This window comes from Calonectris borealis, chromosome 1, assembly GCF_964195595.1.
Source record: "Calonectris borealis chromosome 1, bCalBor7.hap1.2, whole genome shotgun sequence".
Lineage (NCBI taxonomy): Eukaryota > Metazoa > Chordata > Aves > Procellariiformes > Procellariidae > Calonectris > Calonectris borealis.
Window position 1 is genome coordinate 51,910,252 of NC_134312.1, and position 105,884 is coordinate 52,016,135.

The following is a 105,884-nucleotide window of genomic DNA, read 5'->3' on the forward strand; positions in this document are numbered from 1 at the left end:
GGTCAAACGTTTCTCTTTCAATGGATTCCTCCCAGGTACACGGAATATTTTTCAGTAACTAAGTTACAGAGAGGCAATTATTCACACTCTAGAGCCAACTCTCATTTTTAAATACGTATGAATCCCCACTTCAGTAAAGTCTCGCCTTGTACACACCAGTATAGCTAACGGGAAAACAAGGCATAGAGATGACGTGTTTCTCACTATGAGTCTAAAAAGTAAAGATAGATACTCATGAAAATTTGGTCTTTGACTTAGTAAGAAGCATTGAGCACCACACTGCAAAAAACCAGATGAACATGAGCGGAGGGAGTGTGTGACAGGGAAGAGATCCTTAAAAAGCATCCAGATTGTCATGACTCTCTTTCTTCCAAGGTTTTACTGTTAATAAGGCACATTTTTCCTTTTCAAAAGGCTCAGCACACCTCAACACACACCCACTCCTCCCCTCCCACGCTCTTGCCCCTTGAGTGACTTTGTTTTTCTTTTAAAGATAGCAGAAAATAGCAGTTCTGGGACAAAAAAAAAAATCTATTTCAACAAATTACTGTGAAGGATCTGAGAGAATCCAAAAAAACTTAAGGGAAGGCACCCAGAAACAGGCAAGTAGTACTGTCTTCTCATCTTTGAGAGAATAAAAAATAGGAACAGAACACATCATCTTCTGCTAGTTGACTTTTCAGTTAAATTAAAAAAAAAAAAAAAAAAGGTAGTGAAAATGAAATCTGCCTTCCAAATTGGCCAATTATGTGGACCAAAAATTCTTCCTACTGGGAAGAATTTATACAAATAAAGGCCAGCCTCTCAAGTCTAACACTTACCTAAAACACTAGATTATTATGCCTTATGCTTCGAAGAAAATATTCTATTGGTAATTTTCTATTGAATTTTATCTTTTTAACTGTAGAGAAAAATCAAATAAATGTTTTTAAAATAAATACTGTGAAAGCGTCAATATTTCTGTGGCATGGAGAGCTCCAAGCCAACAATCCTGGGGAACAAAATGGGAGTTATTCTCTCTTCAGTATTCTTGGTAGTAATGGCAATTTGATCTTACTTGAGGGATTTTTTCAATAGATTTACGCTTTATACATGCTTCAGCAATACGCAAAAAGTTTTCAGTATTGTATAGGCTGGGTGCACGATGAGGCTGTTTTTGGCTTACCTCGACACTGTTTTTTCAGAAAAGCAAGTATCCACCAGTAGGGCCGCAGCTACTGGGTGGCTTTGCCAAGATTGTACACGTCTTCTGCCCCAGCACAGGTAAGTGGCTTCAGTTCTAAAGCAAACTTTCAAGGTGGTGAAAGCAGTGATGGGTGGTAACAAACTACAGAAAAAGAAAGATTTGACACGCGTCCATTACGTCAACAAAGAACAATTTGTTTTGTCTGAATAAAACTAGTCTCATCAGACAGGCACTTGCCAATCTGGAAATACCTACCCAAAGGAGTAATGAACTGTCAACAAGATGACTGTTTAAAGGGGAGATGGTCCTTCAAAACAGACTATAGATTTTATTTTAACAGAACAAGTCTCTACATTAAGAGGTGGTGTGATCTTGTGCCTACAGGAAGCATCTTTAGAAGCCATCATGACCACCAAATGAATTTAGAAGAGGCACAGTAACTACAGGCAGTCTTTTACACAGGGGCATCGCTGTTCCCTTCTGATCTTGAGACCGTCTCTATATCCTGCAGGATAAACAAACACGGGTCACTCAGATTTAAGCATACCTCTTCGAAATCCTCAGAAAACGACAATTTTCGAAATCCCTTTTAGCCCCAAACTGTAACTGCTCTTACCAGTTAATACGTGAGTGCTCTGCCTACACAGATGGAGTACAAACCTATTTCTTGAGGGCAAAGAGATTGACAGCATTAATGAGGAGGACTATAAATTTATTTAAACGAAAAAAGGAGAATGAACCTCAGGCAAGGACTCTGGAGCAATCAGCATCATGGCCTGCCTTGGGGGGAGGTATCTGTACAAAAGGATCCTAGAGGAGAGGACTCCAGGATATGTTGGGTTTTTTCTTGAAAGAATGGGTAAACGTAACCTTAATTATTCCTCACGTGGCTCCAGGCCAGCTGCCTCCTCCTGCAAGTTAGGGAAAAGGACAAAGAAGAGGGGGGAAAAAGTCTTTGAAAAAACAAGCTCAGGGTGTGAAGGAGGAGGAGGAGCAGGCAGCGCTGACGCTGCCACGCGGGGCCTGGCGGGAGGTGCTCCGCAAGAGCATTCTCCCCGGTTTGCAATCCGCAGCGATGGCATTTCCATCGGCAAGAAGATCCCACTGCAGCAAACGAAGGAACTTCATAGCTCTCTGGGGAAAAATGTGTTTCAAGGTTTGGCATCTGAGCTGAACAAGACTCGTATTTCATTAGGAGGACCATAAAAGCAATCTGCTCAGGCAGGGCCTGTTTCTTAAGTGATTTTGGAGGACGCAGCCAGGACAATAAATTAGGCAGTTATTTACATCAGTAAGTATGTGCATATGTATGCATTCACAGCTTACGCTGGCTCAAAAATTACAGAATTTAAATGAGTTAAGGGATTTTAGAAAACGTGAAAATAATGGAAAATTGTAATGTACACGTTTTTCCACTGACATCAATCTTTTTCTTTCAGTTAACGAGAGAGGCGCAGTACAGTCCAGTGAAAATCACACACAAAAGATTAAAAAAAAAATCTGGAATAACTAACCTCTAATCCCAGTTCTGACAACACGAACTTCCACTGTGGCCTAGAACAAGGGTTCGATTTCTCTGCAATTAAACTCCACAGATGAAAAGGCTGTATGATAGGAATTACAAAGCCCACGTACCTACTTGGCTTTCATCCTTTTCAAAATCATCCTACCTGTACAGCCAGAGCTTACTTTACAATGTACCAATTAGCTAAACACTTGTACAGGGCTTCCTTTATGTTTTATAATCTATACTTGTTATCTTCTCAGTCTCTCAAATGGGTCTGATAGGGATGTTGGTGAGATACATGGATGTTGCTGACCTACATATAGGCCAAAGAGTAGCATTACATCTCTAACAGCCCAGCTTCTGAAATAGAAAAAATAAAATTTGTGAAAAGTAAGCATTCAAGTTCCTCCCAAAATTTAAGAAATTTCACAGAAATGTTGCATTTGTTTCAAAGCCAAACTTTACGATGGGGAAAAAAGGTATTGGAATATGCTAACAAGGTGCACAAATTATTTCAGCTCTGCCCCTTAGTGACCAGATAAAATGACCAAATGTCTGTGACCACACGTTGTCACAGACAAGGCAAGTTCTGATTTTTCTTTGGTGTCACTATAGGCTACAGCTATGCATTTCCATGCCCTGATTTGTTTGGATTTCTTTCAAATCTGACCTTAATTCTGGGTGTTTCCTGGGTTTACAATACTTAGCTTGGGGATATTTACACCATACCTTTCATATATTTTGTCCTCAGTAACTGAATGTATTCTTAACCTTAATTCCCTCTTAACATTGCAAAACAGAAACAATGTACTTTTTATTACATTGAAAAACTCATGCGCAAACAACAAGCAAGCGGCCCAAAGAATGCTACCTTGCAGTTTTTCAAATGATTTGCAAATACAAAGCATGTTGATTCTTTAATAATTGTTTATTTTAACTTTTATTGCCCAATTCAAGGATACACTCTGACTACTTAATGCTGTGGTAAAGCAGCACAAAAATAACACAGCTGTGTTGAGATGCGTGTTCCACTAGAGCACTGCCGAGCAGCTGGTTTGCCCCTTCCATCTCCCACTGTCCCGACCTGTAAATTCCCGTCCTCCGCCCGCCCTCTCTCCCCTTCAACCTTCACCTGCATGTGCAACCCCATCACCACCTGCCTCTCTCCTGTCTTCAAGCCCACCTTACTCCTACACGCACCTCTACACACACCTCGGCATTCCTGCCCCGGGGCAGATGGGATACACCGGGTATCTTCTAGAAAGAATTACTTCATCAGCAACAACTTGCAGGCCATTTCTCATTAACTGACCGCTCATCTTCAAGCAAAGGCTGTCATACCAAATCTTGAAAGTCATCCATTTTTAGCGACTATCTGCTTGGTTTTCGTCACGGTTTGAGGTCTTCTCCCAAAAAGGCCAACAGTCCCTACGGCTCTCGGGGACAGCGAAGCCAAGTCGGTAGCGCCTGATGCTGTCAGACAGGAGGCAGAACACTGAACTGCACGAAAAGGATGCCAGAGACATGCCCAGCGACTTCAGACTCCCTGACTACTGCCCCAAACAGGCAGCTGCCACGGAGTTGTCTCTGCTGATGCAGGAATTTCAATTATAGACAATTAAAAAACCAAAAGAAACTGGCTTGACCACAGATGCCAAGTTTCTTAAGAAATACATTCTTTAAAGCTACCTCCTAATGAAGAAAACCAATTCACTTGTAGGTCCTTAGAAAAAAATCTCTTTATAAGCACAGTGCTTTAATTTTATGGAAGATCTTTTAATCTGTAACAAAAGAGCTCAATTCCTACTTAAAATGGAAACCTCCTTTTGTTAGCTGCAGCTGATTCCTTTCTAAATTTATTAATGTACTTCACTTTACCAGTTAAACCTTTAAGTCCTTTACTCATTAGTGTCACATTATTACTTGTTCTTTTACGACCTATAAAATATTATTGTTCTAGAAATGCTAAGTCCCACATCTATCCACAGTGAACATTTACTCTGTATCTTCACTACTTTTGTAAAAAAAGGAGATGTTTTTCTGATACTTCTTTCTTCAACACCATCACGTCTACAACATATTTCCTACAAAGTTAAGCAGTATAAAATCTAGATCAGATCCATAGCTACTATAAAAAAATATATAACAACTATTTCAGGACAAAGGTTTTTCATCAGTGCCAAATCTGCCTCTGACACACACGTAACGGTCCCACTGGTATCAGTGGGAGACCCACGCGTGTATCCGAGACACGGATTACGCTCCCAGACCTAGGCAAGACTTCTGATACCGTGTGACACGCAGGACTTGCTTGCTAATAATTAGACTACGGACCATGTTTACGGTAAGATCCTGAACGGCCTCAGTCGCGGATGAGTCACGTTACTTTTCACTGCCGCTGCTTCTGCGTTGTGTGAATTGATAAGCGGCCAAAGTTAAAGCTGATGACTCCCACAACACACAGACCTAGCTAAACATTTCCAACAATGCCCCAAGTACTGCAAGTTCACTTAGTCTGTATTTTTAACAACACAGGGCCTTTGTTATTATAAATTTCAAAACAAAACCAAAGAATTCCACATAATATTTATACTTTCAAAAGTACAATATTAATACAGGTCGGTCAGTTAGAAATAACAGCAGTTTGTTAGGTCTACAAGATTTAACGTAAAACCGGTTTACAAATGCTGAAAAGCAGTAGTGGTCCAATAGTCACCATTACACATGAATTTCTCTCTTCCAGAAAATAAAAAAAAATCCCAATTCAAATTTACCAGTATCAATGAAATATTAATAAAGCACCCCCAAACATGCCACAATCACTATTCACAAATAAAGTTAAAATGAAATATACAAAAATTCACTTAATACTGTTAAATAACAATAAACTACAAGATTTCCTGAACAGAAATGGTAGGACCCCTGAATGTTTTACAGTGAATGTCAGGAAAAATTAAGTTACCTATGACTATTTTCATGATATACCAGCCAAAGATTTACATGACCATTTCAAAATATACCAATAAAGATTTACAGTCTCTTTAAGATGCACTAAACAAATAGGTTCATAAAGGTGAACACAAATGCTTAAAAATACTGTAACCATCACCAAGGGTGTACTTATGATACTCACTGAGATGCATAAGCGTAGTAGTAACATCATTACTATCTCTGGTAAACAGGTAACATCTAAGATCTGAAAAACTCTCTAAGTTCCCATTGTAAAAGCTCTGTAGTATAGTGAGTTCTTATCAAGTACAAACTTGCATCTTTCCAGTTGATTTCAAGTGAATAATGCACAAATGGGAGAGCAACAAGGTGGGAAAAGTGTGAAATTATTCCCATGTTCTTGTAATTAGTTGTCCTGTTCCTCTGTAATGAAATTCTAAATTTCAAAAGTAAGCCAGGGTCCAACGTATATGAATCAACTTTTACTATTTGTATTTCTAAGTTAAAAACAAAGTAAAAAAGTCATTGCTTCTGCAAGTCATTGCTTCTGCAGGCCCCATATGCACAACAATGTGCAAATATCTTATGCTGAAGGAAGCCTGACAAAATTTGTCATCCAGTCTCCATGCTCTGGTGTATCAATAACTAACGTAGGATCTGAGAGCAAATAATAGTTACTGTTCACTTGTTTGAATCAACTTTCACACCATGTGCTTTTCAAAAACATAATATGCATTATAATTTTTCAACTATTTCAACACATACTTCCAATGTTAAATAAGGAATTAAGTGCCATGAACTTAGAGCATTAAAGATGGTTCACCTATAGCCAAGCAAAGCTATGTTTACATTCCAGGAAACACTGCAGTTTAAGAAATACAAAAAAACCCCGCAGCAGTAGAACATTTTATGAAGAGAAACAGATGCATTCACATATTATAAAGCCATTGCAACTTCTTCAGGCATGGAACTGTTGTGTTAACTATACAGACAGTAGTTATTTAGCAGCAATGATTCCGCAATAAATAATGCACTGTGTTTCTCAGTCCTGCACAAAAATTGCAGCTACAGTTACATCAACAGCTGTAACCTACTGGCTCTAGTGGCAGAGGAGACCTTAAAACCAACTGTACAAAAAATTGTCACACTGTGACAACAAATATAAAAACATAATCTGCAGGTTGGAAATAAAAAGACTCCACTGTGAAGAGGACAGTGTAGACAAACTGCGATTCCGAGTCCACCAACAGAGAGCACTGCCTTCAGATCCGAGTCCTTGACTGATAGGATAGGCTTGGGCTTGACTCTGCATCGCCCACCTTAAAAAAGCATGCTCTGCCTTCTGTTCTTCCCATGTCCTACAACAGAACATGGACCATGGTAAGAAACCGAAGCATTTGCACAACAGAGTATTCAGTTATTATCTACATCTTCTGTCTTACTATTTCAAGACAATATCCTTTGTGCTTAAACCAGTATCAGGATCTTTATTTAACTGCATTTGTTGCAGGTGGTTTTTTTTTTTTCTTTGCCACCATTCATCCGCACAGTAATGGTTTGAAACTCCAAGACATTCCATATTAACAGTCCCTCTGCCCATCCCTAGTAAAACTCGCCTCCTTTTGTGCATTTAGCTTGGACGTCTCTACAGGAATCGGAGCAAATCATTCTTGGTATTCATTTGAGTACATTCACACAGACATATTTAACAAAGTATTTTTCAGTTCCCAAAGTCTCTGGCACAGCATTCCATTTGTAGATATGAGAAAATATTAAGCTTTCCATACCTGTCTCTGGGTAAGTGGAATTCCGAAAGCCAGGGTCTTTTTGCAACTGAATCTCTTTTAGACTAAATATTGAAACACCTGGAATGTAACAAAGAAATTAATTCATATCCAAACATAACTATGTTTCATTGAACAAAGTTCTATTCTTAATTATACAGTTTAGACTAAAAAAAAGTTCCCTATTCCCAAAGATTTAAGTCAATATATACCAGACTTCTTTAATAGATTAGCCTTGAGAGTTTTTCCTTAAGCAATGTACTTAAGCTTTAATGTACTATCTTAACAATACTCCGCTACTTTCCTACTCCTCTTACTTTCAGGCAAAGTGTGTATTCTTGTTCCAAGACTTCTGAAGTATGCATGTTTCATGGCCTCTTCTGCTGAAATTCTCTTCTTCGATTCATACTATTAACACAAAAGGATACAAGTGTGTTGGTTTTCATCAAAAAACTCTTTTGCATCAAGTGATTTCATCAAAGGGAGAAATAGAGTTCTACTTGCTTGATATTCCCTGCCAACTTACTAGGACAAATTTGTTTTCACTACTTTTATTTCACACATGAAAATCTAACATATGTTACCTAAATCAGTATTATCAATATATAACAAGATTGCTAAAATAGTCAAAACTGCCGTGAATGGATGCAAGTCAAAAATATACTTAATCTTTATTTATAGATGTAACAATGATTAGATGACAGACTTCTGTCTACATTGTATTCTAATATTAAATTGCAATGAAATGCTATTACATGAGATCATGAAAGTTTTCTAATTCGATGGACTATGCTGTAGCATTTTGCATAAAATGGAACTTCAGACAACATCGTCTTCAACCTGTGCTCAAATGTCTCCTGCTTGGCATATGTGGACACTCGGACAAAGATGCAGGCATTTAAAAAGCTGTATACAAATAAGAACAAAGTCCAAACAAGGACTGCAAGTACTGTTCTGACACAACGTGTTAATATTGTGAAGACCTGATGTAGAATTTAAATCATAGGCTGCAAAGCCGAGTAACTGCACTCCACCTTATGTACTAAGAATTTTTAAGACTGAAGTTACAGTGCTTCTGCATCTATTCAGAAACTTAACAGTTGCCCTTCCATCTTGCTTCCCCTCTTCTTGCTTCTGGCTCATTTTTAATACAGATTAAAAGATTAAACCCACATACCACTTCACCTTTTGAACACAGTTTGCAAGATCAAACAGTAATATTACACCTTAGTAACTGCTTCTGTAGTAGTAAGCTAAATTCATCGTTACAGAAATTTAGTATTTGGATTTAAAAGTTCTGTTTTAATACCGTATTTCACAAGAGATTTAGTTTTTTCAGGGAATTGCTACATAGAATCAACTGTATTTTTACAAAAAGTAGTAAGAGAAGAAATAACTTCTGGCAAAAAAAAAAAATATTAAACATCAGGTTTTAAATTCTTACAGCACAAAGGCTTCCCAAAACTTGTCATTCTTCCCAAATCTGTCATCCACTACACACTCAGCTGCGTATTCCACTTTGAGATAGATCTAGCAGATACTATAGCTTCTAACACATTTTGTAAATAATATATTAAAACTCTAAACTTGCAAGTAAAGCCACAAAACACATCTTACTTGAAGAAACTTCGCTATCAATTCAATTCCTTCCGTGTCTAGCCTAAAAATAAAAATATTTTAAAAAATTAAAACAGTTACTGAACTATATTTATGAAAGCAAAAATGCAAAAGAACTGACTTCATTAAATGATATCAAGCCTGAAAATTAAATTTTAACATGGAAATGCTTTCACCTCAACAACTGTTCTGCATGTTAATACACATACATACAAGTACCAATATCTCAGAACAAGACTATTTGAAAAACACTGGGGACAGACAAATTCTGAGCTTTGGCTTGTGATTTACTAGGTTGACCTGGATCATTTATTTCAGCAAAAAAAGCCTAACACTACTCATTTACTAGAAGGACACAATGTTTGATCTTTTTCTTCAATGTTGATGAAAAATGTTATAGTCTTTGTTATAAAGTTTATTTACAACAACTGTGCAGACCTTTCAAATTCCTCATAATGGTTTTAGAATGATTTCAAGAGACTGCCCAAGGAAACCCTGCCATTTAACTATGGGCCTATCATATAACAGAAGAGAATTTGGGGTTATTTAGGAAGTGCTGTGTGAATACTCCTACTACACAGGCATTATTAACTGGAGTTTATGGTTCTACAGGTCATTAAGGAGCTGTGGTACCTTGAATGATATTAAGACAAAGTAATCACATAGTACCAGGATTATGCTTTGTGTTACTGCCTGCCCACAATAACCCAACTGATGTGTAAGTTTTCCAGTATTCAGTAGCAGACCGTACTTGGAAACATGTTTGCAGTTACAAATACGCAAAGCCACAGGGATGCATATTTTCTATTAATAAAACACAAAGTACCTTGGTGCATGGTTGATGAGGGGTTGTGGTTTATACTTAGGAAAGTTGTAGTTTCTAAATTCATCACTGGAAGAAATGCCTGGCCATGTTTCTTGACATGGGGTTCCTGCATTTAAAAAAAGCAACAAATTCAACTTAAAAAAATGTAAAGACTGTGACATAAATAAGCATTTAATCCTGTAATTTAAACAGGAAAGAGAAAAAAAAAAATTCAGTCAATGAGTCTATGTTGTACAAACTCAGCTGTGCACTCAGCTCAATCATTTTTCAGCAAGAGTACACTCATTCACCTCAATTACAATGCAATATAAAATACCACTGTTTATAGATATTTTAGATTTATAGATAAAGATCTACAGTTCTCATGGAAAAAGTGTTTAGAAGAACAAACATATAGCATTAACATTATTGCTAAAAGTATCCATTTACCCAGAAGTCTGAAAATTAAGTGCAGTTCATCTTCAACAGTCGAACCAGGAAAAAGAGGCCTTCCTGATGCCATTTCAAAAAATATGCATCCGACGCCCCTTTATAAAAACAGCAAAGAAGATAAATCAGAAACAATCCAACGATTTAAGCTTTCAGCTCTTAAAGACTTCTGTGATTTATCTTCAATTAAAACAAATTATTAAATTAGTTGTGAGCCACACACTGCTATTAAAAATATTGTTTTGAAAGATATGTAGCAACAAAAGAACTGTCAAAGACTAAACAAAACCTATGTCATAGCTATATTATATCTTCTTCCTTCAGATGTCAAGTTTATCAATTGTATTAAAGTTCATAGTAAAATACCACATTATCATGTCATTAGGAGAACATGTTTGTTTTTTTCCCCTAACACTGTGGGTCTAATGCCTGCTTACCCTAAGCAATAAAAAGGTACTCTGCATTTTCAGAGAGAAATAATAGCATCTTCCCTGTCTGCCAATCCTTTCTCTAAAAATCTAACTCAGTTGTAGCCTTCAAAAATTCAAACGATGAGTATTTGAATGCTAATATATAATAATAAAGAGCTGACATTTTTTCAACTTGCCTGAGAACAAAAATTTAAATTAGACAAAGCTATATACAAACCACATGTCAATTTGAGTCGAATACTCTGAAGATCCGAGGAGAACATCAGGTGGTCTGTACCATAACGTGACAACTTCATTGGAATAGGTCTTTGTAGGGACAGACTTCGCTCTAGCCAATCCTTAATAAAAAGGGAAATAGAGTGTCAAGTGCAGCTTGCTGAAATCTTTTTTTTGCATGAAATTGACAAAGAATTTTTAAGAGCTAAATCAACCTTATTATACTTGCTAAATACCCTCCCTTAATGTTCATTAAAAAGCCCTAATAAATACATTTCTACAACTTGTGATTTGCCTCTTAGTATTTACAGGAATCTCATGATCAGCATTTTCAAGCATAGAAGACAGGTAAACAGATCAAAACCTGGAGTAATCCTATAAATTTCATTAAAACAACAAAGCATTAGATCAATATGACATCTCCCCCAAGTGAAAACCCTTCCGCAGTATTTCCATCTGAGAATTACATTGCAAAAGGCAGAAGGTAACAAACGAATAATGAAATGGTGGAAACAGACCAAATCGGTGTTGGATCAGCAGGGGTTTTCCATCCTAACATTGTCAGTTTGTCAGTAATATCTTCAATGAAATTTAGGTCTATCGTGTAAGATGCAATCTTCTGAGCAACTTTCATTCACACACAAGAGGAAAAAACAGTGGTAGCACAACTTTCAAAGGACCTTCCTGACGTAGAAGGTAACAGGAAACTGTGAATGCCCCACTCTAATGGAAATCCCAAAGGGACTTGGTGTATCAGTGATGGAGTTAACACCTGACAATTTAGCACGTGGACAGACCCTTTCTCTCTCTGGTAATTCTGCTTTGGAGTGACTGCGGAGTGTTAGGAAAAGCAACTTGAGCTCCACCTTAAGGATTTGACTCAGTGTCTATTTCAAAGGAAGCTGTAAGACTACTTTCAAACCACAAGTCAAGCGACAGTATTACCTATGCACGTATTACTTTGGTTACTAATATCCTGTAAAAGGCTGACTTTTATTTTCCATCTGAGAACGCACAAATTCACTACAGACCCGATGTTCTCATCTTTCCTTTAAAAGGAAAGATGCACCTCTCTTGCTGAGTGAAGAAAATATTTGTTACAGAATAATTTCAGGCCATACCAAAGTCTGCAAGCTTCAGTTCTCCTTTCTCATTAATTAGTAGATTCTGTGGCTTCAGATCTCGATGTAATACCTTTCTCCTATGACAGTATGCCAAACCACGAAGAATCTGGTATAAAAATAGCTACAAAAGAGAACATTTATATAAATTAGACTAAAAATGTTAGTCTACAGATTACACGACTAAAACAGCCCACTTGGGCACTGTAGAGTGAAGTCTCTATATTGTAAGCAGGACAAAAACACTTCTCAAAAAGTTAGTTACTTTTCCATATGAACACATTCTGAACATCATCATTATTGTTTACAGATTTAAAATCTCTTTATGTAGTGCACAGCTTTAACACAATACTATACAACAAAGATTTTAAAAGCAATTTGTTCTGCTTAACTGAAGTGAACCACAGAGCTGTTTATTTTTAAGTAAGCATTTACGAATGCTCTTCCCCACACTAATGTCTTTAAAGGTAACTGTCTCTCCCTCTACTCAAGTTCCCTTCTACCACAGAATCCCTTCTGAAAATGCAGCTCAGCATCCTTTCTATCTAATTGTGCTAAACCATTTAAAGAACATTTTGGCATGCTACTGGAAAAACACACTTGGATTCACAAGCTCACGGAACATGGAGAAATCGGGAAATGAGGATTACTAAAACAGCACAACTCCCTCTGGCATTTATATTCATCCCCTCACCTTGACACACACAGGTTTATTTTAGTCCTTTGGAACAGCAAGCCAAGCAAGCAACTTCAGTCATGCATATTAATGCTGCACATACATAGACACAGAAGTAGTAAGGGATGAAGACAGGTTTAGCAGAGGGCAGCCAACAAGTTTACTACATCACTGCCTTAAGAACTACTATTTTGCAGTTTCTGTACGTATAAAGGGTGTGATCTTAAACATGGGACTTCTGGGTAGCCATTGCTGGCATCTACCACAAAACAGTCCTCAGCCAGGATAGATGATCAAATGTACAGTGAAAAAATATAGAGCATTACAGAAAGCAAGGTTTACCAATGTGACAAATTCAGCATGTAATAGGACTTTTGAGGAGAAACACTAGAATGTTTTTACATGACCATTTTCTAATACATCAGTTTATTTTTGTACCAGGTGACACCACCAAATTCTTCTTTCTAAACTGGACAAATACATAGCAGATGTAGGTTACATCCATCTGTTCTCAGTCTGCTTACGTGGGACTTATCTGTTCTAGGAAAAAAGGAACAGGGATCGATTTTTTTCTTTCTTTCTTTTCTTTTTCAAAGAGCAGAATGAGAAGCAACAAGTTTTGTTTCATCTACTCATGTCCCTACTGTTGCAGGGGTAGTCAGTCCCAATTAATATTAACAGGACTGCTGTGGAAATCTATAGCCATCTCTAGCGTGCACTGGGACTGCAAGGATTAGTCAAGAAGGCACAGCAGATTATTTTACAGAAATTGTGAATCTTCACCACAGTTAGCATGGATCCTTTTGCAAATGCATAGAACGACATGTATTAGCTCAAAATTTTGTTTGAAACAGCAATACCTGCAGAGATCACACACATTTTTATATTATACATCTTCAATTTGTTAAAACTCAAAAAACAGGGAGGTCTCTCCAATGTTAATAATGACCCAAACCCCCACAGTTTTTGTAAGGTAAGCCCCTACAGCTACTACAGTTAAGCAGCTGTTCTGGTTTCCCAGTGCCAAAGGTACTGACCGTATAAATCTGCTCTTAGGGCATAGCTTAAACCGTAGGCAAACACGGAAAAACAGTTCCTCCGCTTAGCTTGGATTACCACAAGCAGATTCTGCTTGTTCTCTAACTGCACTTAATACAGGAGTCAGCTTCCTGCTTAAAGCTTTTCTTTATTTTTTTTTAAGCTTAAAGCACTACTTATTAACTTGTAGTTAATTAAAAACACAAGCGTAATTATGTTTTTTGTTGTCTCTCTGAAGCAGATACAAATTAAAGAATTTCCCTTTGCAGACTCTCAAAGGAAGCAAAAGAGTAGGTTCAGGGCAGATGTCTTTCCCTAGAGATACTTACTGCAATGTGACAACAGAATAAAAGAAAAAGCTATCCAAACAGTAACCAGTATCTAGACTGAATCCCATACGCGATTCAACTAAGAACAGATTTCTCAACATGCAACTAAGCCAAAAACAAGCATGACAACTCTACTGGAATGCACACAAAACCCATCACTTCACAGTACTTAGCAATTGTGTTGTCAACCACATTTGTGCCATGTGCTACTGTATAAGAATAAAAGTAATTTTCCTGCCATGCGTGCATGGTTATGGTTTTGTTCTTTAGGATCAGAGCTTAAAGTTAATTTTTTTTAAGAAGAGTTTCTCAAACACATCTACTGTACAAATAACATCCGTTATATGAATTATATATGGCTTAATGAAGATGTTTTGAAGGTACAGTCCAGCACAGGCTGCAACACAGCAGGGTGATACCAGGTAACCCAGCCTCCTCGGACAACTTCACTAATTTCAAGATAGTATTGTCCTCCGTTTGAAATCTTGTTTATAAAGCCGTAAGTATTAAATAACATGTACAGTTACTCCAGTTTTCCAAATCAAAAGCTGCTTGTTATGAGAGAGGTAACATTTGAACCTGAGTTAGCTTCAGCAGGCCAGATTGGAAACTGAGTCATTTGACCTGGCCACAGCTATAGTTAAAAGCAAGAGACAATTAAACCTTAAAGAAAATAATTTCCATTTTATTACTAATGGAAAGATGAACATCACTCATTCTTAAATATGTATTACTAATTTCTTACTTGTGTGGTAGGCGGTGGCATCCAAACCCACATTCATGATTGAGGCTACATTTTCCTCAGTGTGCATATATAAATTTTATTTGAGGAGACACCAAACTACAGACTTAACTTAATAAATGAGTATAAAATAATGGAAGGACAAGAAGAGGTCAAAAGAGTTATGAATGTATTATTTTTTAGGAAGTTTTTGATTTTAAATATATTAACTTCAAAGAGAATGAAAACCTATAAAGTTATATAATCTCCTGTTTTCAGTGCTTTAAACACTTAAAAGCCATCAAAACCGAAAAGAAAGACTCCATCTGATGTCAAACGTAGCTAAGCTAGGCCCAAAGGTCAAAAAGGCAGTTAAGTTTCTTAATTTAATTTTGTTTGGTTTTTTTTTTTTTTTAAAAGCCCTAAACCATACAGCTCCTGATTATTAAGTTCTCTGAAATTCTTAGAACAGAGAAAGCTGGAAGACAGCCACTGTCACTGAAAACACTCACCTTTACATTGTGCATACTCATGATGTTACCACAGTCATCCATGTACTGCTTCAGATCCTTGTCCTGTCAAAACACCATCATTATTGTTCAGTAAAATTGTGGACAACAGATTATGTGAATATTATTTATTGGTAGAACTGAAATAATTAATGAGAAAACTGAGTTTTCTGCAAAAGATGTTCAATGATAAAAAACCTAAAAGCCTGAACATGCAGAAAACTCTGGCCTTCCAGAGGATATAAATACCTGTTTTCCAGCAAGCTGCATCATCTCAGACATTATTATTTGTAATTGCCTTCTCCTCCACCTTGTGTGCACCACAGTATTTTATGAAATTGCTACATTGTCCAATTACATTGGAAGTAAAGAGTTTTTCATCATCCCTCTTATTACACTTAAATATTCCATTTTGTATATATTATACAAAAAATATCATTAGGTAAAGCTTCAGTGAGAAAGTGGAAAGTCTACATTGCAAGAGGTGAGCAAGTGAGATATATAATTGTGGACACTTGCTTGAAAAGATTATTACAAAAAGATGGAATGTGTTGTTTACTTCGAAGCGTACTTTTTTTCTTAGCTAACTTGCGAGAGTTGTGTCACAACAGAAAAATATCATTTCAATAATAGTGTGATTATCCTTTTTTACAGTTAACGATTTTGGTACAAGTAGACAATTTGCTCAGGTAGATGACCACTAACTGCTATTAATGAAACTCTGAAATGATCAGAATAGTATTTACTAATTTACAGCAATTTAAGAACTGAATACACTTTTCTCATTTTCAGCTGAATCATTCTAGATGCAGGAGAAAACTGTAACAGTCCCAGTATTTTTAAAAAGAGTACAGCATTCTGTTATGCCTGTGTTACTTAGAAACAACAAATCAAATATAAAGGTCGCTAGTTGTTTAAGCACTTACCAGATATTCGAAAACAAGAGTCAAAGACTTGTCTGTGTGCACAATATCGTGTAATGTAACAATATTTGCATGCTTCAGATCTTTTAATAATGATACTGCAAAAGAGAATTGTAAGTATAAAATAAATAAATGCAGAACACATGAGCAGTAAATGCATTTCTAGCAAGTTCATACATATAAAATTTTTTTTTAAATTAAAAAGCTATTTTCCAGAACATAATACTCATATAGATCAAGTTAATAAGAAAGGTATTTAATCAAAACACTGAACAAACATTTGAGTAACACACTGTAAATATTCCCTGTATTATACATTTCAGGCAGAAGTAGTCATTTGGTAAAATGTATTCTGAATCCCTGAAAGTTACTCACTAGTAATAGTCTAATTCAGTATAAAATCATCCATTTAGAACACTGCATTTGAGTGTTCTCACCACCCCCCATGAAGTAAACAAATTTGAAACACTGTCTCTTAATACGTCTAGACTAAAATTTTCCTCATCAAAACTAATAGCAATTTCATTAGTCTCCTATGTAGCCTATGTATTTCCAAATACCAACAGTTCTTTGGTCAAAAAGAAATCCAGAAGTATCTGAAATTCTAAGACGTAAAAAAAAAAGTTATCACCTTCTCTTATGGCTGTGCATGGTGCTCCCTCTTCATGTTCCAGGCGGATTTCTTTCAGAGCTACCAGGTTCTCTGTCAATTTACTTCTCCCCTTATAAACTGTTGCATAAGTACCCTACAAAATGGAAAAAGAAGGAAACTCTTACAAATTGTTCCTTTGTTAAAAGATAAGTTAAAAAAGAAAATACAAACTTCTGTCTGAGGTTCTAATAGGTTTCATTTTGAATATGAATAGTTTTTACATTGTCTTCTTTTGATATATGTAAAACTACAAAAATATTTTGTAAGCACAGGTCTGAACACACAGAAGACACAAGGGATGCGTATGCTTAACAATTCTGAAAATTACATGGAAAGCTATACACCATATAGCTACCAAAGAAGTCAGATCAGGTAGCGTTAAGTTCACCAAGTTCACTGCTGGGATCATTTACCTCTTGAAAGTCTCTATTTGATTAAAACTAGCTCAGGTATCTCTACACTACTCTGCAGTTACGTTTCTGAAGGCTGCAGACATACTCTTCCATTACTTTTATGACAACATGTAACTCCTTTTGATAGCTTCTTGTCTTAGTTACATATTTTTATGAGAATTTTTTTTTTTGGGGGGGGGGCGAGGGAAGTTGTCAAAGTTTCATTTTGGTTGACATAATGAACAGTGAGTATTATGAAGCTTATCTTCCCCCCCTTTTTTTTTTTTGCTTAGAAAATACGAGATTCAAAACTCTCAAGGCATGTTACATAAGGACAAGAAATTCTGACAAAACAGCAAGTAGGTACAACTAATCCCAGCAATGGCAAAGAGGAAGCAGCAAAGTCACAGAAATTGCCCTAGGTTACAGTACATACCTGGTGTTGTCCACTATACTTTGTAAGCAAGTGAGATAATGTATACCCGCAACTATGACTTGATAGCTATTAGATAAACATTCCTCCAAAGACATGCAATGTTATGTCATGTCTAGTGACCCATCTAACAAGTACTAGAGGCAAAATAAAAAAATAAATGCATTTGGAAATGAAAATGTTGCAAACAGAGGACTAGCTGCAATATTCATAGCAGAGATGCTGACCAGCCCTCCTTCCTTCTGCAATGTGCGTGCGTCCCATTCCAGGGCTCCTTGCCCATTTTTGATCCTGTTGGCCAACCTCAATCAAATTGGACAGGACTGACACCTGGCCCCTCCTGAATTCTACCATTTCTATGGAAGTCAGAGGCTGAGTGGAGGTAGAAAGCCGTATTGCTGCCCTCCCACAAGGAAAGGCAGACTCAGTGTCATGTATTTCATTTGGCAGCACCCAGCTGGCTGCCCAGCTCAGGCGTGCAGTCTTCTCTACCAGAACATGCATAGCTACTGCCTGCTCCCTGCAAGCGCTTGCTTCTGGTCCAGCATGAGTGCTCCCTAATACTTAACTCACAGCAGGAGGATGCCAGACTTAACTAGTTTTATTATCAACAGAATAATTTTGTCTATCTGCACACAAAGCCAGCCTACGTAAGAAGGTCACAGATCATTTGCTGATGGGATTTTGCTCTTCCCCAGCTCAGTGATGGTTTTCTTGCCTTTTTTTTTTTTTGCTTATTATAAATGCATAGAACATTTGTGTGCTTGTGGCATTGTTACACATGATGAACATGTCTGGTTTACTAAAAAGATAAATTCAATGGCTATTTTGAGGGATATGGAGATTTTCAGTTAACATTTATGTAAAATTTTACATAAGACATTGTTGTCAAAGCAGTAATCATTTCAAAAGAAAGCTATACATACCTCTCCAAGCTTTTCTAACTTGATATAGGTTTCCATTTTTCCAAATCCAATTTCTGACTGCAATGAAAAGAAATGGAAAATTGATCACTAAAACTGAACACTTTATTTATGTATCATTTAATCAGCAAGCTAAACTTTGTTTCAGAAAAATACCTGACAGTACTTGACCAAACACCACACAGTCCTGCTATTTTAAAAACAATTTAGCATATTATGATATAAATGCATCCCAGCATCCAGGGCTAATGCTCAGCCTGTTGGCCAGTCTACTGCGTATCTTGGAAGGACTATGTAGTGAGTTACACTTAGGCTGAAACCCCACTTTACCCTACCTCCTACTTAAGTCTTCTTCACTCTTCTGATTACTACTAATGAGGTTGTTGTAGCTAAAAGCACAGAATTCATCTCAAACTATTCCATCCTTTCTCTTGCTTAGCTGCATATGCTGCTGCTTCTTTCCAAATAACTTTCATTACTTATTTGCTCTCTACTAATATATGTAACACGTTCAAGATCTCAGCTCCAGTTTTCCTCTCCCATTCTGACCTCTCAATGCCTTTCAGTCTAAAACTCTGCCAATAAAATCCCTAAACATCATTCTTCCACAAGCTTCAGCTTTGTCTCAACAATTTATGCTTCATGGCTCATAACTTCAAGTCTTTGTGTATTTTACTTGGATCTATTCACCTTCTCTTTTTTTGTCACCAAGTTAGCTCTGCAACACAAGGCAGGAGGGTTTGCCTGCCTATGCAACACCTTTTTCTGAAGACTGTAAGATCATTACTCTTTTCCTGTTCAAATCCACTGCTACTCTCATATTTAATATGGTTATTTTCATGTAAGACCACTGTCAACACCAAAGCTTTATATTGTTCTCACAGTGTAAAGAATACTGAAAGTAGACAAGTAAACCACATAAATTTTTAAACCAATTTACAAAGCGCATATAGCCTGTACCCTGTCAAAACCCAAAATCCATAGGCTTCATGGGGTTTTGCTTTACTGACAGTTGAACATACACTAAGACAAAAAAGCCAGGTTTTCTCCCTAGCATCACCTCGTCCTTCCACTTCCAAACTTAGCTCTCCACTTGCTATTTCTTTCTAAGGAACGATACTTTGATCCAAGACTGGGTTCAGCACCTACGTCCACAAGTCTGAATATGTTGATTTGCTCCTAAAATCCGATGGATATTGAAGTCGTATGTTATTTCATGGTAACATAAATACCGCTGACTGTATTGATTTGACAACAATACAATATGAAGGTATATTAAGAAAAGTTGGATTAACACTTAATTTTCAGATCACATGCATGAAAATACATCTGAACTAATTGTAAGATCTTGTCTGTAAACATATTTGACATATCTAAGAGAAAAAATAGGCACATAATTATGTTAACATAGTATTAAGAGTAATTCTGCTTTATTAAATTAAGTGTTAGAATTGAAATGTTTTAAAACTTCAGCATCAAGCATATTTAGGAGCTTGTTGAAGCCAAGCTGCTTATCCCAAAATACAAGCAAAGTTGGTATCTGACAACCCTTATAACTCCAGTGAGATTTTAAACATACCACTGATATAGTACAATGTTAGTAAAATAAATATTATGTTTCCAAAGTGCATTTTGACCTACTTAAACAAACATATCTTGAAGTGAGTATTAGATGGTATTAGAATTAAAAAGATAGGCTGCTTAGTTTACAGGAGAAACTAAAGGAGTACTCACAGCCATTGGCCTTGTAATTGCCAGACAGTCGGGAATACAACTTAAAAGTCTGATATTTAAGAAACCTCAATGTTGTTCATAAAAACTAACAAAATGTTCTTAGACAATAAAATCATACAATATTTCCTACATACAGAGGACAGATATTCTTCAAGACCTGCCTTTCAATGTGTTCAGTTTTTAAATCACATTTTGGTTGCCTACCACTCATAAAACCCCTTAATTTTTAGATTCCTCAAACTAAGATCAATTTCCTTTTTCCTTCAAAATAATTTCTGAACTATTTAATTTTTTTCTGCAATACATATCTGTCTATCTTGACTTACACAGAAACACTGATGCATCGTATTTACGGTCTCTTACTTCTAATGGCTGGTGCTAAGAGTTACACCTATGCTACTGCACATGCATGTACATGTATACACAAAATACAATTACCATAAAAGCTTTTTTTGTTGTTGTTGTATTTCAAAGAAATACACCAGACCTAACGTATAACAAGTCCTCACTTGATACTTTTTATAGCTTTTTTCCTTTGATTCCTCCTAAGCCTTGGAAAGAGACATGCCTTTGAAGCAGAGCACAATATTCATATATTGTAATTAACAGTCTGCTAGCAAGCTTTCAATGACGATCTCAGAATAATGAGTCCTTGAATTTCTTTTTTTTAAAGGTTAGTTTGCAATCATGAAAGGACAACCCAGCAAATGCATGCCTGCACACCACAGCGTTGCTGGCAGGTTTCATTTTGGACTTTTAAGCCCTGAAAGCGTTTTTAGAAGGCAAAACAAAACAACCTTGTGACAGGAAGCTGGTATCATACACACACCATATTCATTAGAGGGCACTGTTTTTCTGTCTGTCTTCTAGAAGGTAAAGAGGAGAGAACTTCAACTGCTCTCAGGGCTCACCATTAAATGAGCAAGGGGATTTAGATATACAGGAAAATCCCCCAAATATTACATTCTGACACTGAAAAGGTTCTATTGAAAAGGTACTTCACCAGCATCTGAAAAGAGAAGGTTTGGGGAAGTCTATTCCTCAGTTCAATGCTACATCAGTAACTAAGTGGTTAATGAGCTACAAAATTCTGGCACAAATATTTAAGCTTGCTACATTATTATTATTTCCAATGCTTTGATCCAATCTTTTCTTCTTTTAATATTTTCTTGTAAAAGGCGACATGCAGATCAGAGCTTTAGTCTAGCACACTAAATTGTATTTTTTCAGGGGAAAAATACATGATAAAACTCAGCCATTGCTCTTGCTATAGACATTATTAATTCACAAAGAATAAAATAAAGGTATTTCACAGTTTATAAAACTGATTTACTACACGTACTTTCATATGTATTTTTCAGCAAATAAGCCTTCAAATCAAGAAAACAAAGAACAATGTGGATTTCATAAACCTATCCAGTTTTTCTCTGCAAAGAATTTCTCATCAATGAATTTGCTCAGGAAGTTAGTAATTGTCTAGTAATTCTTTAAGACCTCAATTAACATTAAGAAAACTGATCTAACAATTTTTGTAAAAATAAGAGAAAAATTTTTTTGGACTATTTCACGGATGTGCATATTTTATATGACTGCCAGGATTTCTAGCATTTATATTCTAATTACAGTACAGGAATCCTCATTCTACCATCTCCAAGGAAAGACTTATTTTTTAAAATAATCCAGTAATCTACAAAGGTATATGTGAATTTATTCATTCATATTCTTAGGAACCCACATATGCTTTTTAAAAAAATAAAATAATAAAAATCTATCATCTCAACAGCAATTTTGAGAAAGAAAATTTGTTATCAAATACAAAAAGAATAGTGAGGAGGACCTGCTTTCATATTATGCTGCTTTAGAGCCTTCCTACTACATCACATGAGAGCCCCAGCCTTGACCTAAGACTACGTGGCCTATTTGCTCAAACAGATCATCCCTGCTCTAAAAAGCAAAAGGATTTAAGCATGCACTTTGGGAGTTGAGTTTAGCCACCGATTTCAATGGGTCAAGACCTTCACTGGGAAATCACAGGGCCAAGTTTGCAGATGAAAAATGAAAGAAAAGGTGAAATTCTTCAATGGATTTTGACAGGTGCACACTGAAGTTCAGGACATAAAAGCCAAGGTATAAATGAAGTTGAATCACACCTACAGTATACAGACACCTGCATTAAATGGAATCTGAAGAACCGAGAGGTTGGTTTAGCATGGCAGATGCATTACACTTACTAGTGATGCTCTACGAGAACGTCGACTCATTGGCTGATCAAACGGCGGGCTGTTAATCTGCAACTTTTCAAGATAGCCATCAGGTATCCTGATGTCAGCAGGCAGGGACAAACGCTTGTTCAAATCCTGCAGTAAATAATGTTAAAAAGAGAAGGGTCAACTATAATTCAGAATTTCCTGAAAAATCTTTTAACACCTGTAGTGTTACTGTTACTACAGAGTTGCTATTTAAAACTGAAATATTTATACGAATGAAAAATAAGTAATTTCACAGAAATTGTTTTTAAAAACATTCTCTTCCAACAATACTTTAAATTGCTTAGATAACAGGTTCAAAAATTCAGTGCTTTACAAACTCATTACTTTAACGAGAGGAATGAAATATTAAAATGTAATTAATTACATTGCAGATAAATTTACTGAGCTTACTTGAGTAACTTATGCATACCTGGAATACCAGAAACTGAGAGTTCAGGGGTTGGTAAATACATTTCTTTTCATATAGTAATTACATGAGAATAACAAGAGATGTCAAAATATATCACTCTCCCTTTCTCTGACTACTAAAAGTTGTAAACTTGCTTCAACTTCCATTTTGCCAATCTTAGAAAACAGAATCATTTCGTTATTGAGCCAAACTATCACAAATGTTAATACAATTTTCTATTTCAAGCTCTTTAGCATACGATCTTTAGAAGACCAACTACCATTATACAAATGCAGTTTTCCCTACATCAGATTCTGGTTTTCACCAGTAAATTTTTCTAACAACAACAGGTATAATTTCTATAACAAGAGGGAAACAAAATTACTTCACCTTTCAATAAATGTGAAAGAAGTTTTTTTTGGGGTGGCTACACATTCTCATTGATTTTTTATTTTTAGTTTGGCTTTAACCTCAAACATGCCAGAAAATGAAATACCAAATATTCTCTTAAAGTGGCCAGTCACCACCACAGAGATACAAGGGCAACATATCCAGACTCACAAAATATGGGAAGTAATTTCCAGAATGGCAGGAATTGTTTTTCAGTAAAGGTAGTTTATCCAAGTAAAGGAAAATCACGCTCAACATCAAATGATATAATCCACCCCCACAGATTCTACCCTGAGGTTTAGAGGACACCTCTGGAACCACTGCTGTTTTTCATACTTTTCTCCAGCAGAAGAGGGGATCTCCAAATTTCTGCTGGTGGACCTCAGTTTTAATCAATACTGACCTGATGGCAATAAGCTCTTCTTGAAGTTACCCTATTCTATCTTATCTATCACCTCCAGCTTTGAATTCTGGGCATCCCGAGCTAACCTAAACGCTGGCAGCTACAGCCCTACTCGGTTCCCCTCAGGCTTGGCCATGTGTTTCTACTTGTGTCTTTGCAGCAGCTTTGAACTATTTCAGCATGCTAAATCATCGAGAAACTATCTCAGGCGAAGTGCATAGCTTCCTGCCAGCTTTGCGCTCCGAGCAGGTTCAGTGTAAGGTCAGTCAAGCTCACAGCCTGAACACAGGGCAAGAGAGGCAGCAGGGCAAGCCCAGGAAGCCGGCAGCTAAATTGGCTTAGGCTGCCAAAGAACTGGATCATCAGACTTTTCAAGACTTGAGATTTTGGTGGACAACTTGCTAAGCTTTCAGTGTTGATAATGTATTTGAACCATGTATATGCATGATCTGTACATGTACCTGAAGCAACAGCTAAGCAAAAAATATAATTTCAAAATATATATTAAAAAAAGAATGTAATTTGGCAATTAGTTGAGTTTCAGGTAGGACTGAAGTGCTAATATACATCCCCCAGATGATTGATCTACATATGCTATTCACCACGGCCACTGGATACAGGCAGAAATTTTTTGAGAGATGCCAACAAAGCTTTAACTTCTGGCAGCTGACCCTCCTTGCTTTCCTTTCGCTCCTCACACCTCCTTAGGTACAGAGCACAAAGTCTATTAGCTTCTACTTTGCTGCCCAACATCAGCTTCTTCGCATAACTGGAAAAATCAGTGTCTGTATTTCTTATTTTGTACAGAATTTTTAAATTGTCTTTAAGCAAAAGAAGTACCGTTCACAGAATGGCAGCTTTGACCAACATTTTGAAGTTAAATCAAAAGAAAACAAAAAGATGCCTCAGTTTGGCAGCTTCCAATTTCTTTACTAATTTTCAACTTCGGTATTCAAATTTTTCAAAACATTGGCAATTTTAAAACTCCCTGTGTGGTTTTCGGGAGAGTGAAGGAACTAATTAATTGTAATGGAAGCTAGCAATAATCCCTAGGGTAAAACTGTATTTTCCACTAAAGAATTTTCCTTCTTTTTGACAGGCTCTGCTAATGCCATTTTTGTAATAGGCAACTAAAATTCAGTGAAGCTAGAGTCATCTGAAAAGAGAAAACTGAAGAGGGCTTCAGATAATTAAAAATAAATAAATAAATAAATTCACCCTATAATTTATTGCATTCTTCAGAAAATTCAGGTAGCTCATCAAAACAGATGAGCACAAAGCAAAGAGCTCCATGTTGCCTTAAAGAAAGCAGCTTTGTCATCTCACTGCAGCAGGAAACCACGAAACTGCTGGAACAAGACAAGGATGGCAGGAAAAGGACCAGAATCAGTCTCTACTCCACCTTTCTACTGTAAACCCAGATCAACAATGGGGCAATATCCTGATTTTCTTTCTCCCGTTGCTCAAGAACATAAAATAAAGCAGAAATTTGACAAATTCCAAGACAGCAGAAGAAAAGAGCATTGAGCTGAGTTTTTCAATATAACTTCCTGAACACGGTAGATACCATCATTATCCTATATACCCTGTGGCAAAACAGCTTTCTCCTACTCCCATCTATTAACTCTATGGCATGGAAACCTCTCTCTTCTTACTGACCCATAGTGCTTGTTTGACAATAAGTATTTTAACACAGTTTGGTTTTAGGGATACTGAAATCATGGATCACAACTCAAACGCCTCATGAAATACTGAGTCAATTGTACCCCAAAGCTCCCCACCTGTATGTTCTCTCCTCCCACAGCACTCATCCTTGGGGCAGCCAAAGTGGTGCTTCACATCTAGCTCCACAGCCTCGAAGAAGCATTTCCAAGCATACAACGTTGATGGGTATGCAGGAAGAAGGAAGCAAAGGCAGCCTTTAAGCTGTGATGGCAATTTGAAAACTATGCCATTAACTGTGCACAGTGCCTGCCATCAATAACACATACCTTTTCAAATGGAGAGGGAGGGAAACAAAACAAGTCTAAGACGCTTTACAGCTACAAAGAATTCATTACTTCGGAGTCCAGCTATCATAAAAATTGGAGATAACAATATTTTAGGTACCAGAAAATATTATAATGGGAGCTAGTTGTAATTCTATTACAGAATTCCCCTTCCTTCATTCTGAAAAGCTCTGCCTATGCCATTTTTGCAATATGCAATTGCAAAACCCCCCATGACTTACTTCAGAGATCCACGTGACATCCTCAGTTCTAAACTGAGCTTTAGCTGTAAACTTTCATTTTGTGCTCCACAGGTGTAATACAGATACTGTTTGAATGCAAGTACTTACTGATGCAAAGGCCAAAATCCATTCCAGTTTGGGGAAAAAAACCACAAACAATAGTCTACTTTAAGTATACAACAACAACCCTCACCCCCACGCTCCCGCAATGTCTGTTTTTTTCAAAAAAAAAAACCACAACACACCACAACCTGAGGGGAAAAGTGGGGAGAAAATTTTTTCAGAATTGTAGTATCTTTTTGAATATAATTTCTCTACTTACCTTTGTACTATAATGGATAATACATGACAGTAATCCCTTCTTTTTTCCCCTCAAAAAATAAGTATTTAGTGCTGGAAGCCTAAATTTTGTCATGTGGTAAATAAAAATCAAAACACTATTCTCCTTAACTGCTTAGAGCTAAAGAAAGTTTCTTTCCTGAGAGGAAAACGTAATGATTTCATGGAAACCGCAGCAGGTACTTTATAGATTTTTCCTCCTAACGATCTACACTACTACTCTACTTCCAATACTCGTGTGTATTTGGCTGTGCTGAAATGTCAACCAAGCCAAGACTTCTTCTTTAAAACCATATATTAAAATAGTTATCTACCAGTCAGAAGCCTTTTATGACATCAATATACATGAAAGATCATGTATAAAGTTACATATATAAAGTCTTCTTTGTATTATAATTATCCTTTATCTAACTGCCTAAACCAGGCAAAATTAAAGAAAGTAATTTAGACTGCAAACCCAAATACCTGAAAGATAGAAATTACTAAGTTTTGTTTGCCTGTACCACCTTAATTCCTCCCAGTTTTTGCAATAATTGAAGCAACCACCTCTTGGGAAAAGAAAGCAATCATAATTAAATGCTATACGGCAACATGAAAGGGGATTTATTAGACGTGCATGAGAGAAATAAGCACAACATTTCCTAGTGGCTAAATAGAAAAATTGGAAACCAAAATTACATCAGTTTGACACAGTTGAAAAACCCAGTTAATTCAACTGAGATGATGTTAAAAAGAAAAGCAAGAACCCTACCACACATCAAGCAATTTTGAGCGTTGAGTGTTCAAGAGCAGGCAGTCTGCTGACGCTGAGGCAACCTGTTCAGCTGACGGCAGCAATGGCTTGTTCCCCACTGTGGGCTGACCCAGGCGAACAGCCAAGCCCGCACCCAGCTGAGCGCTCGCTCCCTGCTCCCGCGGGACGCGGAGAAGATGGAAGGATGGTGAGGAGACTTGTGGGTGGAGGTAGTGACAGTTTAATAGGGAAAGCAAAAGCTGTGTGCCCAAGCAGAGTGGAAAAAGGAACCGATTCACTGCTTCCCATCGGCAGGCAGGTGTCCAGCCGCTTCCCAGACGGCTGGGCCTCAGCACGCCCGGCAGCGGCTCGGGAAGTGGAAGACCAACGTCATAGCCACAAATGTCCCCCCTTCCTCCGCCTTCCCCTCAGCTTTTATCGCCGAGCACCACGTCAGATAGTACAGAACAGCCCTTCGGCCTGTTCGGGTCGGCTGTCAAGCCTGGGGAAAGCAACCCATTTCCCCACTGGTGCTGAACAGCCTTTACGGAGAGGAAACCCAGGCCCAGCGCTGGCCTTCACATATGAAGGCCGGAGCTGCACGTTAGATGCAATCGCCATCTCCGCTCCCTCATGCTGCTAGTGCAGCCATCCCACTGCAATCTTGCTATTGCTGCTTTAGTAGCAGCAAAACCTGCCCTCCTGAACCCCGTGGCTTACTGCTATTTTGGCACAACACCAGGCTGGAGTGCAAGCAACAGTAGGAAACAGCGATTTTTAAGAATTTCTAATTCTCTTAAACCTCTATGGAATTCCGTGAAACAATGAAAAAGACACTTTCTGGGCAGATTACTTTGTCCACGCTGATTTCAATGAACAATTGAATCTAATGTCATATTAGCATTTCTCAGAAAAAAGAGAAGGAAAAAAACCCCCCCAAACCTTAAACCAAGAAAAACTACGAAAACCAATAAACGTTTTATACTGGAAATTATTAGCAGACTGTTAAAAATGCAGGCCATTACAAGATCCTGCTACAACGCTGTTTAAAGAAGTAATAAGGAAGCATGTAAAATTAATGGCAGGACTGATTATTTTCCCTATGCTCTTTAATTTTTTATACTTAAGATTTTGAGCTTGTCAACACTACAGAGTTAAATGTCCATTCTTAACATTAAATAATTTTGCAACCCTTTATGAATCTTCTGAATTCGTATTTCATTTTTAAAATTTCTATTTCATTTTTTAAAGGTAGTAAATTGGAGTAACTCCCTATGTTATCTTATGTATCTTTTTTTAAACATAACAGGTGGATAAGTGGTGTACATAGTCCCTCAACTATGCAGAGGGAATCTGGGTGCATTCCTTTGTAACTCTAACAAGCAAAGGTTTACTGGAATGCAAAACCTTAGCTTTCAGAGACAACGAAATACTTCAGGTAAAATAAACTAATTTTTAGAAAATTAAAATGATAGTATTTTCTTGTATGTCACGATTTATTTTTCCAAATGAGGTCAAATCATAACATTTTCTAGTTTCATGCTTTTATGGTTATCTTTAGGGTCAACTTGCCACAGAATATATCAGCGTTCAGTAAACGTAGTACTGTTAAATGCTCAAATGCCTCCAGTTAACTGTATGTTGCTTAATGAGCTATTTTTTGATCCAGTTCCAGAATATATTCTGGAGAACATATTCAGGCACCAGTTGCTTTGCTAGGGTAGCCAGAATGCTCATGGCAATATCCCCCTCCTCTACATCTTAAAACCACATTTTCTATCTTCATGTGCAATGCTTATTCTCAGTCTTGCTTTATTACTGGCTGAGAAATGCATACTATTTTTATAATTTGCCTGAAATGAGAATCAGATTTGTCCTACTCTGCTTGATGGCAGATAAACATGTAAGGACTTGTGACACTAACATCACTTTGTTTTCTGTGGAGATAAATTACCCCAACTCATGCCTATCTTTACTATCTATTTCTAATGCTATCTGCAGCAAATGCTCTGAGAAGAGCTACACTTTGTTGAGCCTTTTCTGTTGTCTGGCTAGTACCCAACTGCGTTGCTGTAACTTGATGTGTATGTTCTGTCTACCGCCGACTACTTATGTTTGGGCACAGGAGGAGGAGGCAGGCATTTCGACTTACGTCCTGCAGGTTCTGTGAGCTGAGTAATTTAACATTATATGTAAACAAACACATCTTCCAAATTAAAAAACCAAAACACCTCCTGTTTTTCACACATATTTGGAAGTAAAAAACAAAACCCGCTACTTTTTTGATATCTTTACTTCTGGTCCCCTTTTGGATGTCCCAAAATACTGTTGCAAATATCAGCTTCTTCACTTGCCATCCATAGTAAACCATTCACAAGAGTCTAGTACGAGCGTTTTGTTACCACATTCTGCTTTTCACAGCTGACTCTCAAACAACTCTGTTCCTTTTCTACCTATCCTATTCTGATCTCCTGTTCTCCACAATACAAGCTTACCAGCTATTCCTCTTTCTAACTGCTTGTCATGGCCCATATAATATTCTTTAGGGCCACAGCATGACACACTTCAGTCTCATTCCTGGTCAACAGATCTATTTTCACTTCTCTTAAATCCTGTCAAAAAAGTACATTTTTCCAAAGAATGAACCTATTCTTATTTGTGAAAGCAACACTTAACTTCTCACACTTTAAATCAGACATTAAAATCAACAACTTCTGTTTTTCCTTAACTCACCACTTATTTTTTGCCAAAATGCACTACACATTTCAGTAAATTTCACTGAAGTGAAATAAAGATGATTCTGACTCAGGATACAGAATGTTTGAGCTCTACATGTTAAAAAAGCTCTAAAAAGCAGCAATTTGAAATATTCACACTTCTTAGTCTGTCTTCTGATGACTCAAGTCATCACATCTTTGACTTATATAGCACATTTACATAATAAACACTAATATTTTGCACTAAACAGAATAACAATAATAAAAAATAAAAAAATAAATAACCAGAAAATTGCCCCAGGGAAGGATTTGTTGAGGTGTTCCCAAGCCCAATCCTCATTATGCTACACAAAGCAGAATAAGAAAATAAGACTACTTTTATTTTTATCCTTTAACAAACGTGCCGATTTCCAGACTGTTTCTTTCTTGCTGGAGTAGCGACAATAAATCTTTCCCAAATCTACTGGGCTACAAATGCCATCGATCTTTCAACTGCTAGGCTGTTTCAGGCTGCTACTGCACTCACAACTGCAGCAAGAGAAGAAAGACTCGGGCTTCTGCCAGTGAAGCAGTAGAAGGCAAAAAAAAAAAGGGCAACCCTGTAGTACCAAACGACTTGTCAGAAAAACTGGAAGGGAAAACCACGATAGCATCAGCCTCAGTCTGATGATACCATCAGTCTCAGTTCGCTATTCCTTGCATGTTTCATTTAGCTAATCTAACAGCCGACTACCTCCAAACCCAGTATTTCATTGCCTGTGGCCAGATGTTCCCATCCCTTCTTGGAGGAGAACAAGGCTCTAAGCTAACGACGCAGTGATGTGGTGTAAGAAAGTAATCTGGCAGAAAACTATCCTTTCAAAACAAAGTGAGTAATTACCTGCTGATGCAAGTTTAGGAGCCAAGAGGAGAGGGAAGCTGGCTCTGTCAGGAGCAGGTAGTCAGTGGACGACACAAACTATATTGCCAAGCTGCATCACTACATAGCAGTTCTTACTGCTTTGGTTCTTCAGTTTATTGATAGGTTACATTTCCAGACCAACATTACTTAAGGTACGTATTTACTATATGGCAGCAGACAACAAGCTTTCCACCTCTCCCTGAAATTCCAGCTTATCTTTTAAGAGTTAATATTGTTAAATTCCATCAATAAAATTTTGTTACAGCCCCACAAGGAAAAAGAATTGTTCTTCTAAGTCTACAGACATCGGTCTGACAGCCCAAACAATCCACTATAGATCAAATGAAAACGCTTTGCTCTCTTGTGTAAGCATCGGTCTGAATTAGTCTTCTCACCAGTTTTAGCAAATACCAGCAAGACATGTCAGCTGCAACCACAAGCTGTTCACTAATAAGTCATAGCGCTTTTGTTCACTGGAGAATGCTTAACGAGATCTAAAATGCTACATCATATAACCCTCCACGCAACACAGTTGCAACTTCATGGCATGCTTACTTTTAAAAACCCCACTTTTTATAGTATTCTTTCCTTACATATTTTAAATAAAAATGTGTATTATGTGCTACTTCATGATACACAAGGCAAACAAATTAACTGAAAAACATTTGCTTATGCCAATGAGAATTTAAATGCTTTAATATACAACCTTATATGCATGTACTTACTGTACCATTTTAGTATCAAATACCATGTGGAATTTTTTTCTGAAGGTTGCCTTATCAAATTTCAGCGCATTTTTGTCAAATGACAGAGTTAGCACAGTTGAAGCCAACTGGATCCTCTACAGAATTGTGACATACAACAAGACTGCTAGAAGCAAAAGCAAACAGAAAAAACCCAACCCCAAATCAGAGAATATATTTATAGAGAATTTTGTTGTTTGGTTACAGCCCTGGAGACCTCCGAGGTCCTGAAGCAAAACACCAGCATATACATCCATCAAAAGAAACCTATGGCATCCTTGCAGCATGCTATTTTACCATCTTTATAAAAAAGCATCGATTACTGTAACCAAACCCACTATTTTAACAACTGGGATGAGTTATCTATACCAGTTTTCCTATTAGGTATAGAAACCCATCCTCATTCCTCCACTCAACTAACACGCGTAACTATAATTTCATTGTGATGCAGAAAGTGCATTTTTTTCTGCCTTCTGCAGAATGGTTTATACCTGAATACTACATTCTTCCTTTATACTTGAATGTTGTTGTTGTTATTATTTTACATTAAATCATAATGAATCAATTACTATTCTGTTAAATTTGAAGAGAGGACCTTCAAAGAATCTCTTCTTCTGTTAGAAGCAGTAATGAAAATATAATCTTAAAACCCATCTGCAAAGGATCACTGCTACCTCTCACTCCTGGTGATAGCTGGTTTTCAGCCAGGCTATTGAAGTGCAACAGAATTCAAGAAAACTTTGATTTTGAGCATTGAATCAGGTGGCTTTTTATATTTGGCACAGAAATGAACCAAGATATGGAATTCATTCATCAATTAATCAATATACTAATCAAATCAAGTACACAAAATATTTTCAGGGATTTTATCGTGAGATTGAGCCCACAGGCTGTTTCATACCCAGGAGAAATACCAATGACCACAGATATTCCATGCTCTCTGCCCCCTCCTCAACATAAACATAGTTTGTCAGATTTGATGTTGAGATGCTAGGAAAAGATGAGGAGCCAAGTGCAATCAGTGAAATACTGATATTATTAAGAATTTTAAGGTTTAGTCTTTATTTTGGGACTAGGAGAGACATTTTCCTAGTACATCTACTATCATCAATCAACAAAGCAACGACTTTACTGCCTGGAGTTCAAGAAAGTTATCACCAGTATCTCCAGTAGCTATGGCCACTCAAATAAAAGTATATAATAATTTCCTTAAAAGCACAGAAACTAGAATTACAAGCAGATACCTTTGCTTTTATTTACTTTAGCACTATTAAAAACTTATGAAAAGAAATCTTCTAAGTATCTTTTCAGTAATATTTGTAACAATTAGTATTTTTGAACCCACAAAATTAGAATTATAGGTCAATAGACAGGATTTTTTCATGTAAGCAGTAAAAAATATGAATTCTGAACAATCTCTTCTTCAAAATACTTTTAACAAGAATTTTAATTTCATGGATATGCTGTTTAGACTACTGACTAGCTGAATAAAAACTGCTCTTTCATTCTTTAAAAAAAAAAAACAACAGTCAGTTTTTATTTACTTCATATCTCCCAGCAGTTTTAATGTGAAAGTCTGAAACTGTTCAGCACAAATACAGTATTCAGAAACTGCATTCCAGGAGCTTCTATTCACAACCAAAGAAACCAAACCAAACCAAACCAAGTATGTGTGACACAAAACCAGTTTTGAAAAATCTGAGAAAGGAGAAATTAAACTCAAATGTGAGATATTACTTTCTTTTCATCAAGTATATAAATACACAGGAAATTTGTGACAAATTATGCCAGAAATACATCAAAATTCTATTTAGGTGGGGTTTTTTTGTTTTGTTTTGTTATTGTTTTATTGCATCTCAGAGAGCTCATAAGGAAGTGAACTTGGAGAGTATAAGGAAGAACAAGAAAAAAAATAATAACCATAAAAAGATCATGTCTGATTTTATTTGTCTGGCTAAATTATCCTAATAAGATATCACTCTGTGGCATTAGCCTCTTAACATAAACCCTGCTGAAATCTGGGGTTTGATGGGGTTTGACTCAGTGGTAGGTGCTGCGCCGTAACAGATGCTAATAAAGCAAGCTCTGCCTCATTTACTACTACATCTTCCTGATTTTCAAACATAGATTTCTGTAGGTTTTCATCAGTTTCTGTAATAGAGTAGTAGGAGAAACTGCCCAAAAGGAAAAGGTAACATAAGTTGATCAGCTTACAAGAAGAATGAGGTGGAGGGGAAGAGAACTGGAAAAAATACCATGAGAAACAAAACAGAACGTATCACTGCAAAAATGCAAGCTTGGACCCTTAGAACAGCTCTCTGTAATGTTAATTACTAACACAAAACATTCACATCAACACAAAGCTGCAACTACCAGAGGGAAAGTCTCATGAAGAAACTGGCTCATTCAAAATAAACCAACTTCTTGTATATGGAAACTGGAAATCTGATGTTCATGGACAGGACAGTGTGGCTGGAGTGCAGGGCGTGAAACTGCATCCAAGTATTGACTTCTCATCTGCTGCATTCCAGTAATTACTAGAGATGTGTTCTGTAGATGGCTGAACACATCCAATATGATAGCAAACTACTCTTAAATGGAACTTAAAAGGAAAACCAAGTTATGAAAAAGCACAACCAAAAAAGCAGATATTCCATCCTTATAGAAAGGGTACTGCCTAGTGCAGTAACTTTTCTATGGGAAGTAGCATTAGCAAGCAGAATGTAAGAACTTTAGCACCAGGATTACAAAGGTTCCTAACAGAAGGACAAAAAACCATCAATTGCTGGTAACAGTTACCCCTAGAAAATCTAGTAAAAGGCAGGTTAAATAAGTCCGTCTGTTATCCAAGCTGAAATTATTTTTCTTGTTGCAGTGTCAGTTTTCATCCGCAGAAGAAATGAAAGTCTACTAATCAAATAGATCAAAAGGAAGTCCATCCGTTTTGTCAAAACCATACTAGCAATTTAGAACATGTACTTGTGTTTTTGGAAGATGGATTTCAAAAACATCAAGCTTCATGTGAACTTGAAAGCAGGAGTCTACAAAAATAATGGCATGTTTTCTAGTGTAACCTTGTAAAAGGTTGAGACAGCTGCCAAGCATGACTGAATGGAGATAACACAGTGACCACCAAAAATCAAAAAGTCTTGACTGTATTCAGCTTCAATTTCTTTCTGTCTAGTACTGAAATCTTCTGGTAGGTGACCACATGCTTAGATTCACAGAAGAAGTGATCAGAAGAAAAGCTACGCATTCTCAGGGGGTGCATAGAAAGAAATTAGACAACAACCAGTACGTAAGGCAGAGAGTTACACGTATGGCTGCCAAGCACAGACAGAAGGGCGAAGGAAGAACTTTTGCTCAGAGAAGGCACTGTGTAGTAAAACGCCTGCTGGGGATCCAAGGGAGCTTCTTGAGTGGCAAGAGATGGACGGCTGGAAGTTCAGGCTGTCTTTGATACAGTGCTTCCTGCCTCCAAAACTAATGGCAGGAGAAAATATTGTACTGCCTCTTACTGAAAGCCTGGATCAGTACTGCCATCCAGTCTGCTGTTAAACAATTTAATGGAGCCAAGAGTGCCTTATTTGCACATGTGAATGGGGACCTACAAACCACATTCTAATTTGAAGCCTACAAACGATACATCTTAACACCATGTCAGTGGAAACATCAATTAATTTTGTGTTTTTTTCTCTGGAGAAGGTACGTTTGTCCAGCTGGACCAATAGCAGATCAAATTACTTGAGCTGTGTCAAGACCCCTGAAGCAGTCACACCCCTGGTAAAGGGGGGAGCTCACCAAAAACTTATTTCTTATCTACGTTCTTTCCTTCGGAAGGTGACCAGTACAGCGCGCACGTGACTACAGGATCACTTCATAGCCTTTGTATTTCTCTCCATTCAGCTAAAAGCACCAACCCTGCAGCTAATCCTCCCAGGGGAGAATTACACCCCGTAGCAGTGTGGTAGGAGCAGCCTGATCTGGAACATGCTCCTGTCACTAATGTGACAGTCAGACGGGTAAGAACTGTTTCTCAGGATAAAATATCTGGGAAACAGGCTGGTGAACAGCGGGTTATGGCCCTCCGCCAGTTCACATGCGAAGACAGCTTACAGACCTTGGACTTCTGGGAAAGGGAAACAGATGTTTCAATTTGCACAGACGGTATCTCCCTATTTTTTATCCACCGCAGCTCTTAATGAAGCATTCAGTATCCAGTGCACGGGCACAGGGCCCCCAGTGAACACTTATGGCTTGAAACATGAATTTATATTAATGCATTACTGCCCATGTCTTCTTTTCCAGCAAATCAAAGTGAAAATGCTTTAAGCTGTAATGCCATGATCTGGAGAAGTATTTCTCATCACATGATGAAAGCACCTACACCTAAAATACAGACACACATGTATTCATTCTTAGGCTGTATTGTTTCTGGGGCTTGAAAAAAATTATTTCATGCATCTGTTTTGATAAACAGTTTTACTGATTTATTAAGTAATCATTAATATTAGCATTAGATTAGTAGACATTTTTATTAAAACCTAACAGCTGTTGGAAGCCAAATTCCTCACACAATAGATGTTCGCACCTACTGTCAGCATGGTTCCCAAATGAGGGGAAGGAAAAGGGGAAAAAAAAAAGGCGACTGCTTTATGGACCATTTGTAGCTTGTGGATTACAGGCAAAATAACTTTATCTAGGCAACACAATGAGATTCTGGTATGTTCTCTTTGTTTTCTAAGCAACACGATAACAATGAACAATCATTTTTTAAAAAAAAAAAATCTAGTCCCGTAACTGCAGTGTTCTCAAATTCAGAAGCAAATGCGTATCACCTCCCTGCCTGTAACAATCATGCTGGCCTAAATTTTATGTCATCTGGGGGAGATGACAGATTGAAAGCTGGTATCTCCATAGCTGCTACTGTGGATGGAAAGTTTTCACCCCAGCAGCTTTTTCACTGCGGAGCAGGATTCTTTCTCATCGCAGTATCACCACTCTGTATCTAAAATGCTTCACGTTTAGGTTACATCGCAGTATGATGATTTCCTATCTAAACCAGGTCAACTTAAAGTTATGAAATTTCAGCTTTCTATTGCTATGGAGATTCTGCTACAACAAACACATTTTCTAGTTGCATCTCCATTGTCTATTTCGCACTTTTCTATCCTCCAGGATATCTCTATCTGAAAATTTTAGAAAGATCAAATTTTCTTTCCCAACAAAATCTTTCATATACTCTGGACAAGAGAATCTGTTTGCTCTTCAACAACGTTACAATTTTATTTGTAGCTCTGAATTATTTAATGATTCCAGAGAAAGCAGCTTTATTATATGATTCACTGCAGTGGGGATGGGCACTAAGGATCAAAATGTGTATTCCAATGTACAAAACATCCCAGGAATACTAATACTCAGTATGGGTAATTAGCACTTTGATTACACTATGCGTGTTTTTAGCAAGCATTTTTAAAAAATTGTTTTTTTTGGTGGGCTGCTAATTTTCAGATTTTTAGAGGAAGTTCAAGCTGAGCATGAAAAATTTGGTTATACACACGAAGTTCTTACAAGTAAAAAGGACTGTTCCAGGGTTTCAGCTTTATCTGATTAGTTACCTTCAAAACAAATCAGGACTTCTGTCAATTCAGCAGAGAGAAACAAACAGATATAAACAAGAAATTATGTACAAAAATATTACAAATACAGTGAATATTGGCCAAACTGAACACAAAAAAGGATATAGTTGTAGTGTGACAGGCACATTCATCTTACTGCAGAGAAACGAGGAGTATTGGTTTATTGAGTTTATCCAACTTTGTATATTTAACCAAATACATTCTACAATAGATTTCAAGTGCGACTAATGACTTCAGCAGACTACAGCAAAAACATGCTATCACACACATACTAATTTACTCCTGCATGTATAGCATACAGCTGTAACTCATTCTAAATGACTGTAAAGGGAATAGGGCTCATGCTACTCAATGATGTCTAGAGATGACAGATCCCCACAAACCAGCAAAATAAAACTGAAATAATAGAAACTTCACAACAAAGATTGTTTCTTTCTCTTTATATAATCAAATTACTACTACGGAACCAGCCAGCTCCATGGCACAAATCACCCAAGGCATGCAGGCAAGACTTGGTACAAGAGGAAACCTTTATTTGGTTCCCGCACAGGCCAAGGAACTAAGAAATCCCATTCCATGAACTGTAAAACCAGTAAACCTGTTTTCTATGGATGTATGTGTCCTGGTTCTGGCTGGGACAGAGTTAACTTTCTTCCCAGTAGCTTGGGAGGGGGGTGTGTGTGCTGTGTTTTGGGTTTGGTATGAGATGGCCCATTGACGCTTTGGTTGTTGCTGGGTAGTGCTTGCACCGGGGACTTTTTGGCCTCCCATGCTCTACCAAGTGCAGGGGAAGCTGTGGCGGGGGAGCATAGCCGGGGCAGTTGACCCAGCTGGCCAATGGGGTATTCTATACCACGTGACGTCATGCTCAGTATAAAAACTAAGGGGGTAAAAAATGGGGGCTCTCCCCCCATTCGCGACACGCAGTCTGCGAGTGGTGAGCAGTTGCACTGTGCATCACCTGCTTTGTATATTGTTATTGTTGTTGTTATCGTTGTTATTATTACTGTTCTACTTTGTTTTATTTCCATTATTAAACTGTTTTTACCTCAACCCACGAGTTTTTCTACTTGTGCCCTCCCGATTCTGTCCCCCATCCTACCAGAGGTGGGGGTGAGCGAGCAGCTGCGTGGTGTTTAGTTGCCAGCTGGGGTTAATCCACGACAGTACATCTTGAGACTCAACTCATATGTGGATACTGTGGTGTTTAATAAAGGCTGCATCTTTCCTAGCAGTGGATGCATTCACAATCCTTCCCAATAGAGAGCTTTTTTCACAGAAATTAATAGAAAATTAGCATCTGAGATTTCTATCCATCTGTCAAAACTGACAGAAAATGACTCATGGGAAAAATAGGAGGGTGGAAAGACAGGCAGATGATGTAATCACTTACAGCCTTTTCACTTAGGAAAGTCAACTGAAAAGATTATGATTAGAAAGATATTTTAACCAAAGCTACAAAGATTGTTAAGGTTTTTTTTCTCTGGAATTCACAAACAGGTAAAAACCCCACCTATTATGCTACAAAGCACTTCTAAGAAGCAACTTAAGTCAACCAAAAATATATATCAATGACAGCATTCTTAAAATTCAGAAGTGAAAGTGTTCTAGACATTAGCTTGAAACCTTATTGGAAAAGTCACCATATCAATACTGAAGTGATTTGGGGGAAATGTTACAATTCTCACAGAATATATAGGAATAGCTGCCAAAAAATTAGTGCTCTCATTGACTGAGCCAGTCAATGAAGAAATAATGTTAATTTCAACAATCAGAAAGATGCACTTGGAATTTGGAGAAAAATGAGAAAATTAGCACTGGATAAAAAAAACTGAAATAAAAGCTTCCCAAAGCCTCTTAAACAGTAATATTAGAATTGTTTCACAATTAAAGAGGCCAATGAAGAGACGCTTTTATTTGACACCTTCTGAAAAATTACACAGGAATTTCCTGAACTTTAATGACTATTCCTGAGTTCTTTTCTAATTTCTTTTAGAGTTTCTTGAATCCTAATATAAAAGAGAATCCTTTAATGGTTCTTAGCACTCTCTGGAATACTTGACACGTTTCCATTTCAGTTTGTTAATTTCATTATGATCATTAATTTCCTTATTTCTTTCCTGTTCTAAACGCGCATTTCCAAACGCAGAGGAAACAGACAATGAGCAAAAAGTAAATAATCCTCTTAAATAATTTCCTTGATTTTTAGTTTTTTCCAGCATACATTCTGATGTGCAAGTTTTCACAATGACTTTTTTTTCCCTTAATTTAAGCATCTTCAATAAATCAATAGACCCACCTTAGTTCTCCGTTTAACAGTCTGATCAAACCTGAGATTAATATACAAATTTAGGAATTTGGAGACAAAACCCCCTAAGTGCTAGAAAGGATATAAATAATTAATACAGCTAATTCACAAGTTCTTGGAATCATACCAGCATGACATGCTTGGAGTCTTGGAATTCCAAGCATAATGGAATGCCTCACAAATAAAAAATTTTTGGCACGTACACCCTACTGTAACTTAGGTTACAATCTGTCTCCCCAGTCCTGTATTTGATATCAGGCTTTGAATGAAGATTCAAAATCTTACAAACTATGCATATTGGTATGTATGCTATAAAGCAGCAACTACAAAATTTTACATGCTTCTGTAACAAAGGCATCTTTATAATTGTAACTTTCATCCACTCAAGAAACAGGGAAGTGTTCTGTTTTTCTTCACCAAGGGAAATGACAACAAAGCAAGCACAAGGGTGGCTAGTATTCATAATGAGACTCATAAATAAAGGAAATTATGTGCACAGTTATTCATAAGGTACTTTTCCTCCTTTTGTTTACCATCCTGTAAAGTTCCGTTCATTAAAAAACAGGAAGAGAGGGAAAGGCTGAAGCAGTCAGGACCATCACTGCTGTAGCATTAGTTTTACAAAGATTAGAAAACAGTCTTAAGTAAAAAATTTTTAAACACTGTATCTTCTTGAATATACTCAGTGAATTGTACAAAATGTAACGGAAAGATATTCTAATGCTACACATTCTAATGCTACACTTAAATTATTCCCAAAAATCCAAGTTTCAAAACATATTTTATTTTCAAAATTAACAGCTCATAAACAATGCAAGATAACCATCCGATTTCGGTGTGACAAATGGAGACAGAAATTTAAGTAATATTAAAATAATACTCTCTGCACAAAATATATGTCAGAACAGCTACAGTTAATTGAGAAGACAACCAGTTATAATGAACAATTAAAGCAACACCCAACTCTCTTGTCAATTTAAATGATCGTTACATGAAAATTAAATTACCTCCATTGAGATTCGTCTGTGTATCCGGTTTCTGAGACAAACACCTGTGGGAGACTGAACTTCATCAGATGATGTTCCAGAAGCTTGGTCACTTTCACCATCTGACCCCATTTTCAGATTTTCATGAACAATATCTTAAAAATAATCCAAAAGATTAAAAACAGTTAATCAGTATTCCATCAGACATCTCTCTTGTACAGATGGAAAACAACTGTATCATTACTGTGCATTGGCTTTTATGGCAGAATCAAAGACTCATCACAGTCATGGTAGTCTTTGATACACTTTTTATGGCTCAGGAATCACAAAATGAACAGGATTACTTTACAGGACTTCTATACAAACTTTCTAATTATTTTTCTTCTTTGGTTTGCAGCAGAACTCAATTTTCCAAAACAAAAGACAGACAGTCCAATCCCAATTTTAATTCCTATAAGCTACCTTCCCCTCACAGCCTCAGTTCCTGAACTCCCTCACTACCTCTTCTCTTTTTGCTACTCTTGCATATAAAACATTACTGAGAATATTTAAGATTTTCAAATCAAACTATCTGATGTTAGCCACCTAAATGTATCTTCAGAAAGCTTAAAAAAACCTTAAAGGGTATAAGCATTATTTTCAAATATGGATTCAGATATAAAAACCACTGGTGTGCACGGGTGGAGGAAGGGGACGTATTCTGACCATCTAAACAGAGGCCTCAACACACAAGTGGATTCAGCAGAGGACCTGATATTTAGGAGCAATTAAGTGAAATTTGTGACCTTATGGAGGAATTCAGGTAACAGACTGCCTGAGTTACATAATGTTGCAGGACCTTCATGTAAAATGAAATTGGTACTTTTAACACAATACTGTAGATTCACCCACACAAAACTTTATGTATATTATGTATATACCTATACATTACTTTCAGGCACCACAGGATCTTCCAGGCTTTGGAAGACAAACACCATAATGAATGAAGAGAAGATCAAGGTGGTGTCATTAATAGATTAAAGAGCCAAATGACTTGCAAAAGGGCACACAATAGGAAATTGGTCATACAAGCAATTCACTATGAGTAATGCTCCATCATGACCTCTGAAATATTTGAACTCCAAATTACTACAGAGATTAAATACTTATACATACAAAGGAGGTGTTTCAAAAGACACCAATTTCCCTGCACTCTCCTGATCCTCGGTATTAAGTATGACCTTGTACAAGGTAAAAGAACCTGAGGAACAACTAAAAATCTCAGAACTGTACCTCTAAAAAATGCTAATATTAGCACTAACTCACAGAACTCAATTCAGCCTTACCACCAACAGACCTGAAAATATTTAGCATTTGCACAGCATTACAGCAATAAAAAAACCAAAAGAGAATATGCAAGTTTTATCACTATCAACAAGCAAGAAAGCTGGATTTTCTACCAAAAAAGCCTTTAGGCCAACATTTGGGTATCAACACATCTTCTAAAATGTTTGTCTAGTTTGGCTCACATAGAATCATGCAGACTTCAAAGGATCAAATTCTTCCTCAGTACAAAGAATTTCCTTTTACAGAAAACAGAACGGATAGAAAAAGATTAACTCGTAAGGCACTGACAGCATGCATTTTAACTCAAAGTACTGTAATTAAACACACAAACTAAGCATGCATCTCATGCTCAAAGCAAGTTTTCCAGCAGCAATGTGGATCTAAATTGGATTTCGATTAAAAATCCACATTGCATCAGAATTTTCCCTGCAAGTTATGCTCAGATTTGGACTGAATGAGAAAAAAGTAAGCTGCACTCCTTGCATAATAAGAAGCAATCTTCTAGTTTCAAACAAGGTAAATACTTATCAGTGCTTTTAAAGGCATGGTAGTTTGAACCAGAGGAAAAGATTTTCAGAAAGTGGTCCCTAAAGATCAGCCTTAACATTAAGCTAAGCAGACAAAATGTGAAATGTGACTCCTTTTTGCCAAGTCTCCAAGAAATTCTCTTATTCTCTGTAGTGACTTGATAGCTGTCTTTCTAAAAATCTCTAACAAACTGTAGAGAATTATTTTTAGTAATACAAATTTTAGTAATACAAAAGCATTATTTAAAACACTATTTGCAGCAAAGCTGTTATGCCAGCATTGTTGTATCTGGTAAACAGCACATTCACCATATCAGTTCTTTAACACAGATTCCCTTTCAAAACATTTTCCTGAGAGGTTGTGTAATCCATTTCAGGAATTACAGGTCTTAAGATTCTGTTTGTAAAATTAAGTGTAACCGACACTTGTTCCCCAAACTATTTATCCTCATGTTAGTACAAGCCCATTGATTGGGCCCCAAAGTCTATTTTCTTTAGAGAAGCTAGACAAGAGACAGTTATCTGGCCAACCTCATAAAATAAGACTGACGAAATTAAAGAAGTATTGTGTTCTAAGCCATGGAACAATTACACAATTTCTTTTTAAAAAAGATTGACACTTAAAGTAATCATGTGATTGATATTGTCGTACTTTTTATCTTAAAATATACAATATTCAACTCACAAAAGCGTACGTATTATAAAGTGACTGTAAAAAAATGACACTTCAAAATGCAATACTCAGAACAACAAAGAACATCCTAGTTGACGAAGATAATTCTCCTACTAAAAAGACCAGCCATGCAATAATACACAACTAAGGAATATTTCAAGAACTAGTACCACAAACCCATACATTTGGGGCAGATAACGTAGCTGCAAGGAGATTCTGCTCTTAATAAATCAGGAATGAGAAGACAAAGTGGGTCTGTACCACTGATGGTCAGTCTATTTTGAATACTGCTGTGATGTAATTAATTCTGGTAAGTCTGGATAAGCTACATATCCATAACTAAAAGGTTTTAACCACGACACTGGCTGTAGCATCCAAAAATCTGTCATTAACCACATGCCTGAATTTCTGATGGGCTAAATACCCAACAGGTCCTATCTGTAAGGGTTTGCAGATGTTTTAATTATATTCTAAATAGGAATACTTTAAAGCTTTTTAAAAATATCTTGACTGTGTTATCATCTAATATAAATGTGTATTTTTATTTTATTCAATTAAAAAGGCATTAGTAGAGCCTTATGTTCATTATTTTAATAGCATAAACCAAGGAAAAAGACATTAACCTAGTCATGTTAATCATTTTACACAGGTGCATGATGATAATACTTGATTAAGCAATGATGAGAATCATGCAAATACTTCCTTAATTTCACTAAGCTTTTCTATAGGCAGGTTCACCTGCACCAAAGCCAGCTTGCATGGTCTTCAGAGGTTTTAATGGTTCAATAATTTATTGAGTTGCTTTCACTGAATACCCAAGCCGTTCTCTTACACAGATGTTTATTTTAATGTACTCTACATATCTAATTAAATATCCAGTACGCCCATGTAATGAAAAGCTGTAGATGACTACAATATAACAGGAAAACTATGGAAGTACATTTGAAAGAAAAGGCTGTCCTCATCTCAGCCGCGGGGAATGCACCACAGAAGAAATTCATACAGGGAACCTACAGTGCAGCAAATGAGAACTCCTCCAAGTGAGCTAAAATAATATCCACTAATTAGTCAGTAGTGAGTTGGACTGCATGATCTTTCAATCCTATTTCAAATTATTAGAAAAATGATCACGTGACTTGCATATTGGATTCCTTCCAAGGTGCACTTTTCCAAAGCTTACTTTTCTATGAAGTGTCTAAATTTTATTTTATTATTAGTTTCACTAACAATGATTCAAACTGAGGAAGGCAATAGTGAGAAATTGCCTTTGCTGTTAACATTACCAATCTATGAAAGCTGTATGGAAACATCAGTCCTATCAATTCCAGTATTTCTGACAAAGAAACAAAGCCTCTCCATAACTGTATCAACACAACCGGCAAAAGCAGGGATCAGCTCTCCTGTGGCTGCTACCGAGGTTCAGCAGGAGGGTTAGCTTCAGCTCCGTGCTGGCTTTGCATATTCCAAGCACCTCTCCAGTGTTCCCAGTAATATAAACATGGAACAAGGACAACTAAGCTGGCTCTGCATTCAGCCAGGCTGGGTCCAAAAAGGGTTTATTAGCTCTGGCTCCATCATGCAGTGGTTAAATGTTTCTGGAGATGCAAGACTTTAGAAGCTGTATAGCTATACATGAATTAAAAAAGCCTCAGCTAGACCTTCATCCACATCAGTGGTGTGACTGATTCACAATTTGGCCTGAGAGTCACCTACATTATTTAAAATCATCATGATAACTGAATACTAAATTAAAAATGACTACAAGATTTTAAACAAAGGCACACTTTTTAGAGATCAGTTCAGAATTTTTGTCTTTACAAAACATTTTACAAAACCTAAAGCTAACTGAGATATTTCCAAGTAGAAATTCTTTTAAAAATATTTTGGTATTTTACACATTACTACAACAGCAGGAACTCATGTTCAGCGCTCAGAAAACAAACAAAACTCCAAAACCCTCCTGGGCTTCTGAACCAATTTTTATATTGATAATCTCATTCAAAAGCAAGCAGCATGAAGATGCATCTGTGGCAGTTCTTGTTTTAATCTGTTTTTTTAACCAAATAACCAACCTTTAACTGCCATTATTTTATGATATTTCAAGGATATCTCTCTGATAGCATTTTCCACCATTGGAATAGAGGAAAAAGTGGAAAGAAAAGAGGATGAAGGAAGAAAGCAAAGGGAAAAAAAAAGTATCATGTAGTGTGGAATATTGGACCGTTTCACTTCTGATGTCATTATCCCAACAGAGAAAACTTCAGTATCCTGCCGAGTAATAACCATTCTCATACGACAGGAACAAAAGGAGGAAAGATGTCAAGAAGGAGCGGAAAGATCACTAGTAATTATGTTTGTATATGCTTGTACTCATGTTATCTACCACTAGATAACATGAACAAGTAGCTTAAATTTTCATCAAATGAGGAGAAAAAAAAAATGGCATCATTAATGGCATCACTGCATCCAAAGCAAAGAGAGATGTTTAACATATTCATGCATACACTCAGTAGATCTATTCCATACTACTTCAAGGCAATTACAAATTCTACAGGAATCTGTAGCTATTTACTTCCTACAGACTAACATATTAAAATTGTGAGTGCTATTTAAACACTTGATCACCTAAAAAACTTGATCATCTGAGAAAAATAAAACTTAATGGCATTCTTCTGCAATACTTATATATATTGGTGGTTTTCTCAGGTGAAAAATAAAGCTTTGAGAAATCTGGAAAATCAATTTAAAAAAAAACCCAAAAACTGTTTATGACTCTTCCTTTTGCAAAGCTGATTTGAAGTTCATAGTGAAATTTTGAAGAGGACTAACTTATTGGTAAATTTACATTTAAAAATGCTATTGAATGTTTTTAAAGGCAATACACAAGAACAAGAGTACAGAAATATACGTCTCTGCAGTTCCTGTACACAGTTTATATACATCTGATTTGACAAATACTCCATAAAAGACTAAATATTCCTAACCAGAGATTTCTTTAAGTACACAATTTTTTTTTGTTTTAAACTTTGTCCTCCTGTTAGATTCTTGGCAACTTGAGCAAAGCTTGGCTAGGCAAAAAAGAAAAAAAATAAAGCGCATAGGACTTGAGTGAAATCAGGAGTTGATCTAGTAGTCAAAATGTGCACACTAAAACCTGTTTTCTTCTGTGGTAACAGGTGCTAAAGTCCATTCAAGAGGACAGAATTCTTTTTTCAGTTTGAATGGTAGCACAAACAGTAAAAAGGCAAGGTTTTGAACATGATGAGTGATATTGCAGTAGAGGAGGATATAAGTGGTTTAACTACTATCTTGAAGACTCACAGCTTAATCTTGAAGGAGATCAGTTTATCACACACTTCTAAAGAAGGGCAGAATATTGAAAAATTCATAAAATTCTAATTAAACTGTGACTTGCTCTCATTTTCTAGTATCAATTAACTAAGCATAATTTAAAATAACATAAAAGCAGGGTAAAACATTAATGGTGACTGGAGGCAGCAACATGACAAATTACTTGAAGGTGAAGAAAAAAAAATTTCGTAACTTATTTGCCCCACATAATCACAAATATAGCTCGCGACGACAACAAAAAGATAATTATAGGCGAGCAGCCTTAATTTATCACTGAAAAAAGCAATGTTTTTCTTATAATAATGAAAAATCTAAGCAATACACCAGTTCTTTTAAAATTCCACATATAGGATGATTATCCTCTATTTTTATCATATCCAATTTATTGTAGTTCTCACCAATGCTTCACTGAGATGGACACACACGTTTCTTGCAAAGTATTAAGAAAGAGTATTTTGTAACTTTTGTAACTTTGCAACTTGTCAAAAATTCATGGGTAACTTCTGTGTGTTCTTGTAATTGCTTTCTTCCTGAAAATCTTAAGAGACATTCAGTACCATAAAAACAAATTTCTCTAACAACCCTAGAAAAAGACTACTATATTCCCAGAGATTTATTAAAGCATTAGAAAACCATATCTCTTGCCAAGAATCAATACAGACATTATTCTTCACAGAAAAATGAACTTAAACAAACAATGTAGTAAATTACCTAATCTGCTCCCATTTCTGGGCATTGCCATGAAAGAGCCGAGGCTGCCCCCTATGACGCTATGTGGTCTCCGTAAAGGGGGCTTCTTGAAAGATCCTGTGTATTGGTGGAGAAATGAGTGCATGCTGTGAGACGTTGGAGGCCTGCCATTCTTCACAATAGGCTCTACAATTCACAAGGATCAAAATATTCATTCCCACAAGCAAGTAGGAGTGTCAGGAACATGCCAGAAGAAAAAAAAAAGAAAAAAGAAAAAAACAGTTACTAGACAGGAAATCACCACTCTGGTAAGATTCTCTTTCATACTAACAGTAGACCATCATACTACTGCCATTGGTCTATTAACAAATTAATACAAAACATGGCATTAAATATTACCCAAATTTCATTTTATTAAATTCTGTTGCTGGATCAGTAAATGAACTGAATATACAGTCTAAAAATGTGAATAAAACCAGAAAGTAGCTTTTAATATTAGTATATTTTTTTTTCTTCTGAATTAATGATCTGTCTTATTGCACAATGTTTCATCTCTACTGTAATTTAAACAGACCAGCTGTTAGATCAGCTCACATGATGAGCAAATTCAACAGCAAGCCTTTGGAAATATTCTCCCTCTCAAAATTCTTAAGGGTCACTAGTAGCGAGGCCTCACTACTGGAAGTCTTTAGAAGGAAACGTACCTGTCTATACCCACCAGAGCTGTCATGCCATAATTAAGGTTATTATCTTAAAGGATATCAGAATAATTAAGTATTCAATGAGTTATTTTGGCTTTCTATTGGACTGTGTCTCAAACAGTTCATTGTACTTAGACTTAAAACCAGGACTGTAATTTTTTTACTTATTATTATTCATAAACACTTTCTAAAAAAGATGAAACATTACAAATTTTAAAATCTGATATACAAATGTGCATAGAAATTAAGCGTTCGTGTTCTCTCAGCAACCTGACTCTGCACACATGGACTAGCACTCAAGGATTGCTGTGGTACTGGAAGCAATCTAACTCTAAATGCACAGAGGCTTTTTTACCCCAACAAGAAGCAAAACAGAAGTCAGCCTGCATTGTTTGTCACAAAACTGGACTTATCAGAACCACCGATGAAGTCACTCATACAAGAAATAAAAGAAGAAATACTGTCACTACAGAAAACATACCCAGAGATAAGAGTCCCCAGGCAGCTACATACCAGCGCTATGTCCCCATACTAGGAAAAAGACCAGAACACGTGCCCAAAGAACAGTTCAGATTCAAGTAATTTTATTTTTCCATCATTTGATTCTTATTACCATTACAGATATGTGTTGTTTGGCATTATTCAGAAGACAGAAAAGGCAGCAGCTACACACTGAGCAACTGCAGCATGAGTGCTGCTGGATGGAGAGTGGCACCTCCCGAGGCGTTTCTGGAGCCCCTGCTCCCAGGGCGTAACACAGCCGGGATCTGCTCAGAGCTCACTCACGCCTACTGGGACAGGGAGCAGTCTGGGATGCTATTTCATCACCCTGCCTTATATTCTCACATGCAGGGATCCCAAAATCTTGCTTTCCCTTCCAAAATAACATAAGAAGAAGAATATAGCTAGGAGAACTTATTTTATGGAAAGCAGAATTTCAATGGTGAAGGAAAATAACAGCACCAAATACCTAATAACCTAAGGAAAACAGGATCCTGAAGGGAACGCCCTCTCTCCCCACATGTACAAAAACCTTTCGGATATATTATTATGATTGGTCTGAAGCAAAGAGACAGAAGAACACAGATAGAATTAACCAAGGACAGGCCAGTGACTTTAAAAAATAATTATGCAAGGAATTTTTGCATATAAACATGAATAATACAGTAAGACAAAAAAAATCACTTTTACTCAGCTGCTGCAGGAAAAAAAAAAAGCCAAAAAAAAGAAAATGCTTCAGGTAGAAAACAGGATGTGAAACACTGTTACAAACCTGCCTGCACCTTTCAATTAGCATCCTTCATAAACACAGCTTCAAAGTGGGTGAACATGAGACCATACACCATACATCCATGTGTATGTTCATGAAGTGCAGTCAGCGTCTTCACCTTCAAAACTCTGCACATCTCTGTTCCAAATCCTTATTTCTGTTTCTAATACCTTGCATCATCTCTTTTAATTTAAGAGTGATATCAGCTTCCTTGTTGTGTGTCTTCAACAGCAGACTTATCCTAGGGCAGCAGGCAGCAGATTCTTCAGCAGCAATTTTTGCATAGAACCTATTACTACTTCTGCATGGCAGGAAATACAGGTTCACATACAGCACAACTACTGCTTTTACTTTTTAGGTATTAAAGTTTGCTTTCTGCTTTCCAACTTTCTTACTAATCTTTGGTTTGAATTTGATCTAGTTTCTAGACTAAAAAGCTCACACTGAGTTTACACACAGTGCTGAAAAAATGAAGGGTAACGCTGAAAATCCAAATACCTGATGAGTACGTAGTTTGTTCTGTCATCACCAGTTATAACTATGATGTTTGGTGGGATTTAGTGGCTAGTTTGCATAATTTTAAAGTTACTACTTCATTTGTATTCCTTATACAAGCAATAAATACTATATATTAAGCATGTAATTCTACTTCATTTTAATTGTTTCTAAAACTGAATTTTTATGAAGAAGGAGAGCCAATTCAAAGAGATTTTTTTTCTGGGAAACAAAACTCTCCTCCCTTTGAAGAAGCCCTGCTACACCAAGCAAAGCAAAAGTCCCTCAGTTTTTTGTTTTGTTTTAAAGCCTTAATAATAAACCTAGGAAGAAAGTTCTCAGATTTTTTTTTTTTGTGAGTATGGAAATGTACTGATAAAAATCACTCAAATATTTCTTAGCTCTGCCACTAGTGTCAATAGCCTTATGCTTTGGAGGGTAACTTAAACCCTGAGCAAAGCGCTGAGACAGACTGATGCTTGGTAACTAAAATGTATCTCCCGTGGCAAGATTATTGTCTCACACACAAAAATGCAAATTCTGCATCAAAGTAAACACTACTTTTCTCATCCTAGTGAGAAACTGAAGATGCCAGGACACATCTCAAGAAAGGCTGGAGAAGCACCAAAGGCAGCAGAGGGCAGGGGCAGGGCCGTATGGCTGGAAGCAAAACGCTGCTTGCGAGTGTGACAGCACATCGCCTCAGCCATGTGTATGCACCCATGTGGGCTACAGCTGCGTTCACAGAGCACACAGTCCGTAACCTCCCTTGTATGTTATGGCTTTTGTCTACTCATGCTAAAATTAATCTATCTCCATGAACTGTGTAGCACGTAAAAAAGGCCAGAGTTTATGAATACACTGAATGATTAAGTAGAGACTGAATTTTATGTTCATTACTAGCATGACAGTGTGATGAACAGAGACGATTATTTAAAAAATTTGTTTTCCTCATGGCACCGGTAGATTCGCCCATATTTTACAGTTTAAAACAAAATTCCTAAAATATCTTAACAGTTCAGCTCAATTATAAGGATAACACAGATAAAATTAATAAGCAAACAGAAAACGTATATAAAAATGAAAGACAAATCATTAATATAATAAGATCCAATTAACAGAAATAACTTTTGCCATCATAGGCAACTATTACCTTCCTGCACTGTCGTAAGTACTGTTCTAAATTATGGAGCCCATTATAATATTTAGCAGTAATAATTTAGGTCATGTAGTAGGACAGGCATAACTACCGACAGACAATGAAACGAAGGTTACAAAAACTCTCAGATTACTAGTATACTTGTGACTAAGAGAAGTATTAATAGTACTTGATTACAAGTGTTTTTTAAAAACATAGTACACATTAATTTACAAAAAGGAAGGATCATATGGCATTCTCTTTTTACAATGGTCTTTTTACAAAGACTTATGGTCTGGAAAAGTATTTTTGTATATACAGGTAAGTTTGCACTGTTGTATGCAAGAAACCTTTAAAGAAACGTTCACATGAATTCTGCATTGTGTGCTGCCTCCTCCCTGTGACTGTGGCAGTAACAGCTAAGAGCTGGAACAAATACCGAAAATGATCAAGCAAACTCTTGCTGGAAATGAATTTACAAGACTGCTTATTTTTATTTTTGTGCATTTATGAGATACAAGATTTAAAGAAAATGCTTTTGAAAAAGTATTTAAGTCCCTCCGTCCGAAGATTCCTACGTACTTCTTCCAAAGTTACAATTTCACTTCATTCACATAAAAAATTCTTTTTTTTGCAGGATTATTAATACATTGAATCACTACATTTAAAGGGTAATGCTGCAGTTTTTAAGGTGTGAATTTAGCGCAACTGCCTGGTCTTGAATAAGATGAGTCAGAACTGTAAAAGTTAAATGCCTTTACTACACACATCTATAAACTGCTTCTTATAATTTTATCTCTGTGATTATAGGTTTGGTTTGCCTTTAAAAAAAAATGTTTCCCTATATAAAACTCACTAACATTCCTTATGTTAGTGTCACTGTACTTGGTAAATATAACTCAGTAACCACTCAAAGGCTTAGCTGACATGATGGAGGTGTTTCCAGAAGCAAGGTAGGTATTTTCATCATTTAATATTCAGCCGCAGCCAAAACGAATGATAGAAACTAAGAGGGGAGTAGGAAAACACCAGAAAACCGCTATGCCACTATGCAAGTGTACGGATCTACTGCATTTTGACTATCATGCACAGTCCTGGTCTTCCTCTCTCAAACAGGTTAAAACTGCAGAAGGTGTGATACAGCCCCCAGACTCGCAGGAGGGCTGAAGAGGCCACCTGGGAATCAGCTGCACCCCCCAGCTCCTCCCACACAAGACCGAGGGTCACTGAAAAAGCCAGACGCGGCAGGTTGCGTACGGGGCATGGAAGCGGTTCTCCACACCGTGCAGCCTGTGGAAACTCCTCACCACAGGATGTTACAACTACCAGAAGCTTACAAGGCTCAAGGGGAGACTGAAGAAGAAATCTGCTCAGAGTACTAACTGCCAGAGACTTGCCTAGTTCAGGAAGTCTCTGAACTAGAAACCGGTAGAGTACTCTGGGGAAATGCTGTTATATTTTGGGCTCTAATCTTAGACTTGCCCTTAATTGTCATCCTCAGAGACTGGAGAACAGCCAGACAGACTTCCAGCCGTCCTTACGGCCCAAGACTTCTGCAGCACCTGGGCAGTTCACTCGCGTTGGCTCCCGCTGGCACAACCATTCCAGCGAGGGCCTTTTTAGTTATTTATCTCTAGCTCTCTTTCCTCGCTCTGCTCTATAATCTGTAATTCCAAACTGATAAAATTTGTAAATATGGAAAGCGAGTTGAAAGAGAGACTTCTCAGTGGTTTTTTTTTTAATTGTATTTGGTCAGCCGTTGTTGTATTATCTTATTTTGGCTACAAAACACTTCATCTTTCACTCATCTTTCAAGGAACGTCAGCTCAATTCTTAATTTTCTTATGAAACCTACTAAGCTATCACGCAAATCTAGTCTTTAAATGTGAAAAAAGTTAACGGAAACATTCTGAATGAGAATATTTAGAAGTATTATACTGGAGTACAGGATGAACACATGGTTTTCTTTTCAACGCCCCTGAACAATTCTTGAAATTTGAATGTGTCCTGCTTTTTCTAATTTTTTTTTTATATATATATACACAAACACATACACACATATATACACACACACTTTTTTTTTTAATGCCACATCCGTGTTATCTTGCTAAGTGTGCATCTTCAGCAAGGTTTAACATGGGGCGACATGGTGACTCCACTGTTGTATTACTTGATTTTCAAGTTTGGCAAACGCTAAGCTGCTGGTTTATTTAATTTGGATCATTTTCTTGTATTTCTTGCATCCTATCATTCAAACTTCCGTTATTATTGGCATAATGCAAAATAACAACAGCACCATTCAAAGAAAATACTGTTTAAAATACAACCAGCCTGGCTTACTAATGTTGTAAGAGTTGCCAGACCATGTTGCTGATCTGTTTTAGAATACACACATATATTTTAAGCAAATACGGTACCCAGTAAGGTACCACTGCTTTGCTAAGTTTGAAATAATGCCAACACCAATGCTAACAAACATACAAGAACAGAAAATAAATGAGCCGCTGAAATCTTTCAATTGTGAAATGACAGAAATTTATGCTTGAACGTAAGTAGAACTGATTTTTTTATTTCATGATTATGAGAACTGCCAGAGCCGAATAGAACAATAGTGTATATAACCAAAAACCTTGTCCGAGGAATTAGTAAAAACCAACTATTTTATGAGGTTATAAAGATGTCTCCTCTTTTTCCTTTAACTGCAATTTAAATTAACCACAAACCCTGACCTGAAATTACTCCCAAGTTAAGCAATTTTTCAATAAATCCCCAATGTTTCTTTTCCTTGTCCATCTATCTTAACAAAGAGCCACACTACCACTTTCTTTCCTGTGCTGGATTTACTTAACTGCATTTACTTAATCTGAGTTCCAGAGAGCCTGTAGAATTGCCTGGCATTTCTATGCAAGGCCTCAGCAACTGACATACTGTGACATGTCAGTCAGCTGGTGGATTAAAGAAAGTAAGTGTTTTCATTAGGAACGTAAATGCATTTTAAAACACATTTTATGAATACCTAATACCACATATTCAACCACCTCTTTTTCTTTTTTTATGTCCCATGTGTATCTCTATTATGTGACAAAAAGACCAAGCTGGCTTTCAGATTTCACTGCCTAAATTTTGGAATGATATTTGCTTCATCTAGGTTTAATAAAGAATCAAAATCACCTCTCATACATGGTGACATTTTCCCTTAAATCAAGCATCTGTGATAGAGCTGAGTAAGCCCGCAAGAAAATGTATTATTCAGTAACCACTATCCATTCTGGACATGGAAACCATATAAATACATGTATTTTAATTTCATACAAATAAAGTACACAAGAGGAGTTCTTTCTAATCAAAATAAGACAGATATTGGAGACCTAGCATTTATGATCTCTGATTTGGGTATATAATGGGGACTGAACCCAGGTATGCTCCATATTCTAAGTAAGGATGAACTTTCGTGTGACAGCAAGCCTGCCACAATTCACTGCTGCTACCAAAAAGGTGGCTCAAGGTCCTCCTCCAGCAAAAAAGAAGTGTAATTTTGATTTAGGTTTTTGAACTAGATCATCACAGGGCATGCAGAGTGTGGGTGTTGACAGAATGGTGGAGGCAGAACCTCACTCACCACTTTTAGCTGCAGCTTGACTTTGGACCGGCTCAACTATAACAAAACTTCACTAAACACCCTGAGAATCAGCTACTGGTTTTTATAGGACAGGACTCTACCCAGTTTCTTTTCCACCCACCTTGACCTCACCCTTGCTCCAGAAAACTTCCACAGTTGTTTTTTTCCTTCTTTTCTATTTTGATAAGAGAATGGGGAAGTGTCAAAATTCTACATATGTGAAACTAAATATTCATTCTCTAAACAGCCCTGCATTCATGAAGCTTGCATTCCATCACAATAACCTTTTAAAATTATTTATATTGACTGTCTCAAATGCTACTGTCACATAGCTTAATCATGTTTTGGCATCATCTGCTACATATTCATTTAATCTGAATATATGTTCTATTAATGATTACCCAATTTTCACATATCTACTAACAATAAAGACTGATTTTTTTTTTTTGGACTAGCAATACAAAATATTTTGAACAAACTGCTTTCCTGAAGAAGCTGTTTTCAAGAAGCTCTTTATTTCTTCAGAAATCCTAGATTGTAAGCAGGTTAATTTCTGACATCTTAGAGCTGGTATGCTGCACTGTACAATATTTAATTACACTGCCGTAAGGCTGTCAGACCCACTCAGTAAAATTAGTTGACTGCAGGTGATGGCTCCCATAGAAGAAATACTTAAATAACAGCAGCTATACGTTTGCTGTATCTGTACTCTCAGGGAGCTACATGAGGAGCACTGTATAAAATATTGTGTATTTATACATTATTTTATGGGGTTGTTTCCTTGGACTCCATTATGTGATACCCAGGAAAACATTAAGTCACTCTAAAAATAGAGCAACCACTCAAAACTACTTAAAACTGTATTTATTCTTTAAATAATAAGATCAAACATTCAAACTATTGACTATTACAATGTTAAAAACTTAGCAGAACCTCAAGGGATTCCCCCCATTGCTCAAAATTAATCCATTTGAGTACAGCAGTTATGTCCAGAGCAAATGTTCTTCACTTGGAAAACACAAGGCAAAAAATATTGGTAGCACGTTTGAAGAAATGTGCCAACAGAAACCTAAAGAAACTCAGTTTCTTCCAGAAATTAAGTACCTCAATGATTAAAATGGCGCTGTGATGTCCTGTAAACCTTTTCTTTTTTAATTTGGGACAGAAAGGACAGAAATTTTTCCAAGGAGTCTGTTTAAACTACAAAACCAAGAGATAATACACAAGGCAAAAAATGAGATCAAGACATCTAAAAAACACTACAAAAAGCCTTTCAAAGTTGACTTCATATGCAGTAAGTTTTTGCCTTCAGTCTAGGTACTGAGACAAAGAAGATCACAATCAAATGAAAAGTATTCAAAACCGAAAATCTGCCCTTGAGATTCATGTATTTCATACTGTTTAAAAGATAATTCTCAAAACAGTACTTTTGGTCATCAGAACACATACTGAACATAAGCATGGTAGTCTCGTACCCCCATCATATTATGCATGACACGCCACCAGTTACTAACCTTCCTTTTAAAAAGCGTAACTCCAGAAGGCATCGTACTACACCAAATCCTTCACAACGCTATTTCAGGTAAAATTTAAATCAATGTGAGTCAGCACTGTAGCCAAGATACAAGTATCCCTGGCCTCCATCCTTGCCTCCCCACACACAACTACCCTATAGCTCCCAACGCAAACATCTGTGAGGCCACACTGCCAACCAAATCAGGAAACAGAGGATCTGGCTCCTTTTTGCCCTACTTTCAGAAATAATGGCGTTGGCTAGTTACGTCTATTTTACTTTTCTGTACTTAACAAGTCCATCTGAATGCCATTTGAGAACAAATCTCTATATACCCACAAGTGAGCCTACGCTAGCAGAAATCTGGTGTATTTACAGAGTCCACTTCTGCATCTAAGCACCACATTCTCCTGCCAAATCTGCATTCTGCTCGTGAAGGAAAACACTTATGAGTGGACACCGCCCCCCCCGCAAGACTACAGGTCTCTGCAGCATGCTTTCAGCACTAAATTTTCATACTCATTTCACTTTATAAGCACTTCCACACATGAATAGAGCCTCCAGGTTTTGTGGGAAGAAGCAAATTAAAACAGAAGGGAAGAAGGAACACTATGTTGTGCAGTGTATGTGGGATGGAGAAACCATACTGAACAGTAATAACAAAAATTGACGTATGCCACAGCACAGAAGGGTACATACAGACTATAATAAAAACATCGTCAGTACAGTATAAGGGACAATACAAGGTTCAGTATTTAACTGTGACAACTGCCAGTTATTTGCAGTAATCTGTAGCTCTAGAATGAGCTCTATCACTTCTGCGGATTTCTTACCCCCACTCCCCCATATTTTTATATCGATACTTTCCTCCAGTATCAACAGAGAAATTGTATTGATTTATTACCAGTAAGTACTTCTGTGCTCATATTTTCAATTCAAGAACACTGTCTTGAAAATATGTTGCAACACACTGTTTTCTTTCTATACTCAAGGAATCACACATAGCAGATGGAATGGGAGTTTCTCAGCTGTACTGAAGATGATATGAAATGACTACAACTACAAAGACATTTGGATGTTCTGAGACAGTATTGCAATGTGTCAATTTTTATAAACATTCATTCCTCTTATCAGAGTAGTAACTAGCCATTAAGGCCTTAAACCTAAAAAACACTTACGCACTTTACTGTAGTTGATCCTTCCATTATTACTCACACCTGTAAAATTACAAAAAAATTATGCAAGTGTTTGTGAGACTGGGTCCTATGATCACAACACTGAGCTAAAACAGACCAAATGGAGATAAGTATTATTCTAGAAATTAATGAAGCCATTTCTATGAGAACCTCACTTGTTTTGGTTTAGTATATATGTGTGTATATATCTCTATACAAAAATAAAAACTGGCAATATAGAATGGCTTTCCAAGTTACTTATACATTAATGCAAGAGCTGTGGACATATTTTTGAACATATCTTGTAATTATTCTTAAAAGCATGCTTGAAGCTTGTGATAATGTGTTTTATAATATTAGACAATACGGCCACATTTTTCACTTTCATTAGAGAGCATATTCATATGTATTTAAAGTATTTGCATAAATTTTACAGTTAATTGAGCTTTAAATATGCATGATTTGGATGTTACTTCTAGCCAAATTTCATTAATATGCCATTCGCAAGGAAAAATTTCAGGGGCAAATTTAGTTGTCAACTGCTACAAATTACCATTTAGTATTTTTAATATTAATCTGGATACATATATTAAGGTAGAACCTAGAATTAAAAAAGCAAGCCGGCACATTGTTAGTGTGCTTGGATCAAGACAGAATGAAAAATAAACAACAAATCCAACTAACTGGTTTTATATGTTGAAACAGAGACCATGAAAAGCTTCTGTACTCAGATAAAAGAATAGCCCAAAGTATACTTCATATAGTCCACAGTTCATAAGGCTTCAGATGTATATTAGGCATTTCACTGGTCCCTCTATTTTATGGTTTATGCATCTGATTTGCGATGCTTCCTCACTCAGAAGCCAATTATGATGAACATAATTTGTAAGGCAGATTTAATTATATATAGGTTTCTGGTCACTAAATAATTTGATGGTGTTCCAAAAAAACCCCAAAGCAAAAGCGAAACTGTTGGTTATTCTACGTTCAGTGCAATAGCTCTGTGCTACTGCTTCGAACAATATGGGTTGATCACTGCTAATCTCATTTTGCTGCTGATGGATGAGTGCTGCATGCTGAGATTGTACTGACATCACGCGATGAAGGAGGCTGTGTATGAAATGAGACTGCATACAAAAGGTTAGCTGATTCAGTGGTATCAATGCACTGCGAAGAAATTAAAAGTCACGTATCTATTTTTATGTCTGTGAACTGCAAATGGGACAATTTGTTCTGCATCAGGAGTCCTGTTCTTTAAAAGTAGATCTTCAAACCACCCACTCAAAGCTGGAACTAATAACGAAGTGGGCCTCTGGATTGGAGCAGCAGTTATTTGAAATCAGAGGCAATTGTTCTGGGAGAGGAAACATTTGCCAGGGGGGCTGAACAAGACAGGTTATTGCAAAAGGGTGACCATGAGGAAAGGTCCCTGGTACTACGAGCATGTGATCTACATCTGGAATCGCAGTGCTGAACTGGAACTTTATTATAAAGATTTTACAGAATATGTATGTGAAAATCAGATAGAGATGAGCGTGGATCCTAGGTCCTGTGGTTTTCTATGGACGTAGCCTCTACAATCTCTAAGGTCCAGTAACACAGCCGTTTTCCAAGAAGGAAAAAAGCTAGCATGTATAAAATTGTATCCTTCAGCAAACATGGCCATCAGAATAGAATGACAGGAGACAAGATGGGTGATTCACTAGGAAGAAAAAAAAAACAAAACAAAACTGGACAACAACAATGGAAGAAAATTCTGTGTTCAGGGTCTATCCTTGCCTTCTGGCATGAGAAGAACAGTTGCAACGCCCTTGAACTCTCATTTCTCAAGTTCATGATGTAATAATGACTGAAAATAAACCACATATGAAGAATCACTTTCTGAAGACTGTACGCCTGACTTTGATTCTCTGTAGATCAAGATATTGGCTTGCCTTTGATTTACTAGACTGTGCTTTTTAAGTTCCTTTAAGAACAGATCCAAAGCCTGCAAACTGGGCACATTTGTGTTTCTCTGTTCCACAGGGTAAAGGAGCTGTTTATTCTTCTTAAAAGCAAAATTAGGGAGATGGTTACTCCTGCCTTCTGAGATCAGCACCATCGCAGTAAAAGATGCACTTTCAAGATCTTACTGCTGCTATCACTTGATAAACTATTCTTCAAGAGACTACATCCTCTCATGTGTCCCAGCTGGATATTTACAGTTAGTAGAGGCTTCTTAGCACTCTGATTTTATAAGATGCCAAGGCAAATCTTTCTCATTTAAGCACTCCTCTGTAAGCAATTTTTTAAAATAATGTCCACTCAAGGATTTTTTCCAGGCTATGTTCTCTACCAAGCTTGTCTTTCACTGAAAGATAGAACTCGTTTCCTTACTGTTTTTTCCAGCAACTGTTGTTGCCCAAACCCTAATTCCTACGGTCTGTCTGAAAACTGCTCCTTCCAAAATATCTTGATCTGTGGGAAAGTTAGAGCTTCCTTTAGAAAAGCAGGACTAGCTGGTGTAGCAAGCATTTTTCCAACCCTACTTTCTAAGAAAAGTAGGGTTGCAAAGGAAAGGCAAAACAAAGGAAAACAAAAATCCACAAAGTAGTATCCTGCTCATCTCTGCAAGATCAAAGATAGGACAGGTACTATTATCTGCATTCTAGAAGTATCAGAAAAAGGCAGCAAGTGTCAGTAAAACTTTTTAAAATGACATAAAATGATGAGTTAAAGATTACGCATAGCAACAGTATAGTTTATATTTATTATTCTTCCTCTTTCAAGAGGATCAACAACACTTCAGTGTATCCAAAGATACTCTACTAAGGCATTAACAACATTTTGCAGTTGTAAGCATAACATGTATTGTATCACACAATATTAGCATATAAGCTTCCTTTTGGCCAATGAAATAATGTGGAAAGCAAAAGAAAAGGAACGCTAAAAGCTAAATAATGAACTTGTAATTAGAAACATTTTCTTGATTTGTATTTTTGCCACTTTAAATATCTACTGAGAAGCTAAGTTTGGCGACAAGCATGCAGAAGACATCTAAGTATTGCTGTTTGAGACAGTTCTCAGAAATATTACAAACTGCAATAGATTCATACATGGTTTAAGATGGAGTAAGCTCATGCTTCTGTAAACAAGCTATTGTGTCCTCTGTCCCTTGAGCTGGCACCCACAACATGGTCCAGTTTAAAGTAAAATCTTTTTATTCTTCCCAGATCCAGTTTTCAACTGAATCAATTCAGCACCCAGTTCACTACATTCACTGAGGCTGGTGACAATTCTTCATGCTCATTTCCCAGCATGAAAGTAATATTCATAGCATTTATTTGCATAATGAAATCCACCTGTCAGAAGTATATACAGGTATGAACAAAATATGCATCAGTAACAAAGGCTAATACAAGCGAAACCATGTGGGACAACTGCTCAGTGTCTCAAAAAGTACTTAGTAGGCATCAGTGCAAAATACTAGAATTATTGTTTCAGAGTAGACCTGTTGTATCAACACATAAAAAGTTGTAATAAACATCATTTTCCAAACTATCGGGCACGGCTCATGATGAAGACAGAACAATAGCAATTCATATACCAGGGATTAAGGGTAAAAATGAAAAATATGAATAACTTTGTTTTGTCAAAGGTAAATTCAGCTTTCAAAAGCTTGGTGTGCAACAGATCTGGGATGGGGTTTTAAAAGTCTACAGGGCAAATTCCATTGCCTCTACTTCTGCTCAAATTTCCCAGCCCTGTCAGTTTTCAATGGAAAAATTCAGAATTATTTATTGGTGTGAAGTGGGGGGGAAAAAAAAATTTCAGATCACTTGATACTTGAGAAAATCTTAGATGTCAGCAGAGCAAGAAATAACACTAGTCAGCATAGAAGATGAAATATGACTTAAATGCTGCAGCCCAGGAAACAGAAAAAAGCAACAAAATCTCTTCTAGTCATTATTACTGCAGATGGCATTCAAAAGCGGTATCATCATTAATGTGGACTTTACAGTAGCCAGTATGTTTATGGGATCAGCCAAAGACTTGCGTAAGAATACAGAGACAAGCTGGTTATCCTAAATGTTTCCAGTTGCCTTCATATTGCTGAAGAGAAGTACTATTCAGAGACATGAAGAGGTGACAGAATTCTCAGACTAGTGCACTGCATCACCAATGATAAGGTAAACAGTTTTATTTATAATACTTAAGCAACTACTACCAATCATATTACCGAATAATGATTTTGAGAAAAATTGAATTTGAAGCCATATGAAGTTGATGTGAGACCCACTACATTCATACAATAATGGGTTTATTTACTGAAAGAGCATCTATGATCCTTGCTGCACACCACAACATCAATTTAGGAAGATTTCGATAAATAGCTGTACAACAGTTCAATATCAAAGCAAAGCAAACCAATATTTGACAACATATGAACCTGTTAAAAGAACTAGGGTAGTCAAATGTAAGATAAATCAAAAGAACAGTGAGGAAGTCCATGCAATTGTGAAAACTGAAATAAAACTCAACAACACTCACTTGAGTGGGGCCTAATAAAATTCTTATATTTTCTGGAAAGTGAAAGATATGCTTACCGTTATCTTTGCTGCTATTTTCCTCAATTGTCATTTGTTCTGCTAGCTCAGACAGCGATTCATCAATGGTCTGGCTTCCACGCAAGGTTAAAGAAAGTCTCCTCTTAAACTTTTTCATTCTATCAATATTAAGTCTGGCTTACGGAAGCCTGAAAAAAAAGATTAAAAAGCAAAAAGTGAGAAAAAAGTAGTTCACCAGAAAACAAAATTTAATTATCTCACATAAAAACACAGCAAAGCTTACAGAAAATTTAGTCAATATGCAAGTCATCCTTAAAACAATATCCTTAAAGCAAGATTACTCTACTGGACTGAAGAAGAATGTCTTGAGAGGCAGGTGCCTACACATTTTTGCAATTTTTATTTCTGTTAGGGAAAATGAGAATCTCTGTTTTTTAAAAAAACTAAAACAAAACAGCTAATTTGATCACTGATTTTAAAATCTAATAATAGAACACACAGTCATATGAAAACTTATTGAGTGTGCACTCTGCCGCCGCCTCCTCTGCAGCCTCTTTCACCAAACCCGCTGAGGAGGACGAGGCTGGAACCCTCTCTCTCTTTCAGCCCATTTGTTTATGGATGAGAAGTTACTGAACTTCTCTATATTTTGCCTTTTTCACAAAAGGAGGAAGGGGACAACACTAAAAGCCTTAAACACAAAAGCAATTCTCAAACCCGATCCCACCTAGGGAAATAGATAGCCAGGGCCTGATAACGACGGCTAGAATGGACGTTTCTCTACAGTCAGGCAATAAGGCTAAACTGGGAACAAAGCAGGAGGCACTTTCTCCATGGAAAGCAGTAAGCAAACAAGGGTCCAGGCCAATAAACACGTTGCCTCAAGTCCAAGCTGGTAAATTAACTTTGCAGTGTGCCATACATTTGCCCTTACACGACAAGAAGCACAATTCTGTCCTTCATTACTCCGTATGGACAATTCACCCTAGATGTTATTTCACATTAACTTGTTCATCTGCTCATAGTTCCCAAGAGTCACATAGGCAGTGTTAACCACAAGCACAGCATACTTTTAAGTCTGAGCTGCTCATGTATTTTTTTCCTGCATCAGCCTCTTTGCGCTCCAAAATGCATAATTCACATTCAAATTTAAAAAAAAATTCAGATTTTCCTCGATGTCATCCTTTAAACAGAGAAATGCAAGAAGTAGTACGCTAAAGATCTACATTTAATAGAAAATTGTGAATATGATTACTTTTATATTGACAGCATCCCTTTAAGTATACACATTTCAACTGCGTAGCTTACTCTTTGTTTAGATGCTACATAATAAAAAGGAGAACAAATCGGTCGAACAAGTTGGAAGGGTCTGTTGGTGATAGGAGAATGCATACATAGACTGAACCATCACACGACAGTAACACATAAGGATGGATAAAAGCATTTGGGATTTGAGCCCCAAAGTCTGAGATGAACAGTACAATCACTGGCAAAGCAGCAGCTGCATCCAAGGGGAAAGCGGTGGATTACAAAACAGGGTAACATCTTAGACAACCACAGCTACTATTAGCAGAAATAGTCAGGTACCAGGTACAGATATGTAGGAAATAAAAATATAACTGCTGGAGATACAGTTAAGCCAGCAGTTTCTAAACTGCCCTTTTAATGTGTTGCTATATGTGCAATAAAGCCACACCTTAGTATGAATAATTTTGCTCTCTCTCACTCAAAAGCAGGATATTCTTATTGTTAAGAAACTGCATTCAGAGAACGTTCCAAGGGGAACATTACTTTTCCTGTTCAGGACCTGCTTCAAAGACCTTACTTGAAACGGCTTTATTTCTGCATTTATTTTAACTTTTCCAAAAATGATGGCCTATGTTTCTCTTAAAAACCTCGTTTTTAAAAAAAATTGGAAGGACGCATCCTTTACATGTGGTTTCACTCAATTCTCCTGTAGTGTTCTTTGAAACCTGCATCTTCCTACGTGTATTATTCTCAAAAAGGATTCGTGCAATTTTTAGCTATGTAATGCCCTAAAGCTACCTGACAGCACAAGAATTTCTTTCCAATTTTCCACTTGGGCAGTAACTGAAAAAACAGATGCCTTTATATGGAAACGGGCTGTTCCTGGCTTTTGATCTTGCAAATATTCAAGTCTACACAATTTTTTTAATCAAAAAGAAGGTCTACTGCTGAAGAATATTACATATAAATTAACAGGCACATGGATCAGAAAATCCGAGAGACATTCTAAATCTCAAGCCAATATAAAAGCAAATATTTTGTTAACTATAGTTACAAAACTTCTCCTGTTAAAGAAGGGTTTCATGGAGTGTTGAAGCACCATTTTTACTAAGATTCTGAATTAAGTTCAGGGCTTGATTGTGAAAGAATTTAACAGTAGAAAGGAATCAGAAGTGGGAATCCATGTGTGAGTGAATGCTTCCCTCTACTGAAATGTAATTCAGTTTTTTTAAAGGAAAAGATGCTCACTGATATGAAACCAAATTTTCCTCCCTTAAAGCATCAGTATTCTTGCTAATTCAGATGTGTAAAGGATGCATATATTTAAAAAAAAAAAAAAGAAAAAAAGAAAAAAAAGAAGTAGAAGGAGTGACTAGTATCTAGCACTTGGTAATGTCCTATCTTTTTGACTTCTTTAGTCTCACTTCCGGCCAAAGTTGCAGAACCTGCTAAATCTTGGTAGTTTGAGACAAGATCTCACTGAACAGAGCTTTGAAAATATGATCTACACAATCCAAAGCTAGCATTGCTTCTCTGAAATGGCAGCAATTTCACAGAAAAATCAATTTTAATTCAGTTTAACAAAATTGAAGGGATATTGTCCGATACTGATTTTCACCAATTCATAACAGATGCATACTATTCTCCATTTAACAGTAAATCTAATTTAAATCCAAAATGGAGTTACTTGATTAGTAATATACATCTAGTGGCTATGATCAGATGCAGTAAGACTCTTGATATTCCCCCAAGTTCTTAATAATTGTGAGAAGAATATACTATTATTTTTATTTTCGAGTTTTAGAACAGAGCCCAGGGCTTGGCTATTCTATTCTGTAAATTTATCTACTCTGAGTAAGTTGTACCCAAATCAAATATTTTAGATGTCATGGCAGATAGATGCATACACTTGAATGCAACTAATGCAAATTCTAGTCTTCTGCAGGCAGAATGAGGACAAGCAATCTGATACAATACTATCTGATACAACCCAGAAAAGCTGGCAGAGACATACTTGTTCAATCCTTATACTGATATGAAATGAAGGAAGCGATAATATATTAAAGGAACTGCTGCTTCTTACAAACGATCTCCAGTCCAACCCTGAAAAGTTGGTATTTTTGTCTTTAAAAGCGACACAAGTTAATCCTTGAAAACTACGCTAAAATTTACCTTTCATACACATTTTTCTCCTTAAAACCTGCAGAAAAAGTATTTTCCAACATTCATCGTCATTAACTCAGTTTGCTTCAATAGTCTTAAACTCCCGCTTTGCTCTCAATGTCATTTAAAAGCGATCTCTCTAACACAGTTCTGAAAACAAACTCCACAGTTTTTAAATCATCCAGGTAAGATCAGATTTAAACAAGTGGCTTCTGGCTCCCTTTCTCCGTATCAGACCAATCCTTCCCACAACGCCTGTAGTAGAGCACTTCCCACTTAGCAAACACAGATGTCCACAACACCCTGGCTATACAGCACACAGACATTAAAGCATTTTGATTCCAAAGTAATAACTCAACTAGATTCTGCACTCACCTATTCACCAAAAATCAGAGGCCTTATACTGCCGATAGCTAAAATTCTCAAAAAAACCCCCCACTCCCTTCAAGCTCCCAGGCCCTTGCTACCTCGAAAGTGAAGAAAGGAATGCTAAGATCTCTATAGACAATTAACATATGCTGTGTGCCTTAATCCTTGTAAGTTTAGACAAATTCAGCTAAAATTTTCAAAAGCAATGAAGTTATTTAATAGCTTAAATTTTAGCCAGTTTGTTTCAGGAGGGTCACAAATACCAAAAGCTCACTAAGATTTTGCTGATTCAAAGCCCTTTGAAATCAAAGGGAACCTGTCCTTCAACTTCAATAAGCTTTGGATCAGACTAAGTGCTGACTCTTCTGTTTCCAGAGGTTATATTGCATTAAGATGCATCCACACAGAGATTAAGCATTTAAAAATTACTCTTCCACTTAGATACACAGTGAAGTTACTATTTGACTGGTTTTACAAGCTGCTTTACAAGGCAGCAGGTGTTTTCCAAACATCTAAAGGCAGTTCCTGTTCTAAAAAACTAATTATCTGAAGACGACAGCTAAAGCAGGAGGAAAGGACAGGAACAGAAACCCTACGTAACAGCAGCACGTGAACAACAGCGTGGACACAGCATGGCCCTTAAGGATGGGTTAACAAACTAAAGCCACAGGCATAAGACATCGAAGAAAGCAGGTAACAGCACTCCATATGAACTCCTAGGATAGGAGGAGGTGCAAACACACGTGGGACACTCAACCTGATTTCATTAAAATCGCTACAAACAAATGGGTACATTTACGCAGCAGTGGGCCAAACTGTGTAAAGATGGTTAAAAACATTGCAAAAAGTTATATTGTGGCAGAGTTTTAAAGAGATCTGAAGATTCTGTCAAGAGACTTATTTTTAGATTCTAAGATGGAAAATCAAGTAAGGTATTATCGACTGAAGAATAAAAACAGTCCACACAACCAGTAACAAGAATAACAAGAATCATGAAATTCTCTCTCATATGGTCCTCAGCATTACAGTTGTTAATGATTCTCAAAATTCATGGTGTCATTCACTGTATCATTCAAATCTGAACAGATAATAATTTAATCTTCCACTATCATTTTAATTACACCAGTTACAGGTCTGTTTTTTCAATATTTTCAAGCATGTAATAAACCATGCATCATTCGTTTGGCTGCATTAATAATTTTAGATGCATCTAGCTTAAGAATAAGTATTTCTTATAAGGTGATAATCCAGGCTTGTGTCAGAAAGAGAGGTCTGAAAAGCTTAGAGAACTGCAAACAATATTAATTAAAAACAAACAGGAAACACCTGTCAAGGATATTGTCCCCTTAATCTAAAAAGAAAACCAGCCTTCCATAGTGTTTATATATATGAAACTGTTCTCAATCTACCTGGATTTAAAAAAAAAGAAAAAAGCTATTGATCACATAAGCATGTTGCACATCAAATACAGAGCAAACTATTAATTACACTAATGAGAAATATATGTATAATTTATCTAAGATCATAAACCACCAGTTTAAGCACTCGTAAAATTCACATCTAATACAGATGCGCTTCCTTACAATCACAATTCTACTCTACAAGAATGGATTATAAATATGGCATCTTACTCATTACATCTGTTCTTTGTATTTGTTTCAACTCACATTTGTTCACATCGGTGAAAAATTTTTCTACTGCATTTTTCCACACTTGGTCTTTAGAAACAATGTGACTCTGGCCAACTAGACTCTCTTGTCCGGAACAGAACCACTTAAAAAGTTATTCTCTTTTATGCTGCATTAGGTCCAAGAACTGACACTGCACAGATACAAGCAACATCTGACAAACAAGGCCTTTGTTACTGATGAAAGAAAAATAATTATGAAGTCAAGTATCACAGCCCAGTTTGACCTCCCAGTAAAAAAAGGGCAAAAGGATCCTCACAGTCTTTTCCTTATGAATAAAACAATATTCAATATGGAATTAAACTTTTGAGGTGAAGCCCCTTTTCACGTATTTATAGAATCACAATTACTGAAAACTGGAGGTAGAAAGGTATTCACAAAGGTTAACTTCTTATCCGAGGCTAGTTTTCCTATTTAATATAGGCAAAGAGGCTCCTCCCAAAGTGAATAAGAGCATCTATATTCAGCTCCTGATCTAGGTTATCAACTGGAAGAACCTCTGCGAACAGAGGAAATATATGGAAATTAGCCTGTTCTAATTTAATTTAGACTGTGAATACTTTTCCTCATCTTCACCCCCCCAATCCCTTTGCCTTTAAAGAGTAACAAAGGACAGAAATCAAAAGAAGATTTTTTAAAAAACAATCCTTTAAGTTAAAAAATGTATTGATCATTACTACAGGCATATTTAACTATACTACTGGTACAGAATTTAAAAGAAAGAAAACCCCCAAATCTGCCAAAACGGTCAAATCTTGCAGTCCTTTTTTCATATCCTATGCTTATCTTCTTTCGCATAGACTCAAGTTTTGCTTAGGTAATCACAGCAAGTTTACATTTTTAAAATGTACACGTGTTCTCCCCCATATAGATACAAGCAATATCAAATAGCCAAATCAATAGAGGCATTCTTTTTGATAGCTAGAATCACAGAATCATAGATTTATTTGATAGATCTCCCTAAATTAGATAGATTGTACTGATGAATAGCTCCACATTAATTATCAAAGGTTCTGTTCTCTCAACAGCCAAGTGAAAAAACACAGTATGAGTCTGGTTAAATTGGCTGACATTTAAGCCAACAGAACGAATGAGCTGACTGGCAAAGCTTGTTGCATTTGCTGTCAGACCCATAAACTGAAAGTCTTTTGTCTCTTGAAGGTGAAGGCAAAAACCAGATTACATGAATGTAGCATGTATACTACCAATGAGGCATGGACCTTTCCATCTCAATAGATACAATGAGCACTGGAAACCAAAAGCAGTGTCTGTAATTTTACCAGCCTTGATTAATAAGCATAAAGCCTTAATATAGCTTTCAGAAGAAAAAAAAAAAAAATCTTAAAAAAAAAAAGCTTGCTGCTCCCTAATTCTGAGATTATTTTAGTGACAGATTTACAGCGTTGCAGTCATTACTTCTGGGACCATCTTCCTCATTCTTGCAAATGAGCCAGCCTTTGGAAGAAAACGGAGCGGAAAACCCCTTCTAGGCTCAAGAAGACAATGTTAGTTCTAAGACTGAAAAGCATCTGCAATCTTTTGATAGCCTGAGCAATTTTGTCAATAAAAGGCATGGACTTTCAAAAACTAAAGGCTTGCTTTTTTTCTTTTTTCCCCACCACGATTCAGGCACCAAATCAAAGAATCTCATACTGAAGAACCTTCTCTCAACCTCCAGTAGCTCTCAGCCCAGCACCACTTGTCCTCTAAGCATCTGAACTCCCATGACCAGTGTCTTCAACGTTTGCTTCTTGTGCTCACAAAAAAGTTACATTTACAACCCAAGACCTAAGACAATGAAAAGCTTTCAACTTATTTCAATATTCTTGAATCAAGCACCAAGAGATGCAACAAATACACCATAGCAATATAAACTAAGATAAAAACTAAAGACACTCCTGATTTGGATAAACAAAGAACAGTGGTACAAGTTTCTAAACAAAATAAAAAAAGGTTTGGGCCTTCTTCTCTTAGAACAGAAATTAATTACACTGGGGAAGCTGTTGAGGAAACCTTATCATGGCCTACCTGGAAATTAACCACCAAGTGAGAGCTATAACAGAGCTCATCCCAGGAAAAAAGCTTTGTAATTATTAAAACTGAAGACAGAACAAAGACCATAATAAAAAATTAACTTTCTAGGGTTAATTGGTGCAATCACTGTAAATTTACAGCTCACAATTTTTCCTCCAAATGTCAAATTTTTGGGTTAGTTACTTGTTGAACCTCAATACATGTTCTGTATAGTGTGAATGAAAAAATACCCCACCAAACAACCCAGAGAGAAAGGCCTTACATTAAAACCTACAAGGCAAAAGTAAAACCAAACCCTTCCATACTTATTGTATGCATACGTGTCTGGGCATATGAGTAATATCAAAGAGTCGGAAATGGTTTAAAAACAGACAGCTTTGGATGCATTCCTCTTATACTTCTATGTGCGTGCAGAAGACAAAAAAAAAAGGCAAGAGAAACAAAGCTGTTTCACAGTAATTGAGGCTTTTGTTTTGTTGGGTTTTTTTGGAAGAAAGCACAACATAGCAACACAGGGAGGATTTTCAATTAGCGAGTAAAAGCCACCATAAGCAGCATGGTATAGATGACATTCTACAGTACTGACAACATACATGCATATTTTTCCTACGAATACCAAGCCACATCTAAGATCTGATGCACTGAAGGCATTATATTGAGACACAAAACAAGACATTAAGAAAAAAATGGTATGATAAAACAGACTCTTTGGAGACTTATTTAATGCATAAGATTGAACAGTCTCTTCTGTATTCTGTATTTTTCTAGAGATTTCTGACAAGAATAAGCTGTGGTACTATTACTATTTCTGAAATAACAGAGAGATGGAATACCTTGGCTACAACTAAGAAAGTAACTACTGACAGAAACAACAGCCTAAACATGTTTCTCATAGGCAGGCTGAGTACTTGTAATACCTCCACTGAGATATTTTAAAGACAATTCCAAAGGGGCAGTAAATAAACTCGTTCTTGCAATAAACAATCTTTGAACTATGGTTCAAAAATTTGTTTGAATTAATAAACTTCTTTTACCTAAACTTATAAATTGCTCTGATTCGGTATTTTTTAAAACCTCAAAAATTACTGTCTTTTCTTCCCTTCTCCAATCCTGTTATTGGTACAACTTCAGAGATACCTCACTAACAGAAAATGCCCGAACAGTAAGTCAATTACAATTTTTTCTGCTGTATTAATTTTTACATAGCAGTCAAGATGTCCCAGCATGGGGCCAATTTGTTCTGTTACAACATTCAGACAAATGTTGCTACATCTGTCTGTAATGTTCATGCTGCCATTTAATGGTCAACTGGATATGCATACGTGGATCATTTCAGTATCCACTGCCAAGGATACTAAATACTAAGAAAGATATATTCCTAATGCAAATGATTATCCAGCTGACAACCTGGGAAAGAAAGAAGAGTTTTGACATATGTTCGCCAAGCGGCTTCGCAAACAGTTATGTTGGCAACAAAAAGGTGGTGGCAATATGCCCTGTATGGCACAGAAGAAAGCATGAGCCTGCTTAAGTCAATTTAATATCTCCACAGAAGTAGAGCTCTGATCACTAGTGCACATCAAATGCCAGGTAAGAAGTCCTCTCTGGGAGTCCTTTCTGTTGTGTACCAGAAAAGTAGCCTGAAAAACTGCAGAGTTTTGCCTTAAGCTTATTTATCCTAGGTAAACAAAAACTGAGATCTGAAATAAATGCAATCTGTGAACAAAATAAAGGACAACAGCAAATGCTGTTAAGGAAAGATGACATGGGAAAACAAGAACAAATGGGTATGAAATAAAGTAAAAGCATTCAACACAAATGCCTTCATCCTCTGCAATAGGTTTAGGGTATTACAATTCCAACCGCACAATAACCACATGCAGATTCTTCTTTTTCTGTCTCTATACTTCTCCTGCAGGAGCATCCCACTCCCAAATTAAGTTGTCCTGCCAAGCCTCACAAAAGGTATTTTTCAGGGTACTTTCAAGGAGCAGGGGAGGGAAAAAAAAAAGTACATCTTCACTTACACATACAAAATAAGGCAACTGCCATGCATCAAGCTGTCACAACTGTCACTGTTGGATCAAAAACAAGAACCCTACATGGAGACTAACACATTTGGAGACTGAAGATCTTTCTGTATCACTGGATGTTCCTTTTCTTTGCCTGTGCAAATAATTCTTCCCTGTGTGTCTTTTACACACAATCTTACATATTGCTCTTCCTCCAGGTAACTGAGACTGTCCAGACAAAGGTTCCCAAATTCTGAAACTAAGCAGAACAACTAAATTACGTAATCTGGGCGACTGTGGTTAATCAGTTTGAGAGGTCACTCCCCTCCCAGACTGAGCAAACAGTCTAGCACATCAAAGGACACTACTCAAACTTTACATTACCTTCTCTCAGTATAATCAATCCTCTACCTGAAGGTACCCAAGCAAGTTTTCTGGACCTTGAATAGGGGATCAGTGGAAGATTAAGGAACAACAACAGCAAAAGGTTATACAGAATTGAGACAATGACAAGATGTCACCTAGACTCAGTGAAGGAGACAAATGGCAGCTAGTAAAAGTGGAAAAATACGTATCTGTAAGTAAATGACAGATCAGTAAGACAGCATTAGTACATAGGAAACCTGGGAAAGTAACAACTATTAATGTCAGTCAGTAACATTAAACCAGACATGAAAAATTAGCGAACAAAACCTGAAAGACAAATAGTGTCCAGAATTTTTTTTTAACAGAATTAAAGAAGGTAAAATAACTGTGACTAATGCCAGGCAAGCAACACTGATACTGTCAACAAAAGCAGGCGCGCACACACACACACACGGCAAAGCAGAATTTCTCTAGGATCCTGCAGCTACAGCTTAAAGGCAGAATAAGGATAGCTGGATATTTTATTATGAAATCTCTATAAGGAAGCAGCGAAAGGATCACACAAAATGTACAGAGCACTGTTCCCAAATACATATTTGTGCTAGGCAGATCCATTTGCTTTCTTTTGTTTCTCTGTCAGAAGAAAGAAGTGAGATTTTATGGTTGTCTTCAAAATAATTTCTTCTGAATTACAAACACTATCATTCTTCTGCTGTTAGAGCCTAACGCTTACAATCTCATCCTGCCAAGGACTAACAGTGGGCCAATCCCTTCCACAGGAAACTAATTCCCATTCTGGATCTTAATTGCGTTGCAGAGGCTGATACTGCTACTGCTGTCAGTGACCTGGATAAAGCCGCCAAACTCTAAGATTTGTCTCACAAACAGCAAATGTTTTGTGTTTTAAATCACTGCCTCTACAGAGACTCAACATTCCCTAAAGAATCTCACCTCAGCAACATTTCATATCATAGTCTAACATAGATCTGTATAAGTTTTTCACTTAGACAAGTACTGAAGCAGTTTTGTTGTAAAACTCCAGGGGAGGAAAAAAGTGCCCTAACTGTTATCATAATGTCACCAGAAAAGATAACCTTCAAAATAATCCAGTAGAGTTAGAATCATAGAATGGCTTTAGTTTGGAAGGGACCTTTAAAGTCATCCAGTCCAAACCCCTGCAATGAGCAGGGACATCTTCAACTACATCAGGTTGCTCAAAGCCCTGTCCAACCTTGAATGTTTCCAGGGATGGGGCATCCACAACCTCCCTGGGCAAGCTGTTCCAGTGTCTCACTGCCCGTAAAAAATTTCTTCCTTATATCTAGTCTGAATCTACCTTCTTTTAGTTTAAAACCATTACCCCTTGTCCTATCGCTACAGGCCAAACTGAGTTGCTCAAGGATATGTGGGACCCCTATTTCTCTACAGTGAAAGAGCCGCCCAAGCCCCTCTAATTCCTTCCTCCTGCCCCCACTACATTCTTTCAGTAACTTGGTTTCAATGTTTTTTTCTTTCTGGAATCTAGGTGCTGGAATGAAGATAGACATATTAGAAAATTCAGGTTAAAGCAGCATTAACATTCAAAATTAGTATGCAAAGTTTAAGGGCAACAGATGAAGGGATAAATCTTGGATTTATTTATTTATTTATTTATTTATTCTCACTAGCTATTTGGATCTTTGTTTCTTAACCTCCTTTGAAGAACCCTGCTCTAGTATGCTGTCTTTCAACCTTTGAGATACAAAGTCCAACTGATGTCGTCTGTCATCTCAAAGAGTAAAAGACTATGTTTTGATTGATATAACATAAGGCCTATTTTTTTAAAATTTTAGGGTATGCTATTCTTTCACCAAACTACTGTTTCTATGTCAAGTACTTGAGCTGTTCTTGAATTATCCAGTTCAACAGCCTTGGGAAACAGTATGCTTTTGCCAAAATATTCTTTAAAATAAATTTATCTGCATTCTAAGGGAAGTTTCCATCTCTTTTACCACCCAAGTATGCTACTTTTCAACATACCCAAGTATGCTGAAGAGTAACCAGAAGAATCCTCTCACTGCAGTTTATTTCCTTTTGATAACTAGGATCCATAAGTCTGAAATTAAACAGTCCAAGAAGCTTCTAGTTTTCACTTGTAGTACTTGTAATTCAGATCTATAGCTTCGCTTTCTTTAAAATTAATCTGCATTTCTGTTTAATAAAAGGGAACCCAAGAGATCGTCTTCAAAAAGACTAGTCAGCTATGCCTCATTAGTAATTTGTAAAAGCACAAAATAATCAAGTACTATCATACTGAAATTTAAGTTATGCATCTTGAATGCAGTTTCAGCACAACACCTGGTAGCCAGATCTACCTGTGAAGTAAATAAAATGAGCTGTTAAATTGTTTTTATTATGAAAACCAAACTACATATGCTGTTAAAGAAGGTTTTTTTAAATGAAATAACTTAAAAAAAAAAAAAAAAACAACCTTTAAGGTTCTCCCTACACAATTATTTCACTCTTACATTATTCTGGTGAAAACTTCAAAATAAAAATCTGCCAGACTGTTGCCATGAAGTAAGCCTTAATTTTTTTATCTCCCTGGACTCTATGTTTTTAGTACACCTTTATAACAAGACTTGAGAATGAAACTTCTCATCAGCTGAATGGTAAACCAGAATGGCAGAGGCTTTCACTATTACTATTTACTGTAGGTAAACTACAGGTTTACTTCACATACAGACAAGATACACATACACAATTAGATAACTTTATGTTTGTGTTCAATAACAATAAGCAAACTTTGCTAATAACAAAGAAACTGTAATGAAGGCCTGGTTATAGCAACCATACAACAGGGAAACAGAAAAGTGGTTTATTTCTGTCTACTGAACTGTGCATGCTTCCTTCAGCTGAACTGTTCAGAAGCATTCGCATTTCTGCCATTTCTGATTTTAATAATACGAAAGAAACGGTTGGATTGCAGTCCAGCTGATATGCCATCTAAAGGTATATTTTATATTTATATAGCATAATAAACCCGCATCTTTTTCTTCCCAACATGGTACATATAATATAGGTGCTATCTCTAACAGTAATCCTGTAGGCATTACCATTTCTTACATCAAAATGAGTCACTGGAACAAGCCATACCCTTTGACTAAATTTACTGGAATTGAAAGCAAATTTGAGGTTCTATTTCCAGATCCTGTTACTTTAAAAATTGTTAAAGGAAGACATTTCACTTAAAAAAATACTACAGTCAGGTATCAGTTGACTGGATTAATGTCATGGACTCACTTCTTTTTTTCTTTTTCATTGTCATTTCAAACAATTGGGACCATCTCACTGCTCCAACAGCCTTTTGGGATACTCGTATCTTCTATTCCCCACAGTAGGCAAAACTTATGACACCATTCCTCCACTGTCCATCTCTGATCCAGGTATGTCCCTAGTAGAGGTCATAAGGAACACTTTTTGAGAGGATTTTTACCAGGGTATTTATATAGGCACTTCTGACATAATCTGAGGGTTTCCTAGCTCTTCTAAATGATCTTCATTGCCTCAGCAGTTCAGTAGTTCAGGTTCTTCTTTCACTATAATGCTATGGTGACCATAGACTATAAGATTCCTTGCCAAAGAAGGACTATAGATGGACACTCTCCTCTTTCCTTTACCTGGTCAGGCATGCATAAACTTGCCTTCTGCATAATAAGGAACCATCATTGTTTTTTATAAATTCTCTTCCTTCCTCCACTGCAGTCCTTAGCTTGGAACTTCCTCAGGATCATCGTTCCTTATTTTCTCTGCTGCACACAAAACAGAAGTGAGCCAATTTCAACAGCTCTAAGGAGGTACTACAGATACTATAGTCAGTTCCGTGAATACTTTCCCCCTCTATGAATGTATTCTTATTGGAGAGGAGAGGCTCCAATAAAATGCAGATTAAGAGCTCAGGACATCAACTGCATTATGAAAACCTAAAAGTAGATAATAGAATCCACCACAGAACTAAAACAATGTCGTAATACAGTAAGATGATGAATGCTTACAAAATTGTTTAAGAAATCATGAGAGCTTTGGTACTTCACAACTTAGCTATCTCTGCTGCTGGAAGCAGGGTCCAAAATGTAGTTATTGACCATGAAGAAAGAAAAAACAGATACAAATTGTTATGTGATTATGAAATAGTTCCCTTCTGAATTCATTAACTTTATTGAGAAAAGAGCTGTGGGAGAAACTTGATGATGGCAGCAAATATGGTAGGCATGAAGTGCCTTCTGTCTGACTAAAATTGCAGTAGAAGCACATTCACTTTTGCTTTACACAAAAAATATAAAACATACTCAAGGTAATGAAAGCAAAGGTGGTTTCCAAGAACCAAGACTGAATTTGCTAAATTAAAGAGGGATGCTAAAAAAAATCCATTTCAATTTTCAGAGTAGTTGTAAGTAAAAATATATATATTATCTTGGTATATTGTTACTGAAACCAAACAGACATAAAAGAAACTGATAGCGAAATCTGATACAGAAATCTTTGAATGTGGCAAGCAACCAAGTAAACATACAAGAACTGCACAGGTTATAAAGATCAAAACACAATCCTAATTTCATTGTGATGATTACTGTTTAACAGCTCAACCTGTACTTTGCTGTCCACATTATAATTTATATAAAAGCTACTTCAGTTGTCTGTTCAGCTTATCGGTCTTCAATTATATTAAAGCATATGAGCTACTGAAGAGAAATTATGTTCTATCACCATGCAGTCCTAGGGGAAAAAAAAGTATCAGCTCTTTTCATTGCTAGCATCCTACCAGTATTTAAACGTCTACTAAAAAAGACTGTTAGCAAATTACGTGTCAGAAGCAGTACATACTAGCTTGCTCTTGTTATGGAAGTTACTCCAGAATCTATAATTTAAAAAGATACAACAAAACAATTGTTAAGGCTAAAAATACATTGATGTTTCCATGCTAAAGCAACTAGAGCCACTGGAGAATGAAGCTTGAGCAAGGAATTGCAACAGGCAGTGAACAACAGACAGACGCAAACTATGAAATGGCAAGAGAGGAGAAACTTAAGTAGAGAGGAGAGTCACAAGGTACTGAAAAGAAGCGAGAGAAAGGACTGGAGTAAGCTGTATGCAACAAATTCTCTCACCAATAAAAAGGGAAAATGATGACAGAGACTTGATCTACCTCTCAAGACAGTAAACCGGGTATTAGGCTGCCTAATTACTAGATCAAAAACCCACACGTTCACACAATGCAAAGCACCAGAGCTCTCCAGCTTCTATGTATGAATCTGTTCAAAACACGCTATAAGTGTAATTCTGTTCCAAACCTACGCTGAACAGAGGATCAGCTGTCCTACCACAGCCACCACAAAGCTGAAAAGCAGCATTGTTGCATGTTCTGATCAAGTCAACAGAAGTGTTATTATTTGCTTACCCTTGATCTGGATCAAGTTTCTACTGATGAGTGATCCCACAGTGACAGTAATGAACAAATCCGCTATTGCTAGAGGTGAAGCTGTGATCTGAGGTACAGGAGCCCACATAAAACTAGCTGTACAGACAGCTTTCCAGAGTAAAACAGCGACCGAAAAACCCTACAGCTCCCTAAACAGCATCAAAGAAACAAGTGTTTTCAAGATGTCCAATTACAGGTTAATATTCTTACTTTGTATTTTGTTTTAAGAAATCTTTTCCACCATTACTTGATTTAATAATTTTTTAAATTTTTATTATTGACCTAATTACTCTCCCACTGAAGACATTAAAACTCCCATCAACTTCCAGGAGAACCATTAGGCCAATGTAAGACACCTCAGAGACTAAAAGGCTTGCTCTAAATTTCATTTGTGAATGGAAGTTTTCCAAAATTTACATCAACTCAAGAAGGTTTATAGTAAAATACAAAATTTTCTATTTTCCAAACTTTCACTTTCCCAGTTCTGAAGTGTTTTCAAGAAAGAAAAGGTTAAGAACCACACCTATTATTCCACAGGACCATCTTGAAACGAAGGCTTTGTCTTATATGGGAGCAAGAATTGAAGCAATTAGTCAAGATACCATTCTCCTCTTTGCCATGATTCTCCACTCAATGCCATGATCATTACTTTTTACTTAACTTCGCAAAATAGTCAGGTATCTATAAAGGGTTGTTCCTTCAGAAATTATTCCTAAGAAGGGCACACAAGAATAAAGGACCAAGTTTGGGCTAGTTTGTAGTTGTGAGGTCTTCTTATAAAAATAATGCAAGAAAGGTTGAAGATTTGTAATCACTTTTGCTCTATCACAAAATAGGCTAACAATTTGCCACATCCAGTTAGTGAATTCTTAAACCCTTATGGCAGGTTTTAATCTTTAAAAGGGAGTGATACACAAGATCTCGAGCTTCAAAATCTCTGGTTTCCTTTACTGTACACAGGAAGCCTTAAGTCAATGTAGTGTTACTATCTAAAAAATCATGTGAACATTTAGTCAAAGCAATGATGCCTACTGATACCACAGATATTGGTCTAATTCCTCAGAGACACAAAGCCATATGCAAGCTCTATTTTGGTACTCTCTTCACTTATCCCATCCTCAAAAAAGGTGGAAAGACCAAAAGTGTGATGAAACCAGAAGTCAGGCCATGAGAAACTGAAGTAAAGAATAAAGTCTAAGAAGAGATTTATCAAAAGTTGTCAAAACCCAAAAAGGAATTTTTTTAAATTGAGAAATAAGGTCATATTCAAAATGACTCTTTAACAGAATTAATTGTAACTCATCCCTCGCAGGTAAACCAACAACAATTTCTTTTGTTTTCAGAAACAGCAAAAGACACTGCCGTGATTTATGTGAGGATGCTAGCATAAAAACAAATGACAACTCTTACACAGAATAAGAAACAGAGCAGTACGCACACTTCTTTCTTATACAGTCTGGCCAACATTTTCAATGTGTGCTGCAAAAAAAATTTACTATTTTTATTAAATCAGATATATCTTAAAGCAAAGGCAAACCACTTAAAAGTAATTAATTCAGTTTTGATACCGTGTATTCTACCGCTCTTAAACAGCTTGATCTAAAAAATTTTGAATTGTTCTAATCTATGTTTTTAAAACTGTATTTCCTTGCCTGTAAAATTAGAGTAGTCCTTTCAGCTATGGCGTAGATCACTAGCCAGCCATTACTCTGCCATCTGTGTTCCGCCCCTTAGCCTAGATGACCAATTTAAATTTCATGCAGCTGAAACTATTCAAGTAAAAATACTGAAGTGTGCTATTATTTCTAATTATCTTGTACCCTGTATAGAAGTTTCTTAAATTTGAAATAGCTTAAAAAAAAAGAAAAGTTGAAAGAAATATCTGACTCAGCCAGTTTGACAGGAAGGTTTGATATTTTACATAATTCAGAGTTTTCACAATGCATATTCATATCTGGTTTTGAGGCAATTACAACTAAAATTTCCAATACAATAAACTACTAACCTGCAACAAATTTTTTTAAAATCCTTAAGGTAAAATAAATACACTAACAGCTGTACAATAACACAGTCCTTAAGCCCAAATATTAATGACAGAATTGATTTCTTGGGAGCAAAAAAGATTCTTCTTTACTACGAAAAGCAATACGCTACAGTTAAAGGCTATATGTGATCAGTGTTGATTTTTCTGTTCGTTTTCTGAATGCTTAACTTTTTTTTTTTAAACTATTTTAACTTCAGTGAACAGCAAGACACAAAACAAGACTGCTTGGGAATAAATGTATTATTACTGAAGGTACAGTTATTTAAAACATTTGCAGTATTTGACTATATATAAGAGCAGGTATGGCTAAACAATAGATATCTGATAGAATGCAAAAAATATATAGTGATACAGACACATTAACCAGCCACTTGATGCTTTCATCCCTGAAGGTGGATAGTCTCACCATTTTTTCCCAAATGGATAAATTTAACAAGAAAAATATTAACATGAAAAAAATCATAACTTCCTTCACTGTATTTGCATGGCTACTGTTTGAAAGTATGTAATCAAAAACAGTACTTCTGGAAAAAAAAAATGTAAACAATCTACCTATATACTAATCTTCAAAGAAGGCTTTGGTCTGGGCAAATGTATGTAGCAATCTTCGGTTCTCTGTAGGGATCATTTAAGTCAGGCAGTAGACAAATTGGGATTCAATGCTGGGATGAAAAGTTTTCAAGGAGTTGAAACATGAACACATTCAGAATAGTTAAGCATCAAAATCAAACAAGGAACAGTATACAGTGGTCAGTAAGTCAATACTACAGAAACATACCCATTTTTCCTGACAATTTTCAGGACAATTTACCTTGCTACAGATTCAACTAAAAGTCTGACATCAAAGCATAACAGAAAAACATGGTTTTAAAATCCATTTTTCCATCTTTTTCCCCATTATCTAATCTATGATTATTTTATCTTATGTAATAGCATAATCAAATATTAAAGCCATATTTAGAAGTTCACATCTTGCTATTCTAACAATGGAAGGAAGTAAATGCATTTTTACAGTTGCTTCTGGTCTGATCCAGATTCCGTTATGATGGACACTGCTCAGAAAAGCATTTTCAGAATCTTAAGTATGCCTTAGAGACAGCGGGATTTTTGTGTGTGTGTTTATCTTTCTCTCTCCTTTTTTTCTTCTTTTTTTTTTTTTAATAAAAGCATTAAAAAAATGAAAATGTGAAAGCTCTTGCAAACTGCATGCAAGTTGAATCTGGCTCTGAAGTAAGAACAACAACAAAAAACCCAGTAAATAACCCTCAAACCTTTCAAGCAAAATGAGAAAGAGCATTGACAATGGATTTAGTCTCTCAACCCTCCATGATCTCCACAGAATCAAAGGTCTCATGCTCAAGATAAGACCGTCTTGTTTTTTAACTGCATGTGTTTACAAGACCGTATGAGAGTGCCTTTACAAAATCCACACCACTAAGCCAGCATAATTTAAAAATACTCCCCTTATGTAAGCGTACTTTAATATGCATTTCTGCTCTTTAGTTTACTCTTCCTTGTGTGTCACAGCTTATTCTTGATTGCACTAGATATGCGAGACGTAAGTTCTCCTGCTCTGCCAAAGGTAACCTTTCTGCATGTAAAGAAATAGATACACACAGCCAAATAAGCAAAGCTGCAACGATGATTTGAAATCTAAAGAACAAAATGGTAATTTGTGACTGAGACTTCTACTGAAAGCATCAGAAATTACCTACTATAAGGCTGAAATCTTGACAAATACTTTTAGTACTGATTTTTTCCTCTTCTAGCATTGATTTTAAAAATTTCCACCTTCAAGCTAGGCTAAAGTTTTTTTAAACGTTGGCTACGATTTTTATTAGAAATGAAAATATCCAACATTGCATGTTTACAATGAGAAATTGCCAAAAAAATTGAAAGAATTTCACAGATCTATTTTTAATGTTGAGAGATGCCGAGTGAATTACGTAGGAAATCCTATCCTTTTCAGGATATGTAAGAAATACGTAAGAAATCGTATCATTTTTCTGAAGTTCCCAAACTTGGGTCCAGTAAGTTGTTGTGAAGAAAAGCTGAAGAAATTAACAGGGATCACGGCAAAGATATACACAATCAAGTCCTTTGAAAAATAAAGATCACATTTGCTTCAGCTTTTCTGCCTAAACTCTGTTATTTGCACATCCATAGCAAATCTGAACTATTGAATCAATTTCTTTATCAACCACCAAAATATTCACCCCAAGGACTGATCCCCAAGAATCAATACTTATCTATCATATAGACCAGAGAATCAACACAGATGTATTAATGTTACACTTTAACCTTAAAAATCTTAGGAGTCGTCTGAATCTAAACAAATAAACTTCATACTCTTCACACTTAAAAACACATTACTTTTTTTTCGCTCTCTATTTTTGACAAATATTATTTGTCTTTTCCATATGAACTTACATCTCAATCTTGCCATTACAGTGACAATATGAAAGTCAATCAATGTTAGTGGTCATCATGCTTGTGGACACCTGTTGTCTAGGGAATAGGCAAAATAATCAAGCTATTAAAGAAATAAAGAAGGAAAAAGGCAAAAGTGACTTCCTGAAAACCAATTACCTGACTTTCCAGATGTGGAAAAAAAAAGAAGGCTCGGTCTAAAGGCAAGAAGTTGCAAGCAATTTTCTAGTTCAGTAGAATAAAGTGCCAGTAATGCCACACAACCTGTTCTATAACATAACTCTTACTGATGATTCAAACAGAGATCGTGACCACTTAAGCTCATACGCTTCTCTGAACACATAAGGAAGGTATAAGCTGTCTACCCCCACAAGAAAAAAACCCTACTAGCATGACAACAGCAGAGGGAAGGAATATTACAAGTATTGTCAAATATTATTTCCCACAAAACATTTTGTTATTGCATATTTCAGTACTGACAGTGGAATACTTTTACTTTAGTTTTGAAAACTCGTATCATGACAACAGGTGATGACAATCCAATATAAAACATACAGCTTCCAAACAAGCTCCTGCCTCACACAGCCTCAGCACACATCTCAACTTCAGCACGACGTGGACTATTTTTATTCTGCATATTTAGATTGTATTTTCAAACTATATAGCAAATTCTTGGGGCAAGGGAGAAATAAACATTCACTGATCATTTGCAATCACAGACTGAGAAACAGATTAATTGTTGAAAAAACATTTACTCCAGTCACCAAATGGTAAAGTAAATGGAACGTGGAAAAGTGCAAGGGAAAGGTTTTTAACCTGCAGGGAATAAAAAACTTCAAGTCATGGAGGGTGGTGACTGGAAGACTTCATAGAAAGTTTTATAACATTTTTTGCAACTAATTCCAACAAACTGCTGCTGTCGGTAGCAGTATGCAATTACTTTATAGCCAGCTCAGGTAACGCCACTGCTGTGACTGCAGTGCAGACAGAAGCCGAGATAATGAAAAAGATATGCAAACCACCACATTAGAGTTGTGACAAACTATTTCCTCTCATGTTTTTGTTTGAAGTGTTGCTACCTATACTGTCCTCACAATATGCCGAAGCACAAAGAGAATTATAAACTTTCATAGTTTAGGTTTTTACTGTTTTAAAAGTGCCTTGGTCTCTTGCTGTGAGGCAACCAAGGTATCAGGTGCAAGTGCTTCTGAATTGCAGATAGCTTTCCACTTAGAAATGCCTTAATCAAATGTGTAATGTCAATACATGCTAGCTAGTCTAAGTACAAGCAGATGATCTACGTGGAAATATTCTCTACCCAGCAACGTCAGTGTTGCCTGGCCCCCTAAAGATACCACTATCAAGAAAAGAATGATTTTTTCACCTAAAATCTAAAGAAAGAATTGCTCTTACAGAATTAAGAGATTAACCTGGCCTATTTCTTCTCAGATTTCTTTTAATTTTAGCCTCTATCACTATCTAATTTTCTCTTTTTTTTTTCCTGGGTGTAGGAGGAAATCCTACCCCCTGCTGACAAAAGAGATGGTAGGAGGTAGCAATTACTAATGAACTAGCAAGACAAGCTCTTCATTATAAAGCAAGAATTTAAGAAAATCTGGATAAGTAGAGAAATACCCGCACTTTCCTTTGGTGGCAATAAGGATGAAAATACATTTTGGACTCCCCAAGAGCTCTAACTACATTCCCAGAATGATGCTTCTACCGTCACATATCTCACATGCTGGAAATCTGGGTAAGAAAGCACAAATGCTTGTACGTGTATTCAGAGCATGATTTCCAGGCTCATACCAATTAGTTCCTTCCCTTCTGTTTCCTATCACTTGAATAAAAACATTGGGAAAGATCCAAATAATGACATTTTGACAGCAAAAAAGCAAAGGCATTCAAACATTACTGAGGCAAATCTGAAACAAACCAAGCATGGAAGTACCTCTTTTCCCAACACCTAATTCCCTATGACATGCTTCCATGAACTCTAACCAGCTCCTTTAACAGAGATCATATGCTTCCCACATGCAACATAAATTCTGTAGATACAGACAAACTACCGTCCCAAGAATCAGTCTGTACCTGGAATAAGCTTGAAGAACTTTACGAGGTGTTAGAGACTAGGGAAAAAAAAACCTGAACGTGCAGACATAACTATATGCAGATTGCATGCCTACACACATACAAGATCTTAGACTCGTGTAGAGAACAGGACTCACGCCAATACATTTATACTTTATAAAGCGATACCTGAAGAGCACCCTCTCCCTTCAGCAGGGAACATATTTGCACATTTAACTTCTGAGCTGAAGTAACTAAATATACAACTACCTGACAACCTGCTAGAAAAAGCTCTAAATTTTGAATTTGAAAGATTTTTAAATTAGCATGAAATTTACTACTTGTCCCATATTAGACCATCAGAGGGGAAAAAATGCAGAGTTCACATGCTGAATGTCAGAGACACACGCACTCAGGATGTCCTAGGGATGAGACTGACTGATCTGTATGAGCTGTCCTTTTTCCCATGTCCATCTTCCACACCTCTTGATCACTCTAACAAGACTCCACAATAAAAATTTCTATCAATCCATTAAAGAATCTCCTATCTACAAGGTTAATAAAATTAACATCAATTTGTTTTTCAAGGATATATTTATCATTAAATTTGTATGTTAAACATTCAAATCTGATTTACAAAGCAAAGAAAGGTTGGGACTAATGCTTTTTAAGCCTATTATTACTACACATACTCTTTGCACATTGCATAAATCTATTACAAGAACTGCATAAACTACGTATCCTGCTTCTTTCCAGACTAAGTTTGCTCTCACTTACCATTCAAACATGACAGCGTAAGAGACAAGTAAGAAAGCCAGGCAGAAGACACTTTTAGTTGATTAGAAATTTCAATATAAAGAAAATTTAACCTTTTAAAGGCTCACGTGTATCCCGCAAGATGATGTAAAATATAGCAGGTCAGACTAAACTCTCTTATTTGGTAGAAGGAACACAGCTTTTAGGAGTAAAACCAAACTACAATCTAAAGACTATTAAAGTAAGCCACATAGATGTGGCATCCCAATGCAGCTGGTGTAAGCAGAGGCCAAGCATGCTTTTTAAGCCAAATCTGATAATTTCTGAACACTTGAAATATACTCTACATCTTGTATCATCTCTTTAAAAGACACATTATTATATTTTCTTCACAGTAATACAGAGCAAACTGAACATCAAAAAAATAAGGGGAGGCAGAGAATCGAAACACAGATACTGCCTCTCATACTAGCAAGAAGCCTTGCTAAACTTTCCATTCTCAGGCATAGCAAAACCACATCTAGTTGTAAGTACCAGGCTGAACTCCTCATACCCAAACGCTCAGTCTTCACAATAAAATAAATGCAAGAATAAGGATCGAAGTCTTTCTATCACTATCAAAACAGTATTATTCTATCTACTACCCAACAAACTTCTTCTGGAACTTCACGAGGAGCGGCTGAGGGAACTGGGGTTGTTTAGTCTGGAGAAGAGGAGGCTGAGGGGAGACCTCATCGCGCTCTACAACTACCTGAAAGGAGGTTGTGGCGAGGTGGGTGTTGGTCTCTTCTGCCAAGTCACTAGCAATAGGACGAGAGGAAATGGCCTCAAATTGCGCCAAGGGAGGTTTAGACTGGACATTAGGAGAAATTTCTTTACTGAAAGAGTGGTCAGGCCTTGGAACAGGCTGCCCAGGGAATTGGTGGAGTCACCATCCCTGGAAGTATTTAAAAGACGTGTGGATGAGGTGCTTAGGGACATGGTGTAGTGGGCATGGTATGCTGGGTTGACGGTTGGACTCGATGATCTTAGAGGTCTTTTCCAACCTTAATGATTCTATGATTCTATGATTTCTATTCCAGTTCACATTTTGCAAACCACCAGCAAAAATTCTTATTGAATGTATGTCCTTAAGACAGCCTAATAAGCTCAGAAAGCACCTTGTTTTGTTATGACTTATAGGATTGACATCATTTGTTTCACAATTTGTTATGGTACTTGAGAAATTGTTCTAAATGTTTTAATTATGTATTATCCTAACTGGCATTTAGTAAAACACAATGAGGGTATGAGGTGTAAGTGTAGAATAAATGTTTCTTATTAATTAGATTTGTAACGAACAGGTTTCATGTGATCACTTGATTTATGACCAGTGTCAAAGTATCCTCTGCGAGAATTACCTAATTTAGTCACCAAGTCAACTGAAAGACCTAACCATCTCCCTTCATTATGTAAACACTACACGTACTTTGCAGAGCATCTTGGAGGACAAATTGAAAATGCACAATTTTTTGGAATGTACATGTTTGATGAACAGCAGTTCAACATATTAATGTTTAGGTCAACAAGCATGTACAGCAGAGAGCTTCACAGCAAATAACTGACATAAGAGAAAGAGATGACTAATCATGAACTCCTCTAAACGGCATTAAATTAAGCTACCACCCAGAGAGAAAAGCACTGCATATTTACCACCCTGTTTGCAGTCCTATTGTGGGAACCCTCCTTTGGTGAAGTCTGCAGAGCAGGAAAGCTGCCCCGGAGCACCAGGCGATGGAAAGGGCCATCTTTCTACTCCAGCTTCATGACCACCACATCGCATGGAAAACAGAGTAGGGACAAGGCTAAAGCAAGTGGAGTTAGTGTTATGCATGGCCATTTCCAGTTTACTTTTTCAAAAGTCTACCTTTATTTTCAACCTCGTGTACAGTGCAACAGGAAAAAAAAGAATTTACTCAAGTTGGTTCAGCTTCAGAACAGCCTGGTACTGAACACACACAAATCTATCCTGACTTTATATATGAAGATATTTACCAGTGCCACCAGAGCTGGCTTACAATCAGTTTTTCTGCTGGATCTGCAGAATAGCAGGGCATAATGCTAGGCATAAATCCTCAGTGCAAAAACCCTTTTTAGAGTATCAAAGCAAAGTTTTTGTTTGTGCCTCACACTACAACTTTATGAACTAAAAATAAACGGTAGAAGAACACACAGATTTACTAGCTTTTATATGGACAGGTAAAGCTAACTAAGGAAATATCTTACCACAAAAGGATCCTGTCCATATAGGTATATAATCTAGTCAGTAATGACTTTTGGATGTGACAGTAAATAAATATCCACTTCACTTCGCTTTTTTACTCTTAAACCGCAACTTCTTTTTATCCTTAAAACAGATATGGCACAAACAGGTGAAATATTCACGCTATAAATGTTCAATATTCCCCCCGAATGTTCATTCCCCTGTAGCTCACAATATACTCAACCTAATCTCTTCCTTAGAGACAGAAAGCTTTATCTTGGTACCGACATTAAGTTTTTATAGAGTGTAAGGTCTGCCGACTAGGAAGACCAAATGACCAAGTTAGTAAGAATACAGACAGGAACAGGAACACAGGAATTTACCAAATATTGCTCTTAGAAAGAAGAGATTAATGCAGCAATTTAAGATGCTTTTCTGAGCTTTGAGGTAGCAAGCTAGTTTTATCATTAAAGAATGCACCCGCTAGAGCCACCAGAAAGGGAGTGATGGCGGCCACGTCACTCTCCCTGGCACAGCCAGGCTACAAAGAGCCTGGTCCCCACCATGCCCTGACCCCTGTCAGCCTTAAATCCCCTGGGACAGGAATGCCATTCCCAGCTACCTGTACTCCTAGAAAGGCACAACCTTTTGTAAAAAAGCCTCAAGCTTTGTTTTTAATTCAAATTATTTATGTTGATCTGGTTGTATAAATGAAAACACCTTGAAGCTATTGCTATTTTCGTTAAACGATCCTACATTACAGCGCATCATTTTGATAAACAGTACATCACATGCTACAGATGAGGTTAATTTTAGCATTGTACACCATTTCATACAAAGAAAGTTCACTTCCCCCTTTAAAATAAACAATTAACTTTGAATAATTACAACAAGCTGTTAAAAAGCAACGTTCTCTTTTAACCCTATGAAATGATTAATACTGCTGTGTCAAGACAGGATGTCTAAATGTGAGAGACAGTTTCACTATCAAGAAAGAACAGTATTTTTAACTGATTTAGTGCTTGTATTAAACTTCTACTTTAGCATGACAAAGACTTGAATATTCTTTATTAACACAGTGGATTATTTCAAAAAGTGGTCCATGTAAGGCCCATGCACGGCCCATGCAGCTGAGAATGTAAACACGTAGATATTGCTGATGACAGCATTTAGGTCTTAAGAGAATCCATTTACTCTCTCAAGTGCTGCTAGACAATTCTGTGTAATGAGCAGTGAAAATACTGAATAAAGTATTTATGATTTACACAGTATAAATCATATTCTGATATGCCAGACATGCATTTATAACATGCCCAATGTACATTAACTAATCATGAAGTGTGCAACAAAGGCAACTGCAGAAATTGCTTACAGAACATGCTCTTGCATGTGTGAAGAAAATGTGGTTGCATTTCTTTACATCTCATTTGCTACATACAAATTTCACCCAGCCATAAAACTGCAGTTTTAATCTCCTCCTCTCAATATATGTGAATGTTTCACTAAAGAAATACCTGAAACTTCTGTTGCATCTTCCAAGTAAAAACAGTTCCGAGCACATCATAAGCAGGATTTTCAATAGTGCAAAAAACAAACTAAATCTAAAAATAGGTCACATTTATTAAAGTTACTTCCAGATCTCTAAAACAAAATATACAAAGGCCTATGGCACAGAAAGCTTACTAATGCATATTATAATCCTAAATACCTTCTGTTTTCTACAAGGTCATAACGTCCTTCTATCCATCAGCTGCCTTTCTATTTTCTACGAATTTAATTAACATTTAATACAGATCATGTTTTCTCTTTTTATTTGTTTGAATTTAGAGTTAGATTGCACACCACTTTTAAAACAAAATTCAACATTTAAAAAAACTTCAATATAATAGATAGGCTGTCTCTAAGTAGCGTCCCAAAATGACACAGAATTAAATCATTCTACAGGGCATCTTCTATTGTTTTCAAACATAGCTCCCCCATTCTAGGAAATTACGTAAACTGGAAGAAATATACATGATCAGTTTTAAACTTATTTTAAAATACAGTTTTCAGATGAAGACTCCAGCCTTCATCAATACTATTAAAAGCATACACACCACCTGAGTTCCAAACAGGATCTATGAAAAGATCAATTAAAACCCGTATTATACATTGTGTTATACTGTAGAAAAACAAATAGCCTTAAATATTGTATTATTGCATACTGAAACATCAGTATCCTTTTAAAATGAATAATTTAAAATAAATCAAACAGAAAATTAAGCCAGCAAAGTTACAGATCAGAAGCTACAGATCGATCCTTATTACAGCAATATAAATTCCTACAGCTAATCTCAAGGAATTATTTGAGTAAATAAATTTCTGCACAATATATGTAGGAAAGACAGAAAAGAGCAAGGAAAATCTGGGCTGAGAATAAGATCCTATGCCTAACTTTGCCACTTTGCCACTCAGCGATCTTGGATGCTTGAAGTAACACCAAAAACATCAGCTTTGCCATCTGATGAGCAAGGCAGACGAAAATTATTCTAAGGGCTCTTAAAAAAAAAAAAAAAATCTAAAATTCAATTTTAAAAAGCCCTAAAATTCAAATTAAAATATGAGTAATTTCTAGTAGCATCCAAATTACTAAAAAAGACAAGGACAAAAAACAGATAAGCTGCAAAGATTTAAGCATATAAAAACGTCCAACAACAACATAGTATGCCTCTTGTGATGTTCCCTACTGACGTTTTTTAGGAAACACAGCACTTACAAAAATATTGATGGACAAAAAAGATAACAAAACTGTACTGGAAATTAAGGAGAAAAGCTGTTTTTTGCCTTTAGGAAGTTCAAACCTTATTAATGGAATTCCCAGCATTTAACTTTCATACACCTAAAGCTTCAAGATATTAAAAAAAAAAAAAAAAACACCAAAAAGGGTAGTAGTACAAGGCATTTCATACCATAATTCTGAGAACTCCGTTCATGAGTACAGAGGCGCAGAAGTGAACAGTGTTCTACCAAAGGGCTGGTCAACGAAAAATTGTGTCAGAACCGCGGGTAAGATTAAACTAGTATCACTACAAGACAATGTGTTAGGACACCCAAAACATTTCTTAGCTTCAATTCAATCTTCTCTGTCACAAAACTCTGATGCTGCAGAGCGTGCATGTGAGAGCAATGAACAGCACCACCCAGTAATCACCTCTAGCTTTTCTACAACATTATATTATCCAATCTACAGCATTTCATGACTGGAATTTAAAAAAAACTGGATACCTGAATACATCCCTACGGCCTACTGAAGTTCAAAATGTTTAATTATCCTTAGAACACATAATCAGCGTGTATCATGAATAATACTGTATGCAGCATCTCTCAAAGAAAACCTGCAGTACAGGGATCTAAGAGCAGATTTACATACACTGTGTTTCCCTACATAAACACAGATGTCTGACTTTTTAGATCAAAATATTGTTGATAGCACAGACAGCAAAGCCCTAAGACAACCCCTAGGCCTTCTTCTGGCTTAAAAACAAAACAAAAAAACACCAGATTCCCAGTATTCCACAAGAACGCACTCCAGTAATATCCAATTCTGGATGCAGCATGCCAGCATGCCATGCCCTGCCTGGGAAGCTCTCCTTTTGTCCTACCTATGCACTCCTTCTCTCACTTCTGACACCTGAATTCATCCCCTTTGCTACCCTACAAAACCACTGCTAACCCTAAGGTTTGGTTCAAAAATACTGCAAAGCTACTCATCCGAGGAGGGAAAAGGGACATTATTAAAAATAAAAGTTAACCTCTATGCTGTAAAACATAAGAGTGCAGCTTCTCTGTATTTCAGACTGCTTAATCAAAAAGTTCCTAGACTTTATGATAAGAGCCATGATAACTCAATCCAACTGGAATAATATTACTACCCAGCAGAAAAAGCAAGCCTTGTGGACACTGTGGAAGAAGCTTTGTCAGGAGTTAACCAAAATGAAAGGACCATCATAAACATTTCCTACTTTTGCACAAAAAAGAACATGTTATTTTTCCGAAGCCTCTTACAATCATAGAGACAAATACTTTTAAATTAGAACATACCACAAATAATGTGGCAACTACCACAAATAACTTTGAAAGGATATTAACCCACATAATTTTCTTTATCCCTTTTAAACCTCTGAATACAAGGGAAGAAAATTCTATTATGTCACTAGGATCCACTAACAGTTAAATATATTACCTTTGGGGTGTGGCTCTTCTCATAAAAGTGACTATACAGAAAAGGAATTTTCTCTGTCAACAATTTTGCTTCCTGTGCTTTATCAGACGTTTGGGTTTTTTTTTCCTCCTTAAGTGACAAAGACCTTTTTTTTTTTTGTTAATAGTCTACTACTGGAAGCTCCATATACCCAAAGTAGTTAAGAGAGAATATTCCCTGTAGAAGTCAGTCAACAGGATTGCTTTCCAAGTCTGTGTTTCAGGCCTGTCTGGAAGCAGTGACATTACGTATGTGTTAGTTCTGTCTGACGTACAACTGGAAAAGGCGCCAGTGCCAACTACCTAGACTGAGACGTAAAGCATTAATGTAGGTTAAACAGTCCAGGATAGATTAATTTACATTGGTATAAAAAGACTGAGAGCAAGATACCACTTAGCCACAGAAAAGGGAAAGTTATCCTATTGTGTTAGTATAAAGCTGGCTTACCAGTATTTTATAGATACACCATCTTTGCTTCTCCTTCAATTGTTTCCTAGAAATGTTTATCAGAATCTATACTACTAAGTTTTCAGACATTATCAGGGTATTATTTCTGCTAAACACGTCTCTGCAGCCAAAACTGTTAAGGCTGATTTTCAAAACGTCCTCAGCACTTTGCACCCTGAATATTAGTATCTGAAAGACGCCTCAAGTTAAGCATCAAAAATTGACATAATCTGTCCCTACACACTTCTTTAGCTAGTGATGCACTACTTTCCATGAAAACTGGCCGGTGTCACTACACAAAACCTGTTGCAGTTATATCCTAAAATAACATCTTCAACAGATTATCTACACTAGCATAAAACTTGGCAAATAATGTCAACCAACCCAAGGAAATAATTCTCAATATACAAGTAAAACAGAGATTTCACATCCTATCTTCCAAGCAAAAACAAAAAACAAATTCTGAATTAAGATACAATTTCAGTTACCAAGAGCAGATATGACAATCCAATCATGTAAAGATGTAAATTTACAACTAACTTTACGCAGTGTAATGTCATTAAAAAGTCAATAATGAACATCAACTGCAGGTGTAGCATATGCTCAAATCTCCACTAGGCTTATTTTATCATGGAGCATATATATTCTAAGAACCAGGTTCTCATAATACAAAAAAAACAGATAATTTTTTTTCATTTGTCCTTACAACGCTAGTTTCTGAAATTGCCACGAGACATAAAATAAAAACAGATCATTCAGCAATAAATTTCAATATTAAAATATACCCTACCACTACTACTCACTCACTACTATCACTACTACTACTGGAATTTTAATTCATGTAAGCCGAAGTGAAGAATAAAGAAAAATCAGCAAGTTTTCTTGCTTACATATTAAAGACCCAATTGCAAAAATTGCAGGGGGGGGATTCACACTATTCATCTTCAGGCACCCGAGGCACTTCGCAGAAAGTTTCATACCAGTTCTGGGGTCAATTAACAGTTTCCCACCACCAGTAAGAAAATGCTTAGCTCCATCCCCCAGCCACCCTCTCTTCCTTCTTCATCATCAACCGTGTAATTCCTGCCCTCTCTCGTCCCTCCAGTACTTTCCAGATAGTAGTGGAAACCTATTCAGTTTACTGACGCAGCAAAAATTATTCTGCAGCAAGCGCTTAATTCAGCTCAAACTGTAATGTTGTAATACAAAAACAATGACTGTGATGGGCTCCCTCCAAGGTAAATGTGGAAAGAGAGGCAGCTCTATATTAACATCTTTGGATTACCCTCTGAACATGTTTCTCTCTACTGATTATAAGGATGAGCATTTTAAAAAATAATAATAATAAAAAAGCAAAACCCAGTCAATCCGGCACAATTTGTATTTTAGATGTGAATAAATTTTTTGCTGAAAAAAAATCCAGGTTTTATCTACCCACTCCTAGAAACAGATGATTAAAAAGAATATAGGGTTTTTTAAAGACACAGCTACAGGTGCAAATCATCACTGGCTATCCATTCATCCCCAAAATAACTTTTAACAATGACAAACAACTTATGACTTAAATCCTTCAACTAATGTCTACCTCTTCCACTACCAGAAATATTCACAAATACCAGGAAACCAAAACTCCTATTATGTTAGACTATCAAAAAAAAAAAAGCCCATTTTAAAGGAAGCAGGTTCAGAACACTTTGTTAACAACACTCAACACTTCACATTTTATACACAAACTAAAACCAAATGCATTTTAAAATGCAGTAACTAAGCTTACTACCAAAGCATATCAAATCCATACATTCAGAACTCATAATCTACTTGGCATTGTTCCTAAAATACTAAAATTGCATAATTCAGAAGAAAAGCACATACCTACTGAGCAAACTAATTACTATACACCATTATGTTGTTTCTCCTGTGCTGTCCAGAAAAAGAAGAGTATGCTTAGTAACAAAAGGCCTTCTTTGGCCTAAATACATTTTAAAGCTATTTTTTTTTTGGCTTATGGACCAAACATTTTGCTTTTGAGATTATATTGAGAAGTATCAGAAACAAGCCACAATAAAACATTTAGGTTAACTGCATTCCCTGATAAACAACCCAGAATTACAAGCAGCAGGTTTAAAAATACTGTGACTTGTGCAAATGGGAACACTGTAAGCTGTTTATCTTGTTTAATCCTGAAGGTAAATAGCGTAAGCTTTAAAATATTTTGCTTCTTTGCCATAACCTACTGAATCATATTGACAAAGGTAATGAAATACTATGGAGAATCTCAAACTTTTGGAACTGCCTTTGTAATTGCTTTATCTGAGTATTGTACAGGACGTTATTCTCAAGAACACTCAGTGAAAATCTCAGTGATTTAAATCCAAACTGTAGCTTCAATGAAACCAAAGACCTCATTTTGTCTCTCCTGAGGTGATTGCTTCTTTAGAAAAAAACAAGGACTCTGCACAACTCCCCTGCTGGGCCCCTTTAAAATACGACCACCATAGTTATTAACTGATTTTTTTTATTGTTGCCTATTCCAAAATTTTTGAACTCTTACTACAGCTTAATTTCAGGTTATGTGGTTCAGTTTTTAAATATTATTTTCAAGAAAAAATATTATTTTCCGCTTCCTTAGATTTCTTTCCTCCGACACTAACAATTTCCACACCAAAAATCCTATTTCCTTTCGTAACTCCCACCTCAAAGATGTACCCATATTTAAAATTTTATAAGAGTTACCGATAATTATTTCCCCATTGTCCCTTCTTATTCAGTACCAAAGTAAGTTTTTGAGCTGCTGTTTTACACATCATTTTTAAAAGACTTTAGTAGAGCATATAAGTTTGATATATTTAGCAGTTGAGGACCTCCTTTCCTCTCTATACAACAGGAAGTTTCCCCTCCCATCTGCTCAGGATATTTAAAAAAATAAATAATTACAAACGGTTGTTTTCCCATTGATTCTGCAGAAAGTGACTATTATTTACATCTAAAAACAAAAGTAAAGTTGAACCCAAATGCCTGTTTCAACCCCCATCGGTTCCCTGACAGTCATCAAACGGTCACAAGACACCTGCTAGTACAAAGGCAGCAGCGTGGGGATGAGAGCAGCAGCCAGCGAAGGGGAAAACAACTACGGCTTTAAGCAACAGTGCCAAAGTTATGCCAGTTTGAACTGTTTGTGGAGCAACAAAGTTATTCACAGGCAGCACCAGCCCAGGCTTAGTCTCCCACAGTCACACAGGAAGACTTAAGTTTTATATTTAGTTTTCAGAGCAAACATAAATAAGGTGAATGATGAAACAGTTTCACATTTTACAAGCAGACACTTAAACAATTTAGTAAGATATTTATGACAGAGCTCTAAGACTGAATAGTACTTAAGAAGCAAACAAGCCTCCTGCATATGTAAATGCTGCTGTTTATGGCAACGAGATCTTGACGAAGAGAAAAAGAACAGAGGAAGCTGCTCTTGCAATAAACTAAGCACAGACTAAAAAAATGGCTTTTAATCTTCCCCAATTAAACATATATATGACCACAATTTTTTTGGCCCACACAGAATGTTTATGAATTCCACATTTAGAAATTCATCTTTGCTTCAAGATACATAGAATACTGGTGGAAATATAATAAAATGTAATCTATTATTTCACAATTGATTCTCCTCCTCTTGCATATTATTAATGAATTATTAATTATATTACTAGTATCTTTTTTTAAAAAAAAAAGCTTTCCCTAAAGCCCACATACTGAATGCAGATCAACACTTAATATCTGTTGTGTATTATACATGAGAAACTATTCCAAAGCTTTACAAAATAAATTCCCAAACTAAAAGCTAATATTAATAGCTGTTGTATTTGATTTGTTTTAATCACAAAATATCGTTATTTAAAGAGTTAACATACTGTATTCATGATTTTAGAGCCTGAAATAAAATGCCACATCAAGGAAACAATCAGGAAACTGCCATTTTTCCAAGCATCCACCCTGCGCTAATGACCAGTTCTGCAGTATCTATTGTTTTCCCAATTTTCTGCGAGCTACAAAAACAATCAGCAATTTTCACTGGCTTTAATTTCATTAGTGGCAATGCCCAACAGCAGGCACTGAGCAGGTTTCCCAGTGCTCCTTCACGAACGTACTTGACGATGAGGAGCCCCCATCACATGCAGTTACGTAACGGCAACTATTTATAGTTAACCACTTGATTCACACTATCCGCCAGGTTTTAAACCATTTCATGTAGACACTCGATCTATCATTTTAGTTCCTTAATCAAAATGTCACGTAACAGCCAAGCAAAAGGTTTCAGAGAAGCCTGTCTGCAACATCAACAATATTATACCACACAGTTTTTAATCTTATCAAGAGAGCCAGAAGTTAATTTCACAAGATCAGTCTTCTATAAATATACGTTGACCAATTATTTCCTCTACTTAAACTCCTGTTCAGTTAATATCCATTACTATGCATATTACTAACTTTTAAAACCACTAGAAGAAACCTTAAGTTGTGCTAAAATTACAGAATTTCTCAATGTTCTGAGACATACTGAAAAACATCATCAGAAGAAAGCGCTCTATCAACTTTTACAATCCTTACCATACAGCTCCAGTGGCTGCTGTTTAACACCCTCAAGTTCTCTCAGGAAGTGTTTCAGAGCATCACATATGACTATCATCTGGTTTTACTTCTGCATATAGCAGTATTTAATGAACATCAACCTCTTCTGAAGATCATCAACTGCTAATATTTTGTTTAGCATTTGAAACGGGCTAACGGCTTTGTTAGAATTCATTTTCCTCCTAAAACACACTCTGCTTTATTGTCATAGTCCGTGACAGCATGGGTTTTCCTCATCACAGTCTTCGGCTTCCCTTATCAATCATATTCACTTAATTCAACTTCAGCTTCTTTACATTTTTGTAAACGGCTTCTTTACTCCTATAGGCCACTGTAACTTTTAAACCCAAACAGTTTTCGCTCAATTACAGGACAGTGGGTTTGCTGATGAGTAATATTCTTTGATAATTCTCGGTAATCTGTATTTCCCAAAGATCTTTATTTCAGTGAACACCAGTCAGCACCCATTACTGTAAACGTCATTAAATGTTACTTTGAATGATCGCTGTATAAATGTCTTGCACATACCTGAATAAAATACAAACAAATCAAGATACTTCCATATCAGTAAGGTAAAGTAGGAAGTCAGAAATACTTGGAGAGACATTCCTGAAAGAAGACTATGCAGGTTATGGCAGTTCACTATGACATAGGCATACCAGTACAGCTACAAGCCTGCAAAACGCCCTAATCCACTGAGCACAGAGGAGAAAGGCATGATCCTGCCAACTTTAACACAAACCGAAAGCATGCAAGTATCCTCAGTGAAGCTGACGAAGTGCAGATGTTAAAAATCAGAGACCATCGTGCAACTCTACCAAGCTATGAAAACAGCAGCAGTCAGAGAAAGGAGTACAATTACGAGGTATGGATTATAATTAAATGAAATATGATTAGAGGGCACACAGAAACATTCACTTATGCAAGATACCTAGCAAGTCCAACCCAAAACACAAAGACGGGCAAGAACTGTAGCTAGGAGTGTAAATGAAAGACATGTCGTTTCTTTGTTCTGGTATAATAACACAGCCTTGTTCATCATAATATATGCACAACTAGTTGTTCCACAGAAGATTAAAAAAATAAGGAAAAAAAAGTCATAATCAAAACCTGGGATAAAACTGTTCTTCAGCTTACTGTATTTTCAAGGTATTACAGAAGTAAGCAAGCAGAAAATTGCCCTGAAATTCACAGAAGCCCTCGAATGTTTCTTTAAAAATGTTACAAAGTTGGTATTTTCCCTTTTCTTAAAATCACTATGTTTAATTTTGCCCCACGTGAAAAATTAAAATGTGATTTGACAGTTATTTCTTCTGCTGCTGCTGCTGTATTTTTTGACGATGCTACTCACACATTTCTTTTTTCTCTCTTTATAACATTCATGCTTATACATAGCACCCCATGATAATCTGATGTTCCCTATTGGAAGAAATTTCTAATCCTTTAAAAACAGGCACAAAAGACCAAATAGGCCAGTAAAGCACAGAGTTGTTATTTCCAGTATCAATGAGTCTATGGTATTTTATAATACAGTCAGACATAGGGTATAATGGTCTCCAAGGAAGTCGCAAAAGCCCTATTACCTGAGGACTGATGTATCAAAAGCTGGCCTGATGTAAATTACCTGATCTATGCATCCATTAAGGTTATTGTTTTCCATATGACCAGATCACAGAACTGAAGGAGAACTCTTTTTTTTTTTATATTCTTGTGCTCCAAGTTGGCAAACTAGCTCAAGCTCCAGTTTTGTTTATTCCTTGTAACTATCAACATCAGTGGTTAAACACTCGAAGTTTAAACCGCTGTTTGTAGATGTTCTAATTAGCCAGTTCTACTGAACTCTGGAGTTGACATCTCCACTAAAAGGAGTCCAGGAAACCAACAACTCTGGAAGAATTGCCAATCCATCAGGTTAGTTAAGCGTGCACATGGATGGATTTGTATTGGATACAGAATTATAACTACTCGTTTGGCAAAACAAGCATTAACTCTCACTCTTCAGAGAATCAGAAAGTACATCACAACTCTTCACAAAATACACAGGAAAAAGAAAGCATTCCACATCATTCATGGGCATTTCTGGGAATCTAGGATTTCTGGAGGAAGCAGTATCTGTTCTTCCCTGCTTAATGAGGAAAAACGTTACTAGACCCCAAAAGGTACACACAGCAAGATAGAAAACATTTGTGAAGTTTTTTAAAGAAACCCTAGTCTTAGATTTCTTGAAGGGCTTTAATAAGTTAAGTAAATTAAAACTATTGTCTAGTGATCAAAATATTTAAATATAAAATGCTTTTACTTCTAACATCCAAGTAAGATAGTCTCTACATCAGCATGTGAACAGGCACAAAAACAATTTCCAGTTCTTACACTCAGAAGGAAAAAGTCATTGCTACAATTATGCGCCTTGCAAAAAAGACAATGATCACAAGCAATACACTGGTTTAGTTTATTCTTTAGATGTTAAGTGTAACTGTCCAGTAAACATTTGGCAGTTTAAAAACATTTTTACAAGCTAAAGTTGTGGAGTAGTGTTTTATACCAAATTCTGAAGTGCCACTGATTACAGTGGTGTCCAGCTGCCTCAGCAGATACATATTCAGAGCTTGCTGTAAAAACAAAAAAGCAAGCATTAAAAAGCATGCAGCTAAGAGCTGAAGATACCGGTAACTTAAGAATTGTAAGCAACATTTAGTGAGTTTACAAAAGGTGAGTTTACACTAGAAAAGCTTTATTATTATTGATTTTTAGACATGGTCTTGCCCATTTTCACATCACACCACATTACGCATTCAATAAGAACACAACTAGTATATACGCCTTTTTAAAAAACAGCTGATTAGCTTTCTTGGCCAACAAATAAAAGCTGATCAGTATGTCAAATATCAACAGCTTCCATTAAATGTGAAAAGAGGGTAAAGAGCAAATTCCCGGAAAGGTTTTAATGCAGACTGTTCACTGAACCAGTCTCCAACGAAGCCTTTCCTGATTGCACTTTTTAGGTGCAATTACTCAAATACACTGTACCAAATCAAAACTTACTAAGACTCGCGAAACATTCTTTTTTTTTCTTCAAGCAGCAGGTAGTCATTTAAGATATTAGAAGACTTTGTATGTTAGTAAGCCATTAAAAAAATTCTCCATAGTCTTACTGTAAGAGCTCCACGTTCTAACAATAACACAGGCATACAGAACATCTTAACATCCATGTCATAAGCTGTATCGTATTTTCACACTGCAGTGTTAGGCAGAAATTGAAGCCAGAGCCACTCAGGGGAAAAACACAGCCCTGTTCTGGTTTTCAGTTATTCTCAATCTAATTATATTTGGAATTATAAATCAAGTATTTCACTACACATTAGTGGCATTTTACATATTAAAAAGATCAATTAATGCACTACATCCTTCGCCAAGCTTAAAATAAATGACTTGCCACTTTCAACTATAATTTGCTTCAGACGACACAGGCTCCAATTTGCAAACTCTTTGGTATGGATGCAGGCAGACCCCACCTACTGATTTGTGCAGAGCTCCATCCCGGGTAAACACAGGGCTACACCACACAATATGCGCATGCAAGGTATGAACTTCACTGCGTTATCCTTACTGAAGATTTTTGTAAGCCAGACTCATTGTCAAAGCAGTATTTAAATATGTCATCAAAAAAGATGCTTTCATCTTTCAAATTTAAGTGGCCCTTTTAATGCCAAGTTAACATTATAATGGTTTCTCTACGTTGGATAAGTAAGTTCAGTTTGTTCTTTCAAGTATAGATAATTTTTAAGGAAATTTTTTGCTATGCATTTCAAACATATGATTTCATGTTTTCATAACTGTTACTTTTGTGTTAATTATTCAAAACAAGTCTCTCTCACATCACTTATTGAAGTGCAGATATAAATAATAAGAGCTGCATATGAGGATACAGAATTCCTACAACAAAGCAATATGGCAATTTATTTAACATCTTAAGCACAAAAAATACCATATCACCTACTTCACTTTTACCCAATTCTAGTATGAAAACAAACCTGAATTTGGTACTAAGTCTAATTTCATAAATGTTTTCTTCTGCCCCACATCTTCCGAGTATTTAACCTTTGGTCATCTAGTTTCCAGTTCAATTAATACAATTAAAAAAGGGGGGGGAGGGGGAGAATGGAAGAATGTCAAACCAGGCTTCGTCTCCTCATATCTATGCCATGATAGCTACAAGAAAGTTGCTATTGATCTTCTGTTAAACTACAAAAAGAAAAAAACCCACATATAAATTATTCACTAAAATGAAAAAAAAAGGAAACAGATGCTTTTTGAATTATTTAGTTTGGATTATGATACACCTCAGCCCTGTTTCCCTCACAACACTCATAATACTGTTAACCACCATTAGCAAAGTGCCAAGGACGGCAATGAGTTTAAAACAACTCCAGCCAGCTACTGAAATTGTTGCAGAAGAGACAAAGGGGATCAAGGTCAGCATTCTTCTAACGCAGCAGCTAATCCACTCCTATGAACGCGGTATTGGAACTGGTGGGCGCAGTAAATTTCCATGAAATATAAAATGTACCTAATGCCACCTAATTTCCCCTGTCCTTGCGAGAGAAGAACCATTTTTCTCTCACTGGACTCAAGTCATTACATATCTGAGAGAGGAAGGGGAGGGAGAAGAGGAGTTCACAGAAGTTCAGGGTCAGCAAATGTTCACGTATCCTGTCATCTACGAACTCAAGGCTCAGGGCACAAAAACTCTCCTGCCACGCACCGAAACCTACATATTTTGGGTGTGCGTGTGGGGGGAGACCTGGAATAGGAGCGAATGTGTCATACGTGCGGAGGCTGCGAGAAGAAGAGCTGTCAGGAGAAAGCAGCCTCGTTTGAAGGGGAGGAGGCGTTGGGGAAAGGACAGTTACGAGCACTGGATCACCAAAAAATCCTGCGGTGCTCACCGGCTGCAAGCCCCGGCTCACCCCTCAGGCCCGGCTTCCCTCGGCTCCCCCCGCAGACGGGGCTCAGCGCCCCGGAGCTGCCCCGGGCCCCACGGAGCCGCTCCCAGCCGCCAACGGGCGGCGGAAATCCCCCACAGCCCTCCCCGGACCGGACCGGCCCAGCCCGGGGTCGCAGGGCGGCCCTGCCGGCCCTGGCCCCCGCGGGGTCCCCGAGAAGCCCCTCGGCCCTCCCGCGGGGCGCCCCCCCCGGCCCAGGGCCCATCACCTTCCCCCTTCCTCCAGGGCCGCGTTTTCGCCTCACCCCCGCCACGCACACGCAGGCCGAGGGCCCGCTGTGGCCCCCGCGGGCTGGGCCCCAACCCCGCCAGCCGGACCCGCACCCCGGGGCCGGCAGACAATGAGCAGCCACAACTCACCAGCAGCGCCGGAGCTCCGTGGGTCCGGGGGCGGTTCCTCTCCCCCCTCTCCTTCCCCTCCTCCTCCGCCCAGGAGCGGTATCCGGCCGCCGGGAGCCGAGCCCCCCCTCCCCTCGCTGCCCCGAGAGCCGCCGCCTCCGCCGGGCCGCCGGCCGCGCTCCCTCCCCGAGGAAAGTCACTTTATTCCCCGCTCCAACATGGCTGCTCCCCCCGCCGCCGCCGCAGCCTTCGCCTTGCCGCGGCTCCCTGCCGCCGCCGCCGCCGCAGAGCGGCCGCAAGCCGTGCTCGGGAGCCGCCCGCCCGGCCGCCGGCGGTGCCGAGAGCGGCCCCGGTGGCCTCGCGTCAGCCGAGCCGGGCCTCGGGGGTGCGCGGGGAAGGGGCGAGCCGAGCCGAGCCGAGCTGCGCGTCCCCGCTGCGGGCTGACGCCTCCGCCCGCTCGCAGCGCGGCGGCTCGCACTGAGACAGCCCCGGCGGCAGCCGGAGCGCAGGAGGGGCCGCGGGGGAGGCCCGGGCGCCGGCGACACCTAGCGGCCGCGGCGGCCCCGGCGCCGGCTGAGCCGGTGGCTGCGCGGGGAGCGGGGCGGCCCGGCGGGGCAAGGGGGGGCTGAGGGCGGAGCGCGGGGCCCGCGCCGCGGGGAATGCCCCGGGCGGCGGAGGGGAGGCTCCGGCCGCCGCCCTTCCCCGAGCCGCCCTCCCCGCGGGGGAGCGCCCGGCCGAGCCGAGCCGAGGGGGGCGCTGCTGCGCCCTCCTCAGCGGCCCTGGGCAGCCTCCTCTCGGGGGAGGAAGCGAATCTCCCCGGCGGAGGCTCCCGAGGCCCGTGGGGCCGCCCCGAGGCCCTGCCCGCTGCTGGCCGTCCGGGGGGTCTCCCGGAGCGGTTTCGGGGAGGGCAACGTGGAAAGGGGCGTTTGCTTGCTTCATGTTTTCCAGCTCCTGGCAGTGTTTCCTCTTGGGTTTGCGGATTTAGCTCATCTCTGAGGTAGCAGGCATCCCCCCCTCCGCTCCCCCCCCTCCCCTGGCTGACAATTCAGTAACTGAAGTTAAGGGAAGCCATGTGGTTTTTTAGATCGATTTCTAACTCAGCAGCTACAAAAACATCCTTTCCATATTTATTCTTGTGGTGTTTTCTTTCCTTTGTCTCCTGCATTCACGGTCCCCATCCATCCCTCTTGTCTTCCTTGCGCTCACTCTGCCAGCACCAACTGCACTTCCTTCCTGTGCTTTTTCCCCTCAAACCAATCCAGTTTGCATTCCCTCACTTCTCATCCCTTTCCATCCCTAAATTTCTTAGGCTTTGTGTCCTACTGAACGAGACCTAAAAACTAAAAACAAGTCTTTTGTGAGCCAGTTATTGTGCACTATCTGTTATTTTTGTATTTCCGCCACACAAAGAACAAAATATAACAAGAAGGCCAAATCTTAAGTGATGTTAGTGACACGGGCTTGAACTTCAAGGTCATAGGTACACTTCGGGCAGAACTTGGCAAATTGGGTTTTTTTCCTTTTGGACATCTGCTGATCCTCGCTGCCTGCCTGCTCACTCTCTCTTTGTCAGCTAAAGTTCAGTGTCACGACCACAGGGCCTTTTCTCAAAACAGGTCTCCCACTGTCGTGCAGACCAGGGTTACTGACCGAGTATGCCAGTATGTCACGGGCTCCTTAGGAGGAACTAACTCACGGGTCCTTCGAGTCTTGGCTTCGCCACACTCCTGTATATGCTGAGGGAGACCAAAGCTCCACCGCTCTGCAGGCGGGTCTGTGCTATGCTGTGTCTAGGTGGAGACCAGAGTGCATTTTAATTTGCAGCAGCAGCAAGCTCCTGATCTTGAGGAACTCCATGTGCAGCTTGTTCTAGCCAGTCCTTCTCCACAGCAGGACCAAGTGGGAGCTGCCTTCGCAGGAGCAGTGCCAGCTGAAAATTCCCCTGCTTCCAGCTCCGTTGCACCCTTCCAGCAGCACAAGCGAACCAGAACACAAGACGAATATGTTTCCCAGTAAACAGAAGTCACTCGCTCTTGCCTAAAAAAGGAGTGCAAGCATGAAACCACTTCTTACATGCACACAAATTCACTTTGCTCATGCTGATGTAGACTTCTGGTGAAATCAGTTTAGGATAAAAAGCAGTAAATATGACTCAGAAACAAACCTGCTGTTTACAGAGACAAAACATGATTACCGAGGTCTTTTTGAATGTTTTCAAGATGTAGGATAGCTACCTTACCTTTGCAAAACTTGTGGGATTTTTAATAACACAGAGAAAGCAGACATTCAAGCTTTGAACTTCCTGGTAATGCAAAGATATCCCTTACGGATCTCCTTTAAAGCTCAGGACCTACCAGTTCTTGCTAGACCTACCAGTTCTCCTGATCTTTGAATGCTAACAAGATGATGTGTGTTTTGTTTTATCTTACTCAATTTGAAGGCTATTTTGGGTAAGTAATATCATTATAAATGATTGTGTGCAAGTTTGTTATTATATACATGATTTGTAAAACAAGTTCTTGAGACAGCACAGCAGCGAGTGGATTTATTGCAGCACGTCCAAGTAAATTATGTTTCATAAACGAAGTTCGGAGAGAAGGTAGGTTGGAAGTTTATGAAGCTGTGCTTTTGTTTTCAAGTATTAAAAATATCAGTAAAATATGCTTGTTGTACTTTATACATATTAATGTCTGCCATTGATACTTCTGTTATTACAGGAAAAGTAATTATGACAAACAAAAGAGGAAACTAAAAAATGAGCTGTTAGGATGAGTCACCCAAGAAATAAGGGGTCAACACTGATTGCAGTGCAGTAAGAATATTTTAAGGTTTTCCACTCGAAATGGGGAGAATGAGTTGTTAAGAGGGAAGAGTCTGTAACAATATAACAATTGATACCGGTTTGGCCTTTGTATCTACCACTACCCAGTGCCCTCAGAGAAAGATTTTCACATCTGGGCAAAAGACAGTACAGAAGCAAGACAGAGTGACACCATAAGTTTGAAACATAGGCACTGATTCTGATTAATTTATCCCATGAGACTAGTTTTATAACTATAGCTATTGACTTGTTTTATTATTTAGTGGAATATGTAGCAATCAATCATATTTCCATCTAGCTAACCATGATTATTAATATTTTAAACTAGTTTTAAGATGGATCGGCTGGTGAGTGCAATAGGTCTGCTCTCTAAGCCAGCGAGAATGGTGTACACCCAGGTTACATGAAATGAATTATTGCCACTGGACAATCTGATGAAATCTACATCAGCCATTAGAATATAAATCCAGCAGTAGGAATACGGTGATGTCAAGGGGCCAAGATTTTCTGCTTTGAATATGAATACACTGTCTTTGCCTCTGCATGTATTGAACAGAAGAACGTAGTTATTTTGTGACAGTAAAAGTATAGGAGTTAAATCCGTGAAGTTCACATAATGGTAGATGGAAACCTTACAGAAACATACGTATTTTTAACACAATGTATGTGGAAAGCAGTTACTTTCCTGCCAAGAGCCAACTTGAGGATTATGTGTTGCAGCAGCAGGAGTCAGCGACCTCACAACCAGCCAGCAGCGTGGGAAGGCATTGTGCTCAACTACAAGGGATGTGTTCATTTGCAGGGGAAAGACTGAAAGTCTTGGCAGGTAATTAAAAGGGGAAATTATTTTCAAATACAATATTTTGTTTTGAAATGCAATTGTTTTTTTCTATTGGATGCCAAAAATTTCTGAAGAATGCAATATCCTCTAACTAATTGTATCTGTGCTCTGAGAGAAGAAACAGAGCTATTGTTCTGCTCACAGCATGAGCTATTTATATATTAGTCTGTGTAGCAGTCCTTTCTGTAATGATCATTTTCCACCTATGCAAAACTCCCATCCATTTAAAATAATAAAATTAAGATAGCTTCTTGCTTTCTTATACCAAGCTGGTAGTCATATAAAGTGTTTTCCAAGTTACTTGGATTTAGTACTTGCAGGCCTCTAGGCTAAAAAAAAAAAATATTCTCTAACATCACTGGAAGACCCCTTCCTCTTTGAATGAATGGAAGCAGGAAGTAGCAATAAGAAGGTGGTCACCCTTGCAAGAAACAAAAAGCGATGTATTTCTGTTAACAAGAATTGTAGCCATTTCTACCATGATTTCAGTAACTGAGAACTGGTCATTGATTTAGTTGCACTGTATATTTCAGATAGAAACCGGGAAAGCTCTATTTGTTCTTGTAAACCTTGCTTGTTTGGCAAGAAGGAAAGAGTTCCCAAAGTGCAAATACTGGAGTGTTCGTTATCTACACGTGAGATTTGCATTTGTGTAGCTATACTGGTGTTGGCAGCCTGATCAACTGCTGGAGAAATTACCATTACTGGAACATCTGTGTCATCCTGTGCTTATCCCTTATCTCTTTATTTTGTCATTTTATAGCATATAAATATTTATTATATATGACATGACATATACATGACATACCATGTCCAATCTTTTCTTCTTCCTATTCCTTTATGTTGTTTAACCTTTCAGTTCCCATATGTAACCTCACAACATCCTATCAAAATGCTACTTAAATATTATTTCTCATTTCCTCATACACTGTATCACTAAATTTTGAATATTATTTATCATTCATGTAGATAGTAATTTATGTCTTTACAATATCTGAGTTGATGCTTTTATTTATATCTGGCATTTCTGGGACTTGGACATAGAAAGTGTCTACTGGTTGTGCATATTTTTGGGATATGGGGCATTTTTTCAGTGGAAAATCTAGTTTCATTGCTTAATTTTTCTTGATTTGTTTTCTCTAGTTGGAGATTCCTCCAACTAATATAAAGGAAGTCTTTCCATTGACTTCAGTGAGTGTCAGGTTAATCCTTTTAGAGGGAAG

The 105,884-nt window shown here is 37.2% G+C and overlaps 1 protein-coding gene across 7 annotated transcripts; it reads right to left on the reverse strand.

The window, feature by feature from the left end:
- Positions 1–5,192: 5,192 nt before the first annotated feature.
- On the reverse strand, positions 5,193–101,442 carry CDK17 (cyclin dependent kinase 17). Of its 7 annotated transcripts, XM_075151577.1 has the most exons (19): positions 101,021–101,440; positions 99,690–99,900; positions 61,508–61,656; positions 56,925–56,963; positions 47,032–47,196; positions 40,465–40,598; positions 22,628–22,753; positions 18,666–18,722; positions 16,894–17,008; positions 16,266–16,360; positions 15,343–15,405; positions 12,067–12,190; positions 10,947–11,067; positions 10,299–10,396; positions 9,870–9,975; positions 9,044–9,086; positions 7,744–7,834; positions 7,430–7,507; positions 5,193–7,000 (listed from the first exon to the last, which is right to left on the reverse strand). In XM_075151577.1, exons 3-19 carry the CDS (start codon positions 61,623–61,625, stop codon positions 6,963–6,965), a joined length of 1,611 nt encoding a protein of 536 aa, XP_075007678.1. In that variant the 5' UTR covers positions 61,626–61,656; positions 99,690–99,900; positions 101,021–101,440; the 3' UTR covers positions 5,193–6,962. The 7 variants fall into 7 exon arrangements, 6 of the variants coding, with proteins under 6 accessions (XP_075007678.1, XP_075007668.1, XP_075007687.1 ...); XM_075151567.1 differs by lacking the exon at positions 99,690–99,900; XM_075151586.1 differs by lacking the exons at positions 99,690–99,900; positions 101,021–101,440 and adding an exon at positions 100,906–100,924.
- Between the last annotated feature and the right edge of the window lie 4,442 nt (positions 101,443–105,884).

Coding starts and splice junctions, on each gene's coding strand:
- CDK17 (XM_075151567.1), bottom strand. CDS start 61,625: ATGAAAAAGTTTAAGAGGAGACTTTCTTTAACCTTGCGTGGAAGCCAG. Junction 10,397..10,946: donor TCGACTCAAATTGACATGTG/GTTTGTATATAG, acceptor GTTTTTATAAAG/GGGCGTCGGATGCATATTTT. Junction 9,976..10,298: donor CTTAATTTTCAGACTTCTGG/GTAAATGGATAC, acceptor TTTTAAATGCAG/GAACCCCATGTCAAGAAACA.